The sequence below is a fragment of the Zosterops lateralis genome (genome assembly GCF_965231275.1).
Source record: "Zosterops lateralis genome assembly, chromosome: 27".
NCBI classification, from domain to species: domain Eukaryota; kingdom Metazoa; phylum Chordata; class Aves; order Passeriformes; family Zosteropidae; genus Zosterops; species Zosterops lateralis.
The window spans coordinates 6,039,503-6,172,191 of NC_139787.1; the positions used below are offsets into that span (position 1 = coordinate 6,039,503).

General features: G+C 53.0%; 2 protein-coding genes across 10 annotated transcripts; both read right to left on the reverse strand.

Annotated features, from left to right (window-relative positions):
- Positions 1-6,608: 6,608 nt before the first annotated feature.
- On the reverse strand, positions 6,609-93,368 carry MEF2D (myocyte enhancer factor 2D). Of its 9 annotated transcripts, none has more exons than XM_083878951.1 (12): positions 93,002-93,368; positions 64,960-65,028; positions 46,869-47,207; positions 40,524-40,727; positions 33,595-33,732; positions 29,836-30,046; positions 27,099-27,155; positions 23,535-23,725; positions 23,197-23,217; positions 19,952-20,081; positions 16,535-16,775; positions 6,609-14,976 (listed from the first exon to the last, which is right to left on the reverse strand). In XM_083878951.1, the coding sequence occupies exons 3-12, from the start codon at positions 46,920-46,922 to the stop codon at positions 14,646-14,648; spliced, it is 1,578 nt and encodes a 525-aa protein (XP_083735077.1). In that variant the 5' UTR covers positions 46,923-47,207; positions 64,960-65,028; positions 93,002-93,368; the 3' UTR covers positions 6,609-14,645. The 9 variants fall into 9 exon arrangements, with proteins under 9 accessions (XP_083735077.1, XP_083735076.1, XP_083735075.1 ...); XM_083878950.1 differs by lacking the exon at positions 93,002-93,368 and adding an exon at positions 89,827-89,892; XM_083878949.1 differs by lacking the exon at positions 93,002-93,368 and adding an exon at positions 89,387-89,499.
- Positions 93,369-111,971: 18,603 nt separating this feature from the next.
- On the reverse strand, positions 111,972-126,402 carry IQGAP3 (IQ motif containing GTPase activating protein 3). The gene is made up of 38 exons (XM_083878766.1): positions 126,348-126,402; positions 125,449-125,536; positions 124,946-125,102; positions 124,593-124,670; positions 124,336-124,412; positions 124,130-124,197; positions 123,760-123,873; positions 123,168-123,346; positions 122,789-122,876; positions 122,362-122,525; positions 122,083-122,170; positions 121,776-121,939; positions 121,455-121,615; positions 121,089-121,213; positions 120,741-120,904; positions 120,463-120,553; positions 120,217-120,384; positions 119,986-120,128; positions 119,742-119,912; positions 119,353-119,436; positions 118,792-118,863; positions 118,162-118,231; positions 117,574-117,782; positions 117,217-117,369; positions 116,941-117,104; positions 116,555-116,779; positions 116,329-116,469; positions 115,774-115,858; positions 115,245-115,477; positions 115,034-115,166; positions 114,634-114,736; positions 114,323-114,467; positions 114,079-114,166; positions 113,590-113,802; positions 113,310-113,476; positions 113,052-113,153; positions 112,577-112,685; positions 111,972-112,317 (listed from the first exon to the last, which is right to left on the reverse strand). The coding sequence occupies exons 1-38, from the start codon at positions 126,370-126,372 to the stop codon at positions 112,204-112,206; spliced, it is 4,923 nt and encodes a 1,640-aa protein (XP_083734892.1). The 5' UTR covers positions 126,373-126,402; the 3' UTR covers positions 111,972-112,203.
- Positions 126,403-132,689: the final 6,287 nt, after the last annotated feature.

Genomic DNA, 132,689 nt, shown 5'->3' on the forward strand with positions numbered 1-132,689 from the left:
CCCCAGCAAGTGCTTTCCTACCTCAACTGGAGGTTTTAGTAATTCAGGATATTTTAATAGTTCAACACAAAGACTGAACAGTAGCTTGATGCCTTCAACGGCACCCATATAACCCAGTAGCTTCAGAGGGGAAGGGGGCTGAAGCCTGAAAACAAGCAAATTAATTTATATCAGACCATCTCAGCCTCAGATGTGATGTTATTTCAGCTTCAGCTCACCTCCAAACCAACATGAAAAAAAAGAAAACCAAATCAGGAAAGACTCACAAACCCCAAACCTAAACTGAATACCAAAATTCCCTCTTTCTGTACTCATGGGGAGCTCCATTTTGTCTTGGTAAAATTGGGTGAAGTGTCCCCCCAGCACCTACCCTGGCTCAGCTGCCTGGAGCCCTCCGTCCAGCAGGTGCCTTTTCTTCTGTCTCAAAGGGCTTCGATCTGGACAGCTCTTTTGGAGAATGGCTGTTGTAAGGGATGCCTGGCACGAACACGGCCTGATTACAGCCCAGCTCGTTAAAAAAATGTTCCCTAGGTATTGAAGGGGATAACAAAGATATTTAAACATTCCCAGCGTGCACCTTTAAGCGGCAGAAAATAAGGGAAATTGCTATCGTTTAATTCAGTATTGCTCCTTTTGAACTCCCACTGGCTCTGCCTGCAATTGTTCCCTTCGCCGGAGCTTGGAGCCGAGTCTGGATTACGGCAGCATCGGGACTGTGGGTCCGGAGGGCTGGGAGGGCTGAGCACAGCAGGACTAGCTTCCTCACATGGCAAAAGGTTGATGGGGCTGGTTTCCATTTGGATTATGAAAGATTTCCCTCAATAGCCCAGAGCAGGGTCTGGGGTTGAGGCCCACAGCCCCAGTTTGTAGTTACTCTCATATTTTGTGTGCACCGGGAGAGGGTGGAGCAGCATTTCTTTTTTGTCTGTATTTCTGAGGAAGCTTTTTCCAAAGTGATAGCAAAAAAATCCACAGCTGGTGTTGATGGATGAGACACTCAGCCATGTTCTGGCGGGGGGAAAAAAGACAAAGTCTAATTTTAGATGTTCTGAAATGCTTACAACATGCATCCCTCCAACAGCCTGGCAGGAGCACCAGTGGTTATTTCCACCCCGGCAGAAGGAGAGAAACAGGGACCTAGGATCTGCTGTGCCTTGCACCAGGCTCTCCCCAGGTGACCTGGAAGGATCTCCCTTCTGGGGGCCTTTCTTCCCTGGGCAGGGCCAGTCATCAATATTTACAGAGAGCTGCTGCTGGGCAGAAGAAGAGTGAGGGCTCCTCTCATTGGGGCATCTTTCTCAGATTTTGGCTTAGTTACTCCTGGCCAGAACTCTTTTGGAAAAGTCTCCGTCCCCCAAAAAAGCAGCTTTGGGAGCTCCACTGATGAAAACTCAAGTCATGCTCTGACAGGCCATTGTTTGACAAGTAGCTCACTGTTTCCAAGAGGTTTTTTACTCAAGTCCTGTGTCACCCCCTCCCCACTTCCCCCAAGGTCCCTGTTCCTCTGCCAGCCCCGTGGACCGATGGAGTGTCAACCCCATTCACCCCTCCCATATCCACCCCCCCTCCCAGACTTTTCCTGCCAGCCCTGGGGATTTTGGACCCAGACCCAAACGGTCCCTCGTTTTCCCATTTAACCCAGAGGAGCTGATCTGAAGCAGCACATAACTAGGGGAGAAGATTTCAGGAGAGCAAAGCCCCGGCATTCCCACCCCAAACGGGGAATGTGCCATAGAGGCAGGACAAAGCAGCTCAAAGGGCTCGGTGGGCTGCAGCCCCCTGCCCGAGCCAAGCCTTAGGGGAGGGTTAGGGTCTCAGCTTACCCGGCCTCTCATAAAAGTCTCCTCCATTCTAGCAAATAACCTTTATGTCCAGGGACTTGCAAAGTTTGCTTTCTCCCTCCAGGGTTAGTCACAGCAGGAGTGACAGAAAAAGCGACCGCTTGTACGAGGTTCCTCTGCATAATAACCTCAGAGGAGTTTAGGTCTAAAGACTAAAAGGCTCTATTTACTTTCACTGACAAGGAACAATCTAAGCAGATGTCCTTTGATGGGATTAGTTATTAATCCTTGAATCATGGGTAAATGGGAAAATGATCCATTATTTTCTGAAAAATCCTTCACTACTTTAGATTTCAAGGATGGGGTGGAGGATTGTTAGCAGAAAGGTCTCAACCTGTCTGTTTTGGCCATTTTAAATTTTTTTTTTTACTGTTTGTGCCATGGAGTGTGACTCTGAAATAAATTAAAAACAAAACAAAACAAAACAAACAAACAAACAAAAAACCACAAAAACCAACCAAAAAAAAAAAAAAAAAAAAGCCTCAAGAAAAAGGGGTTTGATTCCACTAACACACTAACAGCTGAGAACAATGCACTATGCCACAGACACACAGCAGTGATGGGCCCAGGAATTCCTTGGATAAATACTGCAAGGTCGTTAATAATAATAATAATAATAATAATAATAATACTGGCACATCCAAAACCCCATTCTCCAAACATCTTTGGTAACTTTGCCTAAATGTTCAGATCCTCTCAACATCTCTGTGTCCCGTCAGTGGCAAACAGCAGCTTGGTGGGCAGGTGTGGGTCAGTGTCTGCTGGGCATTCCATAAATAGCCTGTGTAGGTGGGTGCAATGCGCGGGATGAGGGAGGGATGGGGAGAGCTGGTGAGATGCTGGGTTGGCTCAGGGGACTCATTTCCCCAGGAGTAAATCCGTGCAGACACTTTTATGCCGTGAGAGGAGGTGTAGCCACGCAAGTGCCATCCCACGGGCTGGGTGGAAGAAACGGTCCTGCAGGAAGGGCTGGAGGAGGCAGTGGGGGAGCTCCCACTCCTCGTCACCCCAATCATGGATCAACCCCATGGATGGCAGAGAGAAAGCAGGAGATGGGGTTTGCCCATCCCTCGGCACTGTGGCCACAGCTCAACTTACTGGAGTGAATATTAACAGTCCTGAGACAGCCACACACCCCAAACTCGGCCACTGAGTCTCCCATGTAGGGAAAGCAGGAATAGATTCCCAATGAATAATTTACTCCACTTTCTTTTGATTTGCGTTCTGATTGTGCACAGCAGTGGAGGCTCGGAGGGGGAAACATGTTCTGATTAAAGATTTATACTGGGCCTATAATTTTGTTGTTGTTGCTTAAATCTACTTCAAAGTGTGAGTAGCATGGGTGTAAAATAAACACTCTGGAGCAGCCAGGAGCTTTTGGACCATCTCGGGGTGCAAGTGCACACACCAGTGCAAAGCATTTGATTCCACAGATAGAAACTTTGCAGTCTGGAAAGGTGCTCTCCAGGCATACTCCTCATACCAAAAACAGTCAAAAAGAGATTGAAATTATCTCTATTCCCTCAAACTACTGACTCTAGGTTCCTTCTCCTGAGCTGAGACCACATCTTAAAAATTTAAAAATATAAATTTGAGCTTCATTCTTTTACTACTCTTTCACTATTCTTTTACTACTCTTTTTCTATCCTTCTACTGTTCTTTGACCACACAGACAATAGTTTGTGGCTGCAGGGAGTGATTAGACTTGGAGCTGGAAGAGGCTCTAACCAAGGGTCACCCCATACATAGGAGGAACCAAACTTCAGCTTCCACCCTGTTACTGAAACTTGGAAATACAGGCGAGGAAAAGCTCCAGGTCCTTCCCAGGCTGCCAGCTGAGTGAGCAGAGCAAAGGATTTTCTCTTTCTTTCCTCCCTTTTCCCCTGGCTGCCACATCCTCTGGCAAGCAGAGCCACTTCCCAACACAGCCAGAGAGCACCTCCGGTACAAAAGGAGTGTGAGACAAACAAAATCATCCACCATTCCCAAAAGTGTCTTTTTGATAAACCCTCAGTGTTGCCATTCCCAGCTCCAGTTGGCCAGAGAAGAGCTAGAGTTTTGTCCAAGGGGCCTGGCTCCTGCAGCTCCCAGCCCACTCCTTGGAAAAAGCAGATTGCCTGAAATGGTGCTTTCAGCAAAAATGTTTTGTAGGGTATTTTGGGGCTGGCTGGCAGAATTCAGCCAACAGGACACATTGATACAAAGCCCTGCACAGAGAAGCCCCTCAGAGTTGGATGGCTTTGCTCCCACTTTTCAAACTATCTTTTCCCATGACTGGGAAACAAATCTTAGGGAGTGCTGTCAGCCCTGCGATGTCTCCAAATGCAGCCTCAGAAGGGAAGGCAGGGATGGTCCAGGTCCTTGCCTCATTCACACAGGTTGGAAATCTTGCAGGCTGCTGCCATCGTCTCGGTCAGCAAAGAGTCAGGGGATGGTTTGGGTTTTGAGGGAACATAAATCTCAGCTTGTCCCACCTCTTGCCATGGGAAGGGACACCCTCCTTGATCCCAGGCTGCTCCAAGCCCATGTGTCCAACTTGGCTTTGAACACTTCCAGGGATCCAGGGGCAGCCACAGCTTCTATGGGCAGCTTCTTCTGTGTCAGGGTCTCACCATCCTCACAGTCAAGAATTCCTTCCCAATATCCCATCCAAACCTGTCCTCTGGCAGTGGGAAGCCATTCTCCCCTGTCCCATCCTTTCAGGCCCTTGTCCAAAGTCCAGAGCCCCTTTAGGCCCTGAATGTGGCTCTAAGGTATCCCTGGAGCCTTCTCTTTCCAAAGCAGGACACCCCCAGCTCTCCAAGCCTGTCTCCAGAACAGAGGGGCTCTAGCCCTCAGATCAGCTCTGTGGCCTCCTCTGGATTCATTCCAGCAGCTCCACGTCCTTCCGGTGCTTGGGCCACAGAGCTGGAGGCAGCTCTGCAGGGCATCTCACCAGAGAGATGGAACAGAGGGGCAGATTCCCACCTCACCTGCTCACCACAACGCTGTGGATGTGCCCGGCACAGCGCTGGCTTTCTGGGCTGCCAATGCATGTGGTCAGTTCATGCTGAAGATCTCTGTGGTTTTACTCATTCCCAAGGAATTCATTTCAGACTGAGGATCTCCCCAGCCACGCAGCACACGAGACAATGAAAAATGGAGACAGCCGAGGACCTAAACCGCTCCATGCCGCAGCTCCGGGATGGCCCAAAGCCTCGCACCCCCCGAACCCCCATTTCCAGCCACCCTGGCCGCGGCGATTGACAGCTGTCAATCAGCGCCGCGGCGCGCTGCGCTCTGCCGCCACCTGGCGGCCGCTACGGCGAAACGCGCCCACCCCCAGAAAGCGCCTCCCGCTCCTCCGAACCCGGACCGGCTTTGAGAGCATTAAAGGAAATAAAGTACTGGGGCTGAACCCGGGAGGGAAGGGGATCTCCCCCTGCCCTGCATCACTTTTGTGGTGAAAAGGTGATTTTTGCTGGAAGTAACCTCTTGGCCTGGTTTAGTTGAAATCACAGAACCATGGAATATTTAAGGCTGGAAGATGTCTCTGAGGTCATCGAGTCCAACTGTTCCCCCAGCACTGCCAAGGCCACCACTAATGCATGTCCTCAGGTGCCACATCCAAACGTGTGTTAAATCCCTTCAGGAACAGGTACGCCACCACAGCCCTGGGAAGTCTGTACCAGTGCCGGACCGTCCTCTCTGTGAAAGAATTTTCCTATTATCCCACCTATAACTCCTCTGGCACAACTTGAGGCCATTTCCTCTGTTCCTGTCTCTTGCTCCCTGGGAGCAGAGCCCTCACCTGGTTGCCCCCTCCTGCCAGGGAGTTCTGGAGAGTGAGAAAGTTCCCTCCTGAGCCTCTTTTTCTCCAGGATGAGCCTCCCCCGCCTCTCACCCCAGATCTTTCAGGAGCTCCTGGTGCTCCAGCCCCTTCCCCAGCTCTGTTCCGCTCTCTGAACATGCTCCAGCTCCTCAATGTATTTCTTGTCATGAGGGGCCCAAAACTGAATTCAGGACTTGGAGTGAGGCTCCCATGATGCAGGTGCTGCTGCCCTTCCTGCAGGTACCAGACTCATCACATTCCCAGGCATATCCTGAATCCAGAGGTACCCAGCCAGGCTGTTGCAACAGGGACCCCACCCCAAAGACACGTCCTCGGATCACACTCACTTGACATTCTCACTGGAAGCCCCATACAAATCCACCTCCAGCTGGAGGAAGGCCCTGTCTAAAGTCCACCCCACATGGTTCTTACTAGGGGATGGTACAATCCCCACCAGGAAAGGCTTTGGGCTGGAAAGGCGGTGCCCGACCTGTAGGGAGGCTGCCAGGACTTGTGGGAGCCACAGCATGGGATGTCTTGGGGTATCTTGGGGTGTCCATCCCAGCCCAAGGACTGCAGGGAGGCACCAGAAACTGGGTGGTGGGAATCACCATCTGCACCAGGGGTATCCCGGGGGAGCCAAAAGCATCCCAGGACAGCCATAACTCTGCCTTTGGGGCAGCCTCTCCACCGAGCCAGGAGTGTCCTGGTCCTCAGCCTGGCTGAATCCTTCAGACATGGGACAGGGATGGGAGACTGGGAACCCCTGAGCAGGACAGCAGGGTCACCCCTGTTCCTTTATCCCTGCAGCTGCTCCAGGTGCCTCCCACTGCCGTGCACCCACATGAGTTCCTGCCTAGGTGGGAGTGGGGACAGCACCATCATCTGCAGCCACTGAGACCAGGTGACACCAGAGCATCCTCACCTCACCAGGACCTGGAGCTGGAGCCCGGAGTGATGCCCTGCTGCACCCTGCCATGCAGAGAGCAGGAAAGAAAGAGCCAGAGGCGTGGAAAATTATCAGAAATGTGTATTTTTTTTTCTTTTTAATAGTAAACCTCTTTACAACAAATATAGTGAAAGAGTTTCCAAACAAAACTCATAAGAATTTCTCATGGTAATTATTATCATCATTTTTTTAATATATTTTTTTCTTATTGTGGAATATACAATAACGCATCACCATACAGCACAAAAAAAGGAATATTGAAAAAACGAAATAGACGTCTCAACCACGTGCTGCAGTCCCTGGGAAGGAGCCACTGATTGTCAAGGGAGCAAGGACAGGAGGGAATGGGGACAGGGAGTGGGGTTGGTGTCCCCAGGGCGTGGGAGGTTCTCGGTCAGGCTAGATCCCGAGCGTGCAAACACTCCAGAGAAAGATGGAATCAGTCAAAGATCCCGGTTAAAACATTACAAGCTCTCGACATAAATCCTCCCTCCCCTCCCACTGCTGCTGCAGGGCTCTCACGGCATCGCCCAGAAAGCTGGACATGGGCAAGGGAACGCCCTGGTTCCTGTGCCCCAGCCGCGGGGCAAGCGCGGCTGCCCCGCGGCTGCCCCGAGCTGCCACTCATGGGCGCCGAATCCCTTGACTCGCACACACACACACACCCACACACACGGGTGGAGGAGCATCAGGGAAAAAAAAAAGAGCTTAAAAATATATATATATTATAGATACAGTTTCTCTCTTTTTTTTTCTTTTTCCCTTTTAAATTGCTTCTCAAAACAATAAATAAAACTCCTCGGGGGAAGTGCATGTCCTGTTTTGTTTCTACCTGTGCATCACCCTGGGGGGAGGATGCAGAGCTGCCTGCGCCGGTACAGACGGGCTGGGCGGGGATATCCAACGAACCATCACACAGAGAAGTTGACCAGGGGCTTTTTTTTTTTTTCTTCTTCTTCTTTTTTTTCCTTTTTTTTTTTCCTTTTTTTTTTTTTTTTTTTTTTTTCTTTTTTTTTTCCTTTTAGTGCATCATTTAAAGGGTCTATTCTATTTTACAAAGGTTTTTGCAGACACCCCAGAGTTTGCTAACACCTACCTGCTTAACTGCGCTATGGGGAACCAGGGGAGCAAAAGGGCTGGGGGAGAACAAGTACCCGACCCGGAGGCCATAGGGAACAGGAGGCGGGAGCAGCAGCTTGGCTACGATGGTCCCCACCTCTTCAACATCTGATTTGCCCGCAAATGCTTGGAAAGAGGCGGGGAAGAGGGGAGTTCACGGCCCAAGGTGGGCTGCTTCACCCCTCGGCCTTGGAGATGCCAGGAGCCCACGGGGACATCCCAGCACCGTCTGACAAGAGCGTTTCCCTGGGGAGAGGATGTCCCTACGGCTCTGAGGTGGGTTCACGCCCGGAGAGCGAGGAGCTGGGCCAGTCTCTACATCTCACTGGCACCAGTACGAAAATCTCACTCTGAAACCCCATGTGAATTGAAGAAATCCCTCACTGTCCCCCAGCACAATGCTGGGGTTTCCCCGTGGCCCGTGGTGGATAAGGGAGGCTGGAGGGAGACCGCAGCTGCCCATCCCCACCCAGTGACGATCGGTCTGGGGATATCATAGAAACCTCAGTTCCCGGAAAACCATCCCAGCCTGTTTGGACACGGTCCTGGCGCAGCCTGAGCCACACCACCCTCTTCTGGCTTAAGCACATTTCAAACAGGCATCGCTCCAGAAAACGGAGCTCGGGAGGAAGAAACTGGGAAATAACTGGGGTTTCCCCTCGCTAGGGAAAAGAGGGGAGCTGGAACGACCCTGTTAACTGCTTCAAGGCGCCTGATTCCTGCCCGGAGCGTAGCAGAGATCCAGAGCATCCCCGCACACCTGGGACCTCCCCATTTCCAAGGCTCACTAAAAGACACTCCTGGGTATTGCTGACCTCTCTGGACTCATGGGGGACACGCCGGCGTGTTGGGAACCCTGTGGAAAAGCAACCCTGGTATGAAACCACTGCCTGGTATGAAGTGGCTGCTCCTGTCCGGGACCCTGGCAGGGTCTGGATCTGGGACATGGAAACTTGAGGAGCAGGGAAGCCTGGGCAGGGGGTGCATGGGAAGAGCCAAGAGGGTTAAACAAGAAATTGCTGTACAACTCGGCCATGTCCAAAGTCAGTATTATTACAATATACTCTGACAAAAATATAATCTCAATTCATATCAATACAACAACAACAACAAAAAAACCCCAAAACAAACAAACAAAAAACAAAAAAACAAAAACCCACAAAAAACAAAAACAAAAACAAAACAAAACAAAAACAAAAACACACACACACACACAAAAAAAAAAAAAAAAAAAAAAAAAAAAAAAAAAAAAAAAAAAAAAAACCACAAAAAAAAAACCACAAAAAAAAAAACCAACCCACAACCACCCAAAACCAGTTTTCTGTACTGTTACCATTGCTAACAGATTGAAACTCACTATTTACAATTACAGTAGCCAGGTAAAACACTACAGGTGAGAGACTAGAGAGAGGAGGGGCAGAAGGACAGAAGGGAGATAAAATCACCAGGGAAAAGGGAAAAATGAAGGAGGAAGGAGGAAAAGGGAAAAATAAAGAAGGAGGAAAAGGTCCTCTTAAATCCCGAGCGTGGCTTCCTGCACTGGACAAGGAAGGGTGATGGATGGAGGTAGTGAAAACATAATACTTGGTTTATGGGTCTGGTTGGGAGTTTTTTGTGGAAAAGAAACAGGAGGAAGGAAAAAAAAATAAAAAAAAAAAAAAAGAGAAAAGTGAAGTGAGAGGGGAAGGTGGAATAAAAGGATGAACATGGGAAAGAGAAGCCAGAGCAAACCTTCAGCTGAAGCCCACTGTTAGAGACTCTCCCACAGCCCAGAGAGAGGTGGATGGGGGTGAATTTTCAACCATTTGGGTGGTGAAAATCCCCAAAACATCCCCAAATTGTGCCCCCAGAAGGATGGGAAGCAGGATGCGGCACCTAGGATGGCAGACCTAAGGAGTGGCTGGGAAGATGCTCCTGCCCCACCTGATGGATGCTCTCTCTATGAGGGTGGAGGGGACCCCCAGAGCACCAAGTGCCCCTCACCCCCAGCTGAGGTCTTGGCTGGCAGCAGCAGTTCACAGCCTTTTCACCATAACTGGTGACAAACATCCCAATTTGCACCCAAAGTGATGGGGGGAATCCCCTAACCAAGCAATACAAGGGGAGGAAAAAGTGTAGGAGGTGAAATTTTCAAGGAAAAGGTGGGGCTTTTTGTAAATTTGCTTTTGGTTTGCTGAAATTATTCTAGAGGAAGAGGGAAGTGAAAAAGAGGGAAGGAAAAGGAAACAAATTCTTCCTCTTCACCCCACCTTCCCCCAGGCCCACACGTGGCCTGTTGCCACCAGCTCTGGATTTAACACTTCCACCGCCTTCAGACCCCAACCGTGGCAGTGGCCTCAAACACACAACAGCAACAAACCCCTTCCCTAAGGGACCCCAAGAGACTCCCTGCCACAACCATAACCCTTGTGGGGGCTCAGGTGCCCCTCACACAACCACAACCCACTGCCAGACTCCCCTCAACATCAATTCTCTCACCCAAACATCCAGTACAGCCAGGCTCTTTGCTACCCCCCAAAACAACCCCTTGAGCAGGGAGTCATCCCGTCCCTTCGCTGACCACACGGTACCAGCTGATCACCTCCACAGCCCCCAGAGCAGACAGGACCATCCTCAATGATCCATCACCATCCTCACTGTACCTCAGCAGCTCATCCCAGTATTTTAGGCTCTATGCATCATTTAGGATCCTGCTCCATCCCCAAATCTCCTCCAGGGGTGAGCAGGTGATTTCCCACCCCACCCTTGCCCCTACAGCTGCCAGCAGTAGCATCACCTGAAGCACACCCTGTGAACTCCTTCCTTCCATCCTCCTCCTCCTCTCTGCACCAAACCTCGGCCATCCCGGCACACATCGAGCCTCTCCCGTTCTGTGTCCTGGCAGGGGATGAACCCCTTGCTCTGCTTCTGCCCCCACAACACTGTTCCCCAGCATCAGCCCACCCCAACAGCCCCGGCTGCCGCTGCCAGCAGAAACACCCCAAAAAACAGCTCAGCCAAGCCCTGGGAAAGACCAGCCTTCCCGGGCCGGGGGTCACAGCCCCCCACATCTGCCACCCACCCAGCTCAGCCACCTGGTGCTGGGCACCCCCTGGCACTCTGCGGAGAAGGGAGGGGGCAATGCCGCGGCCCCCACCCCGGCTTACCTGTTGTCTGGTGCGGGCTGGAGGATCCACAGAGAGTTTAGAAGGTAAAGATCAGAAACAGACTTTGGTAAGTAACCACACGTTTAGAAAGGAATATATCAGTTTGGAAACATCTCAGTGCATACTTCTTATATGAAAATATACACAAATGTATTTCATTCTCCAAAAAAGGAACAATTAAAAACAAAAGCAAACTAGCCCAAACACAATATATTAGCTGTTTTTTTTTTCTTTTTTTTTCTTTTTTTCTTGTTGCTGTCATTTTTTAAAATCTTTAACGCTACACTTTGTTCAGGTTACACTTTTTTTGTCTTTTTTTTTTTTTTTGTAAATGTTTTTTTTCTTCATGCATTTTACACCTTTATAGCCTTTGAGAATAAATAAGCTCCATTTTGCTTCCACATCTCTAAAAACTGCAGCATTTTAACTATTGTCATTTAAATCGTGCAATTTTTTTTTGCAACACCCCTTTTTAAAAAATGGAAAAAATATATATATTTTAAAACTAAACCCTATACAACGCAAAAATTCCAAATTAAAAAAAAAATTTACACAATTGTAACTGTCAACAGTACAGATGAGCACAAGAAATAAAATTAGATCAGAAACATATTTATAGAAGCACAAAGGAGGGTGTTGGTTTCTTAGATTGTCATTCTTCTTGTTGTCTTTTGAAAATTAGGAGGAGTTTACCAGATACTACAGTCTGGGGGGAAATAAAGGATAATGACCCGGACAAAAAAAATAGAATATAATAATAAAATAACCCCAAGCCCCCAAAAAATAAAGACCCCGACAAACAGCCCCCAAAACCCTTTCACTGCGATGTGAAGCCAATGTCGTGTTTGACCCAGGGCATTCCCGCCTCCCCACGAGCTGTACTTGCCCGTGGCACCAGCCCAGGGGTCATCGAGTCCCGCGGCTGCGCAGCTGCAGATCTGCTCTGGCACAGCCTGGCCCGGCCTGGAACGGCGCTGAGCCACTGGCACCTTCCCTGCCAGGCAGATCTAAACTTGCATCTATGTAACCCAAAGCGTTTATGTCTTGGATTTTGTGTTTTCCAGGCTCTCAGCTTCCAGGCAGAAGTGTGAACTTGGGAGCCAGGGCATGAAGTTAATGAGCAAAAATGTTTTTTTGGTTTTTTCCCCCCTCACGGTTGCTTTGCACCAATGGCGTCGAGTGCCTGGAGATCTGCGCTGCTGCGTCCTCACCGGGGTCTCTGGAGCAAGCCGCTCTGCTGGGCCCTCCCACCATGCCGCTCCCAGTGGGGCACACCCTGGTTCGTTGGGTTGAGTTTTTTTTTTGTGAAGAAAAAAAAAATAAAGTACAAAAGAGAGCGATGAGACGTCATTATCCCACCTAATTTCCAAAGCAAGGCCGTGCAAAGAGCTCAGGCGTGCATCTGGTACATCCAGCATCGCCAGGTCAGGGCGTCAGCATGGGCGAGGAAGACCACGGTCCGCAGCATTTCTCCCGCTATCCCAAAGGACTAACAGAGATGGAGGGAGATCCGCTTCTGCTGCCAGTGCCACACCAGCATTCTGGAGGTGAGATCTGAGCATGTCCCTGGCACAAGGTGGTACCTATTGGGTTTGGCTTGGGGAGGGGACACAGGGGCGTTTAACTGCACAAAATCTGCCAGGGGTCCTTTCCACCACCACGAGGCTGCCCTTGCCTACCCAAGGCCTTTCCAGAGCATGAGAACAGGAGAGGGAATTCCAAATTTATCATTGAAAAAGAATAAAACCATCATTTGGAAAAACCTTTGTGGCAGGAATTTGGTATTTCAAGGTCTGGAGAGGGGGTTTTGTATGGTACATGCCTTGATCCACAAGCAGGGATGCTGGTGAGGAGTGGGTACCCAGAACGCCAACACTGCTGAGCATCCACCACCCTGAACTCTCTGCTGGGTCTCCACACACAAGCAGCTACTAATTTTCACCCAGTTTCTGAAGGATTTCCTCTCCTCCTCCAACCACTCCTTTTAGGCCGCCCTATTCATTTTACAATAATCATCAGCTTTTTTTGTCTTGTTTCTCCAATCAAGAATTTCGTGATAAATGTTTGGTTGGGGAAAGTTTAGAAAACTCCATAAATTTGCTTCTGGTTTGCCCTAATCCAGGGATGTTTTTATGCCATCTCTCATTCTGAGGCTGAGCTGGCTGCTGGCACCTGGCAGAGCGATCCAGGAGGGGGATAAACCCCACTGTGACTCAGCTTCCATCCCTTTGCTCTGTCTCAGGGTAGAGCCAAACCCAAGGCCATGCTCAGCTTCTCCACAGGCCCCCAAGGCCAGCCAAGCTCTAGCTGGAGATGGCATCCAAAGGTAGCATCCAGGCAGGTTTTGTGCCAGTTTGGGACCAAGGCCCCAGGGATGAGTGGGGCTGGGGTGTCCCTACACAGGGTGACAGGGCAGCAGGCTGGGAGGGGGACAGGGGACCAGCATCCCTGAGGAGAGTGCCTGCAGGGAGAAAGCCCATCCCAAATGGCTATGCCAGCCAGGAACGATCCCTTCCCCTCCAAACCCTCAAACCATGAGCAGGTTGATGCATTTTGGGATCAGGGTGATGACACCCATCCCTGGGAAACTGCCAGAGCAAGTGGCAACGTGAGGAATTTCCTCGGTTTTTCCTTTTTCCTTCCACTAAATCACTACTCAAGGCTCAAGCAGATTTTCTGCACAGCTCACTGTCACCTTTTGAGGCCTAGAAACCTTCAGGCAAAATCTCACTAGGATCATTACTTCAGTTGCATCTTTCAGTAAAAGAATAGTTTCTTCCCATTTTCCTGATTCAAAGCTTTGGCCCATGTGCAATGGGAATGCATTTTTAAAATGCTTTTATGGATGCTGTTTGCTAAAATCCACAATTTGCTCTCAAAACCAGCACTAATGCACCCCCGCTCCACACACCTGCTATGCCCAGGTGGAGGTGCGGCATTCCTGGGAAACGGAAACTCCAGTGTTCTGATGACCCTGGTCAGAAATAGGTAAGAAATCTTACCCTGCTCTGGTAAGAAGGATGCTGTCTGCAACCACTTGTCATGCAAACACGATTAAGCCTTAAAAATCTGCCTCTCACTCTCCTGATGCAGCTTTCCAGGATCCAGGAGCCTCAAGCAGGCTGTGGATGTGGCTGCATCCTGTTTCATATTGAAGCTGGGCTCTCTGAGATGCCCTACCCTCCCTTCCCAGCTGGTTTAGGAAAACTGGTGTAGGAAAACGCTTTTGCAGGAAAACCTGTGCCTACCAAAGCCCTTCAAGCTTCCAGAGAGCTGGGTCATGTCTGAACTGCCTCCTCCTGCACATGGACCCAGGAACACCTGGGAATGACCAGGAAAGTGCATTTTGGGGGTGTTCTGTGCCCCGTTTCCCCCTGGAGCCCATCCTGCTGCAGGCGCTCTGCCTTAGGGATACGGTCCCATTTCCCAGGGGGTCTTGCCAGACAGTGGGCACCGAGTGCCCAGCCCGCCCGCCCGCGGGGGAGCATCACCAGGGGCTGCTATTTTTGGTGAGGACATGGATATTCCACTCCAGTCCCCCATTCCCACACACCTGGCCATTCCCGAGCCCGCAGCTGAGGAGCACCGTATGTACTGCATGCGTCGCCTGCTGCGCTAGAATGAATGCCTACAAAATCCTAAAGCTATTTCTCAGGCAGTTTATGATAATTTCCCCCCACCCCAGCCCATCCCCATCACCCGTTTTGCCCACCCCTACCCCGCCCCTCCCAGCCCCTCCCCACGGCCCTGCTGGAGCTCCCAGGGACGGCAGGGACCTGTTATGTGACCCAGGTATCCAACCGCATGCGCTTTACGGAGGGGCTCTCCCCCTCGGGCTCGCTGGTGGGTCGCAGAAGGCCCAGGGATGAGCCAAAATCGGGGCGGGCGGGATCGTCCCGCTCACTGCTGCCTTCGTAGGAGCTGGTGTTGCTGCTGAGGCTGTCGACGGGCGAGCGGCCGGTGGGCTCATGCCGGGGCTGGTGGGGGAAGGTGCTGAGCGGGGTGGCAGTGTTCCTCTCTCGATTGGGCGAGACGGGCTCCGACTTGATGCTGATGTTGGGGTTGGTGTTGACAGTCAAAGTGGTGGTGTGGGACAAGTGACTCCCTTGTCTGGGCATCCAGAAGGTGGGGGAAAGAGGTTGGGAGAGGAGGAGAAGAAGAGGAGCAGAAGGGAAGGAAGGGGGAGAAAAAGATGGAGGAGGAGATAATGGGGAATCTCTCATTATCTTTTTGGAAGCCTTTTACCCTCCGGTGCACAGAATTCAGAACCTGCACACACTACAGCCAAATGAACCCATGATGATAAACCTGGATTAGATAATTAATCTGGATTCACAAGCAGAATTATGACTTCAGAATCAGAATTGTGACTCCAGAATTCATAATCCAGGAAAGTCACCAGGACACATCACTACTGAGCTGGGATCAGACCCATCTGGGTGGTGGGCAGCATCTCTTCTCCCCCAGCATCCTGTGATCCAGCCCCAGTACCACCCACTGTCCCTCAGCAGTGACCCAAATGCACGGAGAACAGGGACAGGCTGTGACACCCCTGTCCCATGGGTGTCCCTATGGCTCTGCCTCAGCATCCCTGTAGGCAGCACAGATCCAGCACAGGGCTCAGCCAGGTGGTTTTGCTCAAAACTGGGAACATCCTCAAGCGCTACTACAACACAAAATTTTGCCCAGGTTTTCCACACATCCTATGGCCCCACTAGTGCAGCAGGCCCAGGCAGCTACTGAGGAAGCTGCTGCCTGCCCTCCCTGTAAAACATGCACCAGGCAGTGAGGAAACACTAAGCTCCTATGCAAATACCTGGTCCATCCACCCACTCCTCCATCCATTCCTCCACCCATCCATCTATCCCACCCCTTCATCTGTCCATCTATCCTTGTAGCCCTCTATTCATCCCCCCCTCATCTCCCCATGCATCTCTCCATCCATCCATCCATCCATCCATCCATCCATCCATCCAGCACTTCATGGTGGAAATGTCAGTGTTTTTGACTCAGTGGCTGGGACAGTCATTTACCCCCCTCTTCAATTCCTGCTTCTCTTTGTCTCATGATCTCAATGTGATTATGGGCAAGTGGCTTCAATCTTTTTTTTTTTTTTGACTGCATAATTCAGTGTGTGGATGCTTTATTCCGAATTAAAAGCAGATCCCCTTCAAGAATCCTGCTCTAAGATGCAGGATTTTATATTTTCTGTGCTGGAGAAAAGCAGTCTCTTTGCAATACTAAAAGTCACCTTCTTCTATACCAGCAGGGCACAATTCCAGGCACCTTATCCTGCACTGTCCATCCCATCTAACACTGCCTCTGGTTGATTCTCAGCTCCCCCCAGGTGAGTGCAGGGATCAGTCCTACTGTGGACAGGCAGCAGGACAAGACTCTCAGAGAATCCTCAAGTACCCTGATCTCAGCCAGGGACCCTGGGTCACTCCTACAGTGACAGGGACAGGACTCCCTAAAGTTCGCAAGCCAGCTGTGCTGGGTCCTCCTGCAACTGTGCATGGGCACACAGCTCCTGCCCTGCAGGAACACAGCATGGACCCACCAGGGCCTGATACTGGGAGTCTGGAGAACCCAGAGGGCAGTCACGGCTGGGGCTCTGGAGGTTTGGGACCCTCAGAAAAATTCCCCATTTCCCTCTTGTGTCACTCACATTAAGTTTCCTAGTGACACCGGGACCAGGTGCTGCTGCTGCTGTGGCTGTGGCTGCTGTGGCTGTTGCTGCTGCTGTTGCTGTTGTTGCTGTTGCTGCTGTTGCTGCTGTTGTTGCTGTTGCTGCTGCTGCTGCTGTTGCTGCTGCTGCTGCTGCCAGGCAGAGATGTTGCCAAGGGACAGCCCTCCAGGTGAGCTGAACGCCGGCAGCGAGGATAGCTCAGCACTTGTCAGCTGATAATCTGGAAGGGAAGATTCAATGTTTCATTGAATGTGGTCATTTCAATGTTAAACCTGCCCCCCCATGGCCCGGAGCACTGAGGGAGGATGGAGACCCACATAGGACACAAATACACAATGTATGGAATGTCGGCTCATTTAGCACAGGGATGCTGGCCAGAAGACACAAACTAGTGTGTGTGGAATGGCTTGTGTTGGAGTCACAGAATCAATTAGGTTGGAAAAGATCTCTGAGATCCAGTCCAACCTATGACTAAACACTACATCAACTAAGTGCCACCAGAGGGACATTTAAAGGCCATCTAGTCCAACATGCAGAGACACTTTCCACTATCCCAGGCTCCTCCAAGCCCTGTTCAACCTGGCCTTGGACACTTCCAGGAATGGGGCAGTCACAGCTTCTCTGGGCAACTTGTGGTAGCACCTCACCACCTTCAGTGTAAACATTTTCTCCTTATATCCAGTTGTCTTCCACCCTCAAGGCATGAGCTGCTGTCAGGACCTCCACCCTCCACACCCCTCAACACCCACCAGTGACCCTGCCCCCAGGCACAGCAGTGGCCACAGTGGCCTCATGATGCAGCTGTGTTTGGCTCCCACCAGGAAGGGCCATGAGCATGTGAGACTGCCAGAGCCACCTCCAGCCAGGTGTACAGAGCACAGACACATTTCCTCCCGGGGCAGTGAACCCTGGCAGCTGACACCCACTTCTACCTGGGGCACCCCCACCTACACCTGGGGAATCCCCACCTGTACCTGGGGCAACCCCACCTGTGCCTGGGGTATTCCCACCTGTGCCTGCGGCATCCCCACCTGTAACTGGGGCATCCCCACCTGTGCCTGGGGCGCACCTGGGACAGCCCCACCCACGCCCGGGACAGCCCCACGCGCACAGCGCCCCGGGTGGCAGCAGGGGGCGCTCCCCACCCGCCATGAGGACAAGTAACTGCCACCGTGTCCCCCCTCCACGGGAACCCCACACCCTGAGACTCCCTCCCTCACAGCAGCCACTGTTCCCACCCCCTCCATGGTCACCTCACGTCCCGGTACTCTCGCGCCCCCCACCCTCCTCCCCCCCGCTACTTGCAGGGCAATGCCTTTCCCATGCAGAACCTCAGAAGCATCAAAAATCCCAGTGGGGCACCTCACACCAGGTGTGAATTTCACAAAGGGTGTGAATGCTGGTGCATAAAGCCAGGGAGGAAAGTGCTGCTCCTTCAGGAGATGGTCAAACCTTGGCCAGCCATGTCAGCCTGACAGATACCCAACAAACCCTCCTGGCACCCTCTCTTCCCCCTTTCTTCTCTCTAATTTTGGGTGCCTTGTGGTTTCAGCTGTCCCCACCCCAGCAGCACACACAGAGGTGGCTGTGCTGGTGCTGAACTGCTGCCAACACTAGTGGCGGATCCCCAGCACACCCCACCCAATACCCTGGCAGTTGGTTCCCTGCTCCACACCATCCACCACTCCCTGCACCAGCTGTTCTGGTTTGGGAGCTCCTGACACTCACTGGTGGTGGTGGCTGCTCCTGCAGCCCTCACCACGACCTGAGCTGGAGCCGCCTCAGATCACATAGCTGGGAATGGTCAGGTTTGACATCCAGTGGCGAAGCCAGTGCAGGAAAGGGCACATAACTCTGGCCAGAGGGCAGCTCAGCACAACTGCACCAGCCTGAAATCCAGGCAATATCCACCCAATTAACAGGTGAGTCCTGGGAAGGACTAGTGGCAATGCTCCAGGCTAGAAGTTTGCTCAGGGCATCTGCACCCCTCCACCACCCATACAGTGATCACCTCTGCAGCATCACAGAATCATAGAATTATTTAGGTTGGAAAGGCTGTCCATCAAGACCATCAAGTTCAATTGCTCCCTCAACACTGCCAAGGTCACCGCTAGCCTGTCTCCAGGGGTCACAGCTACATGTCTGTTAAATCCCTCCAGGCATGGTGACACCATCACTACCCCAGTCTGTCCCAAAGCCTGAACACCTTTTCCACATAGAATTTTTCCCTAATATCCCACCTAAACCTCCCCTGGCACAACGTGGGGCCGTTTCCTCTTGTCCTGTCCTTTGTTACCTGGGAGCAGAGTCCAACCCCCACCTGGCTGCCCCTCCTGTCAGGGAGTTATAGAGTGAGAAAGTCACTTCTGAGCCTCCCTTTCTCCAGGATGAACGCCCTCAGCTCCTTATGCTCCAGACCCTTCACAAATCAAGACAATTCCTCTTCAATTAACAGGGCAGCTCTGGTAGAACTGCTAGGTTCAGAGTTTGCTCCCTACAGCAGTGCCCCCCATGCTCACCCCCACAGCAAACACCTCAGCACAGACACCACTGGGACTTGGGCAGGAACACAGCTCTACCCATGGTCAGCCGTGAGAAAAAATAACTACAGAGAGCTGAAATTCAGGCCCCTCCGCCCTGAGCAGCAGCACAGGGCTCAATTAAATACTATTTTGGGGACTCTGGCTGTGCCCGGCCTGGCTGGTAAACCGCATGGTCACGCAGGGAGAGGAGCCTCATCACACACATCTTTGGGGCTACACCTAGTAATTAGGAGAGGGAGTTCCCAACATGCCAGTTCTGGGCTCTTCCAGACAAGCAGCTTTTTACATTTTTGCAAACTTTTCTCTGAGCCAGAACAAGTTACACAGGCAGCCAGCAAGTCCTCAAAGTCTTGGTGGAGGTCTGACAGGTGGCAGATGAACAACCCTTCTGCTTAGGCAAGTGCACTGCCACTGTCGCCTCAGGCTGATTTCAATCCACCATCCCAAATCAGATGTGCCTATGAGCAGGCTGGTTTGCATTCTTCCCAAACTTTTGGTGCTTGTTGTCATTATTACAACATCCCTTCAGCTCTGAGAGCCTGGAGATGGGTGTAGCCATAATTAGCCTCCACTTGCACAGTCCAATGGGCTACATCAGCCTTCACAGCCCTTCTGGCTATGACAATGAGTTCACACCACTTATGAGTTTCCCCTTGATTTTAATCCTGTGGAACCCTTGGACTCAACCACATCTTGCAGCGGCAAGTTCCATGAGCATCACTGCAGCTGCTGGGGGAGCACCAGGCATGTGCCTGCAGCAGCACATTTCCCTCTCATGTTAACTGACCCACCTGACAGCTCTGCCCCAGCCATGTCTTACCTGTGTTAGAGCTCTGCCCGAGCCATGTCTTACCTGTGTTGTATGCTGTGGGCATGGCTGAGAAGGGCAGCCCCTGCGTCAGCAAACTCGGAGTCGCCACGGAAACAACTGGTGTGGTCAGAGAGTGAGTTGCTTGAGAGACACCCAATCGCTGTGTGTTTTGCTGTGGGAGCAAACAGGGAGGCAGTTAAAACCCAGATGGTTGGACTCGGTAGTTTCCATGGGCTGTGTCCCCACCAGGCCCTCTGGGCATGCACTGGGGCTGAGAGTGGAGACCATGGGACAAGCAGGATTGATCCTCTGGCCACTCCATGCTGCAAAAAAGCAAAGTATAAACCACACCAGCCACTGACACTCTGGACTTTGCGATACTCATCTGGAGGTCACAGCCTTGAGTCCCCTTCCTGCCCAGGGCTGGGCTTCACCTACTAGCACCACCCATGTCCCTGTGTGCATGGAGAGGGAATATCAGCAGGATGCCTCAGACAATTCTTCACTGCTTTCCAGAGGTTGCATGTGAGGCATGCTGAGCTTCCAAGAAATGACAAAGGGACCAAAGCAAACCAAGACGAACCAAGGCAGCACAAAGCTGACATCTCCCTGCAGCTCTGGTGGTCAAGAACAAGCCTCTGCCTCAAGGGAAGCTGAGGACACTAAGCACTGGCCTCAGGATTTCAAAGGGACTCTGGCATCCCTAAACTCGAAGTCCAGTACTCAGCAATCTGCTGGCTCGGTGCCCTCACAAGGTTTTGGTGACTCAGGCACTAGCAGGTCCACTGTGGAAAAATTCTGCCCTTGGACCAGTGCACCCCAAACGCCTCCCATGGTTTTCCAGGCAGTTACATGGGCGGATCTAAAGGTCAGATTCAGGCCTGTTTACAGGGCAGATAATCTAGGCTGTCTCTGCTGATCTGATTTAAATCAGACTCAAGAAGCTTGACTCTAATCCGCAGCACCCCAGTACATGTCACCCTGTGAAGACTGGGGCAATGCCCAGCTTAAATCATGCCTGGCACGAGGCTGGCTGGGACAGTGAGCAGCCTTCCTGTGGAACTGAGGGCTCCCAGGGCCTTGCATAGACTCTGCAGTGCTTCCCCATGGCCAGGGAGACTCTCCTGGGACAAGGCTGGAGGCTAAAATCCTGCCCTGGCCACCTCCAGAGGGTAACAGCACCTGGCTGTGTAGGATTTGTTCACCCTGCGCCCACACACCGCAGGTCCCTCCTGTGGCCCAGGGAAGGCGATTACCAGGGCTCTAATTGCTAAAGCTGTGGGGGGCTGTAGGAGTGGGTTTTCCTGGCACGAATCCTGCTGGCAGCCACCTTTGGCTTTGCCCACTGCTATGGGTTAAGGACATGGCAAGAAATGTCTTCACAGAAGGCAAGACACGGCCCTGTCCCTGTCCTGCCCACACAAGACTCTGAGCCAGCCCAGTGGGATGCAGCCCCCACAGCCCCATCCCTTCTGCCCCTCTCTCCAGGGCTTTGTGCCTTTCCTGGGAGAGCACAGGCACATGAATGAGTGTGGCCGTGCCACAGGCTTTGCCTTGTGGGACACCAGCTGGGCAGGGTGTGCCAGCCTCAGGAACCTCCTTGACACCACAAGGTGAGTGTGGGAATGTCAGCACCAGCTACACTGAGGGAAGCACCTCGATTTTCACCACAATCCATGCAGGGAGGACGTGTGCAAGCTGCCCCCCACATCGTGCTACTCACACCCCATGCCCACAGACAACGCTCCCAGTTGCCATTCCAGTTGGTAACACACCATGCAGCATGCTCCCAGGGAATGGATCCAGTGAATGGACCCTGCTGCCCCTGGCATGTTAGGAGTGTGGAGAGACACAGGGCAACGCCTCTCTGAACCCTCTAAGGGAGGAGAGCACGCTCAGAGCTGCAGGAACAGCGCCAAGGGTGGCAGGGCTGGGGCTGCGGGCAGTGGGGACACAGCAGAGGGGCTGCTGCCTGGAAAGAGGTGGGAGCTGCCATTTGGAGAGAGGATCTGGTGTGTAGGTTGAGCAATATGGAGGCAGCAAATCTGGGGAGAAGGTTAGCGGAGCAGGGGGGCATCTGCACCAGGCAGGAAAGATCTGCAGGGACAACACTCTGCAGTCCACTTCCCAATCCAGCAGTGCCAAGGTCCCTGTCCCACCCTGCCCACATTTCATCAGCCTCCACCCCTCTGCTGCCACCTTGGTTGGGGCGAGGGTATTTTTCACTTCAGGCAAAAACCCACCAGGTTAATTCAGACCAACAATTAAAACTGCAAATGCCAGTGGATTTTTTGTAGTGCATAGCCAGGGAATGCCCCAGGCAGTGGGATCAGGAATGAACAGACAGGGAGGTGGGGAGTCACTGGTCTCCCTCCACACATGGGGAAACTGAGGCCCAGAGATGCTGGAAGGGGGCCACTAAGCATGAAGGGTTTGGGGACACGAAGAGCAGCAGAATTCATGTCTGCCCAAGCTCTGGTCCATCCTTGCCCTGGCTAAGAGTGTCTCCATGCAGGCTGCCAGAAGGATTAGCTTTCTCCTGTGTTTTTGGAGAGCTTTTCCCTGGCTGTACAACCTGCATCCTGCAGCAGCTCTTGCCCTTCCCTGGCTGCACTGACCTGTCTCCCATCTGCCCTGCACCAGAATAGCAATGGAGCAGAGTGAATCCTTGCCACAAACAAGGTGGCATTCACTTTGCTGGCAGGGAAGAGGAAAAAAAGCCATAAAAATAACACAGAAAACTGCCCCATGCACAAGCGAGGTTTAGGGAGTGCACTAGCCAGCCAGTGGATTTACACAGGCTTTAAATAATATCTTTAATATGGGAAGAGCCTGATTTACTCCCTGTCTCTCATGTGTTGGCAATGGGCCAGGTCTTCCTGTGCTGTAGCTGTGGTTGCTCCAGCGAAGCCCCATGGGCAGGTCCAGGGCAGTGGCTGTGCTCAGTCCAGCTCCACAGTCCCCAAAAGGACCCTGGCTGATCTCCCCAGGGGGACCAACACAGCAATTTTGGCCTTGGTGGAGAAACAGGCGCTTTGCAGCTCATGTCAGCTCCTTCTTTTCCATAGGGAACCTGGTTTTCCTAAAAGCATGTTTTTCTTGGGATTTATTTTCTGCAGCAGGATTGGATATAACGCTGGTGTCCACATCTCGCTGCATTTCCAACGCAAGGGAGCCAGTGTCCACCCTCTCTGTGTGCCCCATGCCTCACCAAGCCAGGGCAGGACCAAGGGGACAAGCAGCCCATGTCCCACCATACTGCCATGCACGCTCAGCGGGGAACTCACCAGAGCCAAGTGGTCCTCAGTCTGTCCGTGGGAGAACAGGGAGAGAACCGAGAGGCACTGTTAACTCATGCACCCTATCCCCACCGCGACTGCGCCCACTGGCACCACACCCTAGCCTCCATGGGGCACATACAGGTTAGAGTGGTGCCTGGTACAAGGTTTGCACCATCCAGGATGGTGCAGGCGGGAATCCAAGCCTTCCTTCTCCGATCTCCCCTCCAGCATGGCCCCAGCCAGCTCCCACCACTACAGCACCAAATTCCCCTGCGGCCTCTGTCCACTGGCAGGGGACCCACTCCCAGCCCACATGGTGTCCCAGCAGACCTGGGGGCACTCACCAGGTGATGCATCAGCCCCTTCCCGCTCTGAGAGGTGATCACGCGCAGGTCTGGCTTGCGGCTGTTGGCGGCAAGCTGCGTGCTGTGCGAGGGTGGCGGCGGGGACTTGGCTGGGATGATCTTGCCCAGGCTGCTGCCATTGGACACGGGAAGGAGACCTGGAGAGGCTCTGGCACTGACGTAGCCGTTTCCTGCAGGAACATGGATGACAGAGAGGAAGGAGGTGAAGGCATGGCGTTGGTTGGATGCACGGCAGTGGTGAACACATGTAATGGTGAACATGGGGCAACAGTGAATTCATGGCGATGAATATATGGCGATGGTGAATGCACAGCTGTGGTAAACATGTGCACGGTGAGTGGTGCCGCAGGGAGGTTCCATGAGTGCTCCTGCTTGTGGGAGAGCAGCATCACATCCCCCCAGGCTCCCCAAAACCCTCCTGCACCCCAGCAGGCTCACTGCCTGTGGGGTGAAGCCAGGACAGACAGCAGACCCAAGCCCACAGCACTCAGGGCAGCTCCTCAACCTGCAGGGAGACTCCCCCTTGTTCCTGCAGTAACACCCAGCAAATCTCAGAGCCTGGTCTGCAGCCAGGCTCTTTCCATGCTTTGGCCAGGCACTGCAGCCCTGCCAAGATGGGTAATTACTGGCACATTCACTTTTAAGGTCTCTTTATGGTACCGGGGCAGCGAAAAGGGGCTGTGGCAGAGTGAGGACTCAGTTCACTGCCCCTTTGAAGATCTAAGGTTCCCTCCTTCTCCTCCTGCTGCCCCACTTAAAGATTTTATGTGCAAAGAGAGGGGAAAAAAATGAAAAAAGGAAAGGAAGAAAAAAAAAAAAAGGAAAAGATTTGATGAACATCAGGAAAGGAATAAATTGGATCAGATTACTGTTCTGATGAGGGTTGGTTTTTTTTTCATGAATAGGCCCCAAAGATAGAAAGGCGTTCAGCAATCACCAGGATTCAGCCCTCATATTCATTGCACGTTAGACCAGGAAAATAGGTCGCTGATTGCATTATTAATCACATCTACCATTGCGCTGCATCTGCATTTCAGCAGGCGGCTGGTGGCAGTGATGCCGCAGCCACAGCGTGTGGGGGCCAAGTGCCAGCCACTGCCTCCCTAGAGCTGTCCCAAGCTGGACATAGCCAGGATGGGCTGAACCTGGCACAGGGGGTGGCCATGCTGCCTGGGAGCCACAGCTCTGATCCCACAGATGGCACTGGGGATGGGAGGTCCTGCCTCAGGGTGCCTGGGAGCCGCCATCAGGGACACTCATGGTTGCCAGGCTGCTGCAGGCTGGCAACTGTGGCATCCATGTCCCTGATGGAGGGAGAGGACCAGCCCTTCTGTCCTCAGCGAGGTATCTTCCCAATCCCAAATCACCGTGCAAAAGGCATGTGCCTGGTGCCTCAGGCCCTGGCACCTACGTGCACCATGAGCTGCTGCTTTCCGGCTCACAAGACCACTAGCTTTTAGATTTATTAACAACAAAGGTGCAGAAATTCCTCAGGTGACCTTGGCTCCCCACAGTGCTGGTGGCCATGGAAAAGCCAAAAAGAAATGTTAAACTCTTTGATTTTCTCCTTCTCAAGGCACCACCAGCACAGATGCACATGGGGCTCTCATGGTGATTTTGAGGCACACCATGTTATCTGTGCATGACCTGGGGTGTGGATTGGGGTGGCTCCGTGTGCTGGAGAGGAGCTGATTTGGGTTCCACTGCTGCCACTCACCCCCAAAGACGGGTGGCCTTGGGCTGTCACTGCTGCTGTCATTGCCATATTCACTCAGCATGGATCCGGCCACCCCTGTGAGCCAGAGACAGAAGGGCTACACTCCCACCAGGACTTCCCAACCAAGGGCCCCCACCAGAAAAAGAGTCTAAAAGAGGAGCACTCTGGCCTGTCTTTGTACCACCCTGATGTGAATTTAAGCAGGGACAGTCAGGCTGCAGCATCCCCCCACGAGCCAGGCAGGGTGGATTGGGTGCTGCATCCTGAGGATAGCACACGCCATGGAGCGTGGGCAGGATGCGGGGACACAGAAACATCGCTGCAGGATCCAGCCAGAGGCACCCGCAGCTGATGACTCAGAGGCAGCAGGTGATCACTCAGTGCTGCAGAGACTGCAAGGGAGGAGAAGGAGGAGGAGGAAGAGATGTACCACATATTTGAAAACTGCAAGTGCAGTGCCAGAGCCAGAGCCACAGTCCCCTCCTGCAGCCACAAGGGGAGCCCCAGGGAGGGCGGGGGTCTGGGGACAGCAGGGGTCCAGGGCTGGCCACAGCCAGGCTGTCCCTGCTTCTCACACGCATTTCCTGCAGTGGCAGCAGGAACGCAGGGAATGCTTTGGTGACGTCAATGCTGACATTCAGGGGCCCTGCCAAGCTCTGCACCCGCCATGGCTGCTCCTGACAGCTGACATGGGGGCGGCTGCAGGGGAATGGGGGCCACAGAGCTGCCTGGGGGCCACAGCACAATGGCCCCTTCCCTCTGCCCCTCTGCCCTCAAGGATCAGCAAAGCTATGCGCTGGGTGCTGTGAGAACCCAGGGAGACACTGCCCCACAAGTCACCCTTGGCAGGTTTTGCTCTGTGAAGAATTCCCTCTAACACTCGCACAGCTGCTACCCAGCACAGGGAAATGGCTATTCCTGGCAGTAGCCAGAGAGCAAGGAATGGGGTCGGGAGGCCATGGTGCTGCAGAACCACAACTGGACCAACCCCACCCAAAAACCAGTGGGACCTGGCTCCAGTTCAGCTTTAATTGGGGCAATGTGGAACTCCAAACTCCTCGTTCGTGCTGTCAGCTGGACAGCCATTGCAGAAAGGCCAAGAAGGGGTGAGGAGTCAGGCTCCTGGAGCAAAGCTGCCTTTGCCCTGGGACGGATGGCATCTACTCTGCCAAGTCTGGGACTACTGCCAAGCCCAGTGGCAATAGCAGCAGCTGCTTCCCAGCAGGACCCAGGGCCGTTGCTGGTTTTTGGGCTGTGCCTACACCAGAAGTGGCCCAACATCCTCAGCCTGCAGACAGCAGAGGCAGATGTGAGGATGGAGATATTGTTAGTGCATTTTACAGCTGAGGAGCTGAGCCATGAGGCCTGAGTCTCATTAGCACTGAGACTCTCACAGTGGAAAAGGCCCTTAATGAGCTTTTCCTTGCAGTAAAGTTCCTTTATAGGGCCCAAGTGCAAGGAGGAACTGTGTGTTAACTGATCACCTGAGGACAGCAGAGAACTGGCTGCAGCACTATGAGCTAAACCCAGAGCTACCCAAATCCTGGTCTTCAGGGGTCACCTCCTTGATCTGCAGCTCTCCCCGAGATTCTGGGTACATGGAGACTCCTTGGTCACTGAAACCAGCACCCCCAACAAAAGCGTTGGCCTGGAGCTCCACATGCCATCCCCTCCCACTGCCAAGAGCAGCAAAATCTTCCCCAGCCTTTCCCTATGGACCAGCACGACTCAACAGCAAAGCAAAATCCTATGGGCCATGTGGGGAAATCGAGGGCAGGACTGTCACATGGAGCCAGAGGTGTGGGGCTGAAAGGCTCCTTACTTACCCACAGGGCTTGGGCAGGCTCCATTTGTGCTGTTCAGGTCTCCCCCAAGCATCGCCCCTGCAAAGCAAGCGGAGAGATGGGATCACCATCAACGCAGAAACAGAGTGAGCATCCCTGCTTTTGAGGGGTAGGAAAGCAGGACACACAGTGGAGGAAGACAGGAAAAAAAGCAGAACTGCCTTCCTGGGGAGAAAGTCCTCGGCAAAATGAGCAGCATTTCTGGTGATCAGGTTGGGAAATGTTATCCAGGCAGATCCGTCTCCTTTGGGAAGGAGCCAGGCGCACAGGAACCTGTTCCAAAGCAGGCAGCTTGGAAAACACTGCAGCTATTTTATTCCAAGGCCTTCTTTGGGGGACACAAGTCCGGTGCTGCCAGGGGGAAGAGAGCCCCAGCAGCATGATGGGAAACACAATCCCCCCTGTAATGTTCACACCAACTGGAAACCATCCCACACTTCCAGGATGCCACAGCAATACAGACTCCCATGATCCCAACACTTGCAGCAAAGCACCGACACTCACCACCAGACTGGGAAAAACTAAACCTTTTTATTCCCAAAAAACAGAATATTTTGCCTCGCCTGGAAGAAGACTTGATCTTTTTTCTGCCTTGTTATGAAGTTATTTCTGAAAGCCACCAATTCTCCAGCTGGGGCTGACTGACCATGCCGCGGGCGGCGACTGCAGCCAACAGCCAGCGCGGAGGCTCCGGAGCTCCAACCGCAGTCAACCCGGAGTCCTGGGCTGGTGAACAAGGGGCTTTTGATGCCAAACCCCACCTCTAACCGCTGCCCAGCCCTTCTCAACCCAGATGGGGAAACCTGAGACACAAACCTTTATCCAGCCCGTGGCTGTTGGCTTTGGGCTTGCAGCAAGCCCCTGAAAGCTGGAGGAGGGTGGGAGGGCTGAGGAGCAGCTGTGCAGGGAAGCACAGTTGCTCCCCATATGGGAGCAGGATTAGAACAGCAGTGGTCCCAAAAATTGTAGAGCCTGAGAAAGGGTGAAGTGACCCACTAAATGTGGCAAATGTGACACCACAGCACCCTCCCCCCAAGGGATGGGGATGAAAAGCCAGAGGTCCCTGTGCCTCTAAAGTCCCAGAGAAGGGAGTCCACCAGGATTTTGTGGCTGTGCCCTGCTGTGGGACTCCACTTGCACCTCAGGCACTGGTGCCTATGCTGCCAAAGAGGGCTCACCTCCTTGGGTGAGTGATGCCAACCCCTCCCCCAGCCCTGTACATCCCCTTTTGGCTGTCCTTCTCCCACACCATCCCCGAGCCAACAGCACCAGGCACTGTCAAGGAACCCACCCAGTGCTTGCTGTGCATTTGCTCTGGAAACAACACAACCAGCTCTGGTGCAATGCTAAAAAAAAATTAGGGGAAAAAAGGAATTTTTCTAACATGCAAAGCCCTGGCTCCTATAAACAGGATTTCTTCCATGTCCCAGGCAGCGAGTGAATGAGACACAGATGGCCTGACTTGGAACACCTCTGTGCTCACAACCGCAAAATGATCCCCCTCAAATAAGCAAGTGAGTGAGCTGGAAACAGTGAGCCCCCAGAGGGGTCTGCTTTACCAGGAAGCCTCTTCTGTTCTCAGCTGAGGGGCCTACAAGAGGGTAGGAGATCCCTGCAGCCAAAGCGATGGCTGCCTATGCCCAAGGAGGGCTCTGCCACCCTGTCTGGAGTGAGATGCTGCTCCCTAGGACCAGTCCTTGAGCAGAATGACCCCCGTCCTGCAGGTCTGGGGCCTCATCTTGATACCTGAGTACTTTGAGGCACCTTGGAGACTGCGGTGAGAGCAGCGAGCAAACGAGCTGTCTCTGAACCACGGTTCCTGCTGCATCTCAGCCAGACCACTCCTCCTGCTCACTGTGACCCACCACACCACCTGCTTGTGGAAGCACCTCCCAGCCCTTCTCTCCAAATCCATCCCTTTTGCAAAGCTCCCTGGAGCTCTCAAAGCCCCAGGGGCCACGGGTGAGGGCCCAGATGTCCAGCTGGTCACTGACAGCAGCTCTGCCATTTGCAGCCCGGGTGACTTTTACAGACCATCTGTGACATCCAAAACAGCAGGAAGGGGCTTTCTGCACACTATTATTATTTATGATCATACCGTGGGAGAGCTGTGGTCACACATCATCTCTGTACCCCCTCTGCCACTGCAGGGGACGTGGGTGACAACTCCTCTCCCTTACCCTGCCTCTGCCACCCATCGCCGCTCCCTGCTGGAAATGACTGCTCCTCCAATCTGTCAGCAGAGCCACATGAGTAATCGCCCACGGCCAACTGCAACCAGCATGGCCCAACTCAGAACAGCCCTTTTTAGGCAGCCATGTCACTGGAGTGCCACTGACGAGCAGGATGCCGGCAGCCACCCCCAAGCCTAGGAATGGTGCCGGGTGACTCATCTTGCACTGCCCAAAGATCCATACAGGGATCCAGCTCTCAAAGAGACCTAGGTAAGGTAGGGAGGTTGCCCTGAGTTTGGGGACAAGGCACAAACAGAGGGCATCACTATCTGGCAGAAGGGCAGGAGCATACACAAAGGGGCAACAACCCTTCCAGGATGCTCCTGCCACCCACAGGTGCTGGAATGTGGACCCTCGCTGTGGGCAGGGGACGGAAGCAGCAGGGGTGTTCCTTCCCTCAGGGATGCCCCATGGTCAGTGCCTCAAGCCCAGCCAGGCAGGAAGGGTGAGAAGGCGAGGGTGCAAAGGGGTGCGGTGTGGCTCACCTGCACTGGCTGGCCGCTGCGGCAGCCCTGGGGACACCGTGTTCCTCTGCAAGGCCGGCTGCTGCGGTGACAGGAGCCGGGGATCTGTCAGTGAGGAAGTCACCAGGGACTGGGTCACCAGCGAGCTGCCCGGGTTGCTGAACTGCAGCGTGTTTTGGTTGGTCACCGGCACCGTCACAGGCATGGCAAAGTTCGGAGCGGGCACTGTGGACTGAACAGAGAGCAGGGGGTAAAGGGGAGCCGGAGCTGAGTTCCTGCAGCACAGCATAGCTGCTGACCAAGGGGGGACAGTCAAACCTCCATGGCTGACCTGCAGTGCTGTACTCGAACCCACACTGGCACCTTGCAGGGGATACACCAGAGACCAGTTCCCCACCAGAGAACACCAGGAAGAGCAATGGGCTATTCTCTTGGACACACCAGAGCTCTGCACACAACTGTTTTGGCCTCATGTTCAGGCTGTATTTATTCACCCCCTGTGTTTTCAGGGCAGTCATGAAGGAGAGGCTGGGAGCGGTCCAGAGCATGAAGGTGGGCACCAGCCTGGTGGTCTGCCCCCACCAGCACTGACAGCAGCCAAGCTTGGCATTACCCTTCACCCCCAGCAGGATTCTGAGGCCATTTCTCAGCCAGCAGGAAGCCAGTTTGGGCTGGCACTGCTGCTGGTGGCCGGGCACCTGGGAAAGACTAGTTCTGCACAGAGCCCCTGGGTGACTCTGGGATCCATCCTGTCTCCTCTGCAAGAGGAGCTGGGAAGGAGGAGTTGATCCCAGGGATGCAGGAGCATCGCTAAAGCCCTATCCTTGGCTGCATGTTGAGGACCAGCTTCACCTATCAGCATCCCATGGGAGCCAGACCTGCTGCGATTATCCCAGCTGTTTGTCTTACGTCATTGATTTGCTCTTCTTTAACAGGAGCTGGCACCTGCTTAGAGGCTTTAGCATGAGCTTTGCTAAAGTCCCACTTTAATTTGTTCCAGGATGGAGAGGGAGAGTAGCCCAGCACTGAATGGCACCATCGCAGGGCCAGAGGTGGAATCCTACAGGCTGCACCAGCAAGGGAAGAGGGAGCCAAGGTCTCCCCACTGCAACTGGTGCATCTCCCCACTGCCTTGCTGCCCCTTCTCCTCCAGAAATCTGCTCCTGGATAGGTCCTGCTCCTTAGGTGAGAGAACGGGATGGGAGGAAGGTGTAGGACAGTGCTCACCCACACCTCGTTGCCAGGAACTCTCCCCACCTGCCTCTCAAGGGCATCCTGTCCTTCAGAGATATCCTGCAGCCACAGCCAAGCCACGAGGACAGCAGCTCTGAGCCTGCGCTGTGGCACCACTCCTGGGGCTGCCGTTCACAGGGACAGGATCAGCAATTCCTACACCACCAGGGAGAGCTGGAACACGGAGCTCTCCCTCTCCTCAGCCCGGGAGCTCATCCTGCACGGCAGCAGAATCGGAGGAGGAGGAGGAAGGTTTCTTGGGCGTTGCGTGAACACCAGAGCAGCATTGTGTAATAAATCACTGCCAACGCGTCCATGTGTGCGCAACGTTCCCAGGGAGGGAGTGGAAGAGCTAAAGCTCCACCACACCACGAGCAATGCTGTGGTAGAGCCATGAGCTGGATACACCAGCCCAAGAGCCGACGTCTGCCTTAAACCAGCTCCACCCCACTACACCAGCAGACAAGCGTCAGGCTGACGCTGCCCTGGCACATCCAGGCCACCTGGTCCCCCCTGCCCCAGATAAGGTACAACAAGGGACAAGGCAGTTTGCACATCAGTCCAAAGTCTGGAGGGAAAGATGCACACATCAGCCAAAATCCACGATTTCTGCTCTCGTTAGAAGTGAGGGCAAGCACCAAAGGCAGAAGCCCCGCCAAGGCCTTTCGTTAGCAGACACGGCTGTCGTTAAGCTGCCCCGGCCACCCTGCTGGGTTAGTTCTGGTCACACACAAAACCAACCCAGCGGTTAAAATGGAAAAGCATCTTCTTCAACGGCACACGCTCCACCTGCACTGCTCAGCCCCTTACTGCCAGGAAGGTTTAGTGGGGGAGCCAGATGCTATGCCCTGATGAGGAGACACCCAGCACTTGAATGCCACCTGCTGAAAGGACTTCTCGGCACAGACTGTCCCTTTGGATTGGCATATCTGGATGATGCGGGGGCCTACTCAGGGCCCTCCCTTTGCAGAAGACACATTTTGATGCTGAGCAGCCCCTGCTCATGAGGGTATTCTGCACTAAGGACAAAGCTCAGGTGGCTTTTGAACCTATTTCCACCAGTGGCAGGGCTTGTGCCAGGTGCTAAGGGGGTACATGTCCTGCTGGGGCTCTACTCCCACCTATACACCCTGGAAGGGTAAGAACTTGTACCCCCCCTAGTGAAACCAGGGAGGCTGAGGTAGATCCATGTCCTGACAGAGCTAATCCTGCCCTGAATCCCTCTCATGGGGCTGAGCTCGTTGTCACAGCAGAGCTGCCAGAGATCATCACCACCTGCACTACACTTTCCTCCACCTCCTCAGCCTTCACAGGTCTCAGGGCCACTTCCCCACCCTCTCCACCCAGAGATCTCAGGGATGGAAATGCAGATTTTGGGATTTGTGAGGCTCGTGGAGCAACACAGTGCTGAGTCAGCAAAATAAAACCTGGGGATTTCACAAGGCCCAGATATCCAGAAAAGCCAGAATTTTAACTTGTGGGGGCTTGCAAAGCACAAAAGGGCAGATTATTTCGGGTAGGGCTGTGTGTGTAATTTTTGCTGTGCTGCATCCACCCCTGGAAAATGAGCCTCCCCCCTGCTCCCGCAGCATTAATTACAGCTGCAGCAACTCGACTCAGGGCTAATCCCCCGAAGAGCCGTTTCCTGCATCAATAGCCTCTGCTCCCTTGAACTAACAACTAATTTGAAACCTGTCCCTCTCCTCCTCCCATCTCCTGACACAAATCCCTTTCAGCACTGTCCTGATGCCACCCCGGTGCCAGTGACAGCTCTGGGATCACAGGCTAAAACTCCCTTGGATTTCTGCCACAGCCACCAGTTGTCTTGAGGGCTCAGGGGATTTGGGGGGAATTAACGTGGAATAGCCCAAACCAGGCTGAGCCTTGCAAGGATGTGAGGGGTCAGCACCCGCCACCAGCTCACATGAACACTAGGATCTTAACAAAGACTAAAATCTGCTTTTTTGAGAAAAAGATGGTGAAAAAGGAGGCCCTAATCCAGTACTTGCAGTAGAGGAGAGGAGAAGAGACAAGCCCCTGAACTGCCTGGCCAGAGCCAAGGAGGGTCAGAAATGCCAGAGCTAGTAGGAATGATTTTCCCAAGGATGGGAAACAGGAAGGGTCATCAAGAGCCAGGTGCATTCAGGACTGCAGGGGTTGTTGGCATTGGCTCCCAAGGCATGGCACGGCTCCGAAGCAAAGCCATGCAAAATCCACCCCCCCATCACCTGGAGGCACTGGGGAGGGGACCAGGGGGCTGCAGGCCACCAGCTACTCACTGCGAGCCGGTAACTCTGCATCATTTTATCAAACTCCTCATCAATCTTTTTATATTTCTCTTCCGTCTGTGGGGTCAGCGCAAACACTTCATCCCCTTCTGGGCTCTCGCACTCCCTGTGCTTCTTGTTCAGCGCCTGTTACGTGTGGGGGGACACGGGGGTGTCGGGGAGGGGACGGGGGACGAGGTTGAGGGGAAGTCGAACAGAAGAGAAACAAAACAGAAAAGAACATATAATGAAGGTTTTCCAGCCACGGGCAGGTACTTACACCATATCGCTTGAACAGGATATCCAGATCCTCGCTGCCTTTGCGGTATTTATCCTCCATCAAGGGGCTCTGGTCTATGGAGTCGTCACCGTCGGGCTCTGGGCTGTCACAGCCATTAAAACCTTTCTTTCTTAATGTCTGAAAACACAACCGGAACAGTCTGAGACCGGGGAGTGCAGGTGGGGAACACGGGCAGGTCCCCCCAAGAAAATACCCTGGCCTGGATGGACCAGGACTTGCCCCTGTACAAATCAACGCCATCAACCCAAGACGTCGCTGACCTCAAAGGGGTTAAAAAGTCAGGATACAGCCCCTGGGTTTTGATGCCAGAGTGTCTCTAATTTAGGAATTAACAGCATGGGGAGCGATGGAGAGAAACTTCCTTGTTTTCAAAGGTTCTGTTTACACCAGGACTGAATTTGGCCCTGCATGAACTCAGGCATCTTCGTCACTTTCAGGTGCCACAACATCACGAAGGGGAAAAAAACCGTAATGCACTTTGCTGTCCTGCAAAAAACAGGGAAAACCTGCTTACAAACAGCCAGATAGGAAAATAAACCCCAGAATTATAGGCAAATTGTCAAATTTGTCAGAATCTCCTGACAATACCAGACAAGTGGCATTTGCCAAATGCAAAGGTGCCACAGGATGCCACAGGATGACAGCGCATGTGGCACAGTGACAGCTGCGATCCCTGCTAGGGGTGACACGTGGGGTGATGGTGACAACACTGGGCAGCAAACCCCACACCAAGACTAGGATCACAAACAGGAAAGGCCCCAGGCACTGCTGCATTGAGGTAATGAGGTGAGACAACCAATCCTTATTAGGAGGAGCCCAGTGACTGCAGGGCATGGTGACACCCCAAAGTCCTTCACTCATATTCAGCAGCCAATTGAGATCCATTTTGAATCCCTCTGCTTTCAACATACCAAAAGCAATTAGGCGTCATGACAGAACCAGCACTTGCCAACTCTTTTTTTGTTTTAGACAGAATTTACAGAATTTCCTGGAAGTCTTGATCCCTTTTCATACCAAATTCAGCAGGGGAAAAAAAAGCCTTGACAATTCTCTATCTTCCTAAACAGCAAAATACATCTCCGTTTTGAGGCCAAAGCATGTTTGGGAGTGGCTCTTCAACTACCTGTGAGCTCCTGGAAACACAGGGCTTCTGGGGGAAATGCTGCTGGAGCAAATAAAACCCAGGATGTCTCCAGAAGGGTTGGGAACACCGCGGGCGGGATTTGCTAGGCACTGCTCTGCACACCGCACCGCGGGTCGGGCTTGATGGGCATTTGTGCCAGGTAGCCACAGCCAAGCAATGGGCACCACACCCGCCTCAGCCTGTTCTCCATCCAGCTGAAGTTTTTCACAGTATTTTCCATCAAAATTATTACTTCCTGGACGCCAGACACCATTTTCACTCTCATTACTGGATCCAGTTGCAGAGGGGAAATCTCCTCATTCACATACAGCTCCACAAGAGAAGGACCTGGCTCACTCCTGACCATGGTGACATCTGATGCCCTGTTTGGTGCCACCAGTAATTCCTGATACCAAATAATTATTAACTAATGATCTAATAATAATAATTATTAATAATTCCTATACCTAATATTAATACTATACGGAAAAATACTTAATAATTCCTGGTATCTCTAATTCCTGTGTTGGCTCTCTATAGAGAAAAGCAAAGTGGGAATCAGTACTCCCACGAATGGGAGAGTCCCAGGGCTTTTTCTGCAGTTTCCAGAGGACTTTTCTCTATTATTTTTCTATTTTTGTATGTGTCCTTGTTTGTTCTCAGAATGGCCTAAAAGAGGAAGAGGTGCTGCTGGTGGGGAAGGAACAGCTTTGCCTGTTTTTTTTTTTTCTAAACTGCTTTTTGTGGATTTTTTTTTTCCAAAACCTTTTGTTTCACCGACGCAGCTGAAAGACGGAAAGTTGAGCTTTTCTCTAAAAAAAAAAGGCTTTTCCTTTTTCTCTTTCAGAGGCAAAATGGAAAAGTTGTTCCATGAGGAGTGAAGCAATGAGGCTGGATTTCCTTCAGGCACTGAAGAGACTCTCTGGTGTATAACAGGGGACTAACCTTCTCGACATGATTCCCTTTGCAGGGACAGAAGCTGGACCTCTCACTTCTGTCCTCCCATCTCTCCCTGGGAATTGGGAAGAATCCCTCACATCTCTGAAAACTTCTTTCCTTCACTAACAGCTGTTGGCAGGTTCAGAAGTTGTGGGGATGGATGAGCCACTACCACCCTCCAGGACTTTCAAAGGAGGGAACCTAACAAGAGAATTTTTCAAGAGGTTTCAGCCAAGCGACAACATTCTTCTTTCTAGAAGCTGCAGCAATGCTGTCACCAGGGAGGTTCTTAGGCAGCTCCCAGTGCCCTCAGCCCTGCCCATATCTGACGCTTGAACAAAGCACAGGGACGAGCGAGGGGCTGCCACCACCAATCACAGCATTTTGCCATTTCTAAGTCCACGTGAAATCGTCCTAGGGATTGTTCCCTCAACAAGTCTGTCAAGGAAAGCAGTGGAACGGGGTGGATGTGGGTCTGCTCACCCAGACCCTGAAACAGCTCACAGCATCACCCCTTCATCCCTCCCAAGGTCTTTCTCTGTGATCCTAACACATTTGACGTCCCAGCTCTGCCTTGGTTGCTTTGCTCTCCCTAGCCACCAACTTTGTAAAATGAGTCATAACTTCATTGTCTATGAGACCCACAGTTCCTCACAGGGGTAGGGCCACGGAAGCTGAGCTCTGAGGGACACTGTGGTGCCACTATCCCTGTTCCTGCAGGAAAGCCAACAGCAGCCCCAGGAAGCGCCAAGCCAGTTGTGCATGGAGAAAAAGTCCTTCCCAGATGCTACATGCAGCAGCATGAGCTGTGATTGGAAACCTGTGAGCTGAGACTGTGACCCTCAAACTGGGATTGTGACCTTGAAGCTGGGATTGTAACCTGTAACACTGTGAGGTGCTGCCAGAGCTGCATGGAAGAGGAGGGAGACAAGCTCCAGAGCTGGCAGGGCTGAGCGTGGGGCTGATCTGCAGCACGGTGGGACGGGAAGCACCGGCGGCAGGCAGTGACCAGGCCGGAGTCGCAGCAGGATATGAGCTAAGGCAGTGTGGCTTGCATCAATCTGCTGCTCAGTGAGAGGTTTGGGACAACAAAATGCCATTTCCAGCCATACAGGTATTTGGCTGCTGGTTCTTTTGGGTTTCTTTACCAAAAAAAAGTGTGTCCCACATTTTTAGCTTTTTGTCAAGATGATGCAAAAGGAAAACAATTCTGCTGGAGTGGGAATCAAACCCAAAGATTCCTGGGTTTGGGATCTCTGCAAGGTCTTTTAGGAAAGAACTTTCCTTTTCATTCCTCCTCTTTCTTTGTGCCAGGGAAAAAACAGAAGATGCAAAGAGGTTTTCAGGAAACCTTTCTGTCACTGGGCTGCAGCCAGTGGAACACAACAATTTTTCATATGGAAAAGATTTAAAAGTAATTCCTTTCCAGCAGAAAATTTTCAGAGAAAATGAGGGTGTGAACTTACCCACCTCAGACATCAGCTGCCCCTCTCCTTGCCACACTCAGATCCCCCCATACTATCAGGACCCACTGCAGATCCTGCTTTGCCAGGCACTACTCTCACTTCCATGATCCCAGCTCACATGGAAGCGGATTTCCAACCTAAAGAGGATAAGAGAGCAGCAGGAAATGCAGAACGTGTGAAAGGAAATGATGCTCAACCAGGATGCAGTTGACTTCCCTTAGAGGAGGGAGACTTAACCATTCTGGGCTTTGGAGAAGTCTGGATGAGGATAAGGATGAGAATGAGAATGAAGACATGACACTGGCAGCCGCCTCCGCATTTCACCACCTCCCCAGCATCCTGCAAAATCTCTGATTTAACACATCCCGGGGAATGACAACCCCAGGAAGGAGAATTAGGAGAGAATCAGCCCTTCCAGGATATTCAGCCAAGGAAAGAGTAGAAACGGCTGTGTGGCTTTAACTGGCTGTGGAGCATCCTGGTGCCCGGCAAGCTCTACTCTGTCCAAGTCCCTTATCAGGAACTGGCACATCAGCCAGGCTGTGAGGAAATGAGAAGCGACAGCAAGGACCAAAGCCGGCGTGATCCCAGGCTGGGTGCACACGTGGCACCCAGCGTGCCTGTCTGGGGGCTCAGCTGTCCTCCACCTGATTAAGGAAACCCCCCTCTCTGCATTAGAGAGATTTTGTTGGACTTAAAAGCCTGCAATAACCAGGACTTTGCTGGGCACAGAGAAGCCGCAGGGGCTGTGTAGCTGAATCCCACTCCTGACAGCCACTGCCAAGCCCTGGCACAGCTGAAACACAGGATGTCCCTGCAGGGAATGGACCCCAAAAGGCAGCTGGGGTGTGGAACCCTTCTTGAACTAGGGCTGTGTATGCTCAGCATGGAGCAGCTCTGCCTCTCACTGAATAGCCAGGGGATAACCCCCCAAGGACATTGCTGCACATCATGGGATGGGGTGCCCCCAGTCCCACCCCAAGATGTACCTCCCCAGACCCAAAAACCAGGAGATCTCATGTTTTTTTAAAACACAATTTGGACAAAGCAACTCGTCCTCCAAGCAGTGCTTGGCTTAGCCCTCTGGAGCCACTGCTCGGTCCCCTTCCACCAGAAAAACAAAATCAAGAGGCTTTTGCCTCAATTCCTCCAGGTCCTGGCTGCTTCTCATCCTTCCTGAGATACTGCCAGAGCCACTCAGGGCTGAATCCCTCAGCAGGAAGGGGCTGTGGGCATCACACGGAAGACGGGTTGATGCAGCAGCTCCTTGAAATCCACTTAAAATTATATTTGGTGACAAATTCCCAGCCTGGTTTTCACAGTCTCTAAATGCTCAATGTGGGGAAGCTTCCAGAATGAGAAGATACTTTTTGTGAGTCAAGTTCAACTGGGAGCCACCAAAAAATGTGAGATAAATTGTATTTGTATGCAGTGGACTGTTGGAACAGTTGGACTGTTGGAACCTGACCCTGGGTGAGGGGAAATGGAAAATCAGGACCAAGAGCAGGAATGGTCTCCCTTGGGGCATGGATTCAGGAAACAGTAAAAATCTTAGAGCAGCTTCAACCCTGCTCCCAGACAAGACAAGGATGAGGAGGGATGCTTGAGCAGCCTCCAAACCTGCCTGCACCCCAGCAGGTTTTGCTCCATGACAGCTCTGCCAGCAAGACATGCCGAGCCCGGCACATTTGAGCTCTTTTTTTTGCCATCCACCAATATTCTTCCGCTCCCAATGTTCCTCTCCTTGGCTTTGGATGCAGATCCAGCTTTTCATGTGGTGCAAACACAGTGTTCCTTTGGGTGCCAAGGACTGTGTGTAACTTGTCGGCTTGGGAGTGTTTGCATCTTGGACCATAAGGGAACAGAGAATGCTGCCCAAAATGTTTACAGTATTTTTAGGCCAAGACAAATCTGTTCAATGCTGTGAGCGCCGCAGTTCGAGCATCCCAGAGAGGCTGTGCCTCTGAGCGCAGCAGGGAACCGCTGGCATTTGCACAGTGAAGGGGCATTACCTGACTCAAACAGGCCAAAAAGGACATTTTTGAACCATTTTGAAGGCCGCTACAAAACTGTGCTGTGGCAGAAAAGTTTTCAAACCCAGCAAAGGATAGCAGATGCTGTGAGATGCCTGGCCATGGCTCAACCATGGGGTGAAAACCTCGAGTCCAAACCTCTCAAAAAGACACATCTTGCAGAGCATAAAAAAAAAAAAAAAAAAAAAAAAAAAAAAAAAAAAAAAAAGCACAAGATTTTTGGGGGCAAAGGCAGGGTGTGTTTTTTTCCTTCTCCTTCATGAAATCAAAGCCTGAGCACACTGGCCAAGGGGCACCAAAGGGACTCAGTGGCAGAAGCAGAAGTCAAATTCTCCCAGCAGTGCACGCCGTGCTGCTCCACTCTGTCACCAGTGGCTCTGAGGGCATTAACTGATGCCCATAATGCCACTAAATTACAAAACCAAGCCCTTCATTTGCCTATCTGTCCAGGTTTAATGGCAGCTGCCCCCATGCTGAGGACCCCACAGCTCCATCTGCACAGCTACTGCTGAGGGAGAGGATGTGACTGATGACCAAGGCACCACTGCCACTCTCATGCAAGCCAAATGTGCCCTGTGCTCTGGCCCAGTGATGCCCAGCACCAGGGACAAGGACAAAGCTGTGGAGAGGGCCAGCGTGGGGGCACCACCAGCACATGGCATCTGAGCATCTTCTGTGATGCCAGCAGGCTGAAGGACAGCAGCCTTGAAGTGAGCACAGTTTGGGCATGGTGCCAGTTGCAGGGATGGGCAACACTGGACATGGTTGGGCCATCCCTGGAGACCCATAAAATGCAGCCAGACAAGCCTTGAGCAAGCCCACCAACCCACCAGCTTGGCTGTGCTTTGAGCAGGCACTGGACCCAGAGGCACAAGGTCTATCCCACCTGAATTCCTCTGCGATTCAGGCACTGGTGCCCTCCCATAAACCCAATGTGCCTGTCCAAATATCTAGGCTGGGGCAATGTCACCAGCTGTACAAGGGACTTCAGAACAATGTCACCAGTCGCACCAGGCACTCCAGTGCAGCAGTCCCAGGAGCTGCCTCCAAATCCATCTTGTCGTGGTTTGCCTGGATTCCACAGTAGAGTCCCACAAAGCAAATCTGCACCTCAAGTTTCAAGGCGGTGGGTCAACACACAACTAGAGACAGCTTCAGCTCTAGTACCAGAATGGAGTATTTTTGTAGCCTGAACCAAAACCACACAAAATCCATCTGGTACTGAGTGTGGGAGATCTGCTTGCTCCATCCTCACCCCGCACCAACCTCCTGCATCCAGTGTGGTACCGGACTCAGCCCGGGCTCTACCACAATGGCAAAGCTGGGGAGCAGAATGGGCAGCCTCACCTCGATGATGTCTGCATTGGTCCGGCTCTCGTGAGGCTCGTTGTACTCTGTGTACTTGAGCAGCACCTTGTCCATGTCGGTGCTGGCATACTGGAAAAGCTTGTTGGAGTGGTTGAAGATGATGAGGGCAATCTCGCAGTCGCACAGGACACTCAGCTCGTAGGCTTTCTTCATCAAGCCGAACTTGCGCTTGGTGAAGGTCACCTGAAAGCAGGGACAGCCATGGTGAGAAGCTGTGTCCATGCTGCCACAGACCCAACACCTCCCAGAGAAAACTGGAATGACCACTGGAGAAACAGCAAAAAGAAGAGGAATGCACAGGGAATATTCTGTCTCAGTTTCCCCAATTGGACCCAACCCCAAGCTCGCCTCTCTCTTCCAAACAGTTCATATTGCTGCCTATTTTGGGATCCTCCAAAGGCAGACACTTCACAAACACAAAGATGATTATCAGTGTTGGAAATCACATATTGCCAAATCAAGAGAAAATAAATTTCAGCAAAATCCCCAGCAGAGCTGCCATCTGTCCGGGGGCTGCGGATTTTTAAGTGGAATATTCAAGTGATGGAGATCTTGTCCTTGCTTGCTGCAGCTGTGCTGCGAGTGCTCAACCCTGGGAGCCACAGAGCTGGGGCTCAGCACCCCAAAACTGCCCAGGGGTGCCCACCTCACCCATGACCCACTCTCCTGCTCACCAGCCCTCACTTACCTCGGTAGGCTATGCTTCCCCAAGGGCACCATGAGCCCCTCTGTGCCAGGGGCCTGCCCAGCTGCCACTTTCATATTGCTGTCCCTTTGTGTAACCTCGCTGAGGTGTTTTTCCTCACTGCCTGCCCAACTGGGGTCCCTGTCTCCCCAGCCCATCCTGCCCTGAGCTGTAACCAGAGCTGTTGGCTGACGAGGCAGCTCCTGCAGGACTAATCCTGGAGACCTGGCTGGGGGCTGGGGCCAGGACTGGGGCTGGGTGCTGGCTCCAACACCAGCTGCCGGCCAGACGCTGGGCTGCAATTCCCAGCCCACACTCAGCTCTCACCACCACACTCCTAACAGGACCCAGCTGGCGGAGAGGGAGCCGGATTGGGGCTCCCTGTCCCGGCTGCAGCGCAGACAGCTGCTGAGGGTCCTCCACCCCCCAGAATATACTGCACACTGACGGGGAAGACGTGATGCTTGGCCAGTGCCCTCTCACCAAATAAAAAGCAGAAAAAGAAAATAAGAAGCAGGAGGTCACTGCTTTTTGCTAAGCATTGCTCTGGGGGTGAAGCAGCCTCCAGGGGAAGGGCTTGAGATGAGCTGAGATACCCTTGGGTGCCAAAACCTTGGGTACTCCCTCTCCACATGGGAGGGCCTGATGCCACTCTAAGCCTCCACCACAGCATCAATTTTGCAAATGAACAGCTTTAATTTGCAGAGCTGAGGGAGGAGAGTGAATGAGGCTGCTGCCTTTGCTCAGCCTGTCAGTGGAATCACAGCCACAGCCTAAAGAGCTCAACATGGAGCTTCCCAGTTCACAGAGATGGGGAGAAGCAGTGCCACCATGATGCCACCAGCAGCACCCAGTATGCACCCCCAGGGTCCTGCACCTCTCGAGACAGAACCACATCCCTGCTTGTGGTGGGAGGGCAGAGCAGGGGAAGCTCTGGGCACACTTGGCAAGGGGAGCTGCTACCCCTCCCCACCATCTCCCAGAGATGATTAAGCAGTAACAAGATTCAGCTCTAATCTCCTCATCCCTTGGAAAGTGTAGGGCTGGTACCCTGTGCTGCTGTGACCACCACGTGTATCTGCTTTGGCCATAACTGGGCTGTGGCTGGGCTGCTCACGTTGCCAGTGCCGTCCCAGCTCTGGCACACTTGGGTGAAAATTAAATTACTTGAGGGCCAGCTCCTGTGTCACCAATAACTCCCTCTCCCCAGCAGCATTACAGACTTCTCAGCCACCCAAAACCTCTGCTGCTGGGTGCTGTGCAGGGCTGCTCCCAAGACCAGGAGCCAACAGTGCCACAGCACAGCTGTGGCCACACTGTGACTTCAGGTGGGACCCAGCTGCGGTTCTGCTCCTGTAGCTGTGGAAGGACAGGCTCTAAAACCACGACCCGTCTCTGTGTCCCCTTCCCCAGCACGACCTGCCTAGCTGTCCCTGCTGGGGCAGCCTCCAGGCTCTGACTCACCCTCCAAGCAGCTTGAGGCGTCCCCAGGAGGAAAACACACGGTCTCCACCAGAACAGACTGACAAGCCAAGGGTGGTTGTTTCTGCAGCCACTGGTGTTGGGGGCACTTTGCCAAAACACACCTTGCCAGGCACCATGATAGGCTCAGCCACCAAGATCAGAGGCAATAGTGCGAGGCTGAGACATGGGGGCTGAACAGTGAGGCAGCTCATGGCCTTGAAGACCAGTGACAAGCATGGTTTGGGTTTTGCCCTTTTGTAGTGAAGGGTATGGAGTCATCTTCCCCAAATCAACCAGTAACCTGGGCAGAGCTGAGCATAACACAGAACACCAAATTATCTATCTAGAGATGAGAGGATACTCCCTCTGCGAACAGGGCACAAAAGCATCCTCTCTATTGGCACCCCTGCATCTTCCAGAGAAAAGCAGAGATTTGCCATTTAGCCACCACATCACACAAAAGCATCACCTAACACTGCCTTGTGCATCCATGCATGACATGGGACAGAAACCTCAAACCTTTCCCTCACGCCATGCATGAGCCTCATCTAGAAGAATTAACCTTGTAAGTCTAAGAGGGTAATCAAATCTCATGCTTCAGGGCATAAGCCGATCACCAAAGGAGTCAGAAGGAATTACTGCCCCACACTAGCAGGGGATTTTTTGCCTTTCCCCTGATGCAAACCGTATTGGCATTTGCCAGAGTCAGCAGCCTGGCCCTGAAGAACTGATGGCCTGATCTGTTGTGGCAAATCTTCTCCAGTAATTCCTCTAATGACATTAGTGACTCTTACTTGCTCTCCTCCCTTGGTTTTGGCTGCTAATGTAATTCACAGAATCACACACTGGTTTGGGTCGGAAGGGATAGAAAAGCTCATCCAGTCCCAGCCCCTGCCATGGACAGGGGCAGCTTCCACTAGACCAGGTTACTCCAAGCCCCATGCAACTTGACCTTGGAAACTTCCAGGAATGCAGCAGCCACAACTTCTCTCGGCAACCTGTGCCAGAGCCTCTCCGCCCTCACAGGGAAGAATTTGCTTCTAATATCCCCCTCTTTTCAGTTTAAAACCACTCCCCCCTTGTCCTGTCTTTCCAGGTCCTTGTCCAAAGTCCCTCTCCAGCTTTTCTGGAGCCTCTCTAGATCTCCATGGAGCCTTCTCTTCTCCAGGTTGAACACCCCCAGCTCTCCCAGCCTGGCTCCAGATTTAGAGGTGCTCCAGCCTTCAGAGTATATCCGTGGCCTCCTCTGGACCCACTCCAGCAGCTCCATATCCTGCTAGAGCCTCCATGTGGGCTCATGGTTTGTGCTCCCATGGAAAGCAAAACCTGGAACATGAGCAGGGTCAGCTGATGCCAAAAGCTCAGTGTGAGATGCAGGGAAAGAGCTCCACCTCACAGCAAAGGCTCTGGAGAGCCCCTGCTCAGCCTCGGCTTTCCCTGAGGGTTGCGATGCCTCAGCAGCCCCAAGCCACCGCTCAGGATGAACCTGGCAGCACGAGTGGAAATGTAGGTGTCGAAAGCAGCTCTGCCTCTACCTCCTCGCATCACCACTGGTGAATCCCTCATTCTCAGGGCATCCCTGCACTATTCCCATTCCTTTCCCAGCAGGCGCAGGTGCCATTGGAGCCACCTGGGCATGCCAAGAACAATGTGTGCTCGCCCAGGGCTGCCAGCACTGCATTCCAGCAGCAGTGCTACTGGAATGAGCCCCATCCATAATTCATCAGCGTCGGGCTGCTCCGCTCTGGAGTGCGGCATGGGAGAGCTGACCATGCCCTCTGCCCCCAGCCAGCATGGGAGGGCTGCCACGGGGGAAGGGGTGGGCTGAGGATGCTCCAGACACTGGGTTTAAGCCAGCTTAGCCGACAGCCTGCAGCCACGGCAGGCATACACGCATGGACACTCCTCATCGCTGATCCACAGCAACAGCAGGAGAGGGAGGGAAAGGAGAGTGAGAAGCCAGAGGTGGCTCTGGGGAGACCTCACTGCAGCCTTCCAGCACTCAAAGGGACTTATCAAACAGATAGAGAGGGACTTTTTACGTGGGCAGATAGTAATGGGACAACAGGCATGGTTTTAAACTGAAAAAGGGGAGATTTAGATGGGACATTAGAAGGAAATTTTTCCTGTGAGGGTGGTGAGGCCCTGGCACAGGTTGCCGAAGAGAAGCTGCGGCTGCCCAATTCCTGGAAGTGTTCAAGGCCAGGTTGGATGGGTCTTCGAGCAACCTGGTCTAGTGGAAGGTGTCCCTGCCCATGGCAGGGGGGTGGGACAAGATGGACTTTTAAGATCCCTCCCAACCCAAATCATCCCATGATTCTATGAGATAAAGCAATATGGGACACTTCTGATCCTGGGGAGGGGATCCTGGCATTGCCCATGTACAGCATGGACCAGGAGAGTGGAGCAAGAGGGTTCTCACCCTCTTTACAGCTCCTACCACAGTGGATAGAGCAGATCCCACTGCCTGGAGCAGTTCTTTTTCATGAAACGCCCCATCTTCCTGGTATGTCCTTTTCTCCCAAAGAAAGTGAGCAGTGAAAATTGATTGCAAAGCTGTGCTGGTGACCAACTAAACAGCTGCTGCTTTGCTGACACCCAATTTGATCAGGCTGGTTTCTGGGAAGCAAAGCAAGATGTGCTGCACTGGGGTGGGGAGCAATGCTCCCATGATGGTTTCTGGAAGAACCAGCCCAGCCAAGGATGCAGCTACTGCCAGAGGAAAGCCAGTGTCCCCCAGCCCAGGGAACCGGGCTTTGGAGACACCTGACAACAGAGATGTGCTAAAGCCATGACACCTGGCCATGCAAAACAACTCCTGCTGCCAGATCCCACACAATGCAGTGAGACCTCAGCAAGGGTCTTTATCTCCAGCCAGTGCCAAAGAGCAGCTCATTCCTCACAAACAGTCCCATCACTTGGCTGCTGCCTCTGCAGAGAAATGCCTCTTTCCTTTCCTGAAGGTCTATCCAGCAGGGCCAGGCTGTGCCACCCCTCTCCAGCACTACCAATTATTTTCCATTTGTTTGAACTTCCAGCAGAGCTCCAGTCACCACAAATCCCTCGCTCCCCTTTGCAGCACTGCCCCATAAAATACACTCTGGATCCTTCAATGACATCTAAGGCCCTGTTTCCTCCTCATGATGGATATAAACAGTCCCAGGAGCAACTGGAACATCAGCAAAACCTATATGATGCCCATCCGGGCCCCCACCACCAAGTGAAGGTATAATGAGGAAAAACTGCCGTTTCCTATTGTTTTGCTCCAGAGCAATAAAGTGGTTCATCCAGTTCTGTACTCTTTAAGGATTAGGAATATATTCACACGATTGTTTACTGTTTTGGTTTTTTTTCTGGAATGAAAGTTGCAGGAAAAAGGTATGGTCGGTCATGCTGGGATGCAGTAGTGACTGGACTAAAGGCAGAGGCTTGGATCTGCTGAGGCAAACTCCAGGAGCACAGAAAGCAAAGGGACCTGCCTGTAAGTTTTGTGGTTATGGGAAATACATCGACATAGTCATCCCAGAGCAAACCTGGACTGGCAAAGTGCTGCTGCTCCAGCATTCCAGTTTAAGGAACATGGAAATTTGGGAAAAAATCGTTCACTTGCATTTTTACTCTGAGATACATGAATGCATTCCTACACACACACACACGCATGTGTGTCTTGGGCTTGGCTTCAAGACAGCCCAAGGAAAAAAGCCCTGGAGTCATTTAGGTTTACAGTTGAGGAAAAAAAAGGAATAATTTGAGTTGTTTGTGTTCAGTAAAATGGATACTTGTTGTGGCTGTTTTTTATTGGAAAAACCACATGGAAAATGTCAACTGAAAGGACATTTTCTGCAGGACAAAAAAAAAAAAGGAGGGGAACTAACTAAGTGGAGAAGATACTTTCTTCTGGAAAGCACTTAGATGGAAACAGCTCAAGGAACTCAAAGGCGAGGAGCAATGTCTGGATGGGGACAGTGCAATGGGGCCGTCTGCCTGGTCCTGGATCCACCTGGATCTGGCCTCAGCACCAAGTCTCGCTCATCTGCTTATTTTATGGATTGGGCAAAACATACCACTGGTGGCCCAAAATGGGATGGAAATGGGTCATTTTGAAACAAGACACTTAAAATTCCCACTGGGAGGAGAAGGACGAGGTGAGAGAACGGGAAGAGACCAGCACTGACCTGCCGATTGCGCTCGTCCGTGATCCGCTGGATCTGGATCTTTTTTCTCCCCATCTTCTCCGGAAATCCTCACCGCACCCGGGACGACTTCAGCTCAGGGGAGAAGTAACCCCACTTTAAAACACTTTCATTAAAGAGCGTGGGGGGCTTTTTATCTCGGATGGAAAACAAACCCAAAAAAGCCAAAACAAAACAAAACAAAACAAAAAAAAAAAAAAAAAAAAAAAAAAAAAAAAAAAAAAAAAAAAAGGAGTTTTGTGTGGCTCTGTGCTCAGTTCATGGTACTGTCATGCGCAACCAGATCCAGTGGGGCTGAGATGTCAGCAGCTGCTCAGAAACCTGCACAGTAAGAGAGACAAGAGTGAGATGCTCTGTTCCCAAACCCCATCCAGGACCCAGCACCCCACTGGCATCCTCCTACACCCAGTGCAGATCCCACCCCCGCGGCCAGGGTGCTCTCTGGTCTCCCACCCAGCTCTGGGGCCAGGAGAGTTGCAGAGGAATTCATCCAAACTGGTCTCAAAGAAGGCCAAGGATGGAGGCCAGGAACACCCGTGCCACAGGACACATGTAGGCCGGGCACTGCGACACTGGATGAGGAGGAGGAGACGGCAGCAATGTGCCCGTGAATCACTATTCCTCCATGACACTCCAGACTTTTTTATTCTCTTAATAAAGTCATAAGCAGTCAAATGGCTGGTGATTAGCTTGGGCAATTTAAATCCGTCTCCAGTTTCTGCACTAATCTTCAATTTGGAATTTTAAAATGTCGTTATTTGATTACTTGAAAGAAACCTTGTAACCAGGCACAGAAACCTAATTCTTATGGGTAAGGAGGACCCCGAAGGCAGCTGAGAGAGCCTGGCCTTCCACTGGGCTCAGCCACAACCAGACGCTGGACATTTCCATGAATCTTGGGCATGCGATTGACTCAGGGGTATCTGGAACCCAAAGCATCTCCCAGCACCAAAGGCTGTATCCAGATGCACGAGGGCACCTCCTGGCACAGCCCCCCAGCCCATCTCACCCCGTTTCCCAGCATGTCCTGCACTGCAGTGAGGGGACGAAGAGGGAACTTCAGCCATGACATACTTCAGGTATGTCTTTCTCCCTGCTCTCTCTCTGAGCAGCTGGATAACAGCAGTGATAACATTACATTTAAGGCAAGGTGCCCTGTGCCAAGACCCAGGCAGAGGGAAAAATCAGTCCCAAAATAGCTTCCTATCTGCCTCAACTTGGCAGTCTCTAGCCCTCAGTCTTGTTACAAAAAGCATAAAAAAACCCAAAAGCTTTTTCTCCCAAACCAGCATCCCAAATTCAAAGCAGTAGCCGCAGCCAACCTGACCAAGCTCCTCCTGCTCCTCTCCCACCCCAAAGCACCCCCAGACCCTGCTGAATACCTCGGCCCCACACTTTGCCTCCTCATCAGACCATGCTCCAACAACAAACAAGCCCTAATGGTCTCACTCCCACACTTGTTTTGGGGGTTCACTGAGTCATGTGAGTTTGGGTAAAGTTTTTCATCGTGCATCATGTTATGTGGTTTCAGTGCAAGTTCAAGGAGCCCCAAGGAGAATGGGGAGTCTTTTCCCCATCCTGACATCCACAATTTGCCCTCCAGGGAGGATGAGGTGTGAGGAAGCCAGGAAGACCAGAGAGACAAAGGGCAGCAAAACCTGGCTTTTTCACACATAAATCCCACCAGTAAGACTCTTTGCAAGAACAGACCATAGAGGGATGGCATTTAATTCTTGATTCCTTAGTTACCAAAATAGGTGCATGTTTCCCTCCCAGCAGCAAATAGGAGCAACCATCCAGCTCTGAGGAGCATAAAGGAGCACTGTCACCATGGAGAACACTGAGCCAGTGCCAGAGGCATTTCCTTTGACTTTTGCTCCCCATCCCACCATGGGTAGCCCCAAAAAGATAGATCCCAGAGCATCGCCAGTTCCAGAGCACAGCCAGTTCTGGGGCATCAGCAGCTCCATAGCATCACCAGTTCTAGAGCATCACTGCTCTGGCTTGCACCATGTGAAGTATCCTTCGAAGGTTGGTGATACAGAAGAGCCAAAAGGAAAATGAGGGGTTTTATTTTATCCACCTAGAGTGTCCGCTCTGTATTTCCCTCACTGTGAGCACAGACAGGGGAGAACCCACAGCCCAAACGCTTGGAACCAAGGCGAGGATTTCGCACACACGAAGAAACTTTGGAAGAGGAGGAACTTTTTGTCGGGTTTGCTCTGCTGCTTTTCCCTTTGGAGTTGCCATTTCTCCAAAATGGCTGAAAAATATTCACCTTCAGCATCTTCAAAACCACCAGCGGCAGCAGAAAGTGGCAACAGCTCCACAACCAGACCCAGGGCAAGATGCTAATTCTTTCCATGTGCTGCAGCTCTTGGACAGAGAAACCCTCTGAAAGACAGCGGATTTACTGTCCAAACCAGAGAGGAACTCTCCAGAAGCAACAATAAACACTGGAGAACAACGGGCAGTAAATTTAAACTGAGTGAAAGGAAACATATTTTAACACGATTTCATTGCGAGACTTGTTCACAGGATGCTATGGCAGCCAAAAGCTCCACAGTGCTTGAAGACATGGGATGTTTGTAGGGATGAGGAAAAAACCCCAGTGCTGCTCATCCCTCCCTCAGCTCCACACGAGCTGGCGCTTCTTGCATGGGAGTTGTGGGATTCAAACCACATTCCTCTCCCCAGGCCACAAACACACTCCAAGTGTTTCAAACCAAATCCCCTTTTTCAACCACCAAACCAGGTTCCTCCCACTGCTCTGAACCCCAATTCTGCATCCTCAGCACTTTGGCAGGATGGGGACCATTGTTGCAGCCTCAGGGTTTGCTCACGCCACTGGGAAAAGTTTTTCACAGGAAAAAGGTGACTTAACAGGTTTTGCTCATCATCGTGGGGAGAAAAGGAGCTGCCATGTGATGCTCGTGACCCCTTTACCCTGCATGGGAATGGAAACACCTCACGGGGAGGGCAGCCCTTGGACTGGGTGAAGAGGAGCAACAGAGGAGAGCACAGCATGTTTGCTGCCCTGCGAATGCACCTGACAGAGGGGATTTCAAACTCCTCCCTTTTCTCTTCATGGAATTGGGGTTTTGGGGTGAGTTTATTTGGTTTTAGGTTGGGTTTTTTCCCCACCATATTTTTAAACCCAGGTATTTTCACATTTCCTGCCCAGGTAGCTGTTTCAGAAACTCCGACCACTGGCTCAAGTTTCTAAACAGGATCTGGAAGAGCAAGAAACCTGGAGAACCACCCTCATCTCTCCTGTCTCTCTTGCTGGCACTGCTGCTGCAGCTCTGCCCCAACCCAGGAGGATCCTCTGTGTCCCTGGAGCTTCCTCTCTGTTAAGAAAGATGGGACAGGAAGGACTTATGAATATGACTGCATGGCAAGAAACACTGTAGATGTAAAACTTGAGTGAAATAGGAATGAAAGCTAGTTTCGAGATGTGTGCATGGCAGGCAGGAAGACGGTGATTAGCTAACAAAAAGACAAGAATGTTGCCTTTCCACCTTGGCAAAGACATCCGGGAACAAATGCATAAGAAAGAAGTCTATAGAGAGTAAAATGACATGGTAATGCAGTCGTTCTTATAGGCTGCATGCAAAGTTTGTAGGTTTTGTATCTCACGCCGGTTGGTCAATGTGAATTAGAATATTCAACAGAAAAAAGGATATATTGTATTGTAACAAGAGGATCGCCCTCTTCTCCTCTCTCCTCCGCTCTTCTCCGCTCTTCTCCTCTCTTCTCCCCTTTTCTCCCCTCTCTTGTCTTGTCCTGGCTCTCCTACCTTTTGCCCTTACCTCTCTCCTCTGGCCCTCTCACCCTTCTTCCCTTATCTCTCTTGGCCCATCTCCTCTCCTCTCTCTCACCTCCCTTGCTCCTGCTTTCTCCCCACGTTTTTCCGCTGTTCCTGCCCCATTTTTACCCCTTAGCTCTCTTCTATCTCTCTCTCTCCCCATTCTCTCATTAGGGCTTTGCTCCAGCCGAGGCTGGTGGCTGGAAGCAGGCCTGCTTTACCCACGACCCCTGTAATAATAAAGCCACGTGTTTCTAGAACATCTCAGGTGTGCAGAGTTCCTTGCCCCTGCCATCCACAGAAAAAATTCCTACACCTCTCTTTCACCACCAATTTGCTTTGGCTCCCTGATTGCCCACCCTGAGGCACCAAGATCACCCATGACCCTCCTCCATGATCAAGTGGAACTTAAGCACTTGAATGCATACATAGCCAAGCACCCAGAGCACAGGACTGCTACAAGAAGCTGAGCTCCTAAATAACTTCTAACTTTTGAGGTCTCAAATAATTTTATATACAATAACCCCACTCACTAAATCATCACCTCCTCCTCAGACAGCAGCTTCTTTCTTTCTCCTCAGCCTCGTTTTCTGAGGAAACTGCCAAGCATCACAGCTACTACACTCCGACAAGGACAGTCCAAGGGCATGGAAAGGGACCTACAAATCCATTGGAAAGCAAATGACGGGTGATGCACTGAAAAGAAGCCACCCTGACCCTCTTCCACTCCCAGGAATCTCAGCAAGGATCAGGGAAATTTGGCATTGCCTGGGGAGGCAGTGAGAAGATCAGGGATGGAGGCAACCGCCAGCACTCGCTTCCCCCTCCCTACACTCCGCTCGCACAAGTGTGACTATCACGGCAATTAGCACACATGCCAATTAACTCCGAGCAGGTGCTGGTTAACTCTGTGCTGAGTAATTCATCCCCGGCTCCCAGTAAATTGCTCCAAATTGGAGAGACAGGCGAGAGAGCAGAGTTAGCATTTTGCAAATGGGGGAAGAAAGAAAAAGCGCAGAGGAATCTCAGCTGGGAGATGTTTTTACAAAACAAAGAATTTGGGGGGCTGAATCCCCAGCCTCAAGAGCTGGGGACACAGAAGAGCTGATCTCTCTTTCACATATTTATTTCTGTATTTTTTAATCTACTGTACAAATTTCTGATCTATTTCACTTACTTCTAAGTGGTTTCACCTTTGCCTTTCACAAGCAGCGGGGTGCTCTGCACTGCTCCATAACTTGTCACTTTTCCATTCCTACTGAACAGCCCCACCTTTCTCTCAGCACGAGCAGGGATACTGAGAGTCTCACATTCACTTTCTACAGCCATTTGCTATTTTTAATATACTTTTATTGCATCCCTTTTTAGTCGCTCCTTACTAAAGTTAGCTTGAAACACCGCCCCTCTCCAGGGCGAAGGAATTCAGCTGCCCTTCCTTAACACCCGCCTTGCAATGCCGTGTGCTCTCAGCACAATGTCAGCTGAAAGAAGCCAAACCTTGGCCATGCAGCTGCAGAAGGAAGATCAAAAAGATTAATCTGAAAGCTTTAGGAAGATAAATAAAGGCAAATAAATGCATCCTTTCCAAAAACATATTTTCCTTTGGAGCTCTTTGCTTTTCCCAGCATGCGGCACCATGCTCCCCAGTCCACTTGTGCCTGTGCAGGAACACACAGCAGAGCCAGAGACACCAGCGATGGCAAAATTGGGATGGGTTCAACATGGCACCAGTTCAAGGGATGTTTTCCTGATCTCCATCCCCAAAACAGGTCCAGTGCAATGGGGACATCCTTGGCTGCAAGGAAACCTGCAAAAGGAGCTTCAAAGGACAAATGCTGCCCTGTGAAGATGCAGTCATCTTATGGAGGCATAGAAAGTCCCAGTTTGAAGGGAGAAATGCAGGTGACAGGTATGGCAGATCACAGCCCATCCCAGCAACTGCTCCCCGCAGGCACCCAATGCTCTTGCTGTGGCACCAACCCATCTTTTACCCAAGATTTGCAGAATGCTCCCCAAGATGTGTTTTTTCTTAACAGGCTCCATCAAGTCGAGGGGCTGAGAGTAAAAGGAGGGTCCTCCCTGTCACTATCCACCCCCAAGGAACAGGACACCTGACATGACTGAATTCACTGACCCAAGCCCCAACGCATTTTGGGGGGGTGTCAGATTTATCCACATACAGAAATGACAGCAATAACATGTCCCAGTCTTGCAGCTCCTCTGTGGGAAAAAGTTCACTGCAAGGGAGCTTCAGCACACAACCAGAAGGCATGTGGGGCACAAGGTGCAGGGTGCTACAGAACTGTAGAATGGTCTGGATTGGAAAGATTCTTCAAGTTCATCTCATCCCACCTCTCTGTCACCCTCTCAAAATTTCTTGCCAGTATCCCATCTAACCCTGCCCTCTGGTAGTGGGTAGCCTTGTTCTGTCACTCCAGGTCCTTGTCCAAAGTCCCTCTCCAGGCTCTCTTGGAGCCCCTTTACATGCTGAAGGAGCCCTAAGGTCTCCCCGGACTCCTCTACAGGAGGAGCCCTAGCTCTCCCAGCCTGTCTCCAGAGCAGAGGGGATCCAGCCCACCAAGCATCTGCATAGTCTCCTCTGCACTCACTCCGGATTTGTATTCTTCCTGCTCTGGCAACCCCAGAGCTGGAGGCAGCACTGAAGGGTGTCTCACCAGAGTGGGGCAGAGGGGTACAATCCTGATCCCTCACATGCTGCCCATGCCGTGGGATCAGCTGGGCACAGCACTGGCATTCTGGGCTACCAGCACTGATAGCTTGGTCATGTCCATCTTCTTGTCCACCCACAACTCATCCTGTCTGTCCACTCACAACAGGAGACCCCCAGGTGAGGAAATGCTGCTGTGCTGCAAACCAGCTCCTGAGCTCAGACTGCAATGGAAAGTGGATTACACCCACCACGCTCAGCCTCTGATGAGCCCTTCACTACCCATGCTGGGTGGGGGGAACGGGCCAAGGGAGGGAGGGAGCAATGATGCTCTTGAGGTGGCAATGACACTTTGGAGGTAGCAAGAGCAGCCCCTTGCTCTGCTGCATTGCTCCTGCCACAAACCTGCAGCTTTTACCACGAGAAGCAGCTGCGTTGAGAGGCGGCGTGGCCGTACTGCCTCAGCAGCCCCCAGCACAGCTGTGACCCTTCTGCCTGCTGCAAAGAGCTATAAAAGCAATTGCAAATAAAGAGCATCTACAGCTGAGGTCTCTGAAGCCTTACCTTGAGGATACTAAGTCCTGCACTGACAAAGAACAAGTCGCTTCCCCGCCCATGACCAAGGCTGGATCCCATCCCTTAAGGACATGGATTTAGCTCAAGTCACCTCTTGAACTCTCCTGTTTAACTGCAGTTCTTGCCTTCCTGTTTTCTTTCTTGCTGCCTTTTGTGAGTTAATTGTTATTTTTTTAACATATCCTCCATGCTGACACCAAGGACTTTTAGTTTCCTTCTGTGTGGTTTCTGGATCAGCAGGACTGACTTCCTTCTCTTTTGCAAAGCCCCCTTCCCCTAAAACACAGTGCCAGTATTCATGTTAATGTTGCTCTTCCTCTCTGGCAAAGCCACTGGCATGGTGCTGGCCATCACCCCTGGTTTGCTGTGGAATAGGGGGCAGTGCTGGCAGGGGAATGTGGCACCCAGGAGGGATGCAGCACACACATTAGGACGTCCTTGGCAGGACAGCAGGCAGCAAGGGCAGGTGCCAGTGAGTCCCCAGCCCCACTGCATGCACCATGAGGGACTCCAACTCACCAGCTTAGCGTTGTTTAGCACCTCTTTATCTCCAAACCAAGATAAAAACCGCACAAACATGCTCAAGTCTCCTCCAAAGCTTCTATTCTGGTTTCAGGATGATGCTATCTGGGTTCCTGTGTCGAATCTCCAGATGCAGGCGGGGGAGGGGAGAGGAAGGTGGCCAAAACATGGCTCCAGAGCAAACCTCCTGCTCAGAAACACAGCTGTTTGACCCTGCCTGGGGCCGAATCCCACTTGCCAGGCAGGTGCCAACCCAGCACTGAGCTGCCATCCCTCCTGCACACCTGCCACCCATGTCAGGGCCCCGATTTCCCTGGGATGGGCAGCCAAACCAGCACTCAGCTCCTCCGGCCTACAGGAGGGAATCAGTCCCGCCAGCTGCAGGTGAAAACCTTGGGAGCTCAGGGGAGCAGGAGCGAGGCTGGATTCAGTCAAGCCCCCAAGGAATTTGAAAGAGACACATATATTCCTGACCCAGATTCAGGCACTCTCTGAAGAAAAGCAGATGCCAACCGTGCAACCAGCTCTGCTGAGCTGTAACAAAACCTCGTGCCGTGCCAAGCCTGGCAGAGGCTGAGGAAAAGCATAGCCCTGACACAATGCTGGAGAACTGGCATTTGCTGTGCAAGGGTGGGTGAAATAAAGGATTTAGGGGAAATTATTAAACTGGGGTTTATCTTCTCTTCCCCTGCAATTTGTGTGCCAGTGTGGAGTCAGACAGCACCCTAAAGAAACGATGACAGTCCCAACACCAGCACAAGAACTGGAGGCAGCACCCAAACCAGGAACCCTCGTCCCCTACACCTCAAATCACAGTTTCATCCCACACCATATCCAGGAATGCCATCACATCCAGCACCACAGGAGCATGCACATCCTATACTGGGGATATGTTCTGCAGAGGCAGTGTGACAGCAGGTACAGCTGGTGACCTCCTCTGCACTGCCAGCATGGCCAAAAACAGCAGAGGCTGGAGAGGAAAGAAGGCTGGGCAGGAGCTCCAGGCAGCCACTGGCAAACCCATGGCCCTGCTTAGTGCTGCTCAAAAGTCAACCAGGGACCCCTCACCCAAGGTAAGGACACAGTAAGATGCTACAGGGAGGGACTGGCAGGGACAAGTCACTGCAGGGCTTGGTGTTCAATAGGAGGGCTTGGACAGTCCCCTGCTAAAGTGACCTTCAGAGCACCCTTAAAACAGCAACCAAAGGCTGATGCAGCTGCCAAGAAAGCCTCTTGACCTTGAGGAGTGACCTTGGTGGCAGCATCCTCGCAGCAGAGGTCATTCACCACCCTGAGCCTGATTATGGTCTCCCAGGTGGCTCAGCAGCTTCCCCAGATGTGCCTACCCAAGCTGGGAAACCTGCCTGACCCAGGGGCTCCCCAGTATGCGCACAGCATCCCCTTCCCCAGCTGGTACTGCTGGTACTGCTTGCAGAGGGCAGCTCTGGACCATCTCCATCCCCATCCATCCTCCATCCCCATCTATCCTCACTCCCAGCCACTCTCTCATCTCCTTCCACCTTTCATCCCCATTTACCCTCCATCCCCAACCACTCTACTCACAATCCACCCTCCATGCCCAGAGAGGAGCAGCCAGACCCCCAAAGCTGTTCCCCTTCCCCCATGTTCTCTATCTGTCACCAGCTCCGGAGTCAGAGACTGGGGGTAATTTTTCCCTCTGCACTAAGTAGGGTTTTCTAAATGATGGGAAGCAAGATCCCATTATCCGGCTCCATTGCCCACCCCCACGGCTCCCTGCAGGGCATGAAATAACCACCTGCCAGCTCCCCGGAGCCCCGCACTGTGGCAATGAGATCGCAGCTTCCCCTGTCACTATTGTCAGAGCAAAATTTAGATACCTGGTAATGAGGAGGTTTAATATGACAGATGAGAGGTTGACTCATTAAAAAAAAGGGCGAGAAGGAGAGAGAGCTGAATTCAGGGTCGGATCCTGCACTCAGCAAATCAGAAGGCTGTCACAGCCAACCCCACACTGGTGGGTAGCAGGAGCAGTTCTTGACCCCAAACCAGCCCCACACTAGGGACTTTCTCTGGTGTGAAGCCACGGGGAGGAAAGGAGAAGCATGGAGGGGTTGGACATGACTACAGTTTTTGGGGCCATCCAGTTCTGCTCCCAGGGAGCTACCTCATGCTCCGGGGTGGGGGAATCTGAGCCCAGGAAAAGCCTCAATGCCCAATGGCAGCAACGTTTCACTTTGAGGGCTTTTCTCTCTCAATGAACCGTACAGTAGCATCCCAACATTACCTCCATTCTCCTTGGCACCCCCATCCTGAGGGTGCACCCATCCCCCAGTGCAGCCCGGCCAGGACCCCACTGCCAATACCCTCTCTGTGGGTCACTGCCACCACTGTGGTCACCAAGGACATTGATGACTTGCGTGTCCCAAAACACAACATGCCCAAGGGGGACAATCACTGCCTTCAGCTCCAACACTGGGGGCAGGATCTCAGCACCGAGACCCAATCGGGTTCCCAGGGGCAGCTCAGCAGCATCAGGGCAAAGCCCTCCCTGCTTGGAAGTTAGGGGCTCTCCATGAAGGGGACGGGATTTCCTCCAGTAGCAGAAAGGACGACTCTTTCCTCCTGGTGGGTTTTACCCAGGAGAAATTCCATGAGACCGAACTGCTGCGCCAGGCCATCAAGTGAGAGCAATGGAAATCCAGAGCAGCCCCACTGGACACAGCTGAAAGTGAAAAACTGTCCCTGGGGAAACTCTGCTCTTCCCTCCTGTGTCAGTGGGATAGGGACTGGGGATATGTCCTCTGCAGCCAGCCTAAGATATCCTACTCCCTGTTGCCCAAGGGCACTGTGGCACAACTCATGAAATCCTAGAATGGTTTGGGTTGGAAGGAAACTTAAAACTCATTCCAACCTCTATCCCAGGCTGCTCCAAGTCCTATCCAACCTGGTCTTGAATACTTCCAGGGATGGGGCAGCCACAGCTTCTCTGGGCACTTTGTGCCAGTGCCTCACCACCCCCAGAGGGAAGAATTTCCTCTCAATATCCCATCTGAACATGCCTGCTGGCGATGGGAAGCCATTCCCCCTTGTCCTGTCATTCCAGGCCCTTGTCCCCCGCCATCCAGGTCCAAAGCTCTCTTGATGCCCCTTTAGGCACTGGAAGGGGCTCTAAGGTCTCCCTGGAGCCTTTCCCTCTTCAGCCTGAACAGCCCCAGCTCTTCAGCCCCATCTTCATCTCATTTCCATCCCCAGCCCAGACATACGTTCAGTGATTCTGTGCCCCATCCTCACCCAGGAAGGGATACCCCAGACCAGCTTTGCAGACCCTCCAGCATCCAAAGCCCAGTGCAGGCTCACTCTGGGAGCCAGGGCTGCCGAGAGGCCGGAGGTCCCCAGTGCCACCCCAGAATTCAGCCCTGGAGCACAATCCGCCCTCCCAGTGCACGACCTCAGCAGCACCCCTCCCAAAGGCTCAGCCCTTTCCCAAGGGCCACCAAGATCTTTCAAACAGGCCTCTCACAATCATTTCTTTGTTGGTTTTGCACCCCCAAGTACTGACAAGTAACAGCCGTGGTGCCCAAAGTCACAGGACTGCTGATCTGATTTGCATCTACTGACTGCTGACTACATTCATGGCCAAGGCAACCATCACTTCCGTCAAGTCCAAAGCAGGCAATGTAGAAGCAGATGTTGCTCCTGCATTGTGCCATGCCACACTCTCCATCAGGGTTTACATGTCTTTAGCTCTTGGGAAGGAAGCACCAGGTTCCCCAGGGGCTGCAGGGTCCAGCACTCATCTGGGGTGCAGAGGAGGTGGTGAAGTCAGTAGCTTCCCATTGCTGGAAAAGAGGTGGTGGTCACCAGCTCCACTTGACCAGTCAAAGCATAAGAAGCAAAAGATCTTAATTTGTCACTCATAGGGCAATGCTAATTACTGTGAGGATGATGCCATAGCAGAGCTCACTAGAAGAGTCCTTTGGTGAGATGGATGGAAAAAATCTGGCCAACACCAACCGGACCAGGCAGGATCATGCTCCTGTCCCCATCCCAGTGCTCAGACTCCACCATCACAGCTCCAACCTGCCCATGGCACTTCCAGCCTGAAAAAAAAGCCACAGAAATTGTCATCCTGGCTATCCCCCTTTCTCAGAGGTGGACATGCCCACCCATCTTTACACATTCCCCAAAACCCACTTTGGTCCATAGCCACAGGCTCATGCTCAGAGCACACTGCCACAGTACAGCTGGAAGCTCACCACCAGACATCGTTATTTCATTTAATAAAAGAAACAAAGGCCCAAACCTAGCATTAGTTATTTGGGACTGTAAAAGCACCAGAAACAGAGATCAAGGCCCTGGGCATGAGAACCTGTCCCTTGGCCCCAAGATCTACAGCTGAGGAGCCACCAAATCCCACAAGGAGGGCATGAACCATAGTCCGGCTGCCACTGAACCCCAACCCAACTCACTATAAGCAAACAGAAGGAACTGGGACCAGATGCCACATGGCAAAGATGGGTTTAACTTCCTCTTCCCCTGCACTGCCTTGAAACAGTGCCTCCAACCCAACACGTAAATAACATCAGCCACCACCAGCACTCTGCTATCCAGAGTCCAAGTGGGGGACCACTGGGGCATCCCAGGGTGTCTAGAGCTGCTGCAGCCAAAGCCAGGCCGGGGAGAGAGACACAAAGCAATTCAAGGTACCTCGTCCCCAGCACGACTCAGGGCTGCTGGGACCAGAGGATACTCACTGTGCCACAAAGTCTTTGCCATCAGCCAGGACTGACCTCACTCCCTAGCTTAGCCACAGCTTGTACTGACATGCATCCTGTGCCACATGCCAATGAGCCAGAGGGGCGAGAATTCGGCCTCAGCTCATCAGGCAGCTCAAATCCACCAGGACAGCTGGTTCTCAGCTGTTGCTGCTCACTCACAGGATGCACATTCCTGTCCCAGGCACACAAATCCTGTCCTACTGCTCCCTGGTACCAGTCGGGCCACCACAGTGAGGCCATGACATCTGCTAACCCCATGGCAGCTACTTAGAGACCTAGATGGTTCCCACTGAGACAGATTTATCCAGAGCCTATCCCAGCACACATCCTCCAGGAAGAACATTCTGTCTTAAAATGGGATCTTTTTAAGCCAAACTCTGTTTTTCAGCAAGGGGGATTTAGGTGGTGGGGAAGGTCCCCAACCAGCTGAGCCGTTCTCTGTGGCTGCACCAAAAGCCACACACCAGAGAGGTGATGATGTTCACATGGCCCTCAAGCACATCCCAGCAAAGGATGAGGGTGACACTCAGGAGAGCAATGGAGATGCCCAGACACTGTGGGAAATGCCAACATTTGGCACTTTCCAGAAGCACCATTACATCCTGGGTCTGGCACACTCCAAAATCCCTTGCCGGAGCATCACTGGCACATGGCCATAGCTCAGGCCATGGTTCCCAGCCATGTTACCAGAGGGATGGCAGAAAAGCCACTGGGATGCTCCTGCAACACAGAGGAGATGGACCCTGAGGGCAGGTAAGAGCCATTATGAGTGAAGGAATATCATGGATAAACACCAGTCAGAATTCCTCTTGGAAAAGGAAAAATATTGGGGAAGAAAATCAAATACCACAGTTTTTTGTCAATACTCCCCATGCAAAGGTGGGATGAGAAAAAGTGAGGCATGAGTTTGTAGAAAAAAATGAAAATATTTTGGTCACAATTTTTGCTGAAGGGTGAGGATGTAAAAATGTATCAATAACGAGTTGCCCAAATGGGTTGTTTGCCCAAAAGAGAAGGAGGAGGAAAAGGTTCTGCAGCTGTTGTTGCCTAGAGCAATACTGAGGGCAGCCACTCAATTCCAAAAGCAGAAACCTTGGGACCCTGTAGTGGTTTCCACAACAAAGGAGATCACCTTGTGACAAGTCCCACCAAGTCAAACAGAGGGGAGAACCCACCTCACCCACCCCCAGCAATGGGTAAAGGGCTGGGTTTAACCCAAAGCACACCCAAAGTTTATCCTCCAGCCCCACCTATGAGCACCAGAGCTAGGGCAGCACACGCCTGGGAAGGGAAACACTTCTCCCTCCCTTCCTCTTGGGAAAGAAACACTAAAAGCACTTCTGAAAGACCCCCTTCCTACAGGCTCTGCACCTCCATTTTCACAGACATGGATATGAAGATTATCAGCATTATTAACAAGCATAAAAACCCTGAAAAAATCAAATGGAAAAAGATTATTCTAGGATGAGCCAAGCTCACTGCTCCCAGCCCCACCACATCCATCCCCACCTCATCCACCCCGGCCAGGCCAGGCTTTAGAGCAAAACAAACATTTAGAAAACAGTCAAGGGAGAAGGAACTGGACAGAGAGCCCCAGTGTGACATTTCGCCTGACATCCAGTGCCTGGTACCTGGCTCACGTCCGGTGTGGCCACAAGCTCCTGCCGGGCATCCAGCCCTGGCCAAAAGGATCCAGCACCAAGCAGGAAGGTGTTACAAGTCCCCAGTACCAACCTCTGAGGAACTACAATAAATAACCTCTGAGTAAACAGAGTGGCTGCTCCCCATTTGCCTTCCTGTTTGCTTTCGCAGATCCGGGCTGGGACATCCACTTCCAACTGCTGGCCCCATCCCGTCCTGGCGCAGCAGAACTCTGGCCGCAGCACCGTGCCAGCAGTGGCACCCTCCACCCGCACGTCAGGCCCCGGAATCATCCCTGCCACAGGGGACAAGGAGCACAAGCTTCCCAAAGGGATTTATCCCCTGGGACAGGCACTGTTCCTGCATCTGAGCCAGTGCCTGCTGTCTATTCCTTCCTGGTCTATGTTTGTTTTGATTCTAAAAAGAGGAAATCTCAGCTCACCCACTCCCCATCAGGGAGCCATGCCCCGCTCTGTGCCTCAGTTTTCCCCCGCTCTCCAGCACGGGAGTCCCACATCACTCAGACCCTCCTCTCCCTCCCTGCCCACCCAAGCCCTGCAAAAAAAAAAAAAAAAAAAAAAAAAAAGGCAACGGGTCCTGATTTACGGGCACTTCTGTGCTTGACCACGAAAACAAAGGAGAGGGGAAAACAAGCGGCAAACTCACAGCGAGGATCTGTCAGGAGCAACAAGGGGGTCCGGGGCAACCCCGCCCCGGCAGAGCAGCGCCGACCGCGGAGGCTGACAATAGATAAGGGTCTAAATTCAGCGCTGGGCTCCGGCCCCAGGCTCTGTAAGGCGATCGGGGTGGGGGAGCGCCGGGCTGTTTATTTGGCTCCAAACTCCGCACCGACACTGCAGCGTCACCCGCGTTTAAAATAGGAAGGAACGAAAGGAAGGGGGGGGGGGGGGTGGGGGGGGGGGGGGTGGAGAATAAAAAAGAAAAAAAGAAATAAAAAGGGAGAAAAGTGCATGCACACGTTTAACAATAACAACAAAATTAAAAAAAAATAATAATCAAGAGAAAAGGAGCCGGGGGAGGGGGCGGGGGGGGAATAAAAGGAAACCCAGTTGGGCTGGCGAGGTTTAAAGCGACGCCTGCTTTAAAAAAAGAAGTTGCTAATTTTAACTCTCCAGTGGAAAGAGTGAGAGGTACTTACAGGAGACAGGGTGGCTGCGTCCTTCTCCACGGCTGCTGCGCGCTGGCGGCCGGGAGGAAGTGCGGGAATGAGCCGCCATCCCCGGCCGCCGTCACCGCTGCCCCGGCCACTGGCCAGCCCCCGAGGCCCCCAAAAACCCGATCGGGGCCGCCGGGGTGTACGGCGGCAGCTGAAGGGCATAAGCAGATGCGGCGGAGGCAGGAGGGGGTGGTGAAGCCTGCGGGGGGAAGGGAGCGGCCAGAGCTTGCCAAAATCAGCGCCCGAGCTCGCTTCCTCCAGCAGCCCAAACCCAGGGCCGCGGCGGGACTGGGACATGGGCAGTGGACGCCGCAGGACCCCCGGGGAGGCGTGAGCCAGCTGCTGGGTCAGATGACATTTCTGCGCGGACGTTTCTGACCAAGCTGGCTTTTCCCCAAGGGAAAAGGGCTTTGAAGACAGGTTTGTTTTGTTTTTTTTCCCCCGCCAGTGGCAAAATAGCGGATGAGCTCAGAACCCAAAGCGCAGGGCAGAGCCATGACCAGAGAAGGCCACCCGGCTCCACGGGGACTGGAAAGGTGACCTCCAGCAACTCAGTCACATTTCAGCTGTGCAAAACACAGCGGGAACCCACTGCTTTACCAAATTCAGCATTCCATACCCAAAAGAGTCAAGAGTAGGGATTTGGTTTCATTGCACCCACTGGCTGGATTTTACAAACTCTCCCTGGAGACTGGGAGGATCCTGCCAGATTCAAAGAGCCAAATGCCAGGTAAGGTGGCACACTCACACCTCGGGCACGGTGGCAGCCTGGAAGTTGCAAACTCCAGTTTATGAACCTTCAAGAGAACACAGGCAAGGCCTCACCAGCAGAACAGAGCTGATGACCCAAGGGCTCTTCCCAAGCAGCTGGAAATCAGCCTCAGGCTGCAAAATCTCACCAGGAGAGAAGCAGGGTGGCACGGACCCTGCGTGCACGGACAGACACGTGATTTACTGAGCATGACTGCAGCAAGACGATGCAACCGACTTCAGGACATGAAAGAGTGTATTCAATTAAGGTCACAGGCCCTAGAAGAGTCTTCTGTCACAGAAGGTTTGCCTGGTTCACTTCAAACAGGGCTGGCCTCAGACAAAATGCCTATTGATCACAGGCAGCAATGCTGCATGTCCAGGACACGAGGACGTGGCTTCACTGGGATTAAATTGCCCGGTGCCGGCCGTCACACACTTCCGAGGCTGAGTCGATATTGCTCCTCTAATTGCTCAGCTCCTGTCACTTGCAGAGCGAAGGGGACAAATCTTAAAGCAGTCCCCAGAGATGCTTTTCAAAATCTTCCTCCCCAAGCGCACCACTTGCTGAGCTGCTCCTTGGGGCAAGCAGTTCTGCAGTTGCAGAAATCACTAAACTGCTCCTCCCTGCTCAAAACTCTGTGCTGGCACCAGTGACAGTACGAGGGCTTTGCAGGAGGACATTGCCAACCCAAACCCCAAGAATTTGCGTGAAACTAAAAAAACAAGGAGCTGTTGTCACTGGTCAGGACGGAGCTGGCGGAGCTGAACGTCGTGTCTCCAGCAGCAAGGAGTGATGTGGGGGAGAGTGCAGTTACTGAGAGATCGTGCCACCACCCACCAGCATCCGGGCTGGGGGACAGAACGTGCACAGTCCATTTGGACCGTGGTGTTTGTGAGCCAAGGAGGGTCCTGCCCTCCACGCACACCCCACACCAGACAGACCCATCACCCCAACACTCCAAGTAATGATTCACCACACGGAAACACAAATCCCTTAGCTAGTATTCATTTGTGCCCAGAGTGAGTGAATCAGAGCTGGTCCCACACCAGCCCTCAGAACACTCCCAGAGCACTCAGCTCAGGCACAGTGGGACAGACCCGGCAGAACCCTCCAGCCCTCCTGTCCTCTGGCACACCATGGCCCATCACTGGCACACACCAAGCACCACTGAAACACTCCGGCTGACCCAGCATGGGGAACTGCTCTTGGTTTCTATCAGCAGATGAAGCCCTTGGTGTTGACCTTGCAGAGGGCACAGTGATGTTGCCCCCATCTCCCACCACCAGGCCTCCAAATAAATTACCTGCCCCCTCTCCAGCACTAAAAGCCATCACAACTTCACAAAATGCGCACTAAACAGTCATGACAGAGCCCCCACCGTTCAGGAGCTGGGCATATTATTTTTAAAAATCCTTCATTTTATTGATTTCACTCTCAGGTACAGAAGATGCACTACGTGAAAGCATAGAGCCCTCATAAACCAGCCCATGGTGGTGTCTGTACCACAACCACACTGTAGACACAGGAGACACAAAACATTTACTGTAAGAGCAATAAACAGGCCAAGAAGGTTGAAGAGGAAGAAGACTTGGACATGAGGCCCTCTCCCAGCAGCACCATATTTCAGAGGAATGCAAGGGACAAAATAACAGCAGGTTTGGCCACACCGGGAGAAAACAGGGTAGGAAAACCCTCCTTTGCACTGATACATGGGACTGTGTTGCAAAACACCCAGAAAGCCCCAAATCAGTGCTGTGGCTACGGCTGGGAGCCATCAGAGCTGTACCGGATGAGGAACTGAAGGGGAAGATGGGCAACGGAGAAAAGCAGTGGGACTCACTGTTGGGTGCCACCTCCCTGCCCTGTTCTGGCAGCTCTGCTGCCCCTCCCACACACCAGGACCTGTGCAGAGCAAGTGAGCAGTGCACAGTGGAGCAGGGTGTCCCTGTGCCTTTCCAGCATCTGACCTCACTGTTCCTCCTGTCCCTGGAGCAGGGCTGCAGAGTTCGGTTGGCACCACTGTGGGAGCCTGAGACCCTTGATCTGCATCCAGCTGCATCCTCAGTGGGACCCTCTGCTCACTCCCAGCCAGCTGCAGAGGAGACACATGTGGCCAAGCAAACCCAAAAGGAAGGCAGGAACCCAGAGTTTGGGATTTCCCCCATACCTGCTACACAGCCTCCTGCATCTTCTACTTCTGCCAGGGATGAGCTGCAGCCACCGCTCCTCAATCCAACTGCAAAGACAAAGCAAGCAGCTGTCAGTCCAAGGGGACGGAGGCAAGGACAGGAGTCCCCATATGTCCCATCCAAGCACAGCCAGATGGAGGGAACACTGAGGGGAGCCCAGTATCCCCTGCAGACCTGGCTGGTGGGACAGAGGCTGCAGGGTCCCCCCTGCACTGCCCTGATCCTTAGCATCTCTGCAGGGGTCATGCAGACTGGGTGGACCTGGCTAGGCACCTGCAGGGAACCAGAAGCCCTGGGGCTATGCAATGTGGAAAGCATCCCAGTGAGAACAGAGGGAAAGAAATTTTAAAAAGTTCAGGAATGAAACAAATCATAAACCAAGTTAACACTGGGGATGTGGCCCAGGCCAACAGTGTGGCCAGCAGAGAGCTGCTCTAAGTTTAGGTGAACTTTGTGGTTTTTGGGAAGATTCTCATGCACATCTCACAAGAAAAAGCACTGACCCGCTTGCTCAGACACTCTCCCAGGGAATGCACACAGTGCATGTGCTTGGCCTGAGGAGAAACTGCCATGGCTCAGAAGGAAACGCAGCTCCTAAACTCATCCCACTCACTCCTGAGAGATGGGAGGAGACCCATGGGGCAAAGCCAAGCGGCTTCAGCCAGCCTCATGCTGGTCATCTACCGGTGGTTGCAACCATCTGGCACTTGTGCAGACCCCATCACCACAGCACACTCCCATGAAAGGAACGGTGCTGAACAAAAGGGAAACTGAGGCACAGAGGCCAGCACCCGCTCTTCAAATGCACCACGAGTTCCCGAGCTGCAGCCTCACCCCCAGCACCTGAAACAGAGCGAGGAATTGTGCTCAGCTTTCCGGCGTCCTCATCCTCTGCTCCAACCACAAAACCAGCCTTCCTCCCCCGGCTGCCTCCCCTCCCACAGCCAGCTCATTTCCTGGCATTACAAAATTCAGCCTGAACAAAGCCGGAGTGAGAAGCGCGTGGCTCTGTCCAGGGCTGCACCTTCCTCTCACTCCCGAGGAGCCATGCAGAAGGGACATACCTGAACAGCCGAGGTGCAAGTGGCTTTCCAGCCTCAAACCTCAGAGCACTTGGGCTGGGTCCTGTGAACAGACCAGTCACGAGGATACTCTCATCAGGACAGACAGATGAGTCTGTCTTCCACAACAGGGGAGCAGAGGGAAAAGGATGGGGGGCTCCAGCTATGCTACTCCAGCTACTTGCACCCATTACTCCCAGACCAACCTGTCACATCCCAAAGGACCACTCCTTTATTTCCCTGAATAAAACAGAGTGTCCTACAGAATGACTGACCACCTGGAGACAGGGACTTCCACAGAAGAAGCGCCACCTTGCAAGTGCCACACTCCCAGCCAGGTCAAGGAAAGTGGTGTTTATTGCAAAGGCTCTCTCTATGGGTTCCTGAACCTCCTCTTGGTGTCCGAGCAGCTCTCACTGGTCTCAGCACTGCAGTGCCTTGCAGGGCTGGTGGCAGAGCCACGTGGGGACTGGAGACCACAGGCTAGGCTTAGTGGAGGATGTGGCCGAGGTCTGTGCCCAGGCTGGCTCTGCTTTGGGGGGCTTGGGGTCAGCTCTTACAGCCCACTAGGATGCAATGGGGGAACAGGCAAGACCTCATATGTCTGTACACACAGTTGTTTCCTCTCAGTGGGAGACACCACTAGACAAGTCAGGAATGTCTATTTCCACAGGCTCCAAGGATGCCCATGGTGCCACGGGACAGCCAGTACAGCCACACAGTCACCACGCACAGACTCTTGCACTGACAGAACTGCCCATGGCTGGTGGTTGGCAGCAGCCACATTCCTGGCTCCCACAGCCCACCAGGCCATCAGGATGATGACTTCTGGACAATATCTGACACCATGCAGCCCTTGGCCATGCCACAGTCCCTAGATCGTGACAACTAACAGCAGTGCCTTTGCCAACCCAATCTGCCAGACGAGCTGCCCCTTTTCGGGCCAAGGTGGGGAACTCCAGGGGGAGCAGGATTGGTCTTGGGGTGTTCAGCCTGCAGGCAGTTCTGACATTTCAGGGTTGCAGCCCAGTGTCATCTGAGACAGGGATGAACAGCACCCATGGGGTGACAGTCCTGAGACCATGACCCTCTCCAGCCCAACAGCTCCAGGGCTGCTTCACGCCCTGCCCAAGCTGGAGAAGCTGTTGCCCTTTGGACCTGGTGGTACATCCAACACCAGCAAACCCCAGTGAACCCCTAAGTCTCTATTTTGTAACATTCTGAGCTGGTACAAAGGAGCAAAGCCCCCACTAACTGGCACTGCCAGCTCCCTTGTCTGTTCAGGCACGTCCTTTGCCCTGCCAAGTGAGCATCCTGGCATTGCTCCCAGAAACTCTGAAGTATTTCAAAAGGTGACCTGCACAGTGAGATCAGACTCCTGTGAGGGGCGGGGGCTGGGTCAGGCCACTGGCCACCCCCAGGGCTCCTGGGCAGTTCCCAGGTCTCACGACACCACGCACATGCCTTCAAAGCCTTCTTATTATAAACAGAGAAATGCTGCCCAGGGAAGAGGAAAAGTATGTTTTCAAAATGTTCTGTTATTTTATAAGCTGAGAGGAAGAAAACACATAGGGGAGCGATGGAGGTGGCAAAGGCAAGCAAAATCCCCTTTCTGAGTGAAAAAGAAGGGGAGAGAAAGGGGTAAAGACAAGACAATCTTTGTGTCCACCTCTGGAGCAGAAATTTTAAGCAGGTCCTAACACTGTTCCTATTTGAAAACCAAAGCTTTGGTTTCATAAGTAACAAACCAAAATTCCTGAGGGCAGAAGAATGAGGGGAACCTCCAGGGACCCCCATTTTTAACTGATGCAGTTAGGCTGGTACAACCCACCATGCAAAGATAGCAGATGCTGGAAGCTGCTCCAACTAGCCCATAAAGAACCTGGATGATACGCAGGAATGGCTTTTGGTGACTTCCCTGGATATCTGCTTAGCTGATGCTTAGCAGCCCCTGTGCCACAGCCGGTCTTTGCTTACACCCTCAAATACATATATATTCCCACGTATGTAACTCCCCAAAATATATATATTCCCATACACATAATCCTCTCAAAACACACCTATTCCCATATATGTAACCCACCAAATATATATAGATATATTCTCATATGTATAGATAAACCCCAAATATATATTTATTCCCATGTATATAAACCCCAAATAGATACAACCCCTGCTTGCATCATATATACATATAATACCCCCAAATAAATAATCCATGGCCACTGCCATGGAAACTTCCAAGCACACAACTGGAAAGTCAATGGGAGATGGACTGGCAGAATAACCAGCTGCGGAGCTGGAGGGGCCAAGAGGGAGGCGCAGATTGCGGAGGGGAAGAGCCGTGACCGCAATCTCTCCTTCCTCTTTTTTCATGTTTCCTCTAGCAACGGGCTCGGGGGTGCAAACATTTGGATGCCAAACCCGAACTTCCCCACCTCAGGCTGCCAACCCAGCCCACCACTCTTCTGCCAGGTGCTCATGGACTCCCACCCCAAACCAGGGAGAGCCCAGACCCCATTTAGCAGAGCTGTGCCATGTCAGTCTCAGGGAGTCCCAACAACAGCAAGGAGCAGACAAAACTGAAAAGAAAAATAATAAAATAAAATTTTGAAAAGAAAAATAATGAAATAAAATTTTAAAAAGAAAAAGAAAGAAGAAAAGAAAAAAAAAGTACTTTCTCCATTTTTCTCCATTTTCCCAGCCCACGAACTAAAGCATCTCAGCCATGGCCCAGCTTTCAGTTTGTACCAGCCACTGGGAATATCCCCAGGGTTTAATTAGACCTGTTGAGCCTTTTCCAGTTGGGTTTCCTCTGGCTTTGACACCAAGAGGTGGGAAGGAACAAACTGGGAGAGATCTCACTCCAAACAGGAGCATCAAGCAGGACAGGCTGGCAGTTAAACACAGTGAGGAACCCCAGCTCCCAACCAGTGGTGCCAGACTCACAGCAGCACAGCACCAGGGACTGTGGAAAGGGGGGCAGGTGGGGGCCAGGAGGAGGAAATCCACCTCCAGTGGCATGGGAGGCTCAGCTGCCCAGCATGACAGTGCAGCAGTGAGCAATGACCAAGAACCATGGCACAAGCCAGCTTGCTGAGCCATGCTCCATGGAAGGTCAGAGCAGCTGAGTGGCACAGCTGTCACTGCAAGTGTTGCAAGAGTGGCTGCTGGCCCTGTCAGGACTTAGGGGATATGAGAGGGTGTCAGGGGGGCGGTACAAGTGCAACCGTTGGAGCCACCAAGTTTCACTCTCGCTGGCTGAGTTCCCCTTGGGCAGCAGAGATGCAGAACTGAAACCTCCAGCTGTATGGACGTGGGGGTGGCTGGAGGTGCAGGAGGGCTGGGGACCAGCACGGCTTTCAGAGCAAAGCCATGCACCACCACACCAGTGACCAAGGGGTGCTGGGGGGACCAGGGGAAGCATAAGACCAGAGGCAGACAGGGATTTCCTCTGGCTCATAGTGCCCATCTTGCTTCTGCCCTCTTTGCTCAGCTGGACCACCCATCTCCTTGCACCCAGAACATCTGGTGGGAGCAGAAATACCCCTGGACATGCAGATACCTACACCTGGGCAAGCTCCAGCTGGCATGTCCCCATTCCACGACCCTGTCCAGGGGCTGACACTGCTGCAGGACAGTGCAATTCCAGTTCATTGGGCAAGTGTTGGTCAGCAGGACCATGACTGCCTACACGGAGTGGTCCCAGCACCAGCAGCACCACCTGCATCCCCTAGCACAGGGAAACTGAGGCACAGAGAGGGGAAGCAAACGGCAGAGCTGGACACACACAAGCATCCCCCAAACCTCAATTTCCTCCCCCTGAGCAAGCTACTCACCTCCCTCCTTGTCCCAACCTGCTGACACAGCAGCACAAGGAAGACCCCAAAACTGACCCCAGAAGCCCCAAAGACATCATGGGGGCTCCCATGAGAGCACAAGTATACCAAGATGTGGGTGCCCTGTACTCAAAGCACCTAGTGCTTGCCCTCACCCCGGTGACACTGACAGTACTTCAGGCCACATTGCCACCTGCTGGCACCAGCCCTGGGGGCTGAGGGCACTGGCACCTTCCTTGATGAGGACAGCAAGTGGCTCTGTGCTGGGTATCAGGTCTGGGTCCAGGTTCGGGTACAACGGGCCACTGCTACATCCAACTGGAGCAGCCACTGCTCACTTTCCTAAACTAATTTTATCCAACTTCATGGCAAGCTGGGATAGTGCATGTGCAACCCAAACCCATCCTAGAGGTGCCAAGAGGGGCTGCTCACATCTCCCATACTCTCTGGAGCACCATGTGAAAGGGCTGCTCCAGGGGTGCAGGAGACTTCATAGCAGCAGTGACAGCTGATGCAGATCTGCAGTTCCTGCTCCTGCTGGCATTTCCAAGGCACAGGTAAAGCAGAGATGGCACTATCATCTGTTTTGCCCCTCAGACTCCCTTTCTGATGCCCCAACAATCTCTCCTGTCTGCTGCTGTCTCTCTTCAGAGGCCAGGATCCAATTTCCACCTGTCTTTCAAGCCACGCTCTCCTTTCTGTCACAAGGGGGGACTGATCCTCTGCCACTGCTCTGTAGCCATACATGCATTCAGCCATCCATGTTTCCCATCCACACAAACCCCACATGAGGCATGAGGGAGTGGAAAGCCCAGCTGCACACATGCTGACATACATGAGCAATTAATTCCTGACACTCTGTGGCCACTGACCAACACAACTGCCCATGAGTTACACAATCAGAGCTGAAGGAAAATCAACACAGAGTGTGGTTCTTCAACATGCACATTGAGAGCCGCCACTGTCCCTGGAGGGCAGCAGGTCCAGAAGGCCCTGGCACGGGCGACAGGCACAAGGAGCAGGTGGGTGATGTTGGAAGGGACCCCACCCACAATCTCATCCCAGCACACCTGTACGTACATCAGCACCAGCCTGGCCACCACCAATGGCCTTGTTGCAGGCAGGGTACACATGTTTGCAGCACCGACATGGATCCACGTGAGCAGCTAATGGAAGGCACCAGGAGCTGCCATGTGTATGCCCGGTGTGGGCAAAGCACATGGAACCCTGGCAAGTGGGTGCCAGCTCCTCTCACCTCCCGCTTTGGGAAGGATCCTGCATTGGGCACGTCTCCAAGGACCCCATAGGAGTTGCCCCAGCAGACACAGCACTTCTCCCTCCCAGAGCCTGGGAAGCCAGCCGCTCTGGGTGTCTCCACCCTTGCTGGCATTGAAACCAGCTCAGCCCCAGCTCTGGCTCTGCCAGACAGGTCCAAACTCCAGGGCCACAGGGTGAGGTGTGGCCAAGCAGCATGTGCTGAGCCAGGTGGGAGAGAGCATGGACACAATCACCATCACTAAGAGCAAAGCCCAGGCCCCTCATGGCCTTGCTCGGCCATCACCTGAGGCAGGAACCGCCAACCATGGGGACCTTGTTCATTGCCGCAGCCTCAGCAGGTGGCTCAGGCTACCACCGGTCACTCGTCCTGGCCTCTCCCCATGGAAACCAAACAAACATCATCACCCGAGTCCAAAACTTCCAGCCCATCCATCTCCCCACTCTAACAGATGGTGGCAGGTCCTAAGACAGTTCTCAGCTGCAGCTGGGTGACATGCTGAGCCGGCAGAGGGCTTTCCCAACGTGGGCTGCCAGATGATCCCCCAAAATCCCTTCCAACACCACTGCAAAGGCAGAAGGAGGAGGTGGGCACATGTAAGGTAGGGGGACCAGGCAAAGCTCCCCCTGCCCCTTGTTGCTGCCCCACACTCCAGGGAACAGGGACAGATCCTGGCTCAGCCCTGTGGCCCTTGCTGGAAGCTGAGAGCTTTTTTTAAACCTGCTTATAAGGGCAACTCACAAACAAGACAGGAGAGCTCCTTGTGGGGAGGAGAAGAGCTCCATGGTCAAATACCAGCACCTGGAAGACTCACACTTAATTCTGGGTTGTGCTACTGCCCCTCTGGTGTGTCGGCAGTGGAGTCAGCCACAGCCACGGCTGCTGCCTCCAGCACCCTTCAACAACCCCTCCTAGCCCTGCTCCAGCACCCAGCCCAGCAGTGCCAGCCATTGACAGCAGCACCATCAGACAAACCCCTGCATGCAGCTGGAAAATATCCTGGCACAGACAGATCGGAGCCAGTCAGGGCTGCTCAGCCTTGGAAAGCAAAAAGAGTGTTCACCCCACAGCGAGTGTGTAAACCCTGACCCCTCACACAAACTCGGAGTCCTGTGGCTGAGCATGGCTCTTAACTGGCTGCAAAGGCAGGGTTGCATCCAGTAAAGCAGGTGTCACATACTGATGGAGCAAGGCTTTGCCACCCAGCTGCCTCTGAAAACCCAGCAGGGGAAAACTCCAAGGCAGAGACAAAATCATCCTTGGGGTTACCCAAATCTCCCAGTTCAAGCCCCAGTTCCCTTTGCATCCTTGGAAAATCTCTGTGGAGAGGGAGTCTACTCTCTAAACTTCAGATCCACTATTTAAAAGAAACAAAAACAAAACCAACAACAACAAAAGATTAAAATATTTCTCCCCAGTGAGGTGCAGAGAGAAACACTCGCACATTCGGTGCCATCGTCAGCAACTCCTACACCACCCCCCACGTACACCATTGCAAGGGGGGAGAAGAAGGGGGGTTTATAGGCACCTACAGAGAAAAAATAAGATTTCTGCTTAATTTGGTTAATCAGTCAACCGAACAGCATGATTCCATAGGAGACTGTCCTGCACTCCCCAAACAATTCAGTCATCCATGGGGCAACAAAACCTCCATGGCTGGTACAAGCATCATCTCTCTCCAATAGAACCACAGCAGTGACCCTTGGAATAGTTCCAAATCCCAAATGCTACTCCAAGTTTGGACATACTGGCAACAGCAAATGAAAAAAAAAAAAAAAAAAAAAAGGGGGGGGGGGGGGGGGGGGGGAAATTTATCAAATCTTGGAATCACCAGAAAAACCCGTAGTGCTGTCAAAGGGGACCCAGCAGAAATACATGGACTTCAGCATCTTCTCCTCAAAACTCTTCAGTTGCTAAAGCAAAATTCGGAGGGAGGGGAGGGGAGGGGAGGGGAGGGAAGGGAAGGGAAGGGAAGGGAAGGGAAGGGAAGGGAAGGGAAGGGAAGGGAAGGGAAGGGAAGGGAAGCCAATTACAACAAATGGAAAGTGTTTTGCTTTTTAATCTCGTGATTTTTTTAGCTAATCTCTCCTTTGGACAGGGACGATCGGCTCAGCAGCAGGATGCTGCCAGGGGGATACAGCACGTGTGGAGTCCCAGCTGGAATGGAAACTCAAGTCCTTGCTCTCCAATCCTGTCCTTTTCAGGTGGGTTTATCCTGTTTTTTTCTCAGAATGATGCTACAGGGGCAGAGAAACAACAGCAAAACTTTGGGAAACTTCTGAACAGGGGATTTTGCTGTTTCTATCTATCTTTTCTGAAGAGGGGAGTTTTCTCTTTTCAAAATACTCTTTTCACTTTGAGTTTTTCACCAATTTGCACAGGAGCATTTGGAGGTGGGAAAACCCTCCACAGCCCCCGCAGACCCTTCTGCTTCTGTGGGTTTTGCCCTCCTTGGGAGAAAATCCAAGTCCTATTCCTCACCTGCCCAGAGATCATGTAATCACAGAATTATAGAATCATTTCAGTTGGAAAAGACCTTTAAGATCATCAAGATGATCCTTTTCCTGCTGCAAAGGAAGTTCCATTCTGGGGAAGTTCATAAAAATGAGAACTTTTAGAAGTGAAAAGGACCATGCATACTCCAAAATGGATTTGTTTCCTTCTCCAGCCCTGGGCAAGACCTCGACAGGCTCCAGCAGAAGGGAAAAATCAGACCCAGCCGTCCAGGAGAAGGCAGGACCCTCCTCACCCGCCACCACCAGACAGCACACTGGAGCAGGGAACCAGCTGGAACCTCTTCACCAATCCAGACTCTCCCAAGCACGTGAAGAGCCAGAGGAGGGAGGACGCCGTTGGATGCCATCCCCAGAGCCCATAAATTACAGCAGGGAACAGAGTTGCATTTGGCCTATTTCTTATCTGCTTGGAAATTGCGCTGCTTTCCCAGCTGCAAATGCAGCTCTGTTCCCAAGAATTTCAGCAAAGCCATGACCTCTTTCCAGGATCATACAGTATATGGTGGCGGGGAGCCAAGGCTAATTATAGGCACAGGAAAAGGGGAGAGAGGCATTTGGAAAAACTCTACCTTCCCAGCCAGGGGAACAGGGCAGCACAGCCACAGCCAAGCCCCTGATGGGAACACCCCAAAGGGCTGCAAAACCCAGGGAAGGAAAGCAAATCCCAGGGATCCGGTCCTCCTGGACTTGCCTATCCTCATTTTCTTGGAAGATGAAAGGCAGTATAAATCTCATCTCACAATACTTCACAATTCCAAAGTGCTCTGGTGTAGAGGGGGAGCCCCTCAGGGGGAGCAGGATCCCCGCTGCCCCAGCACAGGACAAGCGTCAGTACAGCACTGCCCCAGCCATGGCAAGAAACAGAGTTAGTCCTACATCCAGAACCTGAGCGACTTGGGTTCCCTGCAGAGACCCCTTTTCCCAAAGGTGAACAATGCCACGAGCTCCTCAATGTGTCCTTGTGCCCCAGCACTGCCCAAAAGCACAACCTGCAGAGATGCTCCCCAACCTGGAGGCAAATAAACATGCATTAATTTAAACACCAGCCAAGGCTCTCAGGCAAAGCCATGTGCGGGCTTAGAGCCGAGTTCATTGTCACTTGGTGAGCAATGTCACAGGAGCCACCTCCCTCCCCCAACCCGCTGTAGAAGTGGACAAGGACATGGTGACACATGTGCCCACGAGACCTTCCGGCAGGGAGGAGGCTGGGCAGGAAAGCACAAAATAGGCAGCAACTCTTTTAACCACCAACCTCCTCTTCAGAGCCACATTTCTGTACAAAACAAAACCTGAGGAAGGTAAAAATCCCACCTCATGTTTTCTTAGAGAAAGGAAAAAGGAAAGCCAGGAACCTTCTTGCTTGCCGCAATGGTTTTCATTTTCCAGCAAATTAACTCGAATCTCGACTCTGGCTGGTGGCATATCCCCTCCCTGCCTGCTCGCTGCCATGTGTGCCTGCGCAAGTGGGAATGTGTGGGTGTGTGGGTTTTGTTTTGCTTTCTTCACCGGCTCTGCAGACCATCTCCTGCCCTCACCGATCACAGCCTGCAAGCCTCAGCCCAGCTCCATTATCTGGCAGGGTGGACTTCCCACTTCTCTAGCTATAGCCTCATGTGCGGCCACTCTCCTCCTCCAAGAACTTCAAGAAACATGGTTTGCAGGTATCCCAACCCTCTGGGTGCAGCAGACCTGTTGCCATTGCCAGTCACTCCAAGAAGGTCCGTATGTGGAGGGGAGGGTGCCAAGGCTGGGTGGTGCAGAGTGCTGGCATGGCTGTGCCCCCTGGGGCAGGGGACTGGCAGCACCAAGCAGGGCACCAGTGCAGGCTCCCAGCAGGAGAGTACCTCTCACTACAGGAAGGAATCTGCCTGTGCATGCTGTGTCCAACTGATGCCCTCTTCTAACACTACTGTGGCAGTGGGAAGGGAGATCAGTGCACATCAAGTTTGTCCCACTCCTGGCGAGACTCTTGGGATCACCTCCCACCAGCTTCCTGGATAATAACCCCAGTTAAAACTCTGCCCCAGGCACCTGGCCCCAGTGCTGCAGGTGGTCCTAGAAACACTCCAAAGACTGACCAAGCCTTGGTACCAACCAAAATCAGCACTTTCTATGTGATACTCCCCTCCCCAGCTCCAACACTCTCGATGGGCACATCAAGGCATGGAGAGGAAGGTAAACAGAAACAACTTCCCCACATTTCACTGTACCTCCAGCGCCCGGCACCCCCCCCAGCACCCACCCCACCCCAGCAGCAGGACGGAGCACAGACACACATCCCCGCAGAGCTGAGCCCATCTCACTGGTGCTGCCGGCACATCCCGGTGGGGCACGTGGCCTCAGCAGGGCCAACACAGCCCCTTCCCACCCAGCTCCGCAGGCACCGCCACGCACGGCTCAGCCCTAACGGGATAACAAGCTCACAATGAGATCCTAATGAAGGATTAGCAAAATACAGTTTAAAGAGATTAAGGCTGGGTGCAGCACTGAAACTTTTTTTTTTTTTTTTTTTTTTTTCCTGAGATCCCAGCAGAGGTGAGACACAGATTACAGTCAACATGGATGGAGCTGGTATTTGCCACTGGCTCCAGAGGCTCGGGATGGTTTTTGCATCACATTCATGCAAAGAGGGGCCAGGGCTGTAAAAATGATGGAGGAACATACAAAAAATGGCTCGTGGCGCCTGCAAGCCCTGCCCAAGGCACTTCACAGTCAGCCAGAGGCTTCCTTCATCTCTCCCCTCCCACACCAGTCCCTTTCCATCTGCATCCCAGCTGCACCCGATGCTCTTGGTCCCGTTCATAATGACTGTTGATGTTCTCCGCCCGAGCCAGAGCCTTCCAAGGAGCCCCAGGGAAGCAGGTACTCAACTCTCATTCAGGGAAAGTTATTAATAGTAATTTCTTGGCTCTACGCAAACAGAGCAAGAAGTCAGCCCTGGCCTGGAAGAGCCTGGCGTGACTGCCAGCCCCACGTGCTCTGAAAGGTCAGGAGTCTGGTTCACCCCCAAATCAAACGAGGATGATTAAAATAGAAGGCAACACATCTGGGGTTGCTTTTTGACTTGTTTTGACCACTCGTATTTTTTTCTGCAACCACCAACACCACAAATTTTCTCCTCCTGAGAAAGGGCAACATGACTGTCACCCCACCACAGGAATCCAGGAGTGGGAATTTGCTAAACCAGCCCCAAGAGTGCTAACGCTCAGGGGGAAATGGGCAAGCAAGGTTGGTGCTGGGGACAGGCTCGTCCCATGAGCAGTAGGGCAACTGCTCAAACCCACCCCTCATTTCAGCCAAGTCCTCAGAAACCACACAACAAGAGGGAGGTGGGGAGCTGAGAAACATCCCTGTTGAGAGACTACAAAACAAATCAAATGAAGATGTTTGGAGCCAATCCAGATGTTTATTAGTGACGCACATGGAGGTATAAATAATTATCCGGTAGGAATTTTGTTCACAGGCAGCTCTCCCTTATCTAATCAGATCTCAGTGAGACACGGCCCCAGCCTCCCCCAGCTTAAAAAGTCTTGAGAAAACCAGATGCAAAATAAAAAAACCTCACTAGGGGCACCAATTTAATCCCATTAATCACTGGATACTGGGAGCAGAGCTGCCACCATTCAGATCTCATCCAGGCACAGCTTAAGGAAAGATTTTTTTCTTCCAGCAGGAGCACTGGCAGAGGGTCAGATCCGGCACAAGGGTGCAGAGAAGGGCCAGGAGCTGAACCCTCGCACCCTGCCCCATGTCCAGCACTAGATACGGGTAAAGTGGCATCTGTGAGGACAGGAGCCACTGTGGCATTGGCTGAGCCCCTCCACACCAGTGCAAGGAGCTGGACAAACTCTCGCCTGTAAGAAACCAACTGCTTAAAATACACTGGCCAACAAACCCCTCCCTTGTCTGGCTGCATGGTACTGACCAGCCTCTCCAGCGCCCAGACACTGCAATTACCTAAAAATAAATGGACCACAAACCTCGAGAGGCCAAATGGCTGAGGGGGATGAGGACAGCAGGGAATGTGCCCCAGCAGTACCAAGCCTGGCTGGAGGGACCAGCAACCATGAGCAGTTGTCACAGCACCACCACAAAGCCCAAGCCAAAGGGTTCACATGCAACAAAAAATAGGTAGAAAAAAGGCTTTAACAGCTCAAAAACACCACCTGAGCTGATTTTTCCCAGCCTTTGGCATCACCTAGCCCATGGGAGGTGCCGACCCACTCAGCTGCACCACCACTCCCTGCACCAGCAGCCCCTCACCCTGCCAACCCCTGCCGCCAGCATTTCCAATGGTTTTCCAAAAATTTAACCAACCCAACCCACCATAGGCAAGGCTGCAGAGGGTTTTGCAGAGGCCAGAGAGGAGCAGTCTTGGAAACTTACTGTAGGAAATTGGCCGCTCAGCTCCAGCTCCTTGTCCCTACTGGTGGGAAAATCTATAAATCTCTAATAAAGAAAAAAAAAATCCCCTCCCATTTTATTCCTTCTCTCTCCCCCTTTCCAAAGGATTGCGAAACTGAGAGGGCAGCCAGGGCTTAGATTCGCAGCATTTCTGAGTTCCTACCGAGTCTGGGCTCCCTGCCACCAGCAACAGCAGCTCTGGGGGTGTGGAAAAAGGGAGGAAAAAAAAATAAAAAACAAGAGGAGTAAAAAAATATATATTAAAAAGTCCTGTTTATTTTGGGGGATGAGAGAGAAAGCTTGCACAAAGCAGGGTGGAGGGGGAGCGAGGCTCTGGCACTCCTGCAGGCACCACCCGTTTGGGAATCAAAAAGGCTTGGTTAAAACACCTCAGTCTTGGGTGAGAATACTAAGTTTACAGAAGATGCTTTTTCCCAGAGTGTACACGGGCAATAAGCAATCTTGTATAGAGGGAGGCAGCACCTCCCAGAGCAGTTGGACCCCCTCAAGGGCACCCATGGGTGCCAGCGGCAGCTCTGGTCTGCCCTGCCCTGCCCTGACATGGCCCCGGGTGCTGTAAGGGGAATTACTGAAGACAGGCTGGAAGAAAAGCCTGCTCCAGCCATGACCCAGATTCCCCTCCAGCCTGATCCCTCACTGAAGTCATAATCCTTGGAGGGCTTCTGGTCTTTTTTTTTTTTTTTTTTTTTTAATACATCCCTGAGCGTTGCCATGGTGACAAGGGGGATGCTATAATTTCAGCATTATAGACTTCAGCATGAGAACAGGAGGGAGAAGGTGGTGGAAATATGGATGAGCTGCACTGGTAATGCATTTAGGGGAAAAAAGAGAATTAAACAAAAAAGAAAGAACCAAGGCAACACCTTGGTTTGGGCAGCAGAGGCTAGAAGAGCAGAGCCATATTACAGCTGATGGGATGCAGGGGATCATGGAATCATGGAACAGTTTGGGTTGGAAAGAACCATAAAGATGGTCTTGTTCCATCCCCTGCCATGGTCAGGGACACCTTCCACTAGACCAGGTTGCTCCAAGCCCTGTACAACCTGGCCTTTGGCACTTCCAGGGATGGGGCAGCCTAGGCAACCTCTGCCAAGGCCTTACCACTCTCAGAAGGAGGAAATTCTTCCCAATATCCCACCTAACCCTGCCTTCTTTCAGTGTGAAGCCATTCTCCCCTTGACCTGTCATCCAAGCCCTTGTTCAAAGTCATCTCCAGCTCTCCTGGAGCCCTTTAGGCACTGGAAATGGCTCTAAGGTTTATCTGGAGCCTTCCCTTCCCTGGAATGGGGACCTGCTCCTGTCCCTCAGCCAGAGTACCCACTTTAGGGTATCACTGGGGCAGCAGCTTCCCTGGGCATGGATACTCCAGATCCTGCAGGGCTTTGGGGGATGCAGGCTGCCACCCTGCCAGGACACAGCAACAAGTCCTAAATCCCCCAGAAAACCTTGTGGAACTCGAGGCAGCCCTGAGCAGGAACACCCTATATTGGGGTGGCCTTAGCCCAGCCCACCACAGCTCAGCACCCAGCCGATGCCAAAACTTTTCAAAGAAGCAGCTCCAAAAGAGCTGCCCTCCCCTTTTTACCTCTATTTCCTACCACTTTCCTTTCCACCTGCTTTGCCCATAGCAGGTCCCCAAGGTATCCCATCACAAGCAGGATGTGGGAGACCCTGTGTTCCTGTCCAGCTCTCAGATGGAATAAAACCCATCACTGCCCATGATTCTGCAAGGTCATGATACACCTCTGGGTGTTCTTAACATCACACCATCTTGGTTCAGCCCTAGAGAGGCCCTGGGCTGGTGTCTGGCTGGTACGTGACCTACAATCCCACAGGAGGGATGAATCAGGAACCCAACAGCTTCAGCCCCCCCAGACCCTAGGGACTTCAAGCTCTCCAGTGGCACAGAAATAGCAAAACTGTTCAAACAGAAGCCAAACCAGTTTTAGCCACACTTCCACCCTGCTCACACGCCTTCCCGCCCCATTGCGAGGCACTGAACCAGCACCTGCTGTGACGAAAAATTTCTGAAAGATGCACAAATAAAAATAAGATCACACACAAACGCCTCTGCCCAAACCCAGACCAAAGGCCCATGACCCCATCACAAGAAAGATGGGCTGCCAGGGACTCACGGGGTCCCAAAGGAAGCCACACTGCCCTGGGGGATGCCAGGTCCACACCACACACAAGTGGGGAGGTGAGAAAAAGCTTCGGTCTGGTGCGCAGCACTTGGCACCACATCCTCTGGCCATGCAGCCAGCATCCCTCAGCCTCCCAGAGGGGTGGGAGAGAGATCCTGACCACAAAACCCAGGTGGCCAGTGTCAGGGGCACTGAGACAACACTGTCCCAGTCCTGCACTGGAGCTCTGGTGCCTGGGCACAGCTCAGTGGGGATCCTTGAAGGGTAGCATGATGCTGGGACAAAAGGGTCTCCTGACCTCTAAAAGCCTAAATAAAACCACAGCACATCCTGCAAAATGGGAACTCCAGGTCCGAGGTGGCAGCAAGTGCCAAGGAACCCCCACCAGGACTCAATGTGCTTGCTCCCCACTGCAAAAAAAATCTCATATAACCAGTGGAAAAAATATCGTGACTGTTTTGTTTCCATGCCTGAAGACGAGGCCAAACCCGAAAACTACCATCTTCAGCATCTGACCTGTCAGGCCTTGGGCCATCAGGGCGCTTTCAGAAGTGCCCCAGCTCCAAATTTAGCCTCAAAGGTATTTATCTCTGAGAAACTAAAACCAAAGCTGCATTTGCATAACAAAAAGACCCCGATGACGCTCGGTGCAAGTGCTGCTGGCAGAGGAGAGGACATGCAAAGCAGCCTCTCTCGCCAACCAAAGGCGCTGAAGGTCACCCAGGCAGATGCTGAGCTTGCCATGGCTGGTCCTCTCCACTGGAAAGGACAAGGCAAGAACATTTGCCCATAAGGAAAGCATCTTTGCAACCTTCCCACTTGCACCTCGTCCAGCTGGAGCAGCTCTCTCCAGCACAAAGGCAGGTGTGAAATCCTGCTCGCTAAAGCACACACTCACATCTGGCCCTGAAGTTGAAAGATCTGAGGGCAACTAACAGGATTTTTCCAAACTCTCTCAACCTGTGTTGAGAGCTGGGCTCACCGTTTTCCTTTCCTGGGTGCCAGTGGCTGGCACGAGGACAGGAGGCTTTGTCTCCTCAGGAGCAGTGCCCATGGGGAAGCAGGAGGTGAGCAACCCAGCCTCTGGCCTTCCCCCAGCACCACCAATGCAGCTTCCATGACCCCTGAGGCCCCCAGGAGCAACCAGGAGCTCACCCCATCAGGACCCCCACCCCCTTCCCATGGGAGCAGGAGGAAGGCACAGCAGCTCTGTGCTCAGCTGTCTGACACGAGGTCAGCACCTGCTGCCACGCTGTGCATGCAGCTCAACCCGGCACCTGTCCCATTGTTTTGGGACAAAGTCCCTTCGGGAACTGGCACCACCCGCCTCCCTGTCTCCTCCTTATCTCACACTGATTTAATCCCCTCCTGTCCTACCATGTCCACAGCTCATTCAAGGCTCAACTGTAACAAAACCCCAGGGCATCACACCAAACCCAATAAAGCGTCACTGGTGCCCCAGGCCGCCCCAAGAGCCAGATGTTCACTTCTCACCCCCCCTCAAGGAAATGCCAGCTCTGGGAAAGGATTGATGGAGGACCAAGAAGCAGCCACCAGCTGCTGCAGGAAGAGGCCTTGGCTGCCTTCACCACCAGCATCTTGCTCCAACCATTTGTTCTGCTTCTATTTTCAAAAGCGCTGGGGCTCAGCGCTCCGCAGATCCCAGCCTCCCTCCCAGCCTCCCCACTGCCAAGCAAGGCGACAGATTTCTGCTAAGAGGTAACACCGGCTCCACTCCCCATCTTGGTAGCAGCATCCACGCAGGACTCGGGATATTTTTGATCGAGCAAGCTGAGAGGTGCTAGTTTTCCCGGCGGCTCGTTGCCAGCGCGTGGGAAGAACGGCCATGCCACGTCAGGGAAGGTTGAGGATGGATCCATGATTGATGATTGATGAGTGATTGATCCCTGTGCCTAAAACCCTGGAGATGGGGCATCAAATCCTCCTCAGTTATGCAAAGCAAGATGTCCAGTGGCACATGGAGCTCTCTGGGAAAGCATCACCCAAGGGATGAGGCTGGAGATGAGGACTGACTTTGGCTGCATGCCAACCGCCTGAGCCCTTCCAGGAGCCCCCACACTAGTCCACGCTCTCAGAGGTGAGCTGGCATGCACACAACTGTCCATGTGATCCCAAGTGTTGCTCCTCACCGGAATACTCAATGGAAAACTGCCCCAAGCTGATGTCCAAGTAAGCCCTGCCTTCACTCAACCCTTCCATATCCTGTTCCAGTTACTGAAATAAATTTGCTGCTACCACAGGGTTTTGCTAGAGGCAGAGGTATGTCTCCAGGGAACTTGTGGTTTATCTCCTGGGATAAACCCGAGGGTTGGAATGAGATGATTTTTAAGGTCCCTTCCTACCTAAACCATTCCATGAGTCTGTGATAACTGTGCCTAGAGGCATCTCCTCACCTCCATGACCTCCCCAGCAGTGCCAGCACGAGAGACAGTTGGTGACACACAAACACTTTCCTTTCCCCCATGGTTCTTCCAGCAAGTTCTGAACCGGTCCAAGCGCTGCATGTCAGGTTCCGTGCCCAACAGAGCCAAAGCCAGAGCACCCTGCAGGGAAATTCTAAAGGCCAAAAATCCGCACACAGTTCCCAGCAGGAGGAGGGTGCTTGTGGCAGAGCCAGGCACCAGCAACAGCAGGATTTTAACAAGCTGTAGGGTCTTCAGCCACTCCAACCTGCCACGCATCATCAAGCCAAGCAGCACCAGGGTCTCCACCCAGAGGAGGTGTCATGGGTGCCACAGGACACCGCACCCCAGGGATGGACACCATTCCCAAACACTGGCATTTGGACAAAGTGTGCTGTTCCTCCCAGGGCTGGCAGCTCGCTCAGATGGCAGCAAGAAGCCTGAGGGTACAAGGATCATTTATCACAATATTTAGACAAAGCATGACGGCTCAAGCCTCACCTATAGTTACACAAACACACAGCCACTCTCTACCTCTGTACACCCAAAATGGGTAAAAAATACCCCTTTCTTGGCCATCCCAGGCTTGCAGAAGGTCTCTCATCATGGATGCCACCATGGACCAAGAGTAGCCATGTCTGGACCCTGGTCCCTGCTATTCCCTGCCCCAGCCCCTCATCACAGTAGCTTAACTCCTGCTCCCAGCACTGAGCCCAGCAGCTGTAGGGCAGGACGGTCTCGGTGACTGCCCATGCAAAATAAAAAAAAAAGCTGGTTGGTCAAAATATTTTGTCCACATTCTTTATTGTAATTTTTTTCTTCCTTGCCAGTGGAAACTCCTGCTCTAGCACCATGTCTCAAGGTTACTGCTGGGGTGGGGGAGGATTTCAGGTTTTACAACTGAAAAATTCCAGACAGAAACCCAGAAACGTTGCCAGTCTTTTACTGAGCAGAAGTTCTTTATCCAATTAATTTATTTAACTTTTTGGGTTTTTTACACTTAATGCAGCAGGTTTAAGTAAACTCTATTTTTTTCAGCCCCTCAAATTTTGTCTGCTTTGACAGAAAATTCTCACTGGTGCCATTAGTATTTCCAATTCTCAATTTCTTTTTTAAGGAAAACCAAACCTGATGAATCTGACCCCACAAATTTTCCCCACCTGCACGACATGGGATGTGTTCCTGGGTATGGCGCCTAGCAATTTTTCCCTGAAGTCTTCCAATAATTGGAAAGGAAAAATTTTAAAAGAAAAAATTCATCTTCAAAATAAGAAAAGAAAAAAGATGCTTTCAAAAAGAATGCAGGAAAGCCACTTTGTTCCAAAAGGTACTTCTATTTTAAAAATAAGATGAAAACTTCCAAGCAGGGCTATTTATTACCGCTGCTTATATCCATCAATAACACCCTGCACCTGAAGCTCCACCACATCCTTCGGAGCAGCTATCCCCAGGCCCACAGCCTCAGCACTGCCGGGGCCATGAGCTGCAGGATCCATCACGCAGGAGATGCTGATAATCACCCTAAAGCAGAAGCAGGAGAGAGAAGAAGGAGGAAACCCACTAGGAATCCTAAAACAATCCCTTGGTAACCCTGAAGTGGCCTCGGGTCAGGGACCTGGCCCCACAGGCAGGTGCTGCTTCCCAAATCTCATTACTACTTTTTGGGAATGGAAAAAAAGGTAAAAAAATAATTCAGGATCATGGATTTGTCCTGCCTCCTTCAAAAAAAAAAAGGCTGATGCAACAGCAGTGCTGCAGTAGGAGGTCACTCTTGCCCACAGCCCCCAGCTCCCCACCCATGGCCCAAGCACCTCAGCCTGGGGGGGCTGCAGGCACCTCCTCCTGGAAGCGGTTTGGGCTTTGCACTGGATGCTTGCAGGAAGCTGTTTGAAGCTCTGGAAAGAGAAACAATTCGTCCTCCTTCTCCTCCTCCTCTTCCTCCCTGCCCAGAAATAGGTCATTTAATTACCACCTTTGCAATCCCAACCACCACTGACTCAGGACAGGACGTGGGAGTGCTTCCACCCTGTGCTGGCTCATGCCCAGCAGCAGCCCAAAGCCACTGTGCACGGCTTTGACCTTGAGCCATTGTGCTAGCAGGACTGGGCTCTCAGGGCACAGCCAGCACAGATAGCAGGGGCTCAGCTCCCCACTTCTGCATTCCAACTAGTGCTGGTCACTTAAAGCAAGGAGGGTCGGGCCATGGGTGCTGCCGACCCCCCTCCACACACAGCCACAGGCAGGGCCATGTGCCACCTTCAGGAAAACCAAGGGATAATTGCAAGCTGGGAAATCCTACGTGCCCTGCTCAGCACAAAGAGTGAAACGTGCGGCCCTGGCATGGTCCAGTCCAGTCCAGCTGCTTTGGGACAGGACACCACAGTGGCTCCTGGGTGGTGGCTGGAGCCTGACACATCCCAGCACATGCATCATCCTGCCCTTCCAGCTTGTCCTCACCATGCACACCAGGACACCTGCCTGGCACTGCTCTGGCTGCTCGGTCTTCACCTTTGGCAGCAAAAGAGCAGCACCACATGCCCACTCCACTGGGAACTGGAGGGGCACAAAGCTATTTAAAGTCCCACTGGGCACCATGGCAGTACCCAGCACTGGGAACAGGCCCCAGCAGCCGTTCCAGCATTCCAGGACTCAACCACAACCAGGATATTCAGGTTGTTGCCAGGCCCCTCCGAGTGACACAGATGGTAGCAGCAAGGACCCACCACCACTGCATGCACCTCATCTCACTGCCTTTTTTTATACATGGGAAGGTGCTTACCTATAGCTCAGAAGCAGCCTGGGAATCATAGAGCAACTGCTGTGTCCTCCTAGCTTTGTCATGACCCACACAGTAACAGGCAAAGCTTCCCCAAAAAACTGTTCCCATGTAGCTCAGAGACCCAAGTCCCCCATATTTTGAGACCCCATTTAAGAGAAAGCAAAGCTAGACCCCACCCCCCAAAATAAATCACTCCAAACTGGAGTATTTATCAAACCTTTGCTCCCCACGTGGGCACTTTTTTTAGGATTTTTTTGAAGGATGCAGGCTCTTGTCTACTCTGCAAGCAGTGGGGAGCTGCAGCAGGGAGACACCAAGAGTGATGGGAAAGGAAAAATTAAAGAAGAACCACAAGCAAAGCAAAGTGGAGTGCAAGATGCAAACCGACAGATCCGGGGAGGCAGAGCTGCTGGCAGGCAGACGGCAAGATCCATCTTGAAAGCAAAAGCAAACTGCTGCTCACACAGGCAGAGGGAAAAACCTAGAGGTCTTCAGCACTGCCTGAAGCTCTGATCAAACAAAGTGATTAACAAATCTCAGCTTTTTATTGAAAGCTTCTCTAATTAGAGGAAAAAAGGAAAGGAAAAAACAAAATCAAACCCCCAAGATTCACACTGAGTGGTGAAGTCCCAGACAGTGTTGGGGGGAGGTGAGGGGATGATGCACCCCACAGTCCTGCTGGCACAGGAAAGGCAAGCACAGCCAGGGGCACCCAGTGCTCAAGCCATGGCACCAGCACGGCCACACATTTCCGTGCCGCCCCAGCCTTCTTCCTCCTCCCCTTCCTCCTCCTCACTTGCTTTCTGCTCATTGTGTTGAGCTCAGCAGCAGAGCCAAACCTTCCCGGGAGCAGGACTGTCATCTACAATAGAGTCACCTCTGAACTCGGGATGGCTCAGCCTCCAGGAAGTGCCAAATAGCAATAAAAATAAGAAAGAGCCCCTGGCCCGAGGAGTTCACCCTCTGAACAGATGGGATGGCGGCAGGGTGAGACAGGGGGATATTTTTAGCTCTGGTTGCAGATGGGGAAGTCCAGCACAGCATCGACATGGCAGCCCCATCACCACCCGTGCAGCTCACCATGGTTTGGGTCACCTCCATGTGCACTCCCGAGTATTACCAGGATTTAATGGGATGCTGCCTGCTCACTTCCTAAGCCTCAGGCACCACCTTGCAGGCCAGCTCCCACCATCATAGCTCCACATGGCATCTCACCACCACTGCCGGGGGCACCCAGGAGGGCAGCAGTGGTCTGGGGGAGTGGAGTCAATGTCAGCAACCCACACCCCTCTCCCTCTTTCCTCTTCATTCCCAAAACGGTCACATCCTTGCAATCCATCACAGAGGAGAGATGCCATGCAGCACCCCACAGCGGGTTGCTCCCAGCACACTCCAGGTGATGCCAATCTGACCCTGGGAAGCATTCTGGCTTGGGAAAAGCAATTTCTTGCCCCTCACCACAGATGCTTTTCTAGGTTCAAGTGACTCGCCCAGGGTGCCAGATGCATAGCTTGTAGCTGAGCCCGCCACAGCTAGTTGAACCCCTCCTGCTCCTTCAGGATGTGCCAACTAGCATCTCCCCCCACCCTCATATCCATCCTTCCTTCGTGAGCCAGGGCACCAACATCAAGACCTCCCTGCCAGGCAGCCGCCAGCACCAGCTCCAGGCACACGCCAGTACCACGGCAGCTGGGTCCTGCTCCTGTACTTTTCATCCAACACTTTCGGCTTTGTTCTCCCTCTCACAAAGCCGCCGTGAGGCTGCCCTGGCAGGATGAAGGGACCTTGAAGTGGATGCAGTTTATGACCATATTTAGGCTCCTTTATGTTGCCAGAGTCACAGTAAAGGGCTGCAGCATTAAATGAGACTCAGACCCCACTTGTTTCACTTGGCAGCCTGGGAAAAATCCACCCAGGGTGACTCCAGCACCATCCATGCCTCCACCCTGCCCACTCAGGGACAGTACAAAATAGCAACAGCCCTCTCCAGCTCTGCAGTTGCACTTCCCAAGAGGAGCCAAGAGCCCCATAGCAGTGAGGAGGGGGGAGATTATATACATTAACCACCTCCCCCATTTCGAGAACACTAAAGCATGGGGAAGCAAAGGGACATGCCCAAGGTCACCTACTGACAAAGCCAGCATTTCCCAATGTCCCAAGAGCCCCCTAGCAGGACTGAGCACACACAGGGACATGACCACACAGCATGAGGAGCCCCCGAGCCAGTTTGTGCCAGGGGAGAGCCTAGGCAGGAGGGAAGCCCCAAGCCACCTGACACAGGAGCTAATGCCCCTTCAACATGAGCACATTAAATCCCTGCTGTGGCGGAGGCACTGGCGAAACCTGAGCAGTGGCCCCCACCGCTGCGGGGACATTGGCCACCTGCTCAGAGCCAGCACAAGTGCAGATGCCTCAGCTTGGCAAAGCTGTGACAACTGCAGGCACTGAAGGGCAAGGTGACGGGGGTGGAAAGGAGAATCCATGAGGCCCATCCAGAGGTCTGTGACCTTCAAGAGCCCATGGCAGTGATCCTGAGGGCAGGGCAAGCAGCTCACTTTGGAGCTCCAAAGACACAGGGGCAGCTCAGCACTCCCAAGCCAGGGTCACCAGCACCGAATCAGCTCAGGGAAGGAAAGAACATGTCAGAATAACCCTTACCTACACCCAAAACTTGCACCCCTGGCCTGATGAGTGTCCCCATTGCACTGAGGTCAGCACAGCCCCTTCTCCGTCAGCAGCAAGATTTCAGGCTAGCTGTCCTGGGACAGTGGTTTGAGAACACCCACCTAAGTGAAGCAACGCCAGCCCAAAAATCCATACACAGCCACACACTGCGGGAGGAGGGGCTTTGGAGGGACAGGAAAAGGCCTTCCCGGGGTGGGGGCAGGCAGAGGTGCTGAGCTGAAGTGCCAGGGGAATTTGCACCAGCACAGGTGTCTCTGTCCCTGCCCAGACCCCTGCCCACAGCGAGGAGGAGTCACCAGGCAAAACCGCGTGGCAGTTCCGACACTTGTGGAGGATGAAGAGGAGGGGACAGCCCAGCTGGTGGCCGTGCAGAGCCGGGGGTACTACAGAGCTCCACGGGTGCAGGGGGAAGAGCTGCGTGCGTGGCACATGCGTGTGTCTCACCGACGGTGTGCTGCTCGTGTACGTGAGGGGAGAAAAGCAAAATAAATAAAAAAATAAAATCCGACGACAAAGCCAGAACGGTTTGGGAGCTGCAGGGAAAGGATAAGCTGCGGGCTAGCCGGCGTCACAGATGCCGAACACCCGCAGATGCCGGATGCCCTGTCACCGCATCCCTGCTCAGCATCGGCGGTCCCTCTGGCCAAGGAACCGCTCGGCACCCTGGGGAGGCCGTGGCAGTGGTGACGCGGTTTGGCCCCACCACGATACCCTGCTCCGGCCTCTGTCGGATAAAGCTGAGGCGCTGAGCACCCCCGGACAAACAATCCCAGCTGTCGGCTCCAGAGCCGGCGCACGGCCAAGGCATGGACCCTCCGGGACCAGTTTTACCGCCAGCTCTCCCAAAATCTGTTCTTGCCAATCAAACCGCAGCCCCTGTCGGCACCCGGAGCCTCGCCGGCGGGTCCCTCCACAGTCCCTATGTCCTGCCAGGGAAGGCACCTCCCAGCCCCCGAAATCCACTGGGCCCTGCTTCTCCCTGGTTCCCGCCAGGCCGCAGAGGGTCCCATTCGGGGGTGGACGCAGTGTTGCGGGTGGGCTCACGGTCTGTCACCACGGGAGTCTCACGGGAACATTGCCCACCGCCCCGGAGCGGAGTGGGCAACCCCCAGTGCTGCCCGCACCCCACCGGCAGCACCAAGCAGGACTATCCCCGTGTGCCGCACTCGGCACCCGCATCCCCCCCTTGTCCCGCGTCCCCCCGTGTCCCGCACTGCCCCGTGTCCCGCGTCCCTCCGCGTCCCGCGCCGCCCTCACCTGTCCCCGCAGCGCCCAGGCCGAGCTGCCACCTCTTCCCCTTCCTCTCGCTCCCTCCTTCACCTCTGCACCATTTTGGTGACGGTTTGTTTTGAAGCCGAGGGGGGAGGAGGGAAGAGGGGGGCGCGGGGGGAGGATGTGCCACAGCCGCCGCCGCCGCTGCTCCCGCCCCCGCCCATCCCCGCGCCTCGGGGCGGCTCCGTGCGGCGCGGGGGTCGGGGGGGGGTCCCTCCGCTCCCCCCACCCCAAACACAGCCGGGCGTAGCGGAGCTCCGCGCCCCCCCTAAGGCCGACCGGGGAAGGAGGGGGGGAGGGAGTTCTCTCGGAAGTAGCGCCAGAATCGCGAAACGTTAAAAGAAATCAAAAATAATTAAAAATAACAATTAGAAGGAGGGGGAAAAAGCCGACAGCCAAGAAGCACGAGAGCGGGAGGGACCCACCTGAGCGGGGCGCGGACCGGCCGCTGCCGGGGTTGCGGCGGAGCCGGCGGGGAGCGACCATGGCCGGGCCCGGCCCAGCGTCAGGGGCGGCGGCGGCGGCGCGGGCGGCCAATGGCCGCGACAGGGGGGAGCGAGCGGGGCCGGGGGGGCCGGGGTGGGACCGGGACCAAGGGGGGCTGAGCCGGGGGCCGAGACAGGCCCGAGGGTGCGCTGAGCCGGGGAGGGGAATCGTAGCCGGCGGCGGGGTGTGCTTAGCTGGGACCTCCCCTCTCCCATCCTCGGGGTCTGGCCTGGCCCCACTCGTGTTCCCCAGGGTGGGCAGGACTGTCCGGCCCAGCCCCACGGCCGGAGCAGCTGTGCCGGGGTGACTGGGGGCATGGTGGATTCTGCCCCAGCTTCCGTGGGGCGTCGGACTCAGGACATTGTGTCAGTGGGGCCAAGTGTCCCTAAAGCTACGCAGGTGACAGACATCAGCTGCCCGTGAAGGTCCCAGTTCTGCTGCCTCGGACACCGTGGAAGGTCCCAGTTGTGTGTCCGGCACTGGCACAGAACCCTCGTAGGTACGATGCTGTCCGGTGTGCCCGAACACAGCCCAGAGGCTGCTCCTGCCTCTGGCGTCCTCACTGCACTGGCCTCCCGGGGTACCCAGCCCTAACCCGGCCCTTCCCACAGCGCCAGATCCTCAGCCGAGTGCATGGCACTGGACTCCCTGTGCTCCTGGGCAGCAGGGCCACGGCTTCCAGACCCTGCTCCAAGCCGGGGCCCTACATTCCCAGCTCCTAAAGCAGCTGCAACCCAGATACATCGCTCTGTGCTACCCGCAAGAAATCCAACAGGTCAAACAGTGACTCCCACCTCTGTGCCAGGGCAGTTTGGGGCTGTGAATTGGGAAAGAGATCTGTTTTAAGGGATTTGGGTAACTGATTCTGTTCCTTTCTCACCACCATGTCTAGTGCTGCTTATCCACAGCCTCAGAGCAGTGTCAGTGGTGAGCACAAGCATCTTTGGGGCTCGGGGGGTGCAGACCACCCACCTACACCCCAGGTCTGCACTGAGTGGCATGGTGGGAGCTGGTGATCCCACTAGACGAGCTCTCCCACTGCTGGGAATGGTGGAGGAGTGCCATATGGCAGGGCTGGGGGTCAGCATGGGGCAAAGGCTTTCCTTTCCCAGGGATGCATGTGGCGTGGCTGGCCTAGGCAGGCTCCCCCATGCCAACAAAGCAGTAAAAATAAAAATCAGAATGTTGCGGGACTGCTCCTGGCAGAAAAAGACTGGTGCCAGGGGTCAGAGCCTCCTTGGTAAATATTTCATGGGTTCCCCTGACTGGCAGAATGCAGCCCACCTTCCATGCTGGTGACATGGAGCCAGCACAAGTCTGGTGCAACTCCAGTGCCCTATAAGAATGCTGAGTGATGGCTATGTCACATACAAAGCCACTGTACCAGCTCAAGGGGGGCTAGGGGGCAGTGATAGGGATGTCCCAGCCCTGTTGGGTCACATTCAGCTAGAGCACTGGGAATATAAGTGCTCCCAGTGTCCCTAGAGCGCAAAACCAGCACAAGGGAGTTGCCAGGCATGGGGACAGAGTCACTGTGTTTTCACCCAGATGATGCCCATAGCTATGAATGCAGCAGCATGTGGTCCCCCTGCACTGGCCTCCAGAACACAGGACACTGTACAAGCCCAAAACACCCAATTTCCTTCCCAAAGGCCTGGGGTGACATGGGATGGGGCTGGGGTGTGCTCCCATCACAGCTGTTCATCATGGCTAGCTCTCCCCTGAGCCCTATCCCAGGCCAGGAGGGCAGGAAGAAGTTCCCCGATGCCAATGACTCAGCTGAGGGTGTTGTTTTGCAACACGCCGGGTGTGGGAGGCTCCTGGTGTGTGGAAAGTAGAAGGCAAATTATCCAAATTATCCGAGGTGTGTGGTGAGCTCAGGGCCCAGGAAGGATGGTGGGCACAGAGCAAGCCGGGGGTGATGGACCTGCACCTGGAGCTGAGATAGGGGGTCCCACTCCAGGGCTCTCAGTAGGTGCTTCAGGCCAGGATGGTGACTCTGGGATGAACTTCCCCTGGGTCTGGTGCCATGTACATTCCTCACACTTATCTGTGATAAAGGAAGCAAAGGCACAAGGGCGAGAGGCAACAATGGTCTCAACAGAGAGGCCGGATCTGACCAAGCATCACTGGTGGCATGGACACCTTGGCCGCTGCCACCCTTCTGACTCAGTGACACAGTTTCCTGCTGGCTCTTTCCCCCATCCCAATATGTTTTTCTAGTAGACTTTTCAGTGTGTTTGGCTTTTTGGGGCTGTTTGTTGTCAGTTAGTTATTTTATTATATTTATTGTTAGAAATAAGGCTATTTTTAGCACACTGTTGGTTTAGATAGAGATGGGATTAGTCATCTCACCAAGAGCTGTTTGCAGTCTCTCCTCAAGGATTCTCTGGGGTTTGTTTTCCAATCAACTGAGATCATGTATCCAAAGAAATAAAAAATAAAAATAGTCAGAATAACACACAGCAGCCGTGCTCTAGTGCCTTTCTGTGAGTTATGGGATGAAAAATGAGGGAAGGATCCAACCCAGGATATTTATGAGACAAAGATGAGAACATTACTATGAACCTCAAAGTATTTTGGAAAATCAGTTTGAGATGCCTTTTTTTTTTTTTTTTTTTTTTTTTTTTTTTTTTTTTTTTTTTTTTGTCTCTTGGGAGCTGAATGCTGAGTAACTCCCTTCCTACACCAGGCTGCTGCTTTGTACAGCTGGTGCACAGCCTCTTTACAGTGGAAACTGCTTTCCCTTGCCCTATGCCAGCAGGAAGGAGGCAGGACTCCTGGGTCCTCCGAGATATGCAGCCACCTACACCCTCAGGCTATTAAAAAAAAAGGCACCCAAAAACCTAAAATGGGAAAGACATTTGTTCCTTTCCTGCACAGAGCTCAGGGAGGGAAGTGGGGTGAGGGCTGGGGGCAAAAACAAGAGGCCAAGAGAAGAGTCTTGCATTGCAGAGCATCATCTCCAGACTCCTTGCCACAACTTTTTGTCTCCCTCTGCCAGTGTTCCTTCCTCTGAACCAAGTCAGAGTTCCATGCGAATTTTGGGGAGATCAGTTTAGCTCTTAAAGATTGGGGTTGGATTGCAGGTAGGAATCAAAGTTCGTGGCTCACCTCATCCCTCATTGGAGTGAAGTGCTGCTCCCAGCTTGCCCCTGGCAGTGCCGGTGCCCTTGGTATGCAGAGCTGAAAGCGAGGGAAGGGGATGGGGGTCCTGTCATGCCACATCAGCTGGACGCTGGCCCAGGGAGGGGGTGATGGCCTTGGCAGTGGCACAGCCCATCTCGGGACGGGGAGAGGAGCAGAGCTGTGCACGGAGATGCACTCACGAGGTCATTCTCAGCTCCCCAGCCACGAGCCGAGGGACAGCCCCGGTGATCCTCAGGGTCTCTGCCAGCCCTATTCCTGGAGCACCCGTGACCTCCTGCCTGCGCTGGGGTGACTGGCACAGCACAGCACAGTGCACTCGCTGCATGCCCAACCAGCGAGGACGAGAGTGGCACACGTGCGGTGACAAGGCGGGGGGGCAGCCCGGGCACCGAGGAAGCGCCGCCTTCACGTGGCCCTTCGGGGCCCCCCCGCCGCCCACCCCGGCTTGGGCGCGGGAGGAGGATTATTTGCCCTCGCAGCTGGCGGAGGCCCCAACATATGCCGGGGCGGGGGCGGGGGGGACGACATTGCATGGACGAAGCTGCCAGCGATGCTCCCGAGGCGACCCTGCAAGGCTGGGTGCGGGGTTCCTCCTGCCCCGGCTGTGCACCCCCGCCGGCCCCCGCTCCTGCAAAACGCTCCTTTCCTCCCTGCCCCCCTTCCTCTCCAAGTCTAAATTCTCCCACAGCGTCCATTGACGTCCTGCTTGCGTCACCGTCTCCAGCACAACCAGACAGCACGTGGGAGAGGCAGGTTAAAGCAGCAGGGCCCTGGGAGGGCTCCAGCTGCGCACCCCAGCAGCGGGGCCTTGTGGGGAGGGGCCACTCCGCTAAACCCCCCCCACCCAAACGGGACCTGGGTCCTGGTGCCGCCGGGAGGTGTTTCCTGGCTCACCCCAGGGGGAATCAGCGGAGCCTGGGGGAAGATGAGGCTTTTTCTCGCCCCTCACAAGGCTTGCACGGGAGCGTGAACACATTTTGCTTCCAGGTCCATGACTGCCTCCTCCTCTCCTCCTCGCCGTGCTCCAAACCCAAATGGGGACCAGGAGCTCTGTTGGCCAGGAAGGGCAGCTTGCATTTGCCAGAGCCAGACTCGCGTGTTTTTTCCCGGCTGCCGGGCCCTGAGCCAGTCCTTGTGCTTTCACATCTGGGCTTTGCCTCTGCCCGAATTACGGTGCAGCTCAGCTGGGTCCTGGGGGCTGGGAACATGGTTTGCACGCAGGGGAAGTGCCAGAGCTCTGCCAGGGCGTGGGATGCAGCAAGTTTTGCAAGGGCTCAGGTACCTTTCCTGAAGCCCACTCATCATTTCTGCTCCAGGATATTGTGTGGCAGCCACAGCGCTGCAGGATGTCCCCTCGGCCGTGACTCCGGGCATCAGGGTAGGCGGGAGAACACCCCCCAACCCCGAAGCACAGCCCTGCTTCCTTGCTGCGTCCACGCTGCAACACGAGGGGTTATTTTTGTCCTTTCCTTCTATTTATTGTGTCAGAGCCGTGTGGGGTTGGAGAAGGCTGTGGTGTCTGCTTTGTGATTGCTTCCTTCCCGCCCATAACCTTTTGCCTTAAAACGGGATTCGCCCTGATCCTGGACCCAAGGCCGGGAAGCCTGGGCAGCATGCCACGGGCGCTGGCACTGCAAGGCTCTGGGGGACAGAGATTCCTGGCTCTGACCCTGGTTTTGATGCAAAGCTGAGCGCAAACACACTGCCCTTCAGCTCCTCATGGCAGAAACTGCAGCCCTGAATCTCCTCCCCTCGAGCATCCCCAGCCCCCGCCCAGTGCCTCCAGCAGCACTGGAGCCGGCACTGCCAGCTTGCACCCAGCCTGTGGAATGTTCAGCTTCCAAAGGCAGACAGATGGGTGAGTGGGAACCATCGTGGTGAGCCCTCAAACAGGATACACCACGAGAGAGGGGGGGAAAAGTAAAATAACTCAAGTTGCAGAAAGCAGCCCCCCTAAGTGGCAGCCACCCTTCTCGGGCAACAGGCAGAGGCAGCCCTGCATGAGCATCCCCAGGGCCAGTGGCACACTCAGTGGGGACAGACCTTCCTCATCCTCCCTGACACACTACTCAGGGCACCAAGCCAAGGGGAGAGTTATCAGTGCTGAGCTGGACTACCATGGCTGCTAGGCTTGGAGAACACCTGATAAATTTAAGGGCGTGGGGAAAGACCCCACTGCTGTTGCAAAGTATTGGTGTTGCCTTGGCCTGGCCACTGACTGGTCAGGACTATTTGCCAGCAACCCCAGCACACTGCTGCCTTCACCCCACTGCAGACTGTGGGATCTGTTCACCAGGGCTAACACTCTGTGGGGTAACCACCAGGGCCAAACCCTAGTGGGAAATGTCCAAAAGAGAAGGACTTGGGGCTGTTGGGGAATGAGAAGCTCAATGTGACCTGGCCATACAAACTGGCAGCCAATAAAAACAATGCTGTCCCACGTACGTGGGAGTCATCCCACAATATGGGCAGCACCTAAAGGGGGAGATTCTGCTCCTCTGCTCAGCTCTGGTGAGACACTACCTGCAGAGCTGCCTCCAACTCTGGGGCTCCCAGCACAGGAAGGACATGGAACTGCTGGAGCAAGGCCAGAAGATGAGATATTAGAAAGAAATTCTTTTCTGTGGAGGTTGATGAGGCCCTGGCTCAGGTTACCCGGAGAAACTGGGCTGCCCCATCCCTGGAAGTGTTCAAGGTCAGAATGGACAGGGCTTGGAGCAACCAGGGGTAGTGGAAGGTGTCCCTGCCAATGGCAGAGGGCAGAGTGAGATGATCTTTAAGGTCTCTTTCAACCCAAACAAGCCTATAATTCTGTGATTCTGCAGGCAGAAAACCCAGCTGTAGCTCGGCCGAAGCTGGTGGCAGCTTTGCTGGTCTATGTGGAGGTTTCCAGCTGGGACAGCAGCAGTTCCTGGGGCAGAACAGGCACAGCAGCACCCCCCATCTCCTGCTGCTGGGGGTTTATCAGCTAGGTAAGGATCTTTCAGCACATTTTAGCACCCCAAAGGCTTAAGCCCAGCACAATGCTTATCAGGTAATGGAGACTGGGAACACTTTGGAGCACCTTGCAATTTTAAATTAACTTGCTATCTCCTTTTTCTTCACAGCATAAAACAGCAATCCCGCTCTAGTGCAGGCAGTGGCTGTGGCAGCCAGCGGGTAGAGCTCCAGAAGCTCCCCAAGCAAGTGTATCTCCTCTGTGTGTAGGAGTAGCTGCTGACTGGGAGCAGCCCAATTTCCAAGAACTCCCCAAAGTTACAAGCCTTCACGTCTTGCTGAATCAGTGCAAGATCCAGAGCAGCTCCATGCTCAGCAGCTCAGAGAAAGCAAAGATCCATGTGTCTGCAGCCAGAACCTTAGTACTGAACAGGAGTATTTCCATCCCTTCCTCCTCTGTGATTCCTGCTCTCTGTGATTCCTGCACACACACCTGGTCCTAATGAAAGGTCCCGGTGCCTCCCCATTGCCCAGCCAGTTAAACCTGCACAAACTGAGCCCATCGCACACAAAAAGCCTCTCCTGGGTGAGTTCCTTATCACCTGTGAGTCAAGGCAATCTCCCCACTGTGGGTCCAACCCATCCTTGGCACAGAAGGGAGGTGCCCAGGGCTCCACACCACAGATCCAGCTGCTGTGCCCCAAGAAAGGAGGCTGGATCCCTCCTGGCCATGGCCCTGGGGAGCGTGATCCTCTATATGAGGCTGCGGCCAGCCTGCCCTCGCTGCTGCTCACTTGATCCCGTCTCTTCCCCGCCTAATCCGCACTCCCCTCTCTGCTCTACTTTAATGCCAAAGTTGGCTGGCAGCCACTCGGCTCTGAGACGAGGACGCTTTTTTTCCTGGTTATGCAACACACGGCTGAGCTGTTTGCCTTTCTCTGTGAGGAGTTTTGGGAGGCTGGGCTGGCTACCCTGTCCAGGCAATGGGCAGATCCTGGGATGCCCCAAATGGGGATTGAGAAGCTGCACACTGATTCGTCCTCTCTCTCTGCTCCAGGGACTGTTGTCCATTCCTAATCCATTCCCCTTTTCCTCTTCCCAGGTATCCCTCAGGGTTCAGCCCTGCTCCCTTTCTACATGGCTACCCATGCTGCAAGAAGAGTTTTCTTCAAGCTCACAGTGTGCTGGCACTGCATCCCAGTGAATTCTGCCACAGCATCTCAGTGAACCCTGGTGCAGCATCCTGGTACACACGACCAACAGCACCCCAGCTAACCCTGCAGTAGCATCCTGACTAACCCTGCCATGGCATCCTAACTAACCATGCCATGGCATCCTGGCTATCTCTGGCACAGCATCCTAGTTAACCTGCCATGACATCCTGACCAAGCCTGCCATCCCAGTTACCCCAGCTGGCTCCCAGCTGGGATCATCACCAACCTCCAGTGTGGCAGTCCCATTTCACACTGCCGTGCCATAGTACTGCTGACACTGAGTCTCATTTTGGTTCTCCACATGAGTCAGAGTACTGTGAGCCCCCTCCGAGGACCACAAGGCACAGCCTTAAATTCCGGCACCCCTCAGGGCCAAGTTCCCCCAGTCCAGGGCCTCCCCTCACTGCCTTTTCCTTGAGCCAAGGCCCCAGCAGCCCTTTTCAAGCGATGGGTTTATCTGCTCCACCACAGCCCCTTTTCTAGTGCTGGGAGCTTTGGAGATAAGCAAGGGCTCAGGAGAGTGCAGATTTAAGGCTCCAGCTGCCGCTCCCAGGGATGCTGTTCCTGGGCTGCCACATACAGTAGCATTTGCATCATGTGCTGAGTGGCCAACTGTGCCACCAGCTTATTTTGGGGTAGACCTAGGGTGCCCTCTGCCAGTGCCCAGGACAGACAAGATTCTTCCAGCTATGGCTGAGGCTGCCATGCCCTTCCAAAACCCACCATGGCATAAAAAGCTGCCAAAGAGCCTCTTCCAGGGAATGAAACATCCCCAAACCTGGCTGCTTTGGAAAACATCCCAGCCACCTGCCACCAGACCCTGGGGCTCCTGACATCCAGCACCCTCCCCGTACTCATCATGAGCCCACTGAGGTTGGCGGAGGGGGGGGGAGTTTGGGACACTGAGGACACTTTTTCCCTGCTCTCTCCTTAAATTATTCTGCCACATATAATAGATATTGGTGGTATTTTTAAGCCTTGCTTGTTTAATTATTGAGAAAGGTTTTGAAGGATCTCTTGAAGGCAAGGAAACAAGCACCCAGGGTGCTCACTGGATTTCACTTCCTGAAGCACAAGGCAGAGAGCAGGGCCCTAGCAGTTGCCAACTCTCTTTTACCACAGGAATCTTCTGACACCAGCTCCAGCCTGCTCAGTGTTGGCCTGAAGGGCTAGATGCAGGGATGGAGGGAGTGGATCTGGGCTTTGGAACTGCTGGGTGGTCATGAGGCTCAGGAACCAAAACAAGGGACAAGCCTTGTTCCCAAACCAACACTTGTCTGGCACAAAGGGACTGTGTCGGAGCTGGGAAATGCTGGGTCTCAGCTAACAGAAACCAGTGCAATCCCAGCACTGGCTTCCATTAGGAACGAATGTGGCCCAGAACTCACCATTTTTATTTTTAACTGAACGGACACTTTTCTTGCTGAAAAATTACCTTATTCTCAGCTTGCCAAGCAGAATTGCAGTGGCAGGATTTTTTTTTAAACCAGTTCCTTTAGTGTTTCCACTTACTAAAAGCCAGAGAATGGCCTTTATTTGAGATTAAAGGGGTTTGGTCAACTGAAATCTGCTGAGATTTCAGTAAAATCATATATAATGAAGCAAGAGCCAAATCCTCAACTGGTGTCCTTTGCCCTGGCTTCAGTGGCTTCAGCTTTCCAATACCTCTTTGTACCTGTCAGCAACCTGGCCCAGGACTTCAAGGGAAACATTGATTTACCTCAGCTGCCACACTCAGCCAGTGGGGATCAACTTGCCCCAGCTGAGAATATGCAGGGTATCTGTGATCTGTCCAGGTTTCCTAAGGAATATATGTGTGTAGAGTCATATATTTGATCTGTTCATTCTTCCCCTCTCAATTGTATTAGGTACAAAGGCAAAGATATTAATTCTAATAGTGCAGATACTGAGGTGCTACATGTTGCATGAAAATAATTATCCTCCATGACATGCTGTGCTGACCCTGGGGAAGGACAATAGGATAACTCTGACTCCATCCTAGACATCAACCATACCACAGCAGGAATGGGCCAACAGAAGGGGTTGGTTCAAACCCCCCAAAGCCACCTCTGCCACAGCCCCCCAACTGCATTTGGCCCCTGGTCATTCCTGGGGAGGTCACTGAGTGATGCTGCACTGCCAGGATGCTCCAAGGACTAGTCTGAAGGAACTACTGCACTCAAAGATGGGATGAAGCCGGGTCTGGGGTGGGGACCTTGTGGCAGAGTCAGGCTGCTCTGGTGGCATGGGCAAGGGGGGCAAGTTGTCAGCCCCTGCTCCTTAACACCCTGACAAGCTTATAACTATTTCATTTGTTACACTGCAAACCTTTTTAAATTAATGAGCATAAGGTTGTCACGGTTGCTGTGGTGACGACACGTTGCTGGGGCAACGGCAGCGATGCAGAGCCTGTGGAGTGTAATCAGGGGTCAGGCTGATGATGGAGCTGGGATGTGTGGGGGCTGCAGGAAGGGGCAGCCAGCCCCAGTGCTCCCACTGGGGACCTCTTGGTCCCACGCTGCTCCCCAGCGCCCAAACCAGCATCGACAGGTGGGAAAACCACCACTGCTTCCCTGTCCCAGCCACCCAACCCAGGAGCAGCACTGCCTCCACATCTCGGTGTGTGCACGGCCCAAGGATGTACTGTGCTCTGTGCAAGCCTGACCTACTAATGGGACAGCTCACAGAACCCATCCCATGGTTCACCACCTCCCCTCTCCAGCTTTCCCATCCCCTCTGGGTTTGTCTGGGTCTTTGGTCTCTCACCCCACCACAATGTCCACCCAAACCAAGGGTGGCTCAGGCAGAACAGACTGTGGGGCAAAAACTGCACCTCCTGCACCATCTCTCCCAAAAGCAACATAAGGACACCAAGGTGGTTTTTAGGTGGTTTGAAATCAGCTGCCTTGTTCTTTCCACCAGGCAGGGGCTGGGGCCAAGGGACAGAGGCAACTCATCCCACTGCTGCAGCCCAATCCCAGCATGTCTCCACCCTGGCAGTTTGGGGCTGTGTATAATCCAGAGGTTTTGCAGCCACGGAACTCTTTAAGAGCATTTATTTCCCCACACACTAGCAACAAGTTAGAAAAGGGAAGGGAGGGAGGGGGCAACCAGAAAGCTCTGCAGGGAAACTCCCCAAAATTCAAGCAGGAAAATGACTTTGCAAGATCTCTGGGCACAGGGGCCTTGAGCTCTGCTTCCTAAGTCCAAGTAAAAGGATGAATAGGACAAGGGAGAGTATTTTTAAAAACTAAACAAGGTTGATTCAGGTTTGATATAAGGAAGAAGTGTTTTACAATGAAGGTGGTGAAGCCCTGGCAGAGGTTGCCCAGAGCAGCTGCAGCTGCCCCATCCCTGAAAGTGTCCAAGGTTGGGCAGGGCTTGGAGAAACCTGGGATAGTGGAAGGTCTAGTGGCAGGGGGGTGTAATGCGATGAGTTTTAAGGGCCTTCCAAGCCAAACTATTCCATGATTTTATGAGTTTATGGCCTCCAGTCCCTCTCACTCCCCCAGGAGCAGTTCAGCAGCCCCATACACTTGGTTCTGCAGAGTTGCCCTGTGCATGTGGCATTCACATCCAGGGAGCTCAGGCAGTGGGGACCCAGCAGAGAGATTGGTGGGTCAGGGGCCAGCCTGGGAAGGCACAACCCCACTGGGTGTGGAAGAAGACTCTGTACCCTCTTGGAATGACGCAGAGCAATGGGGTGAAGCCTGAAGGGCTGGGACAAAGGGAGTGGGGTGCAGGATAGGAACTGTCACCTCCCCAGCACAGGGTGTGGTGGCCACCCTCTGCTCAGGACGACGCAGCTGACATCAAAACCCAAGGGTGTGAGCACATGAAAAATGGGGTGCGGAAGGCAGATTCTGGGGCTGGGGATTTCTCTGCCTCCTGGAAAGGGAGGTCTGAGCTCATCCCAGAGCCATCTGCAAGAGGAGAGTAGCTCTGTTCCTCACTGACGTGCCCAAGGTCCCCACAGCATCCTGTGGCTTCAGATGGGGTTTTCCCTGGCCCTTTCAAGGTACATCTGGCCCAGACACCTTCTGATGGGAAAATGGAAGGCTGGTATGGACCACAAAGACCAACCCCCTTTCCAGCCCTGACAGAGTAACAACATAATACAAAATACATATTTGCAATACATAGACCACTACTTATTTAATACAAAACTTCTACTATAGTGAGGTTTAATATGCTATATAGTATATTTTTATGTACTACATATGTATTTTGTGTACACAAGCTTTATATATATATATATATATATATATATCAAAAACCTCCCCAAAACCAGCTCAAACCCATCTTCTTATCCAGATTTTGAAGACAGCTTGGTGCTGGGCTGCTGGCAAGAGGAGTGACCTATGGGTGAGCACTGACACTTCACCCTGTGGATCTTGTGCTGCCAAGAACACTGCATCCCCCAGCCTGATTCTTCATGTTGAGCTTTCATCAGCACACGTGAACAGTACTGTACTGCAGCTCTTCCAGCTCTGCTGCCTGTCAGGGAAATGTCTAAATATTTCTATTTTCCCCAAATACATTTTTCATCAGAATTGGAAGGGGAAAAATTTTAAAAGCCATGAAAAAACAGAAATCCACATTAGGGCTCAAACAAAAGCAGTGTGTGAAAATTGTGAGGAGGAAACACCCATGGCCCCCAGGGATGGATCCCCATGCCTCTAGGGCTTTGTTGGGCTCTAGTGTTCTGTAAATCCCTGTTTCCATCCTGTGATGGGAGGTGAAGCATATGGAGTCCCAGGGGGACAATTTGCTGTGCTGTCTCCTGAGGATATCCACACCACCCAAGGAACAGGGACCGAAGTGGAGCCTGGCTCTGCTTGTGTCCGAGATAACGCTGTCAACCCACAGAAACCAGGCTCGTCCCAGCAAGCTCAGCAGAGGCCAAGGGGTGAAGGAGATATGTCAGAGCAACCCTCCCGCTGGGAAAAGCAGGGCTGTGACACCCAGGAGGGATGAGTGTCCATGAGACCTTCCCTGGATGGCCTCAGCACTGTTCTCTGTCAGTCATCAGCAGCCACTGCGAGCTGTGGTGAAAAGCACTAAACCAAAAATGAAAATAAATAATTAAAAAAAAAAAAAATCTGAAAACCCTCCATGACCTCCACAGGTGCTTGGTTTAACCTGGGGTTTTTTTTCCCAGGAGCTGAGCATTGCCCTCAGTCACTGCTCATGAGGTCCCTCACTCCCACTCCAGCCACCCACCACCAATGCTTCCACATTTCCTGGGGGGCTGCTGAGCAAGACACCGCTTCCCTTTCCAAGAGGGTCATTTCCAGAGGTCAAACTATGACCTGGCAGCCAAACCACAGCTTCCCCTTCCCACAGTCCCAGAGTCAGTATCATGTGCCTCACTGATGCTGCTCCCTCCCTCCACTGCCTTTTCCATGTGCAGCAATGGGAGAAAAGAAAATGGCAAAGAAGGAAAAAGGAGCCTGACCTCACTGAACCCTGCAACTTCAAGCCAGGGCCAGCGTCAGAGAGGAAAGGACCAGCAAAATCTGCTCCAGAAACTGTCAAGACTAATTAAAGAGCAAATGCAGCCATTCCCAAAGGATTCAGCACTCTCCAGCTGCAGCTGCTGCTGACCCGTGGGACAACCTTGGGCTGCAGCTGGCCATTGGTATCTCTCTCACAGTAGCCCAGCACCCCAAAACCTGGGGTAAAGCTCCCTGCTGTGGTCAGCCCAGTTTGCCTCCCTGCCTGCCCCCCCTCCCCCTGGCTTAGTCAAGGACTGCTGGCTGCCACAGGGCGTACCCCAGGGCACATCCTAGAGATATGCCCCATGCCTGTCCCATGCTCATCCCTGATCACACTCCCACCCTGCAGGTTCCTCTGTCCTGAAGTCAGTCACTCATGCAGAAAGACTGCTCATTCTCAACTTTGCTGGGCACAAGGGACTAATCCCATTTTACAGATTAAGGAAGCATCCTGCCACGTGCTCAGTTGGAAATAGTGCCCAACTCCCTTCCCTGCTCCAACTCATGGCCATTCCAACTGCCAGCATCCCTGTTTTACTCTTTGTTAGCTCTAATCCCCAGATTTTGGTCCTCCTGTTCCTCAGGGGCAGGGCTCAATTTCTCCTACACAGTCCCATGGAGAACCTACCATCTCACTCCTCACTCCCTCTTTCCCAGCACCAGGCATCTGCTGCACACCCACCTCTGCTTCTTAATCCTCTTCATCCTCATTTCTGTCTCTGTCTCAGAAAGCCCTTATCAAGCTCCCTTGTCTAACTCAGGGGCAGAGATAACTCACCATCTCCCACCCCAATCTCTTCCATAGTCTATTTTCTTCCTGCCCAGAGTTGATTTCTCTCACCTAATTGCCCAGAAAGCTCTTTTCCCTTCCTCTAATCAGTCTGGAGCAGACTTTCTCTAGATAATTGTGCCGAGACCTGATCACCCTTCTCATCTCCATCTCTCTAACACTCCCATTTCTTCACTAAACTCATCTGCTGGAGCTGCATTCCTTGGTCTAATTATTTCAAGCCTCGCTTATTCGTCTGGCACTTGGATCTGGAAACTCCTAGAGCATCTGAGACAGGGTGCAGTGCTAAGTTATCCTGGTATAACTGCCTTCCCAGTGGATAAAATTGCTCCAGGCGTGTGACACTGTGAGCCCAGAGCAAAAACCTGCTCCAAATAAATAAATAAATAAAGATCTGAAATTCACTTGCTTAGGTTGCCCGGAGAAGCTATGGCTGCCCCATCCCTATGAGTGTTCAAGGCCAGGTTGGTTGGGCCTTGGAGCAACCATGGATCGTGGAAGGTGTCCCTGCCCATGGCAGGGGCACTGGAAGTAGATGAACTCTAAGGTTCCTTCCAAGCTGAACCATTCCATGATTCTAGGATTCTGTGAAATGCAGAACTTTCTGCTTCTCTTGGTGGGAGGAGCAGCTAAGGAGCTGTGTGAGGCTCACACCAGCCACAGCCAACAGCAAACTCATCTTTAGACCAGGTGTGAATTGACTGGTGCTAAGGCCAAACTGAAACAGCCCACCAATCTCATCCCAGTGCCCCAGGTATCCATGGCTCTTGGATGCTCCAACTGGGACTATTTTCCCTCTTTCCACCCCTTCACTGCAGCTCCAACAGCACAACACTCAAAGCTATTTGGGTTGTTATGACTGGCCCCACTTCCCTATTCCCATTATCACACAGCCGCCTCCTTTTTTCCAGGCTAATTGATCCACTGTTTTGTTTTCTTATCAAATTGCTCTCAGCCTCTGATGCTCCTTTAATCAATGCTTGGCCCTATCAGTTCCAGGGACTGCTGGGAGACCTCCTCTTGCAGCCACCTCTGTGTCTACTCGCTTGGGGACTTTTACCTAATTGGTGTAAAACCTGATTTCTTCCTCTAATCGCTCCGAGGCCCTGATTCACTTATCTAATCACTCCAAAGCCCAGGCCTTGCACACCTCTCTCCAGAGCACCAGCATATCCTTCTCCTTCATAGGTTTTTCCCTCCCCCGCAGGTGGCCTGGCTCAGTTGACTCCCTAATCCCTCAGCTGCTTGATCTCTAACAAATCCGGCCAAGATGCGGCATGCTGGCTGGCTGCTCCCCTAACCCAGTGCCGCGAGGAGTGATCCCCCCACGGAGCCCTTTTCCCTATCTTCCCCCACCCCACAATACACAGACCCACCACGGAGCGGCTTTGCCTGCTCCTCCGCTCCAAGGGTCCCTTGGGAAGGGTGATGCGTGTCCCCAGCACTCAGTCCCCTCAGGGTGTGGTGGCCACCCTGGTGACAAAGGTGCAGCTCCTCAAGGGTCACCCCCCCCGTCCCCGCCCGAGGAATCTCCCCTCTCTGCCGGGACGGGGTGCACCGGCTCAACCAGTTCCCCCTCTGCTGCACCCACTGGGCTAGGCACAGGGAGGGGACAGCGATAGGACAAGGGGAATGTCAGCCCCGAGTTTGGCTCTTGGCAGTGAGGGGGATTGGGACGCTGGTCCCGCGGTGTCCAGCGGCACCGGCCCGTGTTACTGAAGGGCCGCGGTGCTGCGGACGCGCAGCTCACCCGAACCCTCTCGTTCCTCCCGGTGAGTCACGTCCGCTGATTCAAGCGAAAGAAGTTGATAGGGAAAAACATTCACAAGCACCAGCCTGGAAGGATCCCTAGACTGAGGACAGGGTGGCAGGAGCAGAAGGGAGATTTATCTGTTTTTCCCTGTAGTTTCATGGAAAGTGAGTCCCGTCCTCGGGTGGCTCACAGATCCCACTCATCAAGCCCCGGAGTAGTTGGGAGTGCCCAAAACCTGCTCCCTGCTCCAGCAGGCCCTGATGCTCTCCCTGCAGAGCAGAGGTAGACCCCAGACCCTCCCTGGCCTCGCGTCCATTACTCTGGTCCTCTTTAGCCAGCGGTTTCAGTCCCAGAGATCATTCCTTCCTCTGGAGCATCCGGCCTGAGCCAAAGCTTCCCTTTCCCGTGGCTGGCGGGGCCGCGGCCTCAGCCCACGCTGGCTCAGCAGCACAAGGTCGCTCCTGCCTTGGCAGCAGCTGCACAGGGTGACTCATGCTGGCTCCAGCTTCTGCTCAGCCCCGTGTGGAGAGGTTTTTGGGGCAGAAAGCACTACCCTCCCCTCACACCCCCATCCTGGGATGTGGTTTCAAGTCCCAGCTCCAACCTCTTATTTCTTCAGTTTTCCTTTGCTCCCAGGACGGGCTTAAGCTGCACCCAGAGATGCTGCAACCAGTGCTGAAAGCAAAGAAATGGGAACTGGGTTCTACCTGATAGCTACAGCAGGGATGACAGAGAGCTGGGGCGTGATTCTTGCTCTTTCCTTTTTAAAGAGGGAACAGTGCAGCAAATCTCTGCACTTTGGTATTTTTCAGACTCACATCAGTGTTAAAGTTGTGTTTTCCCCCCACCCCAGACAACTCCAGGTGCCACCAAAGCCCCTCCCTGCTCCAAGGGTGGGAGGATGCAGTGGGAGGCAGGCAGACACCCAGCCCTTTCCTGGGTCCCTGCCCTCCTTGCAGGGCCAGGACCACGTTCTCAGAACCCAGCAGTGGGAATTTGGTGTGCTTATTTGCAATCCAACAATGACCCCAGGACTACAAGGAGAATGAGTCAGCTTCCAGTTCAGGGCAGGATTCCTCATCAGGCATCTAAGTTTAAAAATCACTATTTGGAGATGTGGCAATTAAACAGTTTCATTAAACTGGCACTTCTGACTAGTGACAGGCTGAAACCTTTCCACACTGGCACATTTCGTGCCAGGCAGGATGAGAAGCAGCAGAGCCTTCAAACCATTATCTCTACCCAAACCCTGGGTGGATAGCAGTGCCCACAGCCCCGAGGAGCTCAATCCTCCCGCTGCAGCCCCCAAAGAGTTAACACACATCTCTGGAGCTACAAAGAACGTTCCTGGCTCCCAGGGGCACAGCCTTCACCCACCCCCTGACTGCTCTGCCCTGGGGATGCCGCGGGGCACACAGGCTCCTGCTCTGACGGATGTCAGCTCGCACAGCTCCCGGGGCTGCAGGAGTGAGAGAGGGGCTCTGGGAGCATCACCGTCCTCCCCGAGCTGCTCTTGGCCCTATCCCCTCCTCTGCCCTGGTGTCCCCAGTCCCATGCTGCCCCTTGGGACCCTGGCTCCATCCTGCAAAGGGAGCAGCCCCTTCTACACAGACCCGCAGGAGACAGAGCAGTGTGACCCTGCCCACATTAAGCCACGGATCCATTACCAGAGGAATGGCTCCTGTCCTCAACAGATGCAGATGCCCCAGAGCCCCACAGCATTGCCTGACACTCTCACAGCCCCTCTGGTGAGTGCTGCATGGTAGCAGCTGCCCCTCCATGACACTATTGTTTCACTGTCTTTCCTCTAGACAAGAAGAGAGAGAATGAGCCCAGATACTTCCAGGCTTCTGGGGAGCAGCAGGGCTAGCTGCTGTCCCCATGGACCCTTCAGCCAGTCTTCTTTTGCTCATCTCCAAGCCAGGTCCCTTCTCGGAGGGCCCATGGGATGCGTAGCAAGCGCCCACCCCAGGCTCACCAGGGAGGGCAGTAGATGAGCTGGGCCACAAACGTGACCCCATCAATCCCCTGCCTGAAGCCTCCCATCCCCACCGGAGGCTGCCACTGGGCCAGCAGTTCATCCCTACGGTGCAGAACCCCAGCTCCTCACCGCACCGTGCTGGTACCCACCATGCTACAGCCTGGCATGTCTTCCCAGGGTTGCCAAAGCAACCACAGAAACACAACAAACAGCAACAACACACAGCAGACAGTCGGCAAACATTCCCCTCTTATTTTCTCCCCAGTTTGGTTTGTGCTTTTTCCCCTCTCCCACAAGGAAGCTGCTGCCATTGGAAGGGAACAATATATAGTTATTCTTCAGTGCAGCCTGTGCCATCCCAGCAGGAGCTGTGGTGCAGAGCCTCGGCATTGTCAGGGAGGCCGCTGCTCCTGGGGAGGAGCCTGGCACAGCTGAACTGAACCCTGACTCTGCCAGGGGCAGTTTGAACTGCTCACCTGCCTCCTCAGTGCTGCCAGCAAGGGTGTTGTGCTGAGTGACCAGGGCTGTGCTGAAGCCAGGTTGGCCAAGCAGGTGAATCCTCCTCCTGGGCAATGTGGCACTTCCACGACTGTTGGGAGGTACCTGGAGATACAGCCCAGCCTCTATCCAATGTGTCTTTTGAGGGTGTCCAGGACTCAGGACCCTGCACAGGGCAGGAAGCACCTGAGCATCCTCAGGACTGAAGCAGGAGCAGGCAGAGGACGTGGGCACGTCCAGGTCTGCCTGTGAAGGGGAACTGGGTGCAGGGACACCCTGGGGTTTGCTGAAGCAGCACCAAAGCCCAAGCCCTGCAGCCGTGGCACTGAGGGGGATTAGTGGGCACAGCCTGGGGCACGGGCTTTCGAAATAGGATTAGCAACACTGTGGCACGTGACAGTGGGGACAGTGGCTCTGCAGGATCACTGCCTTCGAGCTGGCCTGTCCAGCGGCCAGCATGCAACACCCAGAACCAGCACCAGCTCCCAACAGCTTCTCCACCAGGCCAGGCAGCCCTGAGCTGGTGGGATCACCAGGACTTGCAGCAACACCTTTCTGAGCCCAGTTTAACTATTTTTCATCCCTTTTAGGTGTGTGGATTTCCATGAGCAGGCTGGAGTGGAACAGGGGCAATGAGTTCCCAGCTGTGAACCTCCCAATGGTCCTTCATTCTGTCTCACCTCTCTCTCACAAAGCCTGGGAGATCCCAGCAGCCCCTTTCCCATCCTGGACCAGGGCAGCAGCCCTAACGTGGAGCACCTTTCTCCACGGATTGCACTTTCCTACATACGCTGAGTGCCACGGGCTATAACACTTACACCAAACCAGCCTGGTGAAATGTGAAATGCTGAATGCCTATCCTGTCACCCTAGTGCCTTTTTTCTCTCCCTCTCACACATCTATACACACGTACATACTTATACATATAAGTTTTCTTAACCCTCCTTCATTCCTCGTTTTCATTTTCGTTTTTCTAAAGTCCACCCATCTGGGAGCTCATTTGTGCTCCTGGAGGCAATTACGGCAGTCAGTGAGGCGGGAGCAGGAGTAAGGCTTGTGTTGCTGAGGGGCTGTATGGCACCTGGGGATGTAGCACCTTCAGCAGTCACTGGCACAGCTAGCAGCACTGGGAATGCCATACCACAGCTGAGTGTGTAGGTACAGAGGGGAAAAGTCAGTGAGGGGGCTTAATGCAAGCATAATGATTCTCTGTGCCATGTAGGGAATGCTGGTGGGCCAGGAATGGTGCCTGTGTGCTGGACAGAATGTGGTGGTGGTGGCCAAGGTGAAGTGAAATAATACCTCCCTGTACCTAAAGAGAAACAGGTCAAGGGAGAATGGCTTCCCACTGCCAGATGGCAGAGTTAGATGGGATATTGGGAGGAAATTCTTCCAGGTGAGGGTGGTGAGGCCCTGGCATAGGTTGCCCAGAAAAGCTGTGGCATCCTTTGAAGTGGCCAAGACCAGGTTGGACAGGGCTTAGAGCAACCTGGGATAGTGGAAGGTGTCCCTGCCCATGGCAGAGGGTGTGACTGGATGGGCTTTAAGGTCTCTTCCAACCAAACAATTGTAGGATTCTCTGGTACGAAATATGAGCCCCAGGCGGAGCCAAATTTTCTCCTGTTCTCCCGCTTCCCAAATAACACCTCTCGAGATGGTCTTAGGGACAGGTTGGGACAGAACCTGATTTTCCTCGCTGGTTGCTTTCACTGTCCCAGCCTGGACAGCACCACACAGGCACCGGTGGGCCCAGTGCTCCAGGAAAAGCCTACCGCAAGGCCAAGGAGAGATTACGTTGCAAGCTCCTGTCATCTGCAAGCTTCAGCCTTGCTTTGTCCACATTGGGACGTGCTAGGATTGCTGTGGTGGATACATCCTTGGAGCTGGGGCCAACGCTGAGCTTCTGCAGCCACCAGAGGAGCCCACGGTGGGGCTGTGCTCACCAAGCACTCCCGGGTGGCTGCAGCCATTCGAGCTCTTATCCCCATCTTGCAATGACATCTAGTGGAGCTGTCTTGGGAGGAGCTGAGCGAGCCTGCTCCAGGCCTCCTCCAGCACTTCCAGCGCTCAATTTTCCCCTTCGAACTCCTCTCCAAAACATGTGGGCAGAAAGCAAGAGGTGGCATCCTATTTCTGAGTCATGGTTGGGCACAGCACAACTTCCCGGGAGCCAAAAAAAAAATCATCTTTTCCACAGCAATACCAAGTCCCCTCCAGCCCATGCTGCAACTGTGCTTAGTGAAATAGTGAGACTATTATTATTATTTGGTGGAGATCTTTGCCTCAGGCTTCCCTCCATACCCAAAGCACCCCAAAAAAGTTTTTTCAGTGTGCCAAATGCTGCTGGTGCAAAGCCAGTGGCTGCTTGGCTGCTGGGAGAGGTGCTGGCAGCACACAAACCACACTGAGCCACAGCCAGAGACATGCTGGATCCTCCTCTAAAGGCAAGGAAGGAAAAAAATAAACAAATATGGTAACCAGAATATAAAAACCCCAATATGTGGTAAAGGGTAATGTGCAGCAGCAACTTCCCTGCAGATGGTGCAGCATCCAACAGGTTAATGGTAGCCCGGTCCTATTTTAAACATAGAAAAGTGCTGCAGCTTGATCCCACTTCATTCCTGTAGAGATATAATCATAGTCTTTAAGAGATGTAATCATAGTATTTATTTAAGAACTAAGTGTGTCTGAAAGTGGCCTAAATTCCCTGTGCAAGAGCTGAGTTGGTGCCTCAGCACCTGACTGGGCACTGCTGCAAGGGAGCCGATCCCTGGTGTCCCTGGCCAGAAGCTGAGGAGGCACCTTATTTTGGGAATAGGAGGCTGTAGGAATGTCACCAGGTTCAAAGACCCTGGTAAGCAAGGGAAGAGGCAGGTGAGGAGCACAGGAAAAGGATCATCCAGAGAAATTCTACTTTTTCTGATAGATCTTTATTTAGAGTTAACAAGCAGAGGCAGCACAGCAGGAATCCAGCATGGTTGGGGATAGAATAAGCACAGTTTGAGGCCTTTATATGAGAGGAGGGAAACAAAAACCACATAAAAACCTCAGAAGCAAACATCACTTTCCAAAGACAAGACAGAGCCTGAGATGCCAATAGATTAGGTACTGCTGAGCTACCTCAAGGTCCCACAGCAGTTACTGAATAGCAAGGGAGATTCCTATTCCAATCCTCCAAAATACTTCTTTTGCAGAGCAGGTTTGGGACCTGCTGTTCCTGTGCCTGAAGGAGTCCCAACCTCCTACCCCATCTATCAGCAGCTCCCTTCCCATCCTGTTGTAATTCTCTAGGGAAGTGGTTTCTCCCTCCTGTCCCCCTGGAGTCCCTGACCACTGAGAGTGACTCTTACTTCCTTCTTTGGCCCCATTGGCTGTGGTCCAGCTATCTCTCCTCTGAGTTGGGAGGCTATAAATTGTCTCCCCTTCCTTTGCTCGCTTTTTCCCCCCTGGAAACTCGAAGAATAAACGCCTGGGACAAATGTCCTGGGGAAAGGGCCTCTTCTGAGATATCTCACCTTGTCCTTGATATAATTCTCTCCAAATCCTCCTAATAACTGAGCTAGCTTAAGCCCCTGGGAGGAGGGCAGGAGAGGGAATATATCACCATCCCATGGAAGGGGCTGAAGAAAGAGCTCACATGGAGAGAAAGCACTTTAAATGCAGTGATGGCCAAACGCAGTCGTGGTCCCACACTTGAAAACCAATTAAGCACCAGAGCAAACCAAGAGAGGACAGAGACACCACCATCCCTACTGAAATGGTGCTGTGAGTTGTTCCACAGCAAATGCCAGGCAGCAATGTAGTCCAGAAATGTGGTCCCTGCTCCAGTCTCTCAAAGCATCCATGGGACAGTAGTGACACTGAGCCTCTCTCTTGTGTTGCTAAGCCTGGCTGAAGAGCAGTAATTTCATCTTTAAAATCAAAATTCTTCTATTGCACCTCAATGTACTAGAGAAGAGCTCACAGGTGTCTTCACAAGCAGTTATTGCCTCTCTGTTCTGGCCTCCCCCTACCCTTGTATAGAAAGACTGATTCTGACTTTTCCCCAGCCTTAGCATGAAGAAGAAATACATACATACATATAGATAGATATAGATATATTAGAATACCTTTATTACATCAGTAAAACCTGTGTAGTGTCCAGAAATACAGAGTGTCCTTGGGCAGCTGGCTGTTGGCAACACAGGCATCAAACAGCCAAAATATCCAGATAAAATAGATTTTAAAAGCAACACATGCTGCAAAAGCTTTGGCTGCTGCAGCCTCCTGCAAGGAGGTCAGGCACTGGTTTAGTACCAAGCTCGGGGTGCCGAGGGCTGGGGCTGAGCCCGAGCCCTGTGCTCCCCAGTCAGGCACTGCTGGCTGCAGGTGCTCAAGCACACTGCACCCATTCAGGAAAGCTCCATGGCCAGCAGCAGCTTCCCTGCCCTGGGACCACGAACCCTGAGGTCTCTTTGGCAGGTTTACATTGCCCCCCCGTTCACCTCTGACCCTGTTACTTCTTGAAGAACTTCTTGTTGAGGAGGAAAATGAGCAGGTTGACATTGACCTTGGCCTTTTCAAACATCTTCATGACTGCTACACCCTCATACTGCAGTTGCAGCAGGTCCTGTAGGAGAGGGGACCTTCATTGCCACCAGTGGTGTGCCCAGCCAGGGAAGCCGTCCCCAGTGCCCAGCCCAAGGACAGGGAGCTGGGTTTGTAGTGAGAGATGCACAGCAAGGCTGCCCCCAGCAGCTCAGGGCAGGGCTCCACATGGACTCCAAGTCTTTACAAGAGCTGCATATGTGGGGACACCACCTAGCCCCCACACACCACAGATGCCCTCATCTCTCTGACCCCCAGCAGATGCAGGACAGGCTCCATACCTGGTAGTGCAGCTGGAAGCACTCCATGTCAATCCCCATGAATTTGGCTTTCACCTGGAAGCTGCCTGATTCCTCACAGGGGATGATGTCAAAAATCACATTCCTGAGCCTGAGAAGACAGAGCCACTCACTACCAAAAGGGGCTTCACAGCTTTAACACAACCAAGGACCAGATCACCCACCCCAGTGCACCCCCTCAGCACAGCAGCCAGACCCACAGCCCAAAACCCCACTGCAAATCCCAACTTTCCTACACAAAACAACTTGCCCCACATGGCAGGAAAACGGACAACACTGGCCCATGTGCATCCTCCTCCTTGGTTGTTTTCCTCTACCTGCCCAAGTTTTCATAGAATCCAGAATATCCTGAGTCAGAAGGGACCCACAAGGATCACTGAGTACATTAAGTCCAGCTTCTGGCCCTGCACTGAATAACCTCAAGCAAGAGCTCCTCCCCTAGAGCAGGGTTACGCACTGGCTGGACGGCAGGTCCTGGATCTCCAGCAGCACCCCCTTCTCCCACAGCTGGGCTGCTGTGTAGTGCAGCGATGGCAGCTTCTTGCTCTTCCCACTGACCCTGGAAGAGAAGGGACCACATGCTAAGAGCTGATCTCCAGCCATCCATGACCCCTTGGATTCCCAACATCTCTAGCACTCACAATAACCAGAGAGCAATGAAAACAAGAAATGTTTTGGTTTTTTTAAATTACTGATTTTTGGTAAGGAACCGCACTTGTTGCTGGCTGCCAGGTTGTCAAGGCAGGTCTTGATGTACTGGTTGTAATAATCAATTTGCTCCTCATAAAACAGAGTCTTGGCATCGAGGCCCTCCAGGGTCTGCCTCAGCTTCAGGAGCTCCCTGTGGCGCTGCTGCCGGTGACGCCGCTGGTTCCGGATGTCCTGGAGGAAGCAGAGCAGTGCCAGAAGGCCAATATATGTCATTATGAGCTTTACCAGAGCAGGACCTCTGGGGGGTTCAGGGGTAATCCTCAATTCAGTGTCCCGCAGCACACCTTGGCCAGCTCATCAATGAGCTCCTGGTACTTGTTGGTAGAGTCCACCAGCCCCAGGCTCTCCAAGCGCCGCAGGTTGCGGATGACCTTGCGCTTCTTCTCCTCCATGGAGAGCTGGCCATTGGCAGCCAGGGAGTGATGGTGCCTCAGCTGGGCAGAGGCCTGGGCATCCCACAGCGCCCGCCGGCATACGAGGTGTTCATGGGCAGCTTCCTGGAGATAAGAATGCGTGAGCCTGGAGCACAGCTTGAATGGGATACAAAGAGGGAACAACCAAACTCCTTCACCTACACTTTGATGTGGGTGTCTCCTGGCCCAGAACACCTGGCCCAGTGATTTTTCTGAAAACCAGAGTCCAGTCACTGCTGGATCACAAGAGCAGTGGCCAAACTTCTGAGAGGAGCAGGGCAGCTTTTTGCTGAGAACTTTTTTGCCATTTCCCCACAAAGTTTTTCAGTTCATCCCTAGCAGCAGCCTCACACATCCCACCTCATGCTCTGAGGCTGGTGTCCACAGGATTTCCGGGAGGGAATCCCCTGGCTGGGACTGGATCAAATCCACCAGCATCTGCTTGGTGCTAGAAACCAGAGAGATATGTCAGGCATCTGTTCCAGACCATCACCCTCCACACAATATTCAGTTGCCTCCCAAATGTTTCTTGCCTACCTTGAGCATCTCTGCCCCCTTCCAACACCTCCAGTACCCTCCTGATGCCCACGAAGTCCATCCTCACCTCAGCAGCAGGCTCCTTGTGTCACTCTCCTCGCTGCTAGCCACTGGCACCAGCTTGTTGGTGAGGGTCAAGGAGATCTCTGTTCTGCTGAGCTGGGAGAGCACCTGTTCAGCACCACTGTTTCTCAGGCTGGCAACACTCTCCCCTGCAAGGGCAGAGCTCTGCTAGTTGTGCTGGGCTTTAGAGGGCTGGCTTCCCATGCCCAAAGCAATCCATCTCAAGCTTTGTGCAAAGAAAGAAGTGTGCCCATGTGTGCCCACATCCACCCTCCTCCCATCAGGGTAGGTGGTGGGCCCCAGAGTTCAACCTACCGACCAGGGATTGGACCGTAGGAAGCTCATCAAGATCCTCCAGGAGCTCATGCAGGGGGTCACTGTGGTGTGGTGCGATGGAATCTCGGTGCTCAAGCAGGAGCTGGACAGTGCAAGGGATAAGTCAGTGGCAAAGGATGCAAAGAGAGAGTGAGGGAGGGCCAGCCAGGAGTGACACAACACCCTTTGCACCCGAGGGGGGATGGAGAAGATATGAGACAAACCTGCAGAATCTAGGTTCTTTCCTTGCTTAGAAGTGAAAAAAAAAAGGGTCAGGAAGAGAGGGAAACTGCACCAGGAGCGGGATACAGAGTAATGGGAGGAAATGCAGCAGAAAGCCCAGGAGGTGGGAGCAGAGGAAGTAGAGCTTGCTATGGGTTATATGCTTATATGCCCTGACCTTATGTGTGTTGATGAGCTCCCCCACAGTGATGTAAATGACTGGCTTGGCCACTGCCACCATCTCCGAGTACTCATCCACATTAAACCTCTCTTCAGGCTCAGGGACGCAGCAGGCAGCAGAGATGAACCTCCTGCAGGGAGCGATCCCTTTGGTCAGCTGCCACCAGCTCCTAGCCACCCTCCCACCCCATTGCCATCCTGGGGCCCACCTGAACTTGTTGTGGGTGTCCTCCAGGTACTGGTTCAGCCCACACAGATGGGCACTCTCCCCCTCGAAGGCCTTGCGGGTAGCGGCGTGCTGCAGCACTTTGGCAATGGACCCTAAGGTGCGGCGCTGGTCGGGGTGCAGGGCTGCCCCAGCCGACACATCCACAATGGCAAAGCCATCAGGGGCCACCACTGCCGGGTTCATGAAGCGGTAGTAGAGCAGGTTGCCCACGATCTAGGGCATGAGACAGGTTGGGGATTGGGGAGCAGATGGGTTAGGGCCCAAGGAGGTGACAGCTCAGCAGGGAAGGACATTTCATCCTTGCGCTACATGGTAGGACCCTCCTGGAAGAGAGGGCAGCGCAGGGAAAAGCCCACTCTTGGTATTTCCTTAGTGGCTCAAGGAAAATGCTGACTTGGAGGTGTTTTTAAGTCAAGAAGACCTGACTTTTTGTGGAGGGATATTGGTCCTTCATGTACAGAGAGAGCTGAACTCCACCAAACTGTGCAGGTGCCCCAGTCCCACGGTACCTTATCGACCTCCTCTGCCGGGGCCTTGGGGAATTTCTCAGCCAAGGACATCCTCAGGATTTTGGCCATGTAGCGCATTCCATAGCTGAGGAGAGGTAGGAAGAGGACCATCAGCATGTGGGTCCACCCTGATGACCCAGTCCTACTACTCATCATCCAAGAAGCAGGAAGCCCCCAGCCCTGGTGTGATGAAGAAGCCCACAGGTAGGATTGGCAGCTACAGCACCCTTCAGCTCCCTCCTCCACCCCACTGCCAGCCCAGGCATCCCTGGAGGAGGCCTTCATCCTCAGATGACCACAAAGCTCAGATTCTTCCTGGGAGACATCTTAATGTCACCAGTAAACTACCCAGAAATGGAGCAGAAAAACAAGGCAGCCCATGGGGCACTGCTGATATCTGGGGTTCCCCTTGCTGACAGTGCAGTAACTCGGCCCTGCAGCAGCAAAGGGACCGGAAACCCCCCATAACCCAACCTCTTCTCTAAGGCCTTGCTGGAGACACCTTAGAGCCAACAGCACTTCTGGGGTGTGCACAGAAACCATCGGGATACTTACGGGATCTTGTCAACAGAAGAGGTGATGGCAAAGACAAACTTGTCTGTTATTGCCAGGAGATTGCGGATAGAAATGTCCAGTCGTCTTTGAACCTCGGGGTGGCTGAGAGCCTGCTCAGGGCTGACCTCATATGGGAGCTTGCTGTAAAGGGAAGACAAGATCCCCATCACTATCCCAATGTCCATCACCCTGTGGCCATGCCAAGCCTTCTTACCCAGAGTCTGACCTTCTGTGCCCACTCTGTGACTCAGTCTGATTGATCCACGCCTTGTAGATGTCCACAGGGTCCATGCGGATGCTGAGGGTCTTGTCCTGCAGGACCTCCTGCACCGGGCCACCCAGGATGTGCCGCAGGGCATTCTGCCCATGCACATTGCGGTAAAAGCTGACCACCAGCCGGATCACTGTGGCATTGCCCATCAGGATGTCATGAACATGGTCCACCTTGGACCTAGGGACAGAGATGGGGCAGATGGGATGAGGGGATGGACCAGCATGTGTGTGTTCTCCAAACAGAAAGCAGCAGACAGAAGAGGTAACAGCATCCAAACTGACGCAGTTCAGCTTTTCCCAGGGTCTGTCCCCACACCAGGGCACCCCTCGGACACCCACCTGATCTCCTCCTGCAGGGCCACTTTGAAGAGCTGGAGCAGCAGATAAGCCTCCCGTGGGTTGGACGCGTAGTTGTAAAGCGTAAAGATCACTGACTCCATGAATTTGGTGGACTTGTTCTGGGACATCTGGAAGATCAGCTTGGCCAAGTACACTGGCTGTGTCTGCAGGAAAGAGGGACACCAAGCTAACCCAAGTGTTGCGGGGTAGCCGGTGGCCAGGTCCCTGCACTGCCCCCCCAGCTGTGGGGGACACAGCAGAGTCCCCCAGCCCCACCTGCAGCAGGTAGAAGAGATGCTGATAGGCCTCCAGCTTCTGCCGCTTCTCCTTGCTGAGCGACTTGAGCCCCTTCTGCTTGTCCATGGACACCATCTCTGAGAGCTGCTCCCTGTTCTTCTTGGTCAGCTTCTTGCAGTGGGAGACCACCTCCTGTGGCCACATAGGCATGGAGAGAAGCACTGGGGTCTGCCTAAGGCTCTGGCATTCTGACCGGAGCCAGAGGCACCCCAGTATTCCACAACCCTTCCCAACCCCTCCAACTGCTTAAAAAGTGAAGCAGAAACAAGTCCAAGCTGTGATGCCACTGAGGGCAGCACAGCATGAGGCAACCAAGTCCTCCCCCACTTTCTCTACCTGCAGCGTGATCCTGTTCTTGACCAGCAGCCCAATCTTGATGTCCATGAGGTCCAGGTCGCCCTCCAGCTGCCAGCTGGCACGGATCCTCTTTACCACCTCCTCTTGCAGTCGCAGCACCTCTGACTCCTCCCAGAAATCATGCTGGCTCTGCTCCAGCAGGTGGATGAAGCGCCGGACAATACCCAAGGGTGGACTCTTGGTGTGGACTGCAGTAATGCACAGCAATGCTGTGCATATTTGCAGGCAGATGGAGTGGCCACCCCCACCACAGACCCTCAGATCCCCAGCATTCACCCAGACACCCTATCCCTCCTCTCCAAAAAGCATCCTCTTGCAGCACCAGGACATGGGACAGCACACGGCCACATTGTGCAACAGCCTTCAGGAAGCTTTTGGGAACAGAGTGGCAGCCCCAGGGCTGATGACCAAGGACCACCAAGGCTCTGTCACTCCTGACCTTGCCAAGGGGTCACCAGTGGTCTGCTCACAACTGCTTCCCCACTACGCAGGGCCAGCAAGGGAAGAGGCAGAGTCCCCTTCCCCATTTGCCATCACACTGCAGAGCAGCAATGAGCAGGCACTTACCCAGCATCCTGTAATCCCCACAGGCCTTGTTTGCTCGCACAAATGCCTGGATTTTAATTACAGCTTTAATCTGCCAAGACAAACAAGGGGGTGGGAGATGATTTTCCATGGTGTCCGTAACACACACAGGGAGTGAAGAAGACCTGGACAAGGATATTGCTGCCTGGTCCCACTGCGAGAAATGTATTAAGGCCTAGGATAAGGGTCTCTACAACACAGAAGAGATTTTGGGATTCTACCCTTCTCAGTGGTCATTTCCCTCCACTCACTCACTGTATATCAGAAGCTGCAGCAACTCCCTAGGTGCAGCTTCGCTTCCTGGAACTGACACCCCCTCTTTTCCCCCCAAAATTTCCCTCCCTCTTAATGGGCATCTTGAAGTCATTGTTGTTTTTTGATGGAATTGGAGTGGTTTTTCTCTCCTTACATTTTACAAAACATGAGAGTTTGACTTCTGTACCCACCAGGTACATATTACTTCCCATCTGTCCCCCTGCCAGGATGAATCAGTTTCTTCCAGCTGCACTGCAAGCACTCAGGGACGGGGATTCAACTGTGTGCTCTGGATCATCCCCTACATCCCCACCAACATGGTCCCAAGAGCTGTTTGATTCCCATTCTATCACTTACATTCTGCCTGAAGTAGAGCAGCCTCTCCTGGTACTTCCTCTGTGCCTGCCACATCCTCACAGCCGCCTGGATCTGGGATACATGTTCAAACATTTGGATTCTGGAAGAACTTGCTTGACCAAAGTGAATGGGTGGAGGGGAAAAATCATGAGGACTACTAGGGGAGGTTTAGGTTGGATATTAAGTAAAATTTCTTCATGGAAGATGTGGTCAGGCATCGGCACAGGCTGTCCAGCAAAGTAGTGGGTTCACCATCCCAAGCGAGATTAAGCACCCATAGGGATGTGGCACTTGGAGACACAGTTAGTGGTGGCCTTGGCAGTGCTGGGGGAACAGTTGGACTGTCTGATCTTCAATGGCTTTTCCAGCCTCAGTGAGCCCATGGTAACAATTCTATACTATGATTTTTTTCTCCCCTGTCCACTCACACAGTGCCCTGATCCAGCTGCCACAATCCCCCCTAGCACCTCTGCACTGGGCTAGATGCCACCCTTGCAAGCTGAACAAGCAGGCGACAATGCCCAACATGGGAACAAAGGCTGAAGAAAAAATCTTCCAAACCTTGATTGCAGCCTCTGTGTTGGATTTCAGGTAGTACAGCCTCTCCAGGTAAGCTCTGCGCTGCCTGTACCCCCTCCAACAAGCCTGGACACAAGAAGACATCAGGTAGAGAGACCTGCCTGAGGTCACTGTGACTCCATTGGTTTTTCAGGGAGCACATGAGGAAAGAGAATAACACAGCATGGGGAAAGAGGAAACCAGCATCCAAAGCAGCTACTGTGAGAGAAACAAGCACCATACTACTCTCTGCAGCACCTCAGGGGTCCTGACAGTAAAACTACAGAGCAGCAAGCGCTGGCACTCCCTGGACCTGCCAGAAGGTGCTGCAAGCAGCTGCCCTTGGTTTGTGTTACCATGTTCAGAGAAGGGACAGATTCTTGCTGCATCACCTGGATCCTCATGGCAGCTGGCCACTGCTTCTGCAGGACATGCCGCCGTGCCACAAACTGCTGGCGAACAAGGAAGCCCCGGAGCCGTGCCTGGAGTCTCACCACCAAGGCGACGTTGGCTGCCCATAGGCACTCCCGGTCATGTGCCAGTGTCACTCGGGTGATGACTGACTGCAAGGACACGAGGCACCAGCTTAGCCCCAGCAATGCCACTGGTGCCCATGCAGCCCCATCCTGCCCATACCTGGATCTCCTCTCGGCTCAGATGTGTGCTGTTGAAGCTGCCATTGCATGGGCACTGCCAGCTGCCCTCCAAGGTCTGCAGGTTCAGGTAGTACTCAGCACCATCCAGCAGCCTGTGCCGGATCCAGGATTGCTTCATGCTCCCTGCATGCCGGGATGGATGGGAGCTGCTGGAGAGTTCTGCTCCCCCTGAACACCCTGGCCAGGGGTGCAGCAGTCCCCAGGGTTTTACCCGCTGATCTCTTGGTGGCCATCAGAGCCGACAGTTGCTCCTGGTAGGAGTCAGCACAGGTGTTCACCACCCCACGCAGGGCCACGTCAGGGTTGCACAGCACCCTCAGCGTCTGTGACGCCTTCCCTTCTTTGACGGCTTGGTTGATGGCAGCTGTCCCCAGAGCCACTGTGGGAGCAGAGGGGCTCATGTCAGCCCCTTCTTGTCCCCCAACCTCAGCAGTACCCACATGGGGAGAGCACTCACTGCTCCTGGCTGCCACTGTGTCCTGGTTGGCCTGGCAGACCCCTTCCTGGATCTCTTCCCACCAAAGAACAGCTCCATCGTCCTCTGTAGCCTGTTAGATGGGACATGGGGTCCAGTGAGCTAAGCAGCCCCCTTTGAGCACCTCCTGCTTTGCAGATGCTGCATTGCTAGGTCGGGGGGTTTCTTCACAGACTTGTGACCAAAGCAGGGTACCCTGCAGCCAAGGGGAATACCATGCTGCCATGGAGGTACTCCACAGCTGATGACCCCCACCCCACCTGGACTTTCTGCCTCCGTGCCCTGGACAGGACATCATGGTAGCGCAGAGCAGTTGGAAGGGTGATGTCGGGCAGGGTGGGCGCCAGTAGCAGCAATGCCGCCAGTGTCTTCTCAGGATCCGCCTGCAGCAGCGCCTCATTGACCAGCCAGACCGCATGGGCTCCTGTGTGGGAAGGAAGGGACACGCCTTTCAACCCATCCAATGCTCCGGGCACCCAAGAGAGTCACAGCCCAGGGTGGTGCAAGATTCTCTGGTGCATCATCAGGGCTGGAATCCCAGTGCAACCTCTCTCCCAGGATATCTGCAGACCCTCTGCATGCCCAAACCTTCTGTGGGCAGGACTCACGGTCATTTTCATCCTGCACTGATGAATTGGTGCTGTTGATGCTGTCCTGAATGTCATTCCAGCTCAAGAACTCAGTTCCTGCTTTCCTTGACTGTTCTTTCATCTGCAACAAGTCATCAAAGTACCTACAGGAGAGACACAGAGCAATGACTTGAAGCATTCCAAGAAGGGCTCAGTGCATTCCAAGGAGGGCTTGGTGCATTCCAGGCAGGAGGGCACCTGCCAGAGCCAGGTGCTCCTCTCTTCAGAGGGGAGAGGCAAGGCACAGGACAGGGAGGCTGCTGGAACAAGCCCACAAAAAGCCCAGGCCCCCTGACCAGCCACAAGATTTCTTCACACCAACCCCCAACACAGAGCCCAACTCACCGCTCTGCATTTGCATCTTCAGCTCCTGAGAGGCCCAGGGCAGGGCTGATCAGGCTGCTCCAGAGCCTGTTGGGGTTCCTGGCATCCAGGGCTTGGTTAACCAGTGCCACAGCTGAGAGCATCTCCACAGCCACAAACAGCTCCTCCTGTGCCAACTCACCCTGCATGGGGCAGGCAGAGACACTGAACCCCCAATAACCTCCTCCTCCAGTCCCAGCTTCCTCAGGGAAGCAGCAGCAGAGGAAGCACCCCAGTCCTAGAAGAGAGACCAACCCACCCATCATCAGGGGGACCCATGGCCCATCCCTGGGGGTCTCTCACCTGTGGGTGCTGGCACTGCAGTAGGGCCAGCTGGTGCTGGTACAAGGGGGCAGCAGGGGCATGCACATCAGGAAGTTGGGCATCAGGGTCCATCAGCGCTTCCAAGGTTTCTGCTGGCATCCCTCGACGGATAGCAGCATTGATCCGACCAAGAGCCTGCAGCACTGAGGGACAGACGGGGGCTGGCACAGCGGGGCTGCAGGAGGCGGCTGTGCCCTGTTTCAGGGCCAGGCTGCCAGCAGGCCCATCAGCTCCTGGGATGCACTGGGCAGCAAAACTTGCAACAAGTGTTCACCCAGGCACTCACTGGCTCGCTCCTTCTCATCCCTCCAGTTTGCTGTGAGGATCCCTGCCTGTATCTCCTCCTGCTCCAGCAGCTCTAGGTAGCCGAGTTCCTGCAACAGACAGAGGTGTCAGGTCTCACAGCTCATCACGCTGCTCATGTCTGAGCATGCATGACAGAGCAGCCATGCTCAGACCCCTGTCAGAAAGCCACCAACTCCCCAGTGCATGGTCCCTCTTCTGAGGACCATGGGCTGCCACCCAGTATAAGCGCTCTGCACCACAGGCTCCTGCCAGCCCCTACCAGTGCCTTCTCCTCCCGGTCCGTGCTGAGCTGCTCCAAATAGAGTTCAAGGTTGTCGCGCTGGAGGCAGCGCAGGGCCAGGGTGGGGTCCTGCAGTGCATGGTGCAGCGCCAGCATATCCTGTCTCTCCAGGGCATTGTCCACCTCTTCCAGAGCCCTACGCACTACAAGAGGCCAGTTCACCCCAGAGGTGAGCAGAAAAATCCTACAGCTCCAGGGAGCCAAGGCAGCTATGGTTAAAGGCTGCATACTCATAATTTTAATTTCTCCTTGGAAGTGCACACCCAGCCCTTCTTCCCACTAGGTCTGAGGCTGGCCTGAGCAGACTTCTTTCTGCTATGCTCACCACTCTCCCTACACCCTGAACTACCTTGGTCCCACTATAAGCCCTGGAGAACCCTCAGAGGGAAGGCCCAGCTTTGCTCACCATTCACTTTGTTGATGTTCCCTTGGATTTCAGCCTGGGTCAGACACCAGTCGTAGACGTCCTCTCCTTCGGGGATCACCTGTGGGTACTGGATAGGGACTCCCCAGCCTGAGCTTTCTGCCCAAGCACACCTCACCATGTGCAGTGGGGTCCCCTGCAGATGCCTGGGTTCATTTCCCAACCCCAAGCCCTGGGTGAACCAGACCCCAAAGAGGAATCATCTCCCCTCTCGTCTGCTCAGCACAAGGCCGTGTTTCAGCCAGCAAGCACCATGTGGTCTCTGGCGAAGGGACCCCTCCAGCTGGAAGCACCCACCTGCCCATGAGCAAAGGGACTGCTCTTCTCCCAGCCACCCCAGAGCACCCTATGCCCTCCTCACCCTGTTTCTGGCATTGCTGCCCTTCTCCAGCTTGGCCTGGCGCAGCACCTCCTGGTAGGCATCTGCCAGCTCCTCACGCAGTCCCACCAGCATTGCGTGGGGGTTGTGGAGGGTCTCCATCGTCTGGGCCACCACCCCCCGATCCACCGCTTTGTTGATGGCCAACACTGCAGCATGGACTGAAGGTGAGGCAGAGAGGAGGTGAGTGAGATGGGACATGGATGGGCAAGATGGACCATCTGCTTTATCCCTGCATGCAGTGGGAGAAGGCATTTTATGGGCAATGGTGGGAGCCCGCCCTGTTCAAAACGCAAGCTGCAGTTCCCAGCACTAGAGAAGTCTGTCTCACAGTAAGCACAGGGAATGCAGAACCCCCAGCTGCTGCTGGCTAGGAAAGGGCTGTGCCAGCACCTGCAGCCTTGTGCCAGGCTGAAAGGGAACAAACAGGTGCCTCCCACTGCATTCCAGGCCACCATCACCTCCCAGAGCACCCCCTCCCGGTTTGCTGGCCCCAGATTTGGTGTTCAGGGGCTGAGCCAAGATCCTGCTTTGGGCTGACACCCAGCCCTGCTCCCCACCAGGCACCCATCACCTGCTGCTTCATCCACTGAGAGCTCACTGGCCAAAATACCACCAATCTTGCTGAAGGCAGGCAGCTGCAGCCCATACTTCTCCAGCTCCTCTTTCATATTGTGGATCTCTTCCTCTGGAGCAGAGCAGAGGCAGCACTGCTCAGCACCAGCCCTGTAGCCCAGTACTGAAGCAGGGGCAGCCAGCAGAGTCCCCACTCCCCTGCCCAACCAAGAGGGGTGCAGAAAACCCCCTCAGTGGGGTGAGCATCCCTGAGGCAGCTTTGGCAAAACGCATCCAAGACTTTCCCCTCCTGCCACAGGACCCCAGAGCATTGGTGGCAAATGCCCCTCGGCAACTCCCAGCCCAGGTCTCCCTGCACAGCGCCATACCTGTGAAGTTCACTTTCCCATACAAGTCCTGGATCGGAGGAGCCAGCCCTAGCTTGAAGAGGTAGAAGCTGAAATACAAACCCACAGCATGACATCACCTGCTTCTCCCTCCCAGTGCTTCTGTGTCACCTGAAGCTGACAGGTGATACCACCGAAAGGCTCATGAGCATGGACACATTCCATGACAGCCAGGCCAGGGCACCCACCTGAGTGCATGGATGCAGTAGACCACGCGGGGCATGTTCTTCTTGTCATAGATATCAGTGGTCTCTGGGTGGAAGATCTGCCAGGAAGACAAGAGACACCTCAGGTGGCAATGGCATTGCGACAGTCCCCAGGTGTCAAAGAGTGGGGGACAAAGATGAAGCCTCCCTGTCATACCAGCAGCCCCCCCCCCCAAGTACTGCCACAAGGCAAAGGCGAGCGTGTCCCTTGGCCAGGGAAAGCAGAGGGGAGATGTTACCGAGGGAAGCCCCACATGGCTCATGGCATCCCGCCAGCGGTTGATGTTATCCGTGTGCCGAAAGTGAAGCCCAGCTGCCTGGAAGACAGGAGCTGAGGTCAGTCTGCCATCCCTAGGGTCCCCCTTGCCCTCAGACCAACCCAGCCAAGGCAGGAGGTTAAAGACAGAGGCAACACCTATGATGCCCAGGGGCAGCACAGCTCGGGAACTGCATTGCAGCCACCTGCTACAAAGCCATCCCTCAGTGACTCCTGTCAGCAAGTCCCTCCTCACTCTGCACTCACCAACAAGGAGAAGGTTTGGGGGTACACCCTAAGGGATACTACACCTTCCCTCTGGTACCACAGCCTTACCTTGTACTGTATCTGTTCAGGGTCGTAGATCTTCTTCAGTGGGACAATGGCAGGGGCAAAGCAGTGCCCCAGCTTGGCCAGGAGGACCCCATTGCGCAGGGTCTCCTCCAGCTCCATGGGTGAGGGCAGCCTCTCACCCAGACAGGCCTCCATCCAACTGGGAGGGCAGAGACAGGGCACGTCATGGACCCCCAGCACCCTACCCAGCAGAAAAGCACCCAAAGGACATCCCCCCACAACCCCATTCCAATAAATCCTCCCTGGCAGGGGAGCTCAGCCCTCAGGCTTTTAATGCTGGGTGGTTTTCAGTTTGGGTGTAGGGCTTAGTGTCCCCCACAAAAAAACCAAACCCCCAACCAACTTTGAGGAGACACAAAGCCCCAGGATCCAGGCAGCATTCTGCAGCATTATAGCCACTCCCCACCCATTCTCCCTGTTCTTCCCCTTAACACCCCATTTTCCCCCAAATCTGAGCTCAGGGATCTCCCCAAGTGCAGCCCCACCGCTTGGCTTCCTCCAGATGACACAGGTATTGGTAGGCAACGTTCTGCCTTCTCTGTTCGTCCATCTCGTCTGCAGTCGGGCGCTCACCTGAGCAGAAAAGAGGCCTCCCATCAGAGCTCCCTGCTCAGGGAGGGTTTTTGAAGCCCCCATGGCCACTGAAACCAAGATTTGGGAAAGAAAGCCAGGCTTTGGGTGCAGTAGCCTCCCACAGCCCTCATGGGAGTGGCCACCAGCGTCACAACACCCCCAGCCAGGCCCTGCTGGCAGCGGGAGGAAAGTTTCCAATTTCCCTTTTTCCCAAATAACAGCCATCAGAGCTGGAACTGGAGTGGGGGAGGGCGCAGAGCAAGCACCCGGGGAAGAGGTGGGGAACACAGCTACAGGTTTGGCGTCCTTTGACACTGCTCATGCTGGAGGCACCCATGACTTCTTGGGGGCACCTGGCAGTCCCCCAACAAAACATTCCTCAAAATATTTCTCTAGTTTCTCCCCAGGGGTCTGGCACCTTGCCACCGCCATCCTTCTACCCACATGTAGACCTGCCTGTTCCTCTTCAACCCCCTGCACCCCTAGACCCGACTGTTCCCCCCATCCCTTTGCACGCCCAGAGTCCCTATCCCTGCCCTGCACCCCACACCTGTCTGTCCCCACAGCCCCCTGTCCCCCCAGCCTTACCTGTCCCCTCACATTCCTCTGCACCCCAGGGCTGTCTGTTCCCCCATCCCCCGGCACCCCCAGACCTACCTGTCCTCTCCCATCTCACTGCACCCCAGACTTGTCCCCCTCTCGTCCCTCTGCATCCCGGACGTGCCTGCTCCTTTCATCCTCCTGCACCCTCAGACCTGCCCGCACCCCCACCCTTAGGGAAGCCCCCGCTTTGCCGGTGCCGATCACTCACAGCGCCCCAGCCCTACTCCCTCCATGGCCGCGGTGGCTCCGGTGGCTCCGCCCGCGGTTTGAATCTCCCGCCGCTCACGTGGCTCCGCGCGGGGGCTGCCGGGTGCGCCACCGGGACACCGGACACCGGGACATACACTGGGGAGCTCAGAGAGCACCGGGGGTGCGGGGATGTGACACACACCTAGACAGCGAGAGGAGCCTCGGGTTGCAGGGGGAACCTTGGGGTGCAGGGGCTGGGCACTCACCGGGGTGCAGGGGGAACTCATGGGTGAAGGGCTGCTGGGGGACTCCACGGGCTCTGTCAAGGGGTCAGCGCTATGCCAGACCAAGGACGTGCCATCCGGCCTCGGGGTGCCCTGTACCCTTGCCGCTCTGAGACCATCCATCAACCTGCTTCAAAGCATGAACCTGTCTCTGCATGGAACAAGCCCCCAACACCTGCCACAAGCTGTTGAGACAGTGAGGAGCCGGTTGTGCCGTCCATTACACGGCTGTCCTGTCCATCACACAGTTTTCCCATCCATCTGTCACATGGCTCACACTGACAATGTCGCACTGAGTTGCCATGGCACTGCACACCACCCTGGTGGCAGGGATGAAACTGGAGCCAGTGGGGCCATTGTGGGATGTGCTTTCCCAGGAACAGGCCTGGCTTTGTCCCAGCCTGTGCCACCACCTGCCACACTTCGGTCTCTCAGAACCTGGCTGTGCTCCAGCACTACGTGCTAGTATCCATCACCGGGGCTGCGACCCGCTCCAGGCGACCTTCCAGGCAGCCCAAGTGTGGAGATGCCTCAGACATCCCCGCACCAGAGAGCCGTGGCTTGTGGCAGCGACGCAGCTGCAGTGGCGGGGATGCCCTTTCTGCTCCCTGCTCTCGGCACCCTTTGCACCTGAAGAGCAAACAGTAAGTGTATGATGCTGGTTATTCTGCCTCCCAAAAAGGCACCCCAGCAACATCCTACTCCTGCTGTGGTGTCCCTCCTCCTCCCTCAGTGACCTCTTTCGTCTCTCGCGGCCACCAAGGTTTGTGGGGTCCTCCATGGGAAAGTGTCGGAGAAGGGAGACGCGACACCATATGGTCATCAGCAGAACTCAGTTTATTTAAGTACAATCTTGAGTTATATACTTTGCTTAATTAACTCATACATATTGCAAAAGCTAAGCTCCTAATTGGTAGTGACTATACAATAGTTTACTTCATGTTATATCAGCATATTGCAACAGTTTGTATCACCTTGTAGCATTTAACTCCTCTTTCTCATGATCTCAGTTCTTCTCTCTCATCCTCATGCTGGCCTTGTCCTAGCTTCTAGTTCTGAGAGCCATTGTGTCTTTTCTGAAAGCTATTGTGTCCTTTATCTTCTTTCCCATTTCTCAGCCAGCTTCTCAACCTCTCCACAATTCCCCCTTTTTCTTTTAAGAATTACTAGCATTAAAGACTGACTACACATAGAATGATAATTAAAATCATAAACAAAAATCATAGCTCATCATTGGTTATCAGCTATTATCATCATAGGCACTGTTGGAAGCCAAACTTTTACATTTTTGTGGTTAACACATAACTGTCTGTTCCACTCATATTGCAAGAGTTCTCAAATTCAGTTCGGAAGTTTCCTGATCACCGACCTGCAGATTACAGGAGACGAGTTCTGAGCTCTTGGAACTCGTCCGTCCGAGGTGAATTTGCAAACAGCTGCCGTCTCAGCATCTTGTTCTTAGGCTTACCTTAAACTTACATCGCTATTAAATCTATTCGACTGTGGCCTTTTCCTTTTAACCATTCTTCAATTAAATCTTTCATATTTTTCCCATTTTCTTTTTGTGCCAACAGTGTATTATGCCACATTTTAGTCATTGTCTGTTTCATCACTTGTTGTATACACGAACAAAAACATGGAATACAAACAACTAGCATTATAAGCACAGCTAAACACAACAGTCCAAACATGAGTAATGAACGCAACCATCCTGACAATCCTAAGCTTTTTAGCCAATCGAAAATATCCCATCCATTGCTAACTTGTAGATGTTGTGTCAATTCCCGAAGCTTTTGAATTTGTTTATGAATTGATTTGGAGAACTTAAAGATAAACAAATTGCATCCTGACCTGTTTGATTTGCCAAAGTTACCCATACATTTTGTTTTGGCTGTGGAGGAACATAAAAACAATAACCTATGCAGATATAACCAAATGCTCCCAATAACTCCAAAGGTGTCATCATTTTTTCTTATAATGTTTCTCAATAGATAATCGTCTCAAATTATCAATCTGATTTTGTAATACTTGCTCCGGGTCTTGGCCTTGTCTGATAGGCCCAATCCACCTTGCATCCTTCAGTGGTACCTTACTACAACATTTTGCTTTTACAATATGAGAATTTGTCAATATGTGTCGCTTCCAAAGCAAAAACCTAAATTCCCATCTCATCCATGCTAAGATTATTTGTTTAGGGGAATCATAAACCTCTTGCCAGCGGTCTATTGATATCCCAGATTCCCTTTCAAAAGCGTCAGCCCAATCTCTTCGTCTCAGGACTTCCGATAGACGCCTACGACACAGCAATTCAACAATAAGCAATTGATTAGCCCAAAATAGCCTATTACATAAACCACATTTAAAAGCTATCCATGCACTACATAAACGATTATTGCATGCTGCACAAGCCTGTTGATTCCAACAACAAAATTGCTGTGCTGCTGCTTGGAACCAACTTAACCAGTCCAGAGGAGGATTCAGTAAGGCTGATTGCGCGTCTTTATCTGACGTCGCCAAGATGTCCAAATATGGTCGCAAGACAAGCGTCAGCTTCTGTTGAATCCTGTTCTGATCCTCTAGAGATAGACGTCTCCACAGGTTGTACATTTAGGGCTGGTTTGATCCACTTAGCTGGAACCCACAGTGTACCTGCTGGAGTAAGCACACAAACATAACCTCTTCCCCAATATATGACTTCTGCAGGGCCAGACCATAAACCTGTCTTTGGATCTTTGTAATGGACCCACACAGAACATTGTTTCTGTTTCTTGTCAGGTGCTTCAAAATGTTGTATTGCAGGTGGTTCTTGGCCCTCTCCAAATACACATAAGTAATTTAAAACATAAAGCACCTTAGAAAGTCTCTCTTGTGGATCTGCTATCCCTTTGTGTTTTGCTAAGTATTGTTTCAATGTACCATTGGCACGCTCTACAATCGCTTGTCCTGTGGGAGAGTGAGGAATACCTGTGATGTGCTTAATTCTCCAATCTTCTAGAAATCGCCCTATTTTCCTGCTAACATATGCAGGTCCATTGTCTGTCTTGATTTCCTTGGGCAATCCCATTACAGCAAAACAGCTTGTTAAATGTCTAATCACATGTATTGCTTTTTCCCCAGCTTGTGCAGTTGCCCAAATAAATTTACTATATGTATCAATAGTGACATGTACATATTTGAGCCTTCCAAATTCTGCAAAGTGAGTTACATCCATTTGCCACAATGCATTACTTTTTAAACCTCGGGGGTTTACACCACAACCTAAACCCACTCCTGTATTGTGAAAACTGCAAGTTGGGCATGCCCGCACTATTGCTTTAGCATCTTGTATTGTGATTTTAAACTCTCGAACCAGCCCCTTAGCATTTTGATGCATCCTATCATGAGATATTCTTGCTTGCAATAATTGATTTTTTGTGCTGTGCATCACCAGTTTATCTGCCCTGGCATTGCCTTCTCCTAATCCACTGTCCCACTTATGACTCCTAATATGGATAACACAATATGGCTGACTTCTTTGAGCTATTGTCCTTCTCAATTGTAAAAGCAACATATAAAGTCTCTGATTTTGAACTTCCCTTATTGATGCATCTTCTATCCTTGTAGTAACTCCTGCAACATAAAGAGAGTCTGTTACCACATTTAATGGGTCTTCCAAATTGCCTAAAGCCCAAATTACAGCAACCAGTTCCAATGTCTGTAAACTGTCTTGTGGAGTAGCGTCTATCAGTTGATGTCTCCATTTAAGTCCATCTTTCCACGTCACAGCTGCTTTTCGAGATTTCTTTCCTGCATCTGTGAAGGCTGTAAGTCCATTTGCTATGGGAGTGTCTGAACGCAATGGTGTGACTATCCAGTCCCAGTCTTTTAACCATTGCAATTGGCGGGGAGCAACCGAACCTATTAGTATTTGTGCTCCAGACCCCAATAATGCTACTTGCAATTGTTCTGAGTTAAGTAAATACCAGTCTAAAGTCTCCTGTTTCATTGGGAGATATATTTTGTCTGGTTCTACTCCCAAGAGTTCAATTACTCTCATGCGGCCTTTTTCAATAAGTTTTGCCATCTGCTCTATTTTTGTACTAATTGTTCGGTGAGTTTGCAATGGTGGGGAGAGCCACTCCAAAACTCTCAGTTCCCCAGTTTTTGGTTGCAATTGGACTAAAGCTCCCAATAAATGATGCAACGTGGACCACAGAATAAGTCCAACTGGCTGGTCCAGAATGCGACGCGAGACAAACCCTTTTTGAACACAGTCTATGATGCTCTGAAGCGCTTGACGTTGTGTCTTTGTAACAGTGATAGGAGTAGCAGGGTCGGTACCTTTTAACAATGGGCGCAACACCTCCAACAAGGAGTTAGGTATGCCTACCACAGGTTTCAACCACTGTAAATCTCCTAAAAGTTTCTGTGCATCTGTTAAGGTAGAAAGTTTAGTATGCAGTTGCAATTTCTGAGGTCGAATAACCTGTTCTGTAATTGACCAACCCAAATATTTCCAAGGGGCCGTATGTTGAATTTTTTCATCTGCAATTATCAGAGAAGCTCTAGCTAGTGTCTCTCTGATCATCTGTACATGTTGTGGGGAAAAAGGAGTGGGCTGCGAGAATAAAATATCATCCATATAGTGATAAATAATCACCTCAGGCCACTGCTGTCGTAATGGCTGTATCGCAGCATCAACATATAATTGACAAAGTGTGGGGGAGTTCCGCATTCCCTGTGGAAGAACCTTCCATTCAAAACGTTTATCTGGTTCCCCACGATTAATTGCAGGTAAAGTAAAGGCAAATCGCTTGGTGTCCTGAGGGTGCAAATTAATAGTAAAAAAGCAATCTTTTAAATCCACCACCAAAAGAGACCAGTCTTGTGGGAGCATAGCTGGATTAGGTAAACCTGGTTGCAAGGCTCCCATAGCTTCCATTTGAGCATTCACTGCACGCAAATCATGTAACAGTCTATATTTTCCAGATTTCTTTCGAATAACAAAAATGGGAGTATTCCATGGGCTAGTGGACAGCTGGAGATGACCCTGACAATATCGTTCCTCCACTAATTGATGAGCATGGATTAAACTTTCCCTTTTTAAAGGCCATTGCTTAACCATCACTGGGGTATCACTTGTCCAGGTGAGTGGAATTGGGAAAGTCCAAGCAATGGCAATTACCCTAAAGGGTGCTGGTTTGACAGTACAACTCCAAGTTGTGACAAGATGTCCCTTCCGATTAACAATTGTACTGTCGGGGGCAAAGGCACCACAGTCAATACTGTAACTAATGTTTGTCCATCAATTGTTACTGAGACTAGGGGAGTTTTCTTGGCTAAGGTAAACCCCCCGACCCCTGTGACTGTATCTGTGGTATGTTTTATTGGCCAATCAGAGGGCCAATTCTCAGGGGAGACAATACTAGTATCTGCTCCAGTATCCAAAAGTCCCCATAAGTCTACTGACTTCCTGACATAAGTGATTGTGACTTTAGTCTTTGGCCTAGTGCTTAAATCCAGTGTGAGCATTGCTACCCCTGATGAACCAAATCCCCTTTCTCCTCGCAACTCTTTTTGTTTTGGCATTAATCCTGTTGTAATTTGTGGCAAAGGTATAAATTGAGCAATACGTTGACCTGCTTCAATAGCAAGAGGAGGATATAGGGTGTAAGCCATTATTTGAATTTCTCCTGTATAATCAGCATCAATAACTCCTGTTAACACAGTCAGTCCCAAAAGTGTCGTTGAAGATCGCCCCAAAATCAGCCCCCCATAATTTATTCCTTGTATTTGTATAGGTCCAAACACGCCCGTTGGAATTTTAGTGGGCCTCGTGGTCATTAACGTAACCTTTATTGCTGCTGCCAAGTCGAGTCCCAGGCTCCCTGCTGTGGCTGGCTGGAGGCAGGAGGTGGCGGTAGAGCGGGAACCGGCGGTGTTGCTATGGCGGCAATTTGTGTCTTTGCGCGGCTGCCTGAGTTCGCGCTCCGCCTGAAGTTTCCCGATCGTTGGCGGCATGCAGAGGAGTTATGAGAATCACTCTGACAGGATTGACACCAAACTCTAGTTGCTCTGCAATTTCTTCGCATATGCCC

Bases quoted from the DNA above. Each gene is read 5' to 3' on its own strand.
- MEF2D (XM_083878951.1), bottom strand. From the start codon at position 46,922: ATGGGGAGAAAAAAGATCCAGATCCAGCGGATCACGGACGAGCGCAAT. The intron at 27,156-29,835 runs GTGAGCCACACC...CTTGCTTTGCAG, and splicing joins GCAGCGGCCAGCCAGTGCAG to GGGCGATGCTTGGGGGAGAC. The intron at 14,977-16,534 runs GTGAGTGACACA...CTGGATGCCCAG, and splicing joins GTGTCACTAGGAAACTTAAT to ACAAGGGAGTCACTTGTCCC.
- IQGAP3 (XM_083878766.1), bottom strand. From the start codon at position 126,372: ATGGAGGGAGTAGGGCTGGGGCGCT. The intron at 123,347-123,759 runs GTGATGGGTGCC...CCTCACCTTCAG, and splicing joins CTCAGTGGATGAAGCAGCAG to TCCATGCTGCAGTGTTGGCC. The intron at 114,167-114,322 runs GTGAGGATGGAC...TCTGGTTTCTAG, and splicing joins ACAAGGAGCCTGCTGCTGAG to CACCAAGCAGATGCTGGTGG.